This window comes from Haliotis cracherodii, unplaced genomic scaffold, assembly GCF_022045235.1.
Source record: "Haliotis cracherodii isolate W230 unplaced genomic scaffold, xgHalCrac1.p SCAF_6, whole genome shotgun sequence".
NCBI classification, from domain to species: Eukaryota; Metazoa; Mollusca; class Gastropoda; order Lepetellida; family Haliotidae; genus Haliotis; species Haliotis cracherodii.
Window position 1 is genome coordinate 54,211,245 of NW_027266319.1, and position 144,179 is coordinate 54,355,423.

Genomic DNA, 144,179 nt, shown 5'->3' on the forward strand with positions numbered 1-144,179 from the left:
CAATCGAGCACATGTGGGATGAGATGGATCGGCGCCTTCGACGTCAACCACGTGTTCCACAGACACTCCAGGAACTTCGAAACATGCTCCAGCAGATATGGACAGATATCCCACAGGACTTTGTGCGACGCCTGGTCCATTCCATGAGACGAAGATGTGTTGCTTGCATCGCAATCAGAGGTGGACACACACGCTATTGATTTGTAAATTGACATTTTGGCATGTTCATGTTTTTATGAAATCACGCATTTTCTGATGTCAGTATGTTAAATTAAACCATTTTAACACTTACAGGAGTCTTTTATCTGTTGCCAACCGAAATTATTTCAGATTTGGTAAATAAACCATAACATTGCATTAAATCTTATTCAATCTCACAGGAACTTTTGTTGTTCAGTATATATGACAGACATCCACTGATGCTATTTTCAAACAAACAACGTGCGCCATAAAACCTGATTCAGCTGCTCTATATATATAAGACAGTTGAAGAGTCAGTATATCAGACTATTTGAAACTGTCCTGTCTTCCACAATGATAGGGACGAACATTGATTATGTAGTATGTTACTTGCATGTTGCCAGTAAGTCATGTAACATCTGTGTTTCCCTTCAAAGGGAATCAATATACATAACTGTTGTCAACCGCAAAATATGACGTTCAACTTTTTTATATTTACATTGATATCGCCATTTTGCAAGTACATTTCAATGACCGTCATATGAGGTGAATATAGCATACCAGTTGGATGTTATACATTGAGAAGGAGCCAGGATGTCGAAGGCGCCTAAATTCGCTGTTACAGAGTTGCGTCCCTTAGGCTTGCCAGAAACCTATGTATGAGTTCGAATCCTAGTCCTTCAGTTTGTCAGCACCATATCCGTGAGCATTGGTTTCACCGAAGTGGTAAACATCGAAGACCTGCATCACTTCGGGCTTTCCTAACACAGCAAGTTGGCATGCCGTGATATAACTGTAGTATTGTTTAATGCGGCATTAAACACGAACGCTCGCTCAATATATACATGTATACATTCGACATGAGTATTAAGGCCAGATGGGTGAAATGCCCGAAGGAAACAATTTAGTTGATTTATTTGAGGTTGATTGTACCTTTAAAAACTCTTATAACTCGAGTTTTAATGACATAAACACGTATATTAAATCATATTTACACTCAAGTCAAATGTCAAAAGTGTTTTATTTTACATTTCGCCTCCGGCCTATGTACAATGGTTAAGGTCAGATCACATTTAATGGACAACATTCTTCTATTCCTGCAAGCCGCCTCCGTGGTCTTGCGGTAGAGCGTCCGAGCGGAGAGCGGATGGTCCGAGGTTCGATCCCCGGCCACGTCATACCAAAAGACGTTAAAAGAAGGTACTTGTTGTTACCCTGTCTGGCGCTCGGCATAAAGTGGCTAAAACAAGGACTGGTCGGCTCGGAGTCAGTATACTGTGTCTTAGTGGGGTATTCATGTTAAACTGCGGCATGGTATCTCAGTGAGCTAGCACTATAAATCGGCATCAGTCCGGACTCGTACAAGCAGCAACAAACGCACACACACACAAACACACACACACGTGCATGCACACCTTTATATAAGTGCAATAATTTCGGACGCGACGTTAAACCCAATTTCACCTCACCTCACCTCTATTCCTGAACGACATGTGGTGACAACTCACGTTATCATCATGACACGTCTGTACTGACAACTGACGTTATCATCAATATATGTCTGTACTGACAACTGATCTTATCGTCAATATATGTCTGTACTGACAACTGATCTGATCATTAATACACGTCTGTACTGACAACTGATCCTATCGTCAATATATGTCTGTACTGACAACTCATCTGATCATTAATACACGTCTGTACTGACAACTGATCTTATCGTCAATATATGTCTGTACTGACAACTGACGTTATCGTCAATATATGTCTGTACTGACAACTGACGTTATCGTCAATATATGTCTGTACTGACAACTGACGTTATCGTCAATACACGTCTGTACTGACATTATCACTAACAAACGTCTGTACTGACAACTGATGTTATCATCAATATACGTCTATCCTGACAACTGACGTTATCATCAATATACGTTTGTACTGACAACTGACGTTATCGTCAATACACGTCTGTACTGACAACTGATGTTATCATCAATATACGTCTATCCTGACAACTGATGTTATCATCAATATACGTTTGTACTGACAACTGACGTTATCGTCAATACTCGTCTGTACTGACAACTGATGTTATCATCAATATACGTCTATCCTGACAAATGATGTTATCATCAATATACGTTTGTACTGACAACTGATGTTATCGTCAATATATGTCTGTACTGACAACTGATGTTATCATCAATATACGTTTGTACTGACAACTGACGTTATCGTCAATACACATCTGTACTGACAACTGATGTTATCGTCAATATATGTCTGTACTGACAACTGATGTTATCATCAATATACGTCTATCCTGACAACTGATGTTATCATCAATATACGTTTGTACTGACAACTGACGTTATCGTCAATACACGTCTGTACTGACAACTGATGTTATCATCAACATACGTCTATCCTGACAACTGATGTTATCATCAATATACGTCTGTACTGACAACTGACGTTATCGTCAATACACATCTGTACTGACAACTGATGTTATCATCAATATACGTCTATCCTGACAACTGATGTTATCATCAATATACGTTTGTACTGACAACTGACGTTATCGTCAATACACATCTGTACTGACAACTGATGTTATCGTCAATATATGTCTGTACTGACAACTGATGTTATCATCAATATACGTCTATCCTGACAACTGATGTTATCATCAATATACGTTTGTACTGACAACTGACGTTATCGTCAATACACGTCTGTACTGACAACTGATGTTATCATCAACATACGTCTATCCTGACAACTGATGTTATCATCAATATACGTCTGTACTGACAACTGATGTTATCGTCAATATATGTCTGTACTGACAACTGACGTTATCGTCAATATATGTCTGTACTGAGAACTGACGTTATCGTCAATACACGTCTGTACTGACATTATCATTAACAAACGTCTGTACTGACAACTTATGTTATCATCAATTAACGTCTATCCTGACAACTGACGTTATCATCAATATACGTCTATCCTGACAACTGACGTTATCATCAATATACGTTTGTACTGACAACTGATGTTATCGTCAATACACGTCTGTACTGACAACTGATGTTATCATCAATATACGTCTATCCTGACAACTGATGTTATCATCAATATACGTTTGTACTGACAACTGACGTTATCGTCAATACACATTTGTACTGACAACTGATGTTATCATCAATATACGTCTATCCTGACAACTGATGTTATCATCAATATACGTCTATCCTGACAACTGACGTTATCATCAATATACGTTTGTACTGACAACTGATGTTATCGTCAATACACGTCTGTACTGACAACTGATGTTATCATCAATATACGTCTATCCTGACAACTGATGTTATCATCAATATACGTTTGTACTGACAACTGACGTTATCGTCAATACACATCTGTACTGACAACTGATGTTATAGTCAATATATGTCTGTACTGACAACTGATGTTATCATCAATATACGTCTATCCTGACAACTGATGTTATCATCAATATACGTTTGTACTGACAACTGACGTTATCGTCAATACACATCTGTACTGACAACTGATGTTATCGTCAATATATGTCTGTACTGACAACTAATGTTATCATAAATATACGTCTATCCTGACAACTGATGTTATCATCAATATACGTTTGTACTGACAACTGATGTTATCGTCAATACACGTCTGTACTGACAACTGATGTTATCATCAATATACGTCTATCCTGACAACTGATGTTATCATCAATATACGTCTGTACTGACAACTGATGTTATCGTCAATATATGTCTGTACTGACAACTGACGTTATCGTCAATATATGTCTGTACTGACAACTGACGTTATCGTCAATATATGTCTGTACTGACAACTGACGTTATCGTCAATATATGTCTGTACTGACAACTGACGTTATCGTCAATACACGTCTGTACTGACATTATCATTAACAAACGTCTGTACTGACAACTGATGTTATCTTCAATATACGTTTGTACTGACAACTGATATTATCATCAATATACGTCTGTACTGACAACTGATGTTATCATCAATATACGTCTATCCTGTCAACTGATGTTATCATCAATATACGTTTGTACTGACAACTGACGTTATCGTCAATACACGTCTGTACTGACATTTTCATTAACAAACGTCTGTACTGACAACTGATGTTATCATCAATAGACGTCTGTACTGACAACTGACGTTATCTTCAGTATACGTCTGTACTGACAACTGATGTTATCATCAATATACGTATATCCTGACAACTGACGTTATCATCGATATACGTTTGTACTGAGAACTGATGTTATCATCAATACACGTCTGTACTGACATTATCATTAACAAACGTCTGTACTGACAACTGATGTTATCATCAATAACGTCTGTACTGACAACTGATGTTATCGTCAATATATGTCTGTACTGACAACTGATGTTATCATCAATATACGTCTATCCTGACAACTGATGTTATCATCAATATACGTTTGTACTGACAACTGACGTTATCGTCAATACACATCTGTACTGACAACTGATGTTATCATCAACATACGTCTATCCTGACAACTGATGTTATCATCAATATACGTCTGTACTGACAACTGATGTTATCGTCAATATATGTCTGTACTGACAACTGACGTTATCGTCAATATATGTCTGTACTGACAACTGACGTTATCGTCAATACACGTCTGTACTGACATTATCATTAACAAACGTCTGTACTGACAACTTATGTTATCATCAATTTACGTCTATCCTGACAACTGACGTTATCATCAATATACGTCTATCCTGACAACTGACGTTATCATCAATATACGTTTGTACTGACAACTGATGTTATCGTCAATACACGTCTGTACTGACAACTGATGTTATCATCAATATACGTCTATCCTGACAACTGCTGTTATCATCAATATACGTTTGTACTGACAACTGACGTTATCGTCAATACACATTTGTACTGACAACTGATGTTATCATCAATATACGTCTATCCTGACAACTGATGTTATCATCAATATACGTTTGTACTGACAACTGACGTTATCGTCAATACACGTCTGTACTGACAACTGATGTTATCATCAATATACGTCTATCCTGACAACTGATGTTATCATCAATATACGTTTGTACTGACAACTGACGTTATCGTCAATACACATCTGTACTGACAACTGATGTTATAGTCAATATATGTCTGTACTGACAACTGATGTTATCATCAATATACGTCTATCCTGACAACTGATGTTATCATCAATATACGTTTGTACTGACAACTGACGTTATCGTCAATACACATCTGTACTGACAACTGATGTTATCGTCAATATATGTCTGTACTGACAACTAATGTTATCATAAATATACGTCTATCCTGACAACTGATGTTATCATCAATATACGTTTGTACTGACAACTGATGTTATCGTCAATACACGTCTGTACTGACAACTGATGTTATCATCAATATACGTCTATCCTGACAACTGATGTTATCATCAATATACGTCTGTACTGACAACTGATGTTATCGTCAATATATGTCTGTACTGACAACTGACGTTATCGTCAATATATGTCTGTACTGACAACTGACGTTATCGTCAATATATGTCTGTACTGACAACTGACGTTATCGTCAATATATGTCTGTACTGACAACTGACGTTATCGTCAATACACGTCTGTACTGACATTATCATTAACAAACGTCTGTACTGACAACTGATGTTATCTTCAATATACGTTTGTACTGACAACTGATATTATCATCAATAAACGTCTGTACTGACAACTGATGTTATCATCAATATACGTCTATCCTGTCAACTGATGTTATCATCAATATACGTTTGTACTGACAACTGACGTTATCGTCAATACACGTCTGTACTGACATTTTCATTAACAAACGTCTGTACTGACAACTGATGTTATCATCAATATACGTCTGTACTGACAACTGACGTTATCTTCAGTATACGTCTGTACTGACAACTGATGTTATCATCAATATACGTCTATCCTGACAACTGATGTTATCATCAATATACGTTTGTACTGACAACTGACGTTATCGTCAATACACATCTGTACTGACAACTGATGTTATAGTCAATATATGTCTGTACTGACAACTGATGTTATCATCAATATACGTCTATCCTGACAACTGATGTTATCATCAATATACGTTTGTACTGACAACTGACGTTATCGTCAATACACATCTGTACTGACAACTGATGTTATCGTCAATATATGTCTGTACTGACAACTAATGTTATCATAAATATACGTCTATCCTGACAACTGATGTTATCATCAATATACGTTTGTACTGACAACTGATGTTATCGTCAATACACGTCTGTACTGACAACTGATGTTATCATCAATATACGTCTATCCTGACAACTGATGTTATCATCAATATACGTCTGTACTGACAACTGATGTTATCGTCAATATATGTCTGTACTGACAACTGACGTTATCGTCAATATATGTCTGTACTGACAACTGACGTTATCGTCAATATATGTCTGTACTGACAACTGACGTTATCGTCAATATATGTCTGTACTGACAACTGACGTTATCGTCAATACACGTCTGTACTGACATTATCATTAACAAACGTCTGTACTGACAACTGATGTTATCTTCAATATACGTTTGTACTGACAACTGATATTATCATCAATAAACGTCTGTACTGACAACTGATGTTATCATCAATATACGTCTATCCTGTCAACTGATGTTATCATCAATATACGTTTGTACTGACAACTGACGTTATCGTCAATACACGTCTGTACTGACATTTTCATTAACAAACGTCTGTACTGACAACTGATGTTATCATCAATATACGTCTGTACTGACAACTGACGTTATCTTCAGTATACGTCTGTACTGACAACTGATGTTATCATCAATATACGTATATCCTGACAACTGACGTTATCATCGATATACGTTTGTACTGAGAACTGATGTTATCATCAATACACGTCTGTACTGACATTATCATTAACAAACGTCTGTACTGACAACTGATGTTATCATCAATAACGTCTGTACTGACAACTGATGTTATCATCAATACACGCCTGTACTGACAACTGATGTTATCGTCAATATACGTTTGTACTGACAACTGATGTTATCGTCAATATACGTTTGTACTGACAATTGACGTTTATACCAAGAAACTACTTTATTGACAACTACAGTTTTTTCCAACACACTACTATACAGAAAATGGTCTTTTTACTCAATACACTACTTTTAGTCAATCGCACTACCATACAGACAACTACCGTTTACTCCAACGAAATATTATACTGACAACTACTATTTACAGTAAACTACGGTTATAACGAACTCAAAGGGACTACTATATTTAGTTCGTTATAACCGTAGTTCGTTATAAGCATATATACAGTATAACTACAACAAATGGTCGGGACTAAAAAGTTAGTTCGTTATATCCGTCAGTTCATTATAAGCGTGTTCGTTATAACCGTAGTTTACTGTACTCCAATACACTACTATACGGACACCTACTGTTTATTCCAACACACTACTAACACACAACTGCTATTTACTCCAATACGCCGCTTTCCTGACAACTGTTTACACAAACAAACTTATATACACAGACAGTTTACTACATGTTTTACTCCAAAACATTCATTGACCGCCAGAGGGAGCTGTTTCAAAAGGACAACGCTCCACCGCACACAGCTCATGTCACGGTAGACTACCTTCATAATGCCAACATACATCAACGCCTTGTCCTGGCCTTCGAGATCTCCAGATCTCAACCCAATCGAACACCTCTGGGATGAACTCGATCGACGTGTACGTCAACGTCAGAACACGCCGCAGACACTCCCACAACTGGCCAACGCATTACAAGCAGAATGGCGCAGAATTCCGCAGGATAGAATTCGTATTGTACTTATCCAGTCAGTGCCGAGAAGATGCACACATTGTTACATGGAGTTTTGTACCTGGTGGATTTCGCAACTGAACATAAACAAAGGGAGTAAATGAGTTGTGATTATAACACACATGCATATGGGTATATTACAACATTCACATTCTTTGAAATATCTTCAGCTGTCGTTTAAGTGTTATCTGTTTCTGTACATACATATGTAGGGGGCACAGGCGACCCAGTCGTCTAAGGCGCCGCGATTCGCTGTGCAGAGTAGAGTCCCTTGCGTGCGCCAGGAACCTATGATTGTATGTTCGAATCCTGGTTCGCCCCTATTATGTTTCAAGGTTTGTCAGCACCATACCCGTGCTCGTGGGTTTCACCGAAGTGGTAAACGTCTGAGACCTGCATCACTTGGGGCTTCCCCCCACATTAAGCTGACACGCCATGATATAACTGGGAAAATGTTAAAAGCGGCGTTAAACCCAACTCACTCACTCACATAAATATATATCACAGGGATTCACAAATATAACATAGCTACGCGATAAATCACAAAGAACAATGGAAAACGAAGCATGGTTTATTTCACGATTAAACATTGTTCTTTCATGAACATCATTTCTGGAGATTCGAACATGCTCTCGCTACTTGATGACGTCGTAAATGTTAGAGGAAAGTGTCCACTGGGTTGTTCCTCTGAGATTAGATGGGCAACGCTGATGAACGCAATGGCCGAACGATCGCACCCAGAAGTGGGAGAGATATGACAATCGGTATTGTGAGGAAAGATGCAGATTATCGACATGAAAATTGTGAGAATACCAAACTTGCCTTGGCCTTGGTCGGACATCATTCAGCCTTCTTTGAATGATAGGTGCTCAATGGGATTTAGATCGGGACTGAGGGCAGTCCACTGCATGGTTCTGATGCCATTCTGCTGGAGGAAGTCTCTTGTTGCTCACGCAGTGTTGGCACGGGCATTATCATGCTGAAACTCGTGGTTGCGGCGACGTGGCAAATGAGGTGTGGCGTGTGGTCTCAAGACTTGATCAATGTACCGAGCTGCTGTGACACCATTGCTTCTCCCACGACCGATGTTCTGGAAGACCACAGGGCAAACCCATTGTGCAAGACCAATTCCACCTCACAATATGATGCTCGGACCACCCCACGAGTCTCTCAAGCAACACAAGCATCCGAATAACGTTCCCCGCGGCGTCTCTCTCTGCCATCTGCTGTTGAGATACAGTAACGGCTCTCGTCTGAGGAGGGGACTCTTCTCCACTGCTGGTGGCGCCAATGCTGGAGCTGTGTTGCCCACTGAAGAAGGTCCCGGCGATGACGTGGTGTCAGACTGGGTCCTCGGTGTGGCCTGTGACAGTGGAGGTGTCTGCTCGTCAATCGTCGACGCACAGTGTCCGCACTTATGTGTCCCCATGGTCTGTCGAGCAGTTTCCGCAGCAGTAACAAAGCGATCTTGAAGATCTGACGATCCTGACGTCGGGTGGTAACCCTTGGTCTTCCACTACGTTATCGGTCATCTGTAGTGTTGGTGGTCCGGTGCCGTTGCTGGAGTCTGTATATGGTCCTTATGTGGACTTGAAATGCATTAGCTACTTGCCGGGCGGTTTGTCCAGCTTGCGATCATCCAAGGGCTTGCTGTCGCTGATTTCTTGTCAATCTTGGCATGTGGTAGCAATTCAATAACGAATGAATGTTATCCGACCTGGGTGGATTATAGGGCAAGAAATGGGGAACGCATGTGCATTTCAATTTGCTAGGAACTCACGTGCATCGGGTTACCATGGCCGTTGCCGTGATGCGTTTGGGCGATAGGTTTTATTGACATCTGCTTTGTTTTTTTTATCATCAAACTCATTTTTGCGGACAAGGTAATGTTAAATTTTAGTAACTTTGACAAAAAAGATAACCCCAGATATTTAAAAGACAACTTTTCATGCAATGTTACTTGGGGTGATGTTTCTTTTGCGGTTCAGTATAGATAACTACTGTCCACATCACAGCAGCACTAGAAGAGGTCTAAAATTTTATTGGAATGTATCATATTCACTCACTCACACACCATTTTATGTTGTAGAGTGGCGCCAGCAACGTCGTCATCTCCATGACATGCGTAGTGGGGGCCTACGGTGGGTGGATGGCGCTGAAACTAGCCCTGTAGCAGAACACAACGACCGACATCTCTGTGGTGAAGTGCATACAGATATGAACTTCAAGTACAAGACTTGTCTTTCTTCAACTGATGCGCATCACCATTCGTCACCTCTCGCGTCTTTCCGTAATCATCGTATCATGTCCCGGAATGACCCGAGTGGTCACGAATGGTCCCCATATTACGTCTTTGGGGGGAAATCAACTCCAGAACTATTGAATATTGACACTGAGAAATTTGACAATATGTAACGTTATTTTGAGCATACTCCAAAAATCTATTTTATATTTCTGTGTACAGATTTTTACGACTATCAATCAATGTTTCTATAAGCATTGTTTCTTTGTTAACACCATCCCAGCAGATCAGCTGGTAAAAAAACAATTTCTTTCTGGTTGTATTTTACATCATATCTGTATTAATTAAATTCCCGATCGTACACACTTTCATAAGTAATCCAACGACGCTTATCTGGGGACGGTATTTCCAGAAGGTTGGTTCCTGTAGTAGCGGGTAGCCATGATGTACGCCTCCATCTGTTTACACACCTCAGTCTATGGCTATGACTTGGTCTCTATGATTGATCAGCTGACAACAGGTCCACTGTATGTTTCCACAGGAATCTGATTATGATTAAATGTATTTTTTTACCATGAAACACCCCTCTTTTACACACACACACACACACAGTTTATGTCTCCGCGTGTTATAGAAACACCAGCATATGTGTTCACGTCTTTTAGAAACACCCGCATATCTATTCACGTGTTTTAGAGACAACAGCATATGTGTTCACGTCTTTTAGAAACACCACCATGTCTATTCACGTGTTTCAGAAACACCAGCATATGTGTTCGCGTGTCTTAGAAACACCAGCATATGTATTCGCGTGTTTCAGAAACACCAGCATATGTGTTCACGTGTTTTTAGAAACCCCAGCATATCTGTTCACGTGTTTTAGAGACAACAGCATATGTATTCACGTGTTATAGAAACACAAGCATATGTGTTCACGTGTTTTTAGAACCACCAGCATATCTGTTCACGTGTTTTAGAGACAACAGCATATGTATTCACGTGTTATAGAAACACCAGCATATGTGTTCGCGTGTTTTTAGAAACACCAGCATATCTGTTCACGTTTTTTAGAGACAACGGCATATGTCTCCAAATTTTTTCGAGACAACATTAAGTGTTCACATGTTTTAGGGACAACAGTATATGTGTTCCTCCCCCCTTTTGAAAAAACCCGCACAATGTAGCATATTGGCATGTTGAAGAAAGTCGACGTATCTGAGAGAGGATTTTGATATTTTGGACCCCTCGCTTTTACAAAATGCATGATCCGCCCTTGTAAAGAATACATTACAGTATTGTGGGCGTCTTTATGCCTGAGTGAGTGAGTGAGTGAGTGAGTGAGTGACGCTATTCAGCGATATTCAAGTAGCATCACAACCGTGATCACCATTGAAGGACTAAATACTAAACCTTCACAAATAATCGAACCCTGGCCTTCAGCGTGACAGCGAATACGGGGCAAGCAATCGTCCTCAGAGTTACCATAGTAACACTCTAGTGAGGAGTGGTTCGCCCCGATTATGTTTCTAGGTTTGTCAGCACCATACCCGTGCTCGTGGGTTTTACCGAAGTGGTAAACGTCTGAAACCTGCATCACTTCGGGCTCACGTGTCTTAGAGACGTTACTCTGCACAACGAATTCCGGAGGCCTTAGAGGAACGTAGAGCCTTCATATGCAGTGGCAAATTATTAACTTTGCGCAATTTATAAAACACTGTTCTTATCAGTTATAAAATTATTAAATTATTAAAAATTAATAAGCACAATGGATGACAAAAAAGTCAGGCCAAGTGAATTTGGGACAATGTTTATTTACATAGCATAAAAACGTTGGACATACATACTATTTGAACAAAAGAAAGAGAAAAATCATATTGCATGAACCGTAAGATCGTTAACCATTAATGTTGAGGATCTTCTAAAGTCAAATATCTCTCCATCTCATTAAAATCAGATCTTAAAACTAAGATCTGATTTTAATGAGATGGAGTGAGTGAGTATGGTTCTACGCCGCTTGTAGCAATATTCCAGCAATATCGCACGGGGAACACCAGAAATGGGCTTCACACAGTGTACCCGTGTCGGGAATCGAACCCGGGTTTTGGGCATGACGAGCGAACGCTTTAACCACTAGTCTACCCGACCGCCCTTAATGAGACGGTGGGTACAATGTGTGAAGCCCATTTCTGGTGACCCCCGCCGTGATATTGCTGGAATATTGCTAAAAACGGCGTAAAACCATACTCACTCACTCACTTAATGAGACTGAATATCTCTTGACTTTAATAGACACGAAAGAAGGCACATGGGGCCCCGTTCCACTATGACAACTGCCAGACCCATACTACAACATGCTATTAGTGATAGTCTTTGTGCTAAGATCACTTTGTGCAACACGGGCTTTGTCATGAAGGAAAGATAAGACTTTCGTCTTTACGCTCAAACCTCTCGGTCACACATATACAATACTCAACTTCTGCCAGTGTCGCAGCAGGTGCCCGTACCTCCACACCGGGTTAGTGATGTAGAGTGACAATGGCGGCGCTGTAGAGGAGCTTGTATCCAGTCATGCTTCTGACAACCGCTGGCGTACTAAGCTCCCTGCACTGTTCGAGACTACACTGTGCTTCGCGCTGCTGGAGACATTTGTACGTCTGATGTCAACCTTGGAGATACATGGGTCATCTGTGAGGTCATGATACGCAGATGATCTGCAGGGTCAAGGTCATATGGAAGGTAATGGGATACACAGGTCAGGTGTGTTACAGGCGATACACCAGTTTTGGGGTTGAGATACAAAGGTCATCTGGTCATGAAAGGTCATGAGGTCAAGGTCACAAAAGGTTGGTCTGACGCATGATCCTGATAAACTTTTTTTGTCAATGACGCCGTTTCCACCGACGTCGGCCTCCTCGATCATCTCCTGCAGCTCCTTCTGGGTGAACCTGATGCCCACGTCTCGACACGCCTGTCGCAGATTGTCCTGGGAGATAGCACCCGACCCATCTGTAACACAGAGCGGGGACACGTGTAATTAGGGGGCAACTATTGGATTTCAGGGGATGGGGGGTCGAGGGTCGGGATTCCTTAAACTCCTGTTTTATTGAAAATATTAATTACAGATGCCTCGCATTGCAGGTGAAAATATAATCTTCTTGCAGACAAGTGTGTTAAAAAATACAGTTCATTATTTTTATTTACTTTAAAAAATGCATCTTTATGTTGGAAAAGACAATTGAGCTCCAACACATTTCTTTAATATGCAGATCTCAACCACACATCCCCATCCCAAACTGTTCGGATGCTTCACAAATGTGAATTGTATCCTATCCCGGGCTATTCTTTTATGAAAACATGGTACAAAAACTAGCAGCTGTGTGATGAATGTATAAAAAAAAGCTACTGACAACACGTACATGCCATGAATTTACACAATCGATACATTTCTTTCATCACGTGTAGTTTCAACATATATCAAATACCGCAATACCACCCTTAGGCACATAATGTATGATATTACGAGCGCATCACGGATCACTTTCCTTGAGCAAATCTGTATTTTGGAACCTCACGTCAACGAAGAGCAGTTTTCTCATACGCAAATAATGCAACACAGATTACATGAAAACAGATGTTGAAAGCCCGTGTCAGGAGATATGACATTGCTGTGCACTCCATAAAAACGAGGCATGACTGTATATGTCGACTACTCGCCTGTGTCGAACATGTTGAAGCCCTTCAGTATTTCTTCACACACATCTCGGTTGTCTCCCTGCCAGTCTATCACTGTCTCCAGGAACTCGTTGAAGTCAATCTGAACAAAGGTTCGACGCGTTACCTTAGAAAGGCAAATAATAAGTTATGTTTCTTTGTCCATACAGCAAAGTTCATAAGTTACCACGTTGTCTGGTGTGTACACACTGTTTCAGGATTAAATATATTGAACAGCTTAAATATTGTGATATGAAAATGAATGCAACCTTCATTTTTATATGAATGACTTGCTACTTTGAAGTGAGTGAGTGAGTGAGTAGGGTTAAACGCCGCTAACAGTATTCCAGTTATATCACGGCGTGGCTTGATGTGGGAGAAAAGCCCGAAGTGATGCAGGTCTTAGACGTTTACCACTTCGGTGAAACCCACGAGCACGGGTATGGTGCTGACAAACCTTGAAACATAATCGGGGCGAACCGGGATTCGAACCCACAATCACAGGTTTCTGACGTATCCAAGGGACGCAACTCTGCACAGAGAATTGCAGTGCTTTAGACGACTGGGCCACCTGTGCCCTCTGCTACTTTGGAAATCTCAAAATGAGAATAAAATGAATAAGAGAATGCACTTTCACCACTTTAATATACACACAAAGTTTCACGTGTTTCGCGTGCACAAGGAGCGAACCCTGGCAGTTTCATGCCCCGTAAATACCAGTACAAACGCCTGTCCAACCAACGCAACGAAGATTCACGGACGAGTGTTACTTGGAACAATATTGAGAAGAAAACGCGTTGCAAAACGACTCCAGCCTTTGGCCTGGTCATATGACCTTTCAAAATAAATGTTAGCACGACTGTTATAATATCTATGGGACCGTATGCGTCGTAAAAAATGCGAGCAAAACACAACAGGAACAAGGTATTTTAACAGTTTCTTGATTTTTTTTTTGTATGAAGACATTATTGAGTTAAATTTTTGAGATGGGGAAAGGGCACAAGGCATCATAAGAACGCAACATATAATATAATTACACCGTTATTTGTTTGTTTCTTTGTTGTTGTTTAACGCCACACTCTGCAATATATTCCAGCTATATTACGGCGGTCTGTCAATAATCGAGCCTGGACCAGACATCCCGCCGAACACGCGGATTCGATTACCCAGGTAGGTACAATGTGTGAAGCCCATGTCTTGTGTATCCCGTCGTGATCTTGCGGTAATAGAGTTAAAAGCGGCGTAAAACTATACTCACTTCAGTGTGCAGCTTCTTTCAGTGTGTTTCAAGGGCGTATAATAATTGTAGACAAGCATATATACATTCTAAAATATTTTACAATAACATGACACAAGTTTTTTTTCAAATATGTGAAGAAATGTTACAACTTACTAGTCTTAGATTGTGTGAATGGAAAGACTAACTGGGCTTCAAAAATTTAATATGTTTTATATAAGTTTGGTTTCGGATATGTCTTCTAGTTTCATATCCGAGTTTTTTATATAGACCGAAATCATCCTACGAGCAAGATTGGCATGCAGCACTATTTGTTTCAGTTCTAAATTGGTAACCTACGCTTCTTTCAATATATCCTTTGGCCTCGGATTCTATATTAAAAAAATTTCCTTTTCAAAATTCCGTGCTGCATAAGCTCAACTCAGACGTTCTTTACACCAGCTCGGAACTGAAACTGGTAGATATGTTAAAGAAGTAAAATCAGATAGAATATGTGATGCATGCCAACACAGATACATAGAGGATGAATACCATGAGTATGTGAGTACTTGTGCGTTATTCTTATGGCAATCTCAAGAGTTAATATATACCTCCAAAATACTACTTATATCCAACATTACAAAAAAATTAACTCACTAATGTCTTCATAAAAAATCATAAACTGTTACAAATCTTGCAACGTTTGTATATAAATTAATACAAATAAGACCATCAATTGGGTGAAAAATGTATATCAATGTACCAATGTATATGTGATGTTACTCTCTCACGCAATGATGTAACGATTAGAATGGACCAGTGGTCTCCACTACTTTTTGAATAAAGATGATTGATAGGAGGAATTTTCAAATTTTATGGATGCTTCGAGCACTGTGTAGACTTTTATTTTCATTTTTAAAAAATACTCAGTAAAGGAAAACGTTTTCAAATAATGTTTACTGTGAAGTTTGAATACATGAACAATGTGGACGAACACTATATAGTTCCATGTGGAGGTCTCTTGAATGCAAACAGGCACATTTTATTTACTGGGGAAAGTAGAGTAAAATCATCGCGCACTAACAAAGTCGCGCGAATCCACACGTGGTGACCCGAGATTCAAAAGGGTTGACGTAAGATTCAGCCAATCACATTTCTGTATCCTCTGCGTCTCCCAGCATAGGTCACAACCTCTGACCTTTATTCCTGTCTGCCCGGACGTAGAAGGATTTCTTGGGATTTAGCAACTTAAGCAGTGGGTTTGAAGACAACAACAATCGGTAAGGTATCTAACATTTAAATGCTATAATTTTGTTCAGTGTGTGTACCACCATTTTGTCGCTGTGAGCCGTTTACCATGACCGACTGTCGGGATTGAAAATATGTGCGTCGCCGCCATTCCTTGTCGGGTTTTTCTGTACGATTATGAATCTCACAATATCAACGCAATTTTCAGGCTGCACGGTCTACTGTGGGCCGTTTCCCACGATTGCTCCAACTCTCGCGGACTATACTGGACGATGTAGATGGTCCCAGTGGTATGCGTTGCATGTTGTAAACATAACCCTGTGGCTAGTCACCCACATGGGTTGAGTGCATGACCTTTGGGTGTTTGTATATCATTGACACGGTCAACTTGCTCAAAACCGTCTTTAGCTGGCTTTAGACATTTGTCAACACAAACAACATGCTGTATTTATATCTATGGTTTTTGTTTTGTTGATCTAAGTCAACGGGCGCATCGCCCCAAGACTGATTTCCCGCAATTTGTTGAAGAGACGTATCGATTTTTGCGACCTTTGTCCTTTAGCATATGGTCTCACGAGAAGTAGGTTATGTGCATATTTTATGCAAATGAGCGGTCAAAGGATGCAGTACTTCCTCGTTGAAGTGAAAGGTCATCGAAATGAAAGACTACTCCAATCCTAACATTTGAGCACTAATCGTCTTGTAAACCTTCTAAATTACGGACTTGGAAGTAAGAGGCAGTTTGCAAGTATGGAGACTGCAACGGGATAATTTTAGAAGTCGTGATTTGCCTGCAGAAATAGGTCATGCTGTCTGCATAAGACTGCAATGCATTTGTATGCACCACCCTACTGCTCAGTTGCTCCGGTGATTTTTGGATAATCTCGAAATTTCCCAAAGTGCTTTGAAATAGATTATTTATCCCTGCTTGTGAAATGTCAATGCAAACTTGAATGGAGTTTGGAGCTTGAATTGAACTTAATATGGAAATGAATTTAGGCCCAGCGATGAATGTAATAATTATTTTATACACAACCACTTTTGTTTTTGTTAACCTTTATAAAATTGTTTGAGTAGAATTATCCAGCCGACGTGGATCTACCTAAAATAGAATAGTCAGAAATGATGATTGTTGTGATAATTACATTGACTTTTGACGTGTTTGATGAGCATTGTAAACAAACAACAATTTTGCAATAATGAAATGGTTGTACTCAAGGTCATTGTTGTTTACAAATCTAAAAATAGTGCACTGTCTTAATTGTTATTGTGTTTTGGTTGCAGTATCATAATACTTGAATTAGATGAGTGCATGGACCTTGATTATGACATCGAAATAATGGATGAAAGTCACGAAGTCCTTGTCATAGCCCTCGTGATAAAAACATAGGATTTAGAGAGTCCCTTGTAGAGCAGGGACGAGTCTAAATTTAAGACCCAGGTGCTTGGTCCCCGATTACCCGACCCTACCCGGTACCCACCGTAGGTCTCAAGAGTTGAGTACATAATGTCCGATTGGGAATAGTTTTACCAGAGCCCTGGCAAATGCTGTTTACAAACATGTATAAATGACAGGATCATTCATTCACTAAAGTCGACTGAAGTTAAATAATTACTCGAACGTATGAAGTCTGAAACAATGCGTGCACAGTCAGGAAGATATGCAAACATAAGTGTCTTTTATTGTTATTGTATTGTATAACAAAATATTACATGACTAACCACGGGTCCCACCCAACTTAAGTTCCCAAGTTACCCGTCCCATCCTAGTCCCTTGATTCAAATACTACTGCAGCAAGTTTCACAGACGCCAGAGCTGGTATTAATTTCAAACATTTCTGATGCATGTGCTGACGTCATTGTCATAATAATATATTAGTTTATACATAATATTAGTATAGTATTACAGGATATTGGAAAATACTGTGATCATATTGTAAATCATATAAACTTGGTAAGCTAATCATGCAAGGCAATGCTTTTCCTGTAGTTCAGCTATAAGCTAACAATTAATGTACTTCAGTGCATCAACAGCACTCATTTCATCGTTGATGCTCTGTGTGGATGATAGGAATTACAGATAGTATGGAGTGGTTGGTTGGTTTGTTGTTTAACACCGCACTCAGCAATATTCCATATTACAGTGGTCTGTAAATAATCGAGTCTGGACCAGACAATTCAGTAATTATAATCATGAGCATGAATCCACGCAATTGGGATCGATGACATGCATCAACCAAGTCAGTGAGCCTGACCACCCAATCCCATTATTCGCCTCTTACAACAAGCATAGTTGCCTCGGTTTATATACTACTCAAAAGAAGTTAAGGATCACATGATTCTTTCACATTACAATAGTAAATCTCATGCCATGACAGATTAATATTACCAATATGAAAGAATCGTGTGATCCTTAACTTCTTTTGAGTAGTATTTATAGTGAATTCATTTTGTAACTTACTTGGCAAGAAACTTTCAGCACTGATTAATTCATGAGGAACACACACAGCTGCTGATCATCTTCCCGAGGCAAGGGAGTTAACCGATTAAAAAAGACCAGTTTCCACCCTTGCCGAACTTGGCTGGAACAATGGAGTCATAGTTTGGCTGGTCTAATGAGTCTATGCATTGTCCAATCAAAACAGCGTAACAAAGTCGACATCTGCTTTGTCAACTGCCGTGCAGATTTCAGCCGGTTGCCATATTTTGTAAAGCATGTATGCTGCTAACACAGATATTTTGCAAATCTTTTCATGTTTCTGATCAAGGTGCTCATGTGATTTGATGCACTTAGCTAAATGAGAGGTGGAATCTGTTTGGTCAATAGGAGGGACGGAGAAGGGACATAATCCATACTAGCCACTGGTCACACTACGATCGAGCTCAGAAAGTCCAGCCTAGCTCAGCAAGGATGGAAACTGGACTTTTACAGTTAGGTAACTCCCTAGCCTCGGGAAGATGCTACAGATCATGTGCTGATAGGCTATTTATTAATGTAAAAAATGCAAAATGAATCTCCATTACCCTGTTAGTTTTGAGGTGGTTACAGACAAATACACATGAACGATTTTCCAAAACCCAACAGTATAACAACACTCTTTTATCATTGTTTATAATTACCTAATGTATTCTCTCAGTCTGTGCCAAAAGCTTTTGGGACTACGTGACTTAACATGACTTATTGCATAATTTTCAGTATCAATTCAGTGTTATACATGGACAATTAATAGCTGAGCTTACTCGACAGAATAGAGCTTTACTAGACCCAGGCTTTTGGCTAGTGGCTAAAGTGGCAGACTGTCGTCTTCAGCTTGCATGCTCATATAAATCAATTGCAGGCGTTATACATGAACTCTACTGCAGTGTATAATGCATAAAAAATGTGCTCCATCTGTTTTAAGTTTATGCAACATGTTGCACACTTGGGTCAACACACAAACAGATGCAAAATAGCAAGCAAAACAGCATTTAAGCAAAACTGGCTACTCATTGGTGTAAAACTTCCCAAAAGACCCAAGGGAGTAAAAATTGTATTGTCAATACCAGATGAAGCCTATAAATTCTTTGAATGGCATTAAGAAGTTTCCGTTTATTTGTTGCAAGGTGTCTCACTCAGCAATAGTCCAGGTATATGACAGCAGTCTGTAAATAATCGTGTTTGGACCAGACAATCCAGTGATTGATATTGTGAACAAGATCTACACAAGGGAGATACGATGACATGGATCAACCAAGTCAGCAAGTCTGACCCCCTGATCTTGATAGTCGCCTCTTACAACAAGCATGGCTTGCTGAAGAAGTACTCCAACCAGGATCTTCACAGGTCGGCATTTAGAAGTGATATACAGGAAAAAGAATTTATGGAGGTCAACTTTTTTATTAGGAACACAACATTTCAGAGCATATGATTACTCCTTCATCAGTGGTGATAATTGCACTTATATAGCGACGTGCATGTACGTGTGTGTGTTTGTGTGTCTGCTTGTACTAGTCCGGACTGATTCCGATTTATAGTGCTAGCTCACTGAGATACCATGCCGCAGTTTAACATGAATACCCCACTCAGACACAGTATACTGACTCCGAACCAACCAGTCCTTCTTTCAGACCATTAATGCCGAGCGCCAGACAGGGCAACAACAAGTACCATCTTTTAACGTCTTGGTATGACGCGGCCGGGGATCGAACACCGGACCTTCCGCTCTCCGGGCGGACGCTCTACCACTAGACCACAGAGGTGGTCCCTTCATCAGTGAATTGATGCTCGGAAGTAGAGCATATACATGTTACCTGTAAAAACAACAAAAGTTATAAGAAAACAAAGGTGGAGACTTAACCATGTTAACAAGGGAAGCCAACAGTTAATAACGCTGAAGCCAGTTAACAAATAACCTATGACCTATAAATATGGTTTTACTATTATAATGTGAATAAGAACTTGTGAGTTAATACTCAATTGTTAAAAAAATTATCTGGTGCCATAGACCTACACAATCCGTAATATTTAGTTAATACCATGATAACCCATAGACTATTTTTCTGGAAAATGAGTAAAAAATTAAGTTTGCACACAACTTCAGCAGTGTTTAGGTCAATAGGTCGAAATTTATATTTTGAATTCCAGTTTCAAAAATTATGTATTTTTTGTTTCCTCAAGATGTTGATTAGGGGTGGCAAAAATATTGGGGTAGGAGTTTGTAAGATAAATTCTCTACACGTTTTAATTATAGTAGCTTAAATAATTGAATTTTGTTCAAAGCTTCAGCATGGTCAGCAAGTGAGGTTTTATTACATTTTACTTATTTTTGGTCAGCCGAATAACCAAAACACTTTTCATTTTTTTCATTTTTTTTACATTTCAAATAGCTTGTCGGCATGTTTCGGCTTATGTTTCCATTTAAGGTGCATCCGTGATATTGCATTACCGGTAAATGCAATGTTAAAATACAATGTCATGATAATTCTGAAATTTAGAAAATAAAAACATTAAAAGAAATACAATGTACCATATTTTGAACAAAGACCCATATTTTTTTCCTAATTTGGCTTCGAAAAATTTAATACTTCATTGGGAATCCTAGATCCCTGCCATTAAATAAACAATAAACGGAATCACACAATTATTTATTTGTTGCATGACAAAAAATATTAGAAATACTAATTGCTGTGAAGATATTCCTTACTGCTATAACAAATTATGCATGTTGTTGTGAATTATTGTTCAATATTTAATCATTTTTAGATAAACAGTTGTAAGTCCCCAGTATTGATATTGGAGTTACCATGGTAACATTGTGCTTTGACAGTTTACAATGGTTTGTTTACCTGAGTAATGTAACCAGGAGTTTTTAAAATAAACATTTCCCGTTATGTACAAATGATGTATTTTGAAAATATTCAATTCTGGTTTTCTATCTTTAAACTCAGTGAATGCTATTACATCGTGAGCTGAATATAAAGTTGTATATAACTTCAAAAAATAATGATTTTTCATTGCCATACAATATTCAGGTTGGTTTGGTGTGGAAATGAAAGCTAAATCTGTATAAAGTGCAGTAAATTCACAATTTTTGCAATAGTCTGTAAAATATTTCAAATTTGTGTCTGACTGACCCTTACTTGTCCGTCCACACAAACACTCAATTCCTCGAAAGTTTATTTACCAACATCACTAATCCATGCGTTGCGTGTAACTTGTCATGCTTTCTCGAGCTTATAGGTGTCATCAGACTGTGGGTACTTCATCATGTTCAAGATTATGTGCACAGGTTCCTAATATGTTTTACAGTACTGAGTTATTAATTGATGTGACACCGGCAGCAGACTAGCCTATGTTTCAACTCCGATAAATTTATGGGGCCTGGGTGGAATCTAGATGATCTAGTTTTGTTCAGTGCAATATGGTTTTGTTTAGTGCAATATAGTTTTGTTTAGTGCAATATAGTTTTGTTTGGTGCAATATGGTTTTGTTTAGTGCAATATAGTTTTGTTTAGTGCAATATAGTTTTGTTTGGTGCATCTTGGTTTTCATGTCAACATAAACCTAGTGCAAGTTAAATCAAATCCTTAAATCGAGTCCTGCCAGTAAAGACAGATGTGTGGGTAAAAAGAATTAATTTCAAAAAAATATTTTTGTTGTTGCTGGTCGAATCTGTACACTAAATTCTATTTAAAAAACCCTGTGACAGTTGAAACAGGTGTGCACAGCATGCGGAGTAGAGATATTACAGTATGTTCCAATCACAATATGATACTTAGCCCTGTACTATGGGTGTGATATGATTCATATCCCAAAACAGCTCTTTTATTTCCTAAGTTGATATTTTTTCTATTTGCAGGTGAATCACAACCCTGAATCTTTTGCTTTTATATTTCAAAGATTTTTTGGAAAATGCCTTCAAAATGGGATATTGTTTTGGTGAAAACATATAGGGCACTTTGTATGTTATGCTATTTGTAGCCAACCGGGAAATACGAGAGAATCTGCGTAAGCTGGCTGTTGAATAGTTTCTGTTATTATTCACATGTTCTGACTGTTCTGTCGTATCACTACACCACTAATGCAGAAGCATCAGCTCTATCGACTCAGAGGCCGATATTTAGTTCCAAGTCTGTAGCAAATGTCAGTCAAAATCTCAGACTGGATGTATGATATTCCCAGTTCAGGCTAATATAGTTTAGACTAATGTAATGGCTTTGTAAATGTGACTTACCGTTATCGACGTAATAAGCGCCCAGGGCGCTCTCAAAATTAGAAATACAAGGCTCTTATTAGATTATTATTTTGGTGGTTAAAAACTAGAGTTGAAAGATAAATTTTGTGGTTTATACTGACGGCCTGAACTGTTTACGTACGACAGATATATTTTTTCCAGAATTTAATTGCCCATAATTAAGGGTGCATGTAACACATGAGTGCGTATTATACACGAATAAATAAGTCTTGTGTACATTGATCAATCGGAAGGGGTGCTAATTGGGATTGTTCTCTTGCCAATATATTAGCAAATATCGCTGTGTGTGCTTATTAGAGCGGGGCACTTATTACGTCGAATATGGTATATTCTAATAATAACTGAACTACTAAAGAGAAAGATGCTTTAATGATTAATTTTGCAATGTTATGATTATTGCATTGAGTGCAATGTGAAAACAGAATGTGTAAATTAAATACCCCCTGAATTTAGGAAATAACTATAAAAGATAACAGTTTTGAGCAGAATGATGATTTTTTTTCCCTAATATGCCTGAAATGGCATTTAGTTTGGAATTTGATAAACATGACTAATACCTAGGGTATATATATATACCATGATATACTGGAGCATAGTAATATCCTGTTTGTAACAAGTGACTTCACACCCCTTTTAGCTAGTGCTGGCTACTGATTTTCATCTTAAAAAGATATGCAAAAATCTCCGAGACAAAACAACAGATTTCATGCCACTGGTGAGTAGTGACACATTTATGCATGGATTATTTTGTATACATTTCAGATATAACAAAATGAGTTGCTTTCCGTCTTCGGCAATTGACAAAAACAAGTCTGCTTCAGTTAATCAAAGTTTTATTTCACCACAATAGTTTATGTAAGATATTACCGATGACACAATTTTCATATCGATACTCGTTACTATTTCTTCCCATTGATGATAATTCCGATTTTCGATCTTTTTAGCCCACCCTACTTTTGGTACTTTTTCTTGCTATTTCCATAATGTACACATGGGGAAGGCTAACCTGGACCTTCGTTGATTACCACAGGCGAACGCTTTATGTGTCCATATCCTGTTTGTGCAGGACATGTGTGCTGATTGTCCAATGTCATGGCTTCAGCAGGATCTGCTGGTTATCTTACAATCACTGCTGTTCTCGCTCTAGCTGGTGGTTGATAAGGATGGCATGTGTACCAGGACAGCAAGGTTTGCGGATCTGCTGTTACAGTGCTGTATCTGCTGCCTTTGTATGCCAATCAGCTCATTTAGGGAACTGCTCTCATGTCAAGTAGATCGCCTCAGTGGTCTAGTGGATAGAGCGTCTACCCAGAGAGCAGATGGTTGGGGGTTTGATCCTCGGTCACATCATACCACTGGTCGTTTAAAAGAGGTACTTGTTACCCTGTCTGATGCTTGGCATTAAGGGAGTAAAACAATAAATAAATACCATACGGCTGTGTCTGAATGGGGTATCAGGGGCAGGCGGGTAGCCTAGTGGTTAAAGCGTTCGCTCGTCACTCCGAAGACCCGGGTTCAATTCCCGACATGGGTACAATGTGTGAAGCTAGTTTTTGGTGACCCCCGTAGGCATATTGCTGGAATATTGCTAAATGTGGCATTAAAGTGTACTCACTCACTGAATGGGGTATCCATGCTAACTTGCAGCATGATATCTCAGTAGCTAGCACATTATAAAACTGGCATTAGTCGGCACTGTTAGTATTACAAGCAGCCACACAAACGTGCATGCACTTCGATATGTCAGTGCAATAATCTTGAACGTGACGTGATGTTAAACCCCATTTCACCTCGTGTTCAAGATTGTAGTTCCTAGAGTGTATGTTCAACCATGGTCATTCCAAGTGGAATGATTCTTAAATGAAGAACAGGAAAGACTGTTTATCAAGCATGCCACTGGGCAGTCCTGAAGATGTTGACATGTGTCCTTTGGATTAAGAGTGTGCGAAATGGAAGAATATGTTTGATCCACCGAACTTCGGAATCGTTTTTGCACCAATGCCAGATAATAAGGACTTTTGGAAGTTTGAGGTGTGTGGTTTCTCAGTAGGCTAGCACTAAGAAATCAGCATTAGTACGGACTAGTACAAGCAGCCACACACACACGCGCCGATGTTAAACCCCACCTCACTAATGCTGCTAGCTAGCAGAGATACCATAGTAGTTTAACAGGAATACCCAACTCAGACATAGTATACGGACTCCGAGCAGACCAGTTCTTGTTTAAGCCCTTTATTGTCGAGCACCAGGCAGGGTAACAACAAGTACCATCTTTTGACGTCTTTTGGTGTGATGTGGCCAGGGATTGAACCCATGACCTTCCACTATCTGGGCAGACATTCTACCACTAGACCAAGGAGGCGGTCATGAGATTGATAATTCCTTTTTTCATTCACCTTGGGGATTCTTGGTAAGAATATAGGCCCACAGCAACCTGTGTTATGAGGCATCTTTCCAAGGCAAGAGAGTTGACTGACTATAAAAGTCCTGTTTCCACCCTTGCCGAACTAGGCTGTTTTATTGAGTTACATTTTGGCTGGGCTAAGGAGTCTATGAATAGTCCAATCAAAATCATGCAACGAAATCAAAATCCGGTTCGTAAACAGTCGTGCAGATTTCGGTCGATTGCAGGATTTGCAAAGCATGTGCATTGCCAACTTGTCAACAGATATTTTCCAAATCCTTTCATGTTTTTAATCAAGGTGCTTACGTGATTTGATGCACATAGCGATGTAAGACCCGTTTTATCACAGTACAGATCTTGATTATCGATAAGATCGTCTTGACTCGGCGCTGCCATTTTGTTTGAAGCAAATGCAAGTGATACCAGATGTGGAATCTGATTGGTCCATAGGAGAGGCTTAGAAGGGACATAAGAGTCTATGCATAGTCCAATAAAAATCACGTAACCAACTAGACGTCCGGTTCATAAACAGCATGGATTTCAACGTGCAGATTTCGGTCGACTGCAGGATTTGCAAAGCATCTATACAGCCAACTTGTCAAGGACAGACATTTTGCAAATCAAGGTGCTCAAGAGATTTGATGCACTTTGCGTGCTACGACCCGTTTTATTACAATTTAGATGCCATAAGTGATGCTGGTCTCAGACGTTTACCACTTCGGTGAAACCCACGAGCAAGTGTATGGTGCTGACAAACCTTGAAACATAATCGGGTCGAGCCGGGATTTGAACCCACAATCATAGGTTTCTGGCGCAGGCAAGGGACTCATCTCTGCACAGCGAATCACGGCGCCTTAGACAACTGGGCCAACTGGGCCCCCCAACCCTGAAATGAAGTACAATTTGAGTTGGTGTATATGATGGATATTTCTTGATGGAATTGTAGCAGCTTGATAACGTTGAACGAATCTACATTGAAATGTCGCTATATGCAATAAACCAGAAGTTGTTATCCATAAAGTTGTACGTTTTTCTTACTTATTTGCCAAATTCTAGAATGCCTATCGTGCATTTAGGAAACAAGCATTTAATATTTTTGTGCCTAATACTTAACCTTTCCTGAAGCAGCCCTGCAGTATTTATGATTAGTACCATCTTGCTCAGATAATTTATATCCATTTAGTTCTAAATACACTGAAAATTGGCAACCCCTGGGTGGCAATACATTTCATGCAGAAAAACACGACAGAAATCAACAAAGGGAATGTATTTACATTTTGGAGACAACAGAGAGCTTGGAATTTTGGTGCTTTTCTATATACGACTGTGATGTCATATCTTTTGCGTCACAATGAGCGTTATGACGTCATAATGGTGACGTGCGATGTAGGGCGAAAGCCTTGCAAATCTTGCTTTGTTTTCTTTAGGGATGCCCACCTCATGTTAGCTTACCAAGTTGCCGTGCTTATATGCTTTCAATGCCTGTCATATGTTCGAGTGAAGTATTACGGTGTAAACAAACTGCTTGAGTATATACAGCACCATATTTTGTTCGGTGATTCCGTAATTCAGATCAATAACCCACTCAAAACACTGAACTCAACCCATGCCGCTTCACTCAGTATATTTGCTAACACCAAAGAATTCGCGTTTTATTTAGTCATGGTAGAATGGAGAAAAACATACAGTGTTTTCAATGTAGAGCTGCACGTTCGGTTCCAAATTCAATTTAGCGGGATTAAATCTACAGGTAACCTAGCTCTACATTGAAAACACAGTATGTTTATCTCCTAATTAGAACCCATGAAGTGCAAACCTTAAACCTGAGCATCAATTAGATGGTAACGGGAAACGAAAGTAACATCATCTTTAAACAAGGAAGTTTGAGTAAATGATTTTTTGTTGAAAAAACCAACAAACACATAAATTAAATGAAACATGAGACTGGTAGGCCTGTCTTGTCAGTCATGCTTTACATTTTTCACAGCTTTCCAAAAGATTGATAAAATCAATACCCCCTAATCTAAATTTTTTATTGATTTTCACATGGATTGATGAACCGGTTGTGCAGTTTTCCTTATTTGCTATGCACCTTCCAGGCCTTCTATGAGCCTATGGTGTTGGGTTCGAATCCCTGATCCAAACATCATCTTTATTGATACAAATTTCATACAATGTTAAATTTTCTCGGGATACATATACGTGTCCGCATATTGTGAACAAAGGTTTGCGTGAATAAATCATTCCTCTGAGACTGTTCCTGTATTGATAGACCGCCTCTGTGGTCTAGTGGCAGGATCGTCCGCCCGTTCGATCCCCGGCCGCGTCATACCAAAAGAGGTTAAAAAATGGTACTTGTTGTGACTCTGTCTGGCGCTTGGCATTAAGGCTAAAACAAGGACTGGTCGGCTCGGAGTCAGTATACTGTGTCTGAGTAGGGTATTCATGTTAAACTGCGGCATGGTATCTCAGTGAGCTAGCACTATAAATCGGCATCAGTCCGGACTAGTACAAGCAGCCACACAAACACATACACGTACATGCACATCGATATATAAGTGCAAATAATCTTGGACGCGACGTTAAACCCCATTTCACCTCACCTCACCTCCTGTATTGATAACTAGGACCTTGGGGACCAGTCATCAATTACAAAGGGGGGAGGGTGTCAGCTTTTTGATGCACTAATGTTGACCCTTCCCTATTGCTTGTCATATTTTCGATGACCCTCCCTCATGTCCTTGTATGTTTTTTTCATGACCCTCCCTGAAATAGAAAATATAAAAGCATTGATATTTCATTATGAAAGGGCGGTGGGGTAGCTGAACTGGTTAAAGCATTCGCTCATCACGCTGAAGACACGGGTTCAATTCGATTTAAGACCCGTGAAGATCCGGGGTAGAAGAGCTCTTCAGCAACCTAAGCTTGCTGTAAAAGGCAACTATTCTTGTGTTAAGAGTCGACTAACGGGATCGGGTGGTCAGGCTCGCTGACTTGGTTCATGCATGTCATTGTATCCCAGTTTGTGTGGATCGATGCTCATGATGTCAATCACTGGATTGTCTGGTCCAGATTCAGTTATTTACAGACTGCTGTCATGTAGCTGGAATATTGCCGAGTGCGACGTTTAACAACAAATAAACAAACATTGTGGGAAGCCCATTTCTGGTGTCCCCTGCCGTGATATTGCTGTAATATTGCTAAAAGCAGCATAAACCTGTACTCACTCACTTAATTATATAATGTCCATTATGTTCACGACCCTCCCTGGATATGTGTTTTATTTTTTATGACTTCTCCCTTTTTATGGCCCTTACCTTGATTCCCTCGAACCCTCTCCTCTGATCCCCTCCCAGCCCCCCCCCCCCCCCTTCATAATAAATGACCGGTCCCTTATAGCATGTATAGCGGTAGAAACTAACAGTTTCCCTCCATTAGTCCTTATAATGATAACAAATAGCACATTTCTACTAGTCCTTATGATTATACCTTTACTATCATGACTATTCAGTATTGGGCAGTTTGGCAAGGACTTTAGGACTAGTGTCAATTTCTAAAGCTGATGTATATGTTAATGCTACAAAAATAACAACATTGCATACATGGTTGAGTGTGTGAAACGACCCTTGATCTTGACATTGTGAATAATTAAAATAGCAATTAATATCATGAACTAGCTTTTTATGAACAACATCCTGTTTGGGCACCATGAACCATCTGCAGCCCTTGGTCCTTATAATTGCACACAAGGAATGACTGTCAGGAAGACAACTGAAGACATGGTACATTTTGTTACAAATTCTTGAGCCGACAGAAAAACGTTTTTGGAGTGAACGTGTTGATTTGATAATGCAACTTCGGGGGGAATGCCCCCAGACCCCCCTAGAGTTTTCCTGTTTTTTTTTCTCGGGAAAAACCTGCTCACATCCCTGAAGTTATTATAGAGTTTAATACATTTTTAATGAAAGAGAAATTCTCTTTGTCTACTCACTGTCTTTTCCTTGCTGTGATGAAACAACTTGAATCTCAAATTACTTTAGTCACTGGGATACAAGTAATCACATATATGCAAGTGAAAATTGAGCTAAACGATAAGAAATCTTAACACTTTGTATTTGGCAATCATTGAAGAGAATCATTGCTGTGTCATACAGGTGGCTGTGAAAGGGTCATTACACAGTAATGTCTTGAATGAATTATGACTATAACATCATGACTATAACTACAGCTCAAGAGGGATCTTTTGACAGTTTGCTTCAATAGGTTTAACATGATTATGATCATCACCATGGCAACTGCCATACTGGTGCCCAAGGTGACGAAGAAGATGATTACAGATTAGATCATATTTTGGCCAGTGAATCTTTTGAATAATATCTCTATTTACATGACTTTGTTTCTGCGAGTCCAATCTGGCATGATATGTACTTCAAACTTTCATAATTATGTTATTAACTTTCAGTCTGACTATAGTTAGTATTTCCAACGATGGTTTTGCATCGCCTGAGATTGCTGTATTATTGCCTTGTTCCACTGACTAAGCTTTCCCTGACCAACTTCAAAACCTGCCTGTTAATTATTTTTATAAAACACCTCAGTTTAAGACCAAATATTTACAGGACAGTCAATAATTTCTGGTGTATGGTACACATTCTTTTGACAAATCAGCGCAGGTTAGTGATGTGAGATCCTTCTATTATCGAAAACCATTTAGTTTCATTAGTATTTGAATAAGTTTGTTCATTACCTGATACCACTGGATGAGCACAATTTGTGAATGGTTCGAATACTAAAGTACTCACAGAAATGAAAAAAAACTGTTTTTTCGAGCTCAAATTTTAAATAAATGCAGTTAATATACAAAATATATAAATATTCAAACAAATCAATTAATACTAATTGGGCCTTGGCACAAATACAGCGTATCAAAGTTTTTTTTGTCTTTTTACATGTAAAAGTTTGTAAAAATATGAACAAAACAGACTATTGTGAAACTGAGCATAACCAGGTGTTGTAGATCAAGGTGAATGTCCATGACCTATGACACCTTGACGACAGGTGAAAACAGGTGCTTGAAACCCACGTGCATGTGATTTGTCAGTGGTTAGTGATTTGTCAGTGGCATTGTGGGATAGTGAATCATCGTCAAAATATCAGAACGTAAAAGTAACATATTCCCTTCTCAAACAACTTACTTGTCATTATTATTATGTACATAAACATAGCTGTTATTTTTATTGTTGTTTTGATAACTTTTTTTCAGGCTAATTTGCATAATGCCTATTGAATGTTGAAAGTGCCTACAAATTATCTCCTGTAAAGTACATGTTGTATTGAGCACTGAGATAAAACTAACAAATCCAGACTAGTACTTTTCCAGTTGTTTTGTTATTTCGTATTTCCATCTACGTTATGCTTTGTGTCGATTATTAAATCCAGCAAAACACTTTTTTTTTTATTTCTTTAGTACTTTAATAGGCGCACCTTTTCGCAAACTTTCTAAGCACCCAGGGCGCCTAATATGGAGAATACGGTATTTGATCAGTGTTACAGATATGACATTCCCAGCAAGGCAACTTAATGTGTGAGGGTGCCCTTAATGAAGCAGTTTCTGTAAAAACATGTCAGCATATTCAATAAAGAAAATTATTAATAGTTTATTGGAGAAAATTAGTCTCTGTGACACATCCTGGAGCATATATTTTATTAAACAACCCACCATTTCTAGTGATGGGATTGGTCTGACTTTCATATTGAAATTCATCGCAATAATGATTCTTGTATTGCGATGTGTACCATCATTTATTCATTCTTTCATCTGTAATTTGTTATGAAACTGAACTGAAAAAAACATACATCGGGCTTTCCCTACCCATTTTGACAACTTTGTCGTCTGCCATTTTGATGAATATTGTTGGGTAGCGCATGTGTAATAGACACTTTGTGTACAGGAAGTTTGTTGTGAATAGTTTCGCTTTTTCAATCACAAGAATCAGTTGCTAATTTCTGAATTTTGTTATTTCAATTTGACTTGTCACTTATCATGTGTTTATGTAAAACTTTGCCATCAAGATGAAAATATGCATGGTTACGAAACTGGTATTTTCCCAACGTTTTGTGATACCCATTCGTTAGAATTTCAAATTGTGGTGTACCGATACTACCGCCCACCTTAATCTTTTCATCTGAGAATCTCATCCCTTCTCAGAATCAGTATGCTATTCTCGTCCCGATTTCAGCACTGCCAATTTAGAAAGTAAAATTACTCATAACTTTACTTCAGGGACAATATATTAATCTCTGAGAACATTAACCATTAATCTTGAATGAAATCTAGACAATTATATCATTCATTATGCTCTATAAAAAAATGATGGGTTTCTTCATGTTATGTGTAATTACCATAGTTAGGCTTTTCATCTTTTTTTTATAGTTTTTCCACTGACCCAAAATACTGAGAACATGGACAATGATGGGGAGAAAAAGAAAAATTACATTTTTTTTTTTTTAGTATCAAATCAGTGCCAACCCAATAAAGAAATAGCATAACAAATATTTTTCTACAATCTTGCATTTGTCTATCGATCCCCAACCACAACCACAACCACACCAAACTGAACTTTGTGTGTGTGTGGAATTCCATAAACCATTTTATCGTTGTTGTTTTTTTCCCACTGCCGAGCTGGTTCTTTCTTTTTTTCTGAAGGAAAGTCTGGCTTACTTTTTTTAAGTGCAGCAGCTGGTCACTGTCCTTGACATGAACTGGTCTGAAGCCCTGCATTGATGCAGTCACATTGTGTAAGACATTATAACAATAGCTTTATCGTTTATATATATTATGATAAACTTATTGTTACACAACTCCCAAGTTAGTATTTTTCAGAAATGTGACCAACACTCACATATGTATTATGACAGTTTCAGAAGCCTTGATTTCTAAGTGAACATGTGAAATGGAATATCCCTGCTTCAGCTAGTAGGTTTCTGTTTCATGATTGGTCCTGGTAGTGGTTATAATGAGACAGGAACAAATGTAGGCTTCGGGTTTCCTGAGTCCGGACCCACCCTGGACTGCAGCCCCGGATGCAGAACTGTTTTTCTCATTCTACTCGTATCATCTGATGATCATCTTTAGGTATTGTGAGTATTAAATGCCAGAAGAGCAAATTTGATAAATCAGTCATTATTAATTTAAAGAAAGGTTCAAAAGTATATTATTATACTCTATGCTCATCTTAAGGTAATTGTATTGATAAATCTAAGTGGCTAGCTTATTTTATTATCTGATCTTGATTGGTCGTATTTTCTCCAACCCTTTTAAATCAAAGCAGGGAACAAAACTGAGGTGGTTTTAATACAGGACAACCCACAGAATCTTGGCAACTGACATTTTTCTCTAAAAGATCAAAGTTAAGGACTCAGATGCATGTTCACTTTTTAATGAAGAGAGAGAGAGTCCATCTCACTCTTTGGGGGGGGGGACTAGTGGTCTAAGGCGCTGCGATTTGCTGTGCAGAGTTTCATCCCTAGGGCACGCCAGAAACCTATGATTGTGGGTTCGATTCCCAGTTCGCCCCGATTATGTTTCTAGGTTTGTCAGCACCATACCCGTGCTTGTGGGTTTCACCGAAGTGGTAAACATCTGAGACCTGCATCACTTCGGGCTTTCCTCCCACATTAAGCTGACACGCTGTGATATAACTGGAATACTGTTAAAAGCTGCAATAAACCTAACACTCACTCACTCACTCACTCACTCACTCACTCACTCACTCACTCACACTTGGATTTGGAATGTGACTTTTGTACAAACTTTATTGACACAGTTTATGACATGGTTGTTGGGAGGATGTAGTCACATTCGTAACCTTAATCTTACATTAGAATTAATATTGTTCGGTTGTAAAAAGGATGCTGTGACTGATGCTGTGTTTGATCTCTTCATCACTTCAGCAAACTATTTGTTTTGTAAATTTTAGGACCATTTAAAAATGAGATACTATTGAAAAGGAAGATAAGTTATGGATGTTAACTTTTTTATTACGAGGAACACAATGTTTTGGAGTGTAAGCTTACTCCTTCATCAGGTGAATGATTCACATGATGAAGGAGAAAGTATATACTCCGAAACATTGTGTTCCTCATAATAAAGAAGTTGACACCTATATATCATCTTCCTTATGTGTATCACTTCTAAATTACTAAATGCCCTTTGAAGACTTATATTGAAAAGGGGCGGTCGGGTAGCCTGCTTGTGAAAGTGTGTGCCCATCACGCTGAAGACCCGGGTTCGATTCCCGGCATGGGTACAATGTGTGAAGCTCATTTCTGGTGTCCCCTGCCATGATATTACTGGAATATTGCTTAAAGCAGCGTAAAACCATACTTGCTCACTCACTTATGTTGAAAGGACTATTCATTTTAGTAAAAATTGTCTTGAGTTTTATACCAAATGGGCTATGTATCATGATTTATTTGAATCAGAACCACAGACTAGATAACATTGTATTAAAGAAGTTGTTATGACCTTTAAATTATAATGTTATGATATGAATTAGCCCTGATCTAATATGTATGAATGGTGAGTGAATGCTGTCTTTGTGATGTCTTGTCAAAAAACTACCCCCAAAAAAACTTGTATCTTGAAGTGCTACGTTTTTTATTTTCTCATGTTTAGCTCTGTTGTCCTGCAGAGACACATCTGTAACAGGAATATAAAAAAATGTTTAAAAAATCAGTCATTATTGTCATTTAAAGGACATGTTTACTGACATACTGCATATTGTTTTTAAAACAAGAAAAGATTCATAAAATAAAACCATTCTAACCTGTTGAATGGGAAGAAATAGGAAACATATTTTTTTGGCCTTGGGATGTCAAATTTATTTGATAGACATTTGGGAAATGATAGGCTATGTGCCTGAGCTTGGCAAGTCCCATTAACAATATATCACTGACTGTGTTGCATATCATAGTGGGATCAATGAGCAGCTGGCTATTTCTAGTGTCAGGAAGGTCAAAGGTTGAAAGGTCAAGCACAGGTCAAAGGATATGACCTTTGTCCCTATTACCATAGACTGATGTCCTGTTTTATCATTGATTTGTATGGTCATACCAGTAATACCATGTTTGAAGAAATATCGATTGTTACTGTGAATTACTGAGTTATAACACTGTTTGGGTTTCCCAGGATGAATTTTCTATCGGCATGGTATATTTGAAGTTAAAGTTTCTGTTCAGTCACTATGGTAACCATTCAGTCATGTAATCAATATTTTGTTGAATATCCTTTCACATTGAGCCTTATATTTATTTTTTTGTTTAGTATTTTGTATTTTAGAGTTGTGCCCCTTAGTTGGGCCATGATCTGCTTCCCAAAGATCTGCATCCTAAATTCTTCTCAGTTACCATCCTTACTTTGTCAGTATTGTGCATGTTTGTACATGGTGAAGTGATAAACCGCGAAGACCTAAATCGACCTATGAAGATCCAGGGGAGGATAGGTCTTCAGCAACCCATTCTTGCCATAAAAGGTGTCTGTGCTTGTCGTAAGAGGCGACCAACGGGATTGGGTGGTCAAGCTCGCAGACTTGGTTGATGCATGTCATCGTATTCCATTTGAGTTGATCGATGCCCATGATATCAATCACTGGATTGTCTGTCCAGACTCGATTATTTACAGACCTCCGTCATAAAGCTGGAATATTGTTGAGTGCGGCATTAAACAACAAGCAAACAAACTAAGACCTGAATCACTATGGCTTCCCTACCTCACTGACTTGACATGGCGTGGTATAATTCACGTTCACAGACATCAATGTGGGAAGTCTGGGTTAGCCTTGGTCCCCAGTAGCAGGTGCTTGTTGTAAGACTTGTCTAGATCAGGTGGTCAGACTCAGTGACTTTGTTGATGGCATATCATTGTGCCCCCAATGGTGTTGGCATATTGTTGTGCTCCCTCCTCACTAACTCACTCAGATTCTAAATTGACCACAAGTGCACAATGTCATATGAATGTAGGGCCAGACATTTTTTTTAAGACTTTACAAACCTGCTGTATACATGGTATAAGCATAAAGCAGTGGATTTTTTTATTCGTATTAAAAACTTGAAATAGTTTTAAAACACTAAATGTCTGTCGCTATCAATATCAATATATTATTTAAAATACTTTAATTAATAACTTGTTGAAATTTTATCCTAAGTATTATAAAACTCAAAAACTTATAACAATTCTTATGACTGATTATTCTTTCCTGCCTACTTAACATTTTGAGGAAGAAGAAGAAACGTTTTTGGTGTTTCTAGCAGTATTTAGTGACCTTTAAAGCTGAAAACCTCATTCTTTCAGTAAAAAACATCTGTAAATTAACAAAAAACAAAGGCTGCCCTCTCATGCCTATAGAATCATTTATTGGGTGTACATTTTTTTAAGAAGATTGCATCCAGTGTCTGACGTAGGTTCAGCTACATTGAACACGTTGAACCCTATCAATGTCTATATATAACACTATTCCAACAGCAAATTCAGGATAAAAATGATAGATGCAAAAGAAGAGAAATATTAAATGTCAATATTTGTCTGACATGCCGGAGTCATAGGGATTTTCATAATCATTCATAATACTCATTGTCAGTGAAGACAAGATCCATGTTGATTTGTTGGTAGTTGATAAGGAAGTGCACCAGCAGAAACAGTGTGTGATTCCACTGTCTGGTCTTCTAACTAGGCTAAGGCTGGTCACAGATCAGGTTGTTGTCCTGTGTAATTATCAGTGCTGTCTACTGTGTGAGTTCATTGGCATTGCCTAAAGAGCTTCTTAAAACGGAAGAAAAATGGCATCTTGTGTTATTAAGGCTGTTGTTGTCGCTGAGGAAGAAATGTTTGTTGTTTAACGACGCACTCAGCAATATTCCAGCTATATGACAGCGGTCTGTGAATTAACAAGTCTTGACCAGACAATCCAGTGATTGATGTCATGAGCATCGATCGACACAATTGGCATACGATGACATGCATCAACCAAGTCAGCGAGAGGGACCACCCTTATCCTGTTAGTCGCCTTTTACGGCAAGCATGGGTTGCTGAAGACCTATTCTACCCAACATCTTCACGAGTATGATAAAGGAATGATTAGTTTGGTAACTGGTCAGTTGAAGTATTTGGACATCTAGACACTCATTTATGCAGACATTTTCTTTAAAAAACCTGTGTGTCTGTATAAGCAAGGTTTGACTTCATCTGTATGTATAATAAAGAAGATTTGGTTTAGAATCGGTCTTTAGGAACACATTTTTGTCTTAAGAGAGAACAACAGGATCAGGTGGTCAGGTTCCCAGACTTAGCTGATGCATGTCATCGATTCCGCTTGTGTAGGCCTTGTAGGACAATGCTCATTTTGTCAGTCACTTGTTTGTCTGACTGAGACTTGATTATTTACAGACAGCTGTCATGTAGCCGGAATATTGCTAAACAACAAACAAACAAACAAACTGTAAACACATGGTAAATAGTGTTTTTGAAATGGTTATGTTTGTTTACTTGTTATCTAAGGGACTGGGTTTGATTCCAGAATGGATATAAGTTTGTGCTAGCTTGGCATTTACATGGTAATATAAACCTGAAGTATACTTATAATACTGGAATATAAAATCAGCAGTTTATTGCTTAATATCATTTCTGCAACACGTTTTGTATTTGGTCTGTATTATGTTTGTCATATAAGACTCAAAAGCATATTCTCAAGGCAAGGGAGATAACTGACTATAAAAGTCCAGTTTCCACCCTTGCCGAACTAAACTGGAATTCATGGCTCAATTGTGATATTTTACTTTCATATTACTTATAAAATGGCCACACCCTTATCGATAATAAAGACCTATATTGTTATAAAATGGCTCTTACCAGCAAAATGCATCAAATTACTTGAGCACCTAATAGCTGTAGACGCCCAGTTGGCGGTACAGATCCTTTGCAATTCCTGCAATCGCCATTAAGCTGCATGGCAGTTTACAAACCAAATATTGATTTCCTTACGCAATTTTGATTGGACTATGCATAGACTTGTTAGTCCAGCCAAAACATAGCTCCAAAATTCCAGTCTAGTTCAGCAAGGATGGAAACTGGACTTTTAACTCCCTTACTTCGGGAAGATGCTCAAAAGAAGTTAAACATGTCAAAGGACATACATGTTGCCCAGCTACGTGTCGAGGCACATGCCAAGCTACATGCTGAGCGCATGTCGAATCTTCAGCATGTTCAGAAATGACATCATGATAGAACAGTGATTTGTCGTAAAATAAACCACTCTTCTTTCTCCATTGTTCTTCGTGGTTTATCGTGTAACTATCTTATGTAATTGTATAATAATAATAATCAACACGTCATGTTTTCTGCCCACAGTGTCCATAGGTGAACCTGGCCATGGCTTCCCTAGAGGAAGTTCACCGGACCAGCTCTGCATCAGAAAATGCAGCGGAAGCTGCCCTCATCGCGATGGAAAGTGGCACTGACAACGTCATCCATATTGTCAACTCGGCTGCCTCGTCCTCTACAGCCATGACACTCCCCACCATTGCACTGGCCTCTGGCAACCTCACAATTCCTGTTACTCTCGGACCCCCGGTAAGTCACAGACTTCAGGATTTATGTAGGTGTTAGCATATAGGGATCATTTGGTAGATACATTCAGTATGCCTGGCTATCGATACAGATCATTGAGATCGATAATTGTCAACTAAATATCGATCAGTTTTCGATAAATATCGGAGGAGTAATTTTTAGCAAATATTCAAAAAAGTCCGAAAGAAATCCACACACTTCATGCCACTGTTGAGTATTGACACATTTGTGCCTGGATTACTCTGTGAACATTTAAGTTTGAACCAAAAAAGTTGCTTTCTGTCTTTCGCAATTGACATGAATGACAATAACAAATCTGTTTTGGTAAATTTAAACTTTATTTCATCACAATTATTCTGTAAGATATGAATATACGAAAAGATGTATCCAGGATTCCAAACTAAGAGCCCTTGGGAATTGGGAATAAAATAATTTTAATCCTCAAATTGGGATATTAGTATAGTTGTTTTTTAAGTTCAAAGGTACTTCATTGGGATCCCGGGTCGTAATAGGCGAATAAATGGAACAGGTGGGCAGGCTTAGTGACTTGCGTTGATTGCGTGTCATCATACCCCAACGACTTGGATCGTTGCTCACTGTATTGATCACTGGATTGTCTGGTCCAGACTCGATTATTTGACGGCTTGGATCGTTGTTCACTGTATTGATCACTGGATTGTCTGGTCCAGCCTCGATTATTTGACGGCTTGTATCGTTGCTCATTATATTGATCACTGGATTGTCTGGTCCAGACTCGATTATTTACGGACCGCCATCATATACATGATGTAGTTTGAATATTGCTGAGTGTGGCATAAAACCAAAAAACTACCCAAAGATATTTTAACATTGCATTCAGTGCAATAAGGTAAATTATAACATCTTCCTCTTTGCAGTTATTCCTGTTATCTGTGAAATACAAGTCTCCTCTGCCATGCCATCACATTAGTTCTGGCTGTAATCTGGTAATAATCAGGAATTGGAAACTTGTAATACCAATATGTGATTTTCAGCCGACATTTTCCTGCAGCATTGGGGCCGAACATATACATACCTACATACCACCTCCATATAAGGGCCTTGAATAATGCCTAGCGGATGGTTTGGTGAAAGACATTTTTACCATGGCAGTGCGTTCTTTTTAACAAAAAACTTGCACATGTGTTTATCTACATGGTCAGCTTGAAAACAGTTGTGAGAATTTGACACCGTCAGTAATCCAACCCCACTTCTTACCCTGTAGATAAGGGATCTCAAACACTTGTTTTATGTACGATTTATTGTTTAGGAACCCAAGTCTGCATGAAATGTCAAAGAATTCCCAAACGGGAAACATTCATTTTCAAATTCATGTAATTCAAATTATGACTTTTATGACTTGAGGTTTACTGATAACACTGTTTTAACGGAAGAAATGAAAAGGATTAGGTTTTTCTAGTTACAACACTTACTTTATTAGGTTGAATTCAATATCAATATTTAATATGTGAATTTAAGGACATAAGACTTCAAAAGAAAATCCAGTGTGGGGCAAAATATTGTCTTTACCAATCTTAGCCAACTATTTAGAAAGAGGTTCTATTATTTCCCTTGACTGTTTGTTTCAACCCAAATGACCTGAGATAATTGCCAATTAAGAAAAACTCATAAACAACCTGAAGAATAGACAATGGTTAAGGAGTTTTGTCCCTTAGAAATGATTGCTTCTGTTCCCGTTTGCAATGTTTCTGAGATAATTGTGCAGAAAATGTTCAGTCTCTAATTGAAATACAGTGTTCCCTCGCTATTGCGCTCTTCAATATAGCGCTAACTTGGTTATAACGCGCTAAAGCGTGGCACCCAAAATTTACTTCCATTTTTAATAAACTCAAGTTTTCCAATGATATGATGTTTTCCGCATCTCAAAAAACATTATCAGCTGATCACAGTGATCACATAACATCAGAAATACCAATCAACAAATCAGAACTGAAATACGCAATTTAATTCCACGATTATTATAATATCTGGTTATAAAAAGGTGTGTATTGTATATCTGGACTTATGGTGATTTATTTTATTAATTTTATTAAAAATTTCATTAAAAAATGTTCACATTAATTTCGTCTTAATCGTGTGCGAAGTGATCGGTAGATCGCACAACTCAGCATGCTCACGGTAATTTACAGCAACCCCGGTAAGATTACTGCTAATGACGCCCCGAAACGAACTTTAGTTGCCAGAGAATGGAACCATTTTTTATACCAACCCACTTTCCATCAGTCTTTTAGCTATAGTGATCCTTTATCGGGGCCACGGGTGCCCCAGTCGACTAAGGCGCTGTGATTTGCTGTGCAGAGTTGCGTCCCTTGTGCATGCTAGAAACCTATGATTGTGGGTTGGAATCCCAGTTCACCCTGATTATGTTTCTAGGTTTGTCAGCACCATACCCGTGCTCGTGGGTTTCACCAAACTGGTAAACGTCTGAGACCTGCATCACTTGGGGCTTTCCTCCCACATTAAGCTGACACGCCGTGATATAACTGGAATACTTTTAAAAGCGGCGTTAAACCCAACTCACTCACTAACTATAGTGATCCTTTATCATTCAAATTCCTGATCGTTTCTACAATGTTTAATATTTCTGCATGATACTTTGTAAACATATACTGAAAATGTGTGTTTGATTTTTTGTTATATTTGGGAAATGGCCACAAAAATGAAATAAAATTGTTCAGGGTATTTAGGTATGAAATAATCAAACAGAACAATGCTGGCGTACAGCTCTGAATCTCATTCATTATGTTTGGAGATAGACTTGAGCACAGGTCCCGTGATGGTCTGCTTTAGGATAGGTCTTCAGCAACCCATTTTTGCTGTAAAAGGTGACTATGCTTGTCGTAAGAGGCGATTAACAGGATCGGGTGGTCAGACTCGCTGACTTGGTTCATGCATGTCATCGTTTCACAATTGCGTGGATTGATACTCATGATGTCTATCACTGGATTGTCTGGTCTGATTGTCTCGATTATTTCTGGACCACCGTCATATAGCTCGAATGTTGCTGAGTGCAGCGTTATACAACCAACAAACAACCTTGAGCACAAAAGCACATTTTTTCTGATTTGGGGTTAAAGTTGACCAGTGTATTCAGTGAGTTTCATTATATCAGGCTAGTGGTAAAATTATGTCTTTTGCTGATAAGAAGTTTTGACAGAACTAAAACAGCAATATAATACATGTTGCTGTACTTAACATTGCTTGATGCACTTCTTGTATGACAAGACCATGTGGTGCGGATATCTGCTCATGCGTTAAGTTACTGGTTGACCTTGACCAGACTTGAACAGTTACTAGACACCAATGATGCAGATGGAATATTGCTGACTGTATCTTTGAACAATGTTCAATCACTCGCTGGTTATGAGTGAGTGAATTGGGTTTACCACTGCCTTGAACAGTATTCCAGTGATAATACAGCGTATCAGCTTAATATGGGAAGAAAGACCAAAGAAATGAAGGTCTCAGAGGTTTACCACTTTGGTGAAACCTACAACCATGGGTATGGAGCTGACAAACCTAGAAACATAATTGGGGCAAATAGGGATTCAATCCCACAATCAGATGTTTCTGGCTACCCTAGGGAGGCAACTCTGCACAATGAATTGCAGCGCTTGAGACAAGTGGTATGGTGCTTGCAAAGCTAGCAACATAATCAAGGCGAACTGGAATTTAGCCCACAATCATAGGTTTCTGGCATAGCCAAGGGACAAAACTCTGCACAGCAAATTGCGACGCTTTAGACGACTGTGCCAGCCGTGCCCAGAGGGTGTTCAGTATGCTTGTAAAATGGTTAAGTGCCCAAAAAATGTTTACACAAAAGGCAGTGTTGTTTTAAGCATATTTCATGTCATACTTGGGGAATATCACGAATATATTATTTTTTGTCAAAGGGAAATTTTATTTTCATAGTGAAACATTTCCATCATCCACATACCTTCCTTGACTAATGAGAGATTGTCTCCCCTTTAGAACCAATCTCATTTAAATCAGACCTTAGTTCTCGCTACCGCTAAACAAAGATCTGAAGACATCCCATTAGGGGTCACATGAGAACGTCCTTTCATCCGACCAAGGAGAGCGTCGCTTACTAGATCATGAAAGTGAAAGTCAGAATGTGATTTCTAATCAATGCCAATCATACAACCTTGAAAACTTTAACCATGTTAACAGGGGGTGTTCCGAACAATAGTTACAGGTTTAACGGCTGAATCCATACAATCTAGACCATTTATTAGCCATTCCCGAATGTTCTTTTGTTAAAATTTCAAATTTGTAATCGAGAATTTGTCAAAATATGTTTCGAAGCGTAGTCGCAAGTTTGAAATTAGTGCCGTAAAGCACGAGAAAGCTGCCTTCTGGTTGGTCATTCTATTGGTTGGTCAAAGTTCTCGCCAGGTCGGTCTGACGTGACCTGTAATGGGATGTCCTCAGATCTTTGTTTAGTGGTAGCGAGAACTAAGGTCTGATTTTAATGAGTGAGTGAGTGAGTGAATATGGTTTTACACCTTTTAGCAATATTCCAGCAATATCACAGCGGGGGACACAAGAAATTGGCTTCACACATTGTACCCATGTCGGGAATCGAGCGAACGCTTTAAACACTAGGCTACCTGACCGCCCCTGATTTTAATGAGATTGCTTTAGAACTGATTATCCTAATGATATTTTCTTGTAGGGAGGTTCCAACATACAAGCTAACGGCACTCAGCAGGTCGTAGTGTCCACTATGGCTCCTGCTGATCTGGCCGCCAAGTTAAAGGATGGTTCACTTCCCACGCAGGTCGTGCAAGTCCCTGCTGGCTCCCTCACCACAGTTGACTGGGCAGCTAAACTCAAGGTAGGGAACAATTCTTTTCCACTTTGCAAAATTAATTCAGATAATTTGTAGGGATGTCATTGTATATCGTGAAATTGATGTATCAGTAGTATCTTTATGTCGGTACTCTATCGGTACAAATTTATGAATATTGCTACCAAATTATTAATTCGCCGGCACAAAAACTGTTACATTTATTAAGAGGTTAAGGTGGACATTGAAAAGACAAAAAAATTAACATTTAATGGATCAGCCTCATTCATATTTAGCATTAAATTTCTCGTCTACGAAATTAATTTTTATTTGTACATGTACAGAATAATTAATCTTATTATTAATTGATATATTGTAATACTCCTAAGTTGATCTATCGATACTAAATTTCCAATCATTGACACCCTTAGAACATTGTCCAATTTCATATGGGTTCTTGTGGTAGACTTGTGTAGAATTGCTGGGGAATGTGTTTAATGCTACTTTTGGAAATATTCTAGCAAATCATGTGAGGGGACACCAGACATAATGTATAGGTAATAGAACTCAGGTCCTGGGTGTGACAAAAGAATGCTTTAACCACAAGACAGCCTGTAACTTTAGCCACAAGTCCGAAGCCTGAGTCTCGTAAAATTCTGTTGAGTTTAGTCTGCTCAGCTATTAATACAGGGGTAGATTTAACAACAAATTTGGATGTAGCCAGCAGGGCTTGCTCCTTTTAAAAGTTACTGGCCCTTCTCCACACTAACTGGCCTACAACTAAATTGTGGAGGCCGCGAAGTAGTCGAACCTGAAGACGAGTAGCCACCCAGCAAGGCTCTGAAAATATTTTCTTCTTGGCTTCCATTTGCGATTTATGAGCAAATAAGGAAATTGTTGTACACAACATTACAAAATGGCGGACGGTTGTCATTCTACTGAGATGATCCAGTTAAAAGGGAGAAGGGGTGAAATTTTAACTTTCCAGATGGGCCGTCTACTGTACGTTTCAGCAAGCCCTTTGTATTCTAACTGGCAACTGGCCAACAGGCCAGCAGTACAAACGTCCCCTGCAATAGTCCATATATTAGAAGAACACAACAAAATCAACTGAAACATATCATGTTAAGAGCTATTTTCAGGCTTGTAGACTCAAAGACTTTTGGCAAAGTCTGTGACGCCAATAGCATGATATAAATAGAAGAAAACTCATAACTGGTGTCTTGATGATTAGTTTGTGGAAACTGATAGAATTCTTTATTGATTATTCAGCTTAGAATAACAGGCAGACCTTGGTCCATATATTTTAATAGACATGATAGAAGTGCCTCTATGTTGCGTAAGATGATGACAAGGCCACTGAGTGTGGACATCGGTGAACTACTTTCCTCACCCAATTTTGAACCCTGTCATTTGTTTTGAACAGTCTGTGTGGGATTAATAATCTATCATGGATAGTAACATAACAAATCTGTGAGCATTGTGCTTCATTTAAATACTTTTTGCATGGGCTGAAAATCTTTGATGTGTCTTTTGAATAGTATTTCAGGGGTAGAAACTAACATTTTTGGTCCACTAGTCCTTATAATGATAATATATAGCAAAACCCCTAAAAATGACAATTTTCTACTAGTCGTTATGATACCTTAACTATTGGGCAGTTTGGCAAGGACTATAGGACTAGTGCCAATTGCTTACCCTGGTATTTGAAGTATAAATCTTATGAAACCAAAATGTTATTATATCAGTGTAGACCCGTGAAGATCCGGGGTAGAATAGGTCTCGGGTAGAAACTAACATTTTTGGTCCACTAGTCCTTATAATGATAATATATAGCAAAACCCTTAAAAATGTCCAGTTTCTACTAGTCCTTAGGATACCTTAACTATTGGGCAGTTTGGCAAGGACTGTAGGACTATTGCCACTTTCTAACGCTGGGTCTTCAGCAACCCATGCTTGCTGTAAAACGCGACTATGCTTGTCATAAAAGGCGACTAATGGGATTGGGTGGTCAGGCTCGCTGACTTGGTTGATGCATGTCATCATATCCCAATTGCGTGGATCGATGCTCATAACGTCAATCACTGGATTGTCTGGTCCAGACCCGATTATATACAGACCGCTGTCATATAGCTGGACGCGGCCGGGGATCGAACTCCAGACCCTCCGCTCTCCTGGGCGGACGCTCTACCACTAGACCACGGAGGCGGTCTCTTTGCACTGAACATGATATTGAAAGAATTGAAACCAAATAATTTTCATACATTTTTTTATTTGTTGATAGTTGGGACTGGTAAAAATTAGGGGGTACTGATAATTTTTAGAGTTGCCAGTCCACCGGGTTAATTACATCTACATGTATCAGATATAGTTAGATGTCATCATATATATATAACGTTACATCAAACAAAAGCTTATAGAAGCTAGACAAAAGTGTGCTTTATGAATATGTTGATGTGGAGTGAGTGAATTGTGTTTAATCCCGCTTTGAACAGTATTCTAGTTATATCATGATGTGTCAGCTTAATGTGAGTCGAAAGTCCGAAGTGATGCGGGTGTCAGACGTTTTCCAGTTTGGTGAAACCCACGAGCACTAGTATGGTGCAGAGAAACCCAGGAACGTAATCTGGGTGGACCGGGATTCAAACCCCCGATCATTGTTTTCTGGTGTGTCCAAAGGATGCAACTCTTTAAAGCAACTTGCGTTGCCTTAGAGGACGGCTGATGTGGAATGTCTTGAAATATACATTACGCTCTCCCGACTCTTACCACTAAAGATGTTGGATACATGGTAGAGGTGACTACTTGTAATTATGATCGCTGCTATAGTTTAGACAGAAAGTTTATAAGTGCTGGATCTATTAAAATTTTGTTAAGTGTAAAGTTATTAAATCTTTGTTGTTTATATAAATCATACATTTGTGTGTTCAACATGTAATGTACATGATGTAGCTGGCGAATTTGTATAGCCGTAACTTGTTTGGGGGTCGCCGATACTCAATATTAACAGGCTTCTGCTCTGTTTTAACTCTTAAATAATCCAATCAAGGCTCCCAAGTGCGTTACATATTTATCAAATATATAATTATATTTAATCGATGTGATAGAAATGAATAAAGTATTGCCGACAGTGTCAAAGTCAGCCATTTTTCTCCCTGCTGCTACTCAAACCAAAGGGAAATAACTCTAAAAATCTGAAGTTGACATAATCCTACCTAATCAACCCTCTTCAGGTTTGAAATTCGACTGTAAAAACTGAGTTGTTCGACACATACTCTATGTTTTATTTATAACTTATTGCGACTGTTGAACCATCGTAACTATCGAAATGGTAACACGATACACTTTACTTGAAACCAGGTTGATATCAGACTCTTTACTATCTGAATGTAGACTGAAACATTAATCAGTTGGCCACTATGATTGGAAAGTCTCCGGTTTCCTGATGAATTTTTTGTTTGAAATTGGAACTAACAGCCCTCGATGAAATTAATTCGAACAAACAGTGATTTAGTGTCACCATGCCCTGATGGTGTTAATCAATGTTCTCATTACTTGTGAACTGGTTCATGGTTGGATAATATATGAGGTGTTTAAAGCCATTCATGCAATCGATCAGGCCTTATGATCATTATAATTATTAATGACTATTGTAACCATGGCAACAGATCCTTGGAAATCCATTGCACTGGTGTCTTATGCGATGGTCTTGTTTTCATCATTGTTGCCATGACATTCGAGAGTTAGAGTTACGATGTCGTATCAGGGCCTGGAACTTGTAGTTGTCTAAAGCGGACATATTGTCTTTAGGTTATTAGGCTAATCGTTAAAGGTGCGAGGTATTGCAAGTATATCGGTTAATTGAGGTTTATTCATCCATTATGCTTTTCACAATATCTTATTTTAATACTTGGTATATCAGATGGTTTCAAATAGTGATATTTATCATGTATTTTTCTTGTACAATTGACAAATACCTTCACAATACCTCTGCGGCCCCAGGGCATGTACCCAAGATGGCTGCATGTTTATCGTGTTTATTGAATGAGTAAACATGATGTTGTACCAGCATCTTGTTTTCTTCTGTTTATGAACTTCATTTCATACACTGATGTTTCCGATTGCTTCTGAATTTAAAATTTAGAATTATACAGCATAATTGTGGTGATATGTATCGCAATAGATTATGAGCCATGGTCCAAATGTTTGGGTACGTTGACATGCCATCGACCAAATCTACACACCTAACCTCCTGATCCATTTGGCCGCCTCTTATGAGCAGCATTGCTGGGTGTCAATGCTAACCTGGAATCCTCACAGTTGGTAAAAAGTATGGTAAAAATGAGAAATGTATTTAATGTAGTTTAATGTGTTTTTTGCAGGAGTTGCAGCATGCCCAGAGACTGGAGCGACTGCGGGAAGAGCAACAAGCTGTCCGCGACAAGCTCACGCAGAAACAACAGTTCGAGGCGAAATACGAGCCGTGTGTTGTTTGTGGTGACCGTGCTTCAGGTAATGTGTACAGTTGGTAACGATCTCACAAACAAATTGATTGAGTGAGTATGGTTTTACGCCGCTTTTAGCAATATTCTAGCAATATCACGGCGGGGGACACCAGGAATGGGCTTTACACATTGTACCTATGTCAGGAATCGAACCTGGGTCTTCAGCGTGACGAGCGAACGCTTTAACCACTAGGCTACCCGACCGCCCCATGAACAAATTGAAACTAAACGATGTTTGGACTTGGATATCATGAAGTATAAACATGATAAACCCTTTATAGGGTCAAGGTCAAAGCCTAAAAAATGATTGTCTGCTTCAAAAGCATTTACTCCAGGTCAGTGAAAGACTTCTTGTCATTCTTTGTGAAGGCTGCAATTGGAAAACAGGGAAAATGTTGTGAACGACCTTCGTATAAGGTCAAGGTTATGGTAACCATGGTGATGGTGATTCCTAATTTATGTTTGCCATTTTCACTTATAGAATGCCTTTTCATTCAGATAGTTTTGAGTCTTTCCATGTTATGATTATTAATTTGAATACCAAGTAAAACTAGTGATGATATAACAATTCTAAATAGCAAATAGTTTTATTAGTTCACGGAGACCTTGCATTTTCATGGAAATTTGTGATTCCATTGTGTGCTGTGATGATAACATGTTGGTTTTCGCTAGGTTTTTTATGTCAAACATGAAACAAACAACAACCTATAAATGTTGTGTCGACAGGTCGACACTATGGTGCTATCAGCTGTGAGGGGTGCAAGGGGTTCTTCAAGCGGAGCATCAGGAAGCAGCTGGGGTATGCATGTCGAGGAGCTCGAGACTGCCCCGTCACGAAACTCCATCGTAACCGATGCCAGTACTGTCGACTACAAAAATGCCTGGCTGTGGGAATGAGATCAGAGTGTAAGCCCAACATGGTTGTCTCCCTTTGTGTGCTTTTGAACTCTATCAGAATTGAGGCTAAAAAAACGTTTCTTGGTTCTCAGCATTTGCAAACTACAAGTCTCCTTTCAGATGGGAAAAGGGCTGACATTGGGGATAACATGTATGCATTAGCCAATGAGTAGAAGCATGATAGTAGCAGTCCTGTATTAGTTACCATGGTTACAGCCTGAGAATCAAAGAATTGTTTTTATTGTCACAATTTTTAGTTGTTTCAAGTAAGTTTTGTCTTTTTTTCAATTTTTCCAATGTTGCTCCTTTGACAAGATCCTATTGGTGTGACATGCGATTTGCAATTTTCTGCTGTGGTCTGTATTTTTGTTAAAAATTATCTACACACTATTAAAGGTTTTTAAACTGTCAACAGTGATGTCACTATTTCGCGTGCACCGTTCAATCATATCACATTCCACTATCAGCTTACCAAATGTTTTGGTAGCTGAAATGAATCTTTTCCTATTTAGGTCTGGTTCTTGGCTGTATTTGCAATGCGCCACCTTTATTACATAAAGCGATGCTTTTCATTGACAATCTGATATACAATTTGCCGGCATACCTGTTGGAATAGCTACTTTTGGGGCCAAATATCATCACAGTGTCGTGATTGGGAAGTATAATATGAAAAAAATGAAAGATATTCTGCACATCTGATTTTGGACCAGTAAGCATGTTGTAAAAACAGTAGCAGTCTGTGCCAAACACTTTTGGGTCTACGAGCCCAAACTTGCCTCCTAACATCATTATCAGTCCATTTTAGTATAATAACATGTATTATTATAAGCCTATCTTACTAGTCTGAACAGATTTTTACTAGACTCAGACTTTGGACTAGTAGCTAAAGTCGCAGACTGCTTTAGTTGAAGAGAAGAATTTCTTATGAAATTGATAGGGGTCATACCATAATAAGGTCAAGGTTATGGGACTAATGTTTTGATCCGACGTTGGTATCTGTTATCTGTCTTGAGAAATGTTATGTGCCCGTTCATCATCTTTTGTCTCCCATCATGGTGATACAAGGAATCTTGGGACATGCATCCATCCATACGTCTGCCATCTGGGATCATTTCATTCATGGAGTAGACTAGAGTTGTGTGTTCAATATTTAGTCAGACCCGGGTGGGATTTCCGACATTGGTACAATGTGTGAAGCCCATTTCTGGTGTTCCCCGCCATGATATTACTGAAATATCACTAAAAGCGGCGTAAAAGCAAACTCACTCACTCACTCAATATTTTTTCACGAAAGAACTCATATCGAAGCCAGTGCTGAAATATTTTGAATTTACTCGTCTGAGTTTTATTTTGGATTAAAAAATGATCGTCATCATTGTGTGGCCATGTTTAAACATTTTGATTAGATATTGAAACAAACAATCTTTTTATTGGTTTGAATTGTTTTCCTCCGATCGTGACTAGACCAGGTTCATCACAGTGCCCTGTTAATGATTGAATCTGGTCACACATGTTTTGTTTGTTGTTGTTTAACGCCACGCTCAGCAATATTCCAGCTAGATGAGCATCGATCTACACAATTGGGATGCGATGACATGCATCAACCAAGTCAGCAAAGCCTGACCACGTGATTCCGTTAGTTCCCTCTTACGACTAGCATAGTCGCCTTTTACGGCAAGCATGGTTTGCTGAAGACATATTCTAACCTGAATCTTCACGGGTTTGTAATCACAGAGTTGTCATGTGTAACAACGGTTGAGTGCGGGCCAGCTATTGTAACCAGAATTCCCATGGCGTCTTCCTTAGAAATTCATTGAACTTGTCTTCATTTTGGTAATACAGTGCTGAAACATTGCAAGACAGGATGAATATTGTTCTGTAAACAGGAGCTGTTTAACTTTTAATTTCAGATGTTAGCGCATGACTGATTGTATGAATTCTTTAAAGATCTTGTCAGCAGTTCTGGTTGTCATGGTAACTGTTTAAAAATATTCAAAATGATTGCATAAGAATATCATGAATATTGCAATGCATGTTAGATCATGCAGATTCAGCTTTCAGAAATGATTTTCTAGTTACCATGGTTACTACTGGCATGATTTTGGTATTCTTTTTGTGCTTGTTACTTTGTGATAGTCTTAGAGGAGATCACACTTTTCTCAAACTTCTCAAATTAAACAGAATTTTGAATAATATATGACTATGTAGGAAAGGAATTATGTGATAAACAAGTGATAAATAATAATCATATCATATATTTGTTATCAATAATCTTCTAGGAAATGATTGGTTGGTTGGTTGGTTGGTTTGTTGTTTACCGCCGCTCTCAGCAATATTCCAGCTATGTTACGTCGGTCTGTAAATAATCGAGTCTGGACCAGACAGTCCAGTGATTGATATCACGAGCATTGATCCACGCAATTGGGATACGATGACATGCATCAACCAAGTCAGCGAGCCTGACCACCCAATCCCGTTAGTCGCCTCTTACGACAAGCATAGTCACCTTTTACGGCAAGCATGGGTTGCTGAAGAACTATTCAACCCAGGTCTTTTCTGGTGCTGCAGAAATTTGTTTACCATGTGTTTACTGGAGCTATTTTACAAAGAACATTTATACTGGCTCGGAGTCTCATTATATCTAAAATTGAGGGTTGTGCAAAAAGATAATTTTAAAAGAAAATCACAATCAATTAAAAAGTTGGTTAGTGAAAATTGATAAATATTTGTAGGTCCTTTTACAATTATAACCGATGTGACTCACTCATCAAAATGCATGTTTCTTGATGTTGTTTTCTATGTTGATAGAGGGCTGTGAGTATGAGTCGGAAACTGTGACCTCCTCTAGGTTTTCGATGTTCTTGTTAAAGTGTTATTTGAGATATCACTTACTGTTGTAGCTTTCGCCGATAAGTCAGCAGATTTGCAAGTTCAGGCTCCTCCATATATCGAGGGTAAGAGTCGATGTTCATGGCTTTCTGTACACTACAAAATATATTGGCCACCAGCTATTTTTTCAAAATTGCATTTGGTAAGACAGAAGCGCTGTTGTTTTATTGTTTGGCTCGTGCACTGAAAAATGTTGACAGATTTCTGGTGTAAATGCTCGCCACACACCCGCTGCTTTACAATGATTAGCTTAGAACCTGTCACATGTCCGTGCTTAGACCTGAATACCTGATGACAGTTCTACTACAAAGCCATGTCTTGTTTCTCTGGTGTTCCGCTACGAAATGTCCCTTTAGGAAGCACGGTAAAGAATAAAATGGAATTGTCGCAACATAATTTTGCTATGTCACTCTTGGTTCAAACGGTTATAAAACATGCCCGATTATTCCAATTTATGCCTTGATTCAGTGTGCGAAATAGTCGCTGGCCTGCTTGACCATGGCTACCAAACTTTTGATTGGGCTAAAGATTCTGAAATGTCCCATGCCCGATTGGCTACTGAAACTTTAACGACGATTTTTTTGTATGCGCGCCTCAGATGGATCAATAAGAAAAGAGTTTTTCGCATCTGGAGATCAAAACAACTATCAAAAATATAAATTCAAATTAATATCCGGAACAAATCGAGGTTGCGATTTCAGAGTTATCCCCCTTCGTAATATTTGCATCAATCTTTCTGAGGGAAAAACGGTCGCATATGTAAGTTAGTGAAATTTTGAACTGGCTTGTAACTTTAAAGGAAAGCTAGCACACCTGGCCACTATTTCTGGACAATTTCACACACTGCCTTGTTTACTGACACATATTAAATTGTAGTCCCCCGTCATCCCCTCAAGCCATTGATTGGAATATTTGGCTGTTGTTAAAGCTAGTTCACGAATGCCCACATCTTGCACTAAACATGTTTATTCACGTTCTTGAGTCGTTCACTAACATTTTATCAAGAAATATTTCTTTCACATTTAAGTGATGATTATCTGAAATGAGGTCAGTACTTAAGGATGCACAGCAAGAGTGGTGTCCCCTTCCTAGGATTGACCTTTGGGCAGATATGTTTCTGTAGTGTACAAAAGCCGTGTTGTTTGTGAGCCCATACTGACTCAGGTGTCTCTTTGTGTACAGCTGTGCAGCAGGAACGCAAGCCTCCGGACCAGAAGGATAAAATACAGACCACTGTTGCTACGTCTACGCAGAGGATTTACATCCGGAAGGACTTCAATAGTCCCTCAGCAGCAATCCCTACCTTTGCAGCTAAAGTGAGTTCATATCTTGGTTACTTATAATTTATTTATATGTATGCTGGATAAGGGCCCAGTTTTGTTGCTTACTAGCCCCTATTGAGGATGATGTTTTTGTTACAAGGAATCTTGACTGAAACTTGTTGACATTCTGAAAATGAGACTGAAGCATGGTTACCATGGTTACTGGATCACTGATACCATTTTGATGAATGGCTCAGTTTCACTTGAAATGATTGTGACTTTTGATATTTGAAATTGAATAAAGTAAGTGACAAAAGGATTACTACATAAATGATACCTTGGAGATTTAGAATATTTAGGGTTTATTTCTTACAGAAACATGTTAAGACATTCTAATGTTTAAGTGAATCTCCATCCCCGCTCTAACTGATTCTATAATACTCAATAAGGGCTTAGTTTTATTGCATAGGGGTCCATATAGAGGATTTAGTATCCAGGGGCGCCGTTGTACAAAACAACCTTAGCGCTACGACTGTTGTAAGTCTATGTTAAGGGATGTGAGTTATGATCACCCTAGCGCTAAGATCATTTTGTACAACGGGACTCTGGACCCTGTTCCACAACGTGATTGTAGCCCTGAGATGATCGTAACTCCCATGTTTTAACATAGACTTACGACAGTCCTAGCGCTGTGTCTAAGGCGCCGCGATTTTTCTGTGCAGAGTTGTGTCGATTGGCCACGCCAGAAACCTATGATTGTTGGTTCGAATCCCGGTTAGCCCCGATTATGTTTCTAGGTTTGTCAGCACCATACCCGTGCTCGTGGGTTCTACCGAAGTGGTAAACGTCTGAGACCTGCATTACTTCGGGCTTTCCACCCACATTAAGCTGACACGCCGGGATATAACTGGAATACTGTTAAAAGCGGAGTTAAAAACCCAACTCAACTCAACGTAGCGCTGTGTTCGCTTTGTGGAACGGTGCCCTGGAGGGCGTGGTTTCAAATGCCAGATTGGCTCTGACTGTGGTGTGTCGACTCCATGCCCGGGCCAGTAGATTGTCCACAGCCTGTGTCCTCACATTAAGTTGAAATAGAGTGATACATCTGAAATACTCGGAAACAATGTTAAAGCCCTCAATCCCATTAGAATCCAAACATTTAATCCGATATGATGCCTCTCTGTGTGAAGACCAGAGGTCACCTCCTTTGGAGGTCCAGTCAGGTGAATCCTGAGCAGACTTGACTGCCCATTCTACATGAAGGTCATGTCGGTTTTGAGCCAATCAGATGTCAGCTTTCTAAAAAGATTTCGCTTTGTTTCATTACCACCTCTATTCGAAAATTTGAACCAGAACCAGAATATACCCTCTGGGACATCCTCTATGGTGCGGATGCCATGGTGCTCAGAACCAACAGGATGTATTAGATATCCACAACAATGTTTTCATGGTTAGCATGATAACAACACAGCTTTTTTTCTTGGAATTAGAACTCCTTGTTTAAATTGTTTTCTGAGAAGCCAGAATGCTTGACTTACTTGTGTCAAGAATCCAGAAGCCTTAACTCTGATTGGCTGATTTTAAAGTTCACCAGACAAAATCTTCTATGGAGGTGTCCTGACTGTCCTCAGAGGTCTACTGGTAGAGCGTCTGCTCGAGAGCGGAAGACCCAGGGGTTGATCCCCGGCTGCATCATACCAAAAGATGGCACTTGTTGCTAACGTTGACATGTATCATACCACAAATATGAAGATGCATTGATAATTTAAGGGGTTTTATTCTGTATTATAGATAAAATGGATAGCATTATCATTAAACCGCTCGCATGTTATCAAAAATGAGCGGGCCACTGTAACTTAATAATGCCCTCATATTGCTTGACGATGGGCCATTATCACGCCCGTTGTTCGGTAACGTCATAGGATAGGGATTGGTGACGTCACGTTCAATAGTGACGTCATCTGGTTTGTTCTATGACGTTTCCATATTTGTAAAAGTTGGTCAGTGACATTCGTGTTGATTGCAGTAAATGTTTCAAAACTGATATTGTTGTTTCTTTTTATTTGATAACAAATTCCATCCATTTTAGCTATAATAACGGTAACGCTATTTTTCAGGGCATTATCATTTGCAGAAGCCCTCGGTCTTTTCAACTGCCATGCTTCGTTGGGCAGTTAATGGAAGACCTTGGGCTTCTGCAAATGATAATGCCCTGAAAAATGGTGTTACCATTACAGTATTTGAATGTAGGGGACCCTTTAATCTTCAATTTTTGGTTTGTGTCTCTTTGGCTTTCATGCTTAATTTTCTTTTGCTCTGTTTTGTAAACTGTTACCATGGTAACAGTGTTGTTGCTTTTTTGTCATTTATGTATTTTTACTGCTTTTTGGATCAAAGGATCAACAACTGCAGTGTGATGTATGTTTTCTTGTGCCAACTGATTTACAAAGAGTATGACTGTGATATGATTTAGCCTATACCGACCCCTCAACAAGATTACTATGAACTCCAGAGCCCCGAGGATGGTACGGCCAAGGCGGTCGGAGGGAGCCTACTGGCCAACCTGCAGGAGAGGGTCATCCAGACTGACCAGGGCATGGTCATTCTTAGCTCCCAGATGCCTTCCACCACTGCAAACACAGGTCAGTTTGTGTTGCCATGGTTATACTAGTGTATCAACTGGACATGTTAACTGTTGTGATAATCAGAGGTTTGGTGTTGTAATTATTTTGAGACTGGTTGTTTTGTGTCGTCAGTCACTGCAGCTAGATTTCATTTGATAGGTTGCCATGACGACAGTTACCCTGTTTAAATGGGTACATGATAGTAGGAAATGTTTGTTTATGTAGTTAAAAAGGAAAAAGTTGTTTTTTCACATGTCATGTCAATCAGCAAATGTTGTCCTATAATTTGCAATATTGTATAGTCTAAGTTATTCTTTATTGTGTATTTAAAGATTGTAAGGTTATCATGAATTTCTTAGCTCTGTAATAAGAACAAGATTCCATTCATCATTCTCAAAATGTCCTCTAACCAGGGGATTTCAGGTTAGAATATAGGTCCCCAGCAACCTAAGCTTGTCATAAGAGGCAACTAGGATTGGGTCATCAGGTTCGGTGACTTAGTTGATGCTTATTACTTCAATCACTGGATTGTCTGGTCCAGTCTTGATTATATACCATGTATTCAGACCGCTGTCATATAGCTGGAGTGAGTGAGTGAGTGTGGTTTTACGCCGCTTTTAGCAATATTCCAGCAATATCACGGCGGGGGTCACCAGAAATGGGCTTCACACATTGTACCCATGTCGGGAATCGAACCCGGGTCTTCGGCGTGACGAGCGAACGCTTTAACCACTAGGCTACCCGACCGCCCCTCATATAGCTGGAATATTGTTGAGTGCATCAAACAACAAACAAACAAAAACAAAAACAAAACAAATTGTACTCTGCAGTTGAGAAACCAAATTACCAGTCATATACCATACACATGGCCCGTGAAGAGGCGACTATGCTTGCTGTAAGAGGCGACTAACGGGATTGGGTGGTCATGCTCGCCAACTTGGTTGATGCATGTCATCGATCCCAATTGCTTGGTTCGATGCTCATGATATTAATCACTGGATTGTTTAGTCCAGACTTGATTATTTACAGACCGCCTTCATTTAGCTGGAATATTGCTGAGTGTGGCGTTAAATAATAAACCAACCAACCACCCATGCACAGGCATGTCAGTGTCACAGTGATGTATACAGTCTATACTATTGTATGTCCAAAGCAGGGATTTATCTCAATCTCAGAGACCGATATTCAGCCCAATGTCTAAATGTCTAAAATTGGAATTAATAGAATCCGTGAAGATCTGGGTTGAAAAACGGTCTTTAGCTAACCATGCTTGTCGTAACAGGCGACTATGCTTGTCGTTAGAGGCACTAAGGGGATCGGGTGGTCAGACTTGCTGATGCATGTCATCGTATCACAGTTGTGGATTGATGCTCATGATGTCAATCCCTGGATTGTCTGGTCCAGACTTGATTATTTACAGACTGCAGTCATATTCCTGGAATAATGCTGAGTGAGATGTTTAACAACAGACATGCAAACAACTAGAAATTAATAACTTCCTAATTCATGTTAATATTCATGTAATGACTTTATTGAGGTGACAGTATTACACTGGTAGCAGGACCAATACCCAAGGAAGAACCTAAATGCTTAGTTTTGAATTATGTCACAGAATGTTAGATAAATATTAAAATGCTCTGGATTTTAGAAAATAAGAACTTTACGATATCCCAATTTGCCTTCCAACATGTCCAAGGAATACTAGTTAATCCCTGGAAGATATACAAGCCTCAGTTTAGATAATGTTCTGTTGTAGATCTGAGTACACTGGCCAGCGTCGTGACCACCTTGGCCAACATGGGAAAGAATGAAGGGGATCAGAGCCAAGGTGGCGACCCACTCACGCCGTCAAACGGAGATTCAGAGGTGGACACCAACACAGACTCAGTGGCCAAGGCATTTGATACTCTTGCCAAGGCTGTGCAGCCTCAGTCTAATCAGGTAGGAGAACAGCCTTCATTGCAACTTCACAGTCGGTAGTGGCAGTTGACTTGCATTTTGTAGCACCTTTTTTGTCACTTCTGTTCTTGTTGGTTACGTGTCCATTTAAATATGTGTATGTGGTCATGCACGTTCTGTACTACTATAGGGGCACAGGTGGCCAGGTTGTCAAAGGCGCAGAGATTCCCTGTGCAGAGTTGCATCCCTGGGCACACCAGAAACCTATGATTGTGGGTTCGAATCCTGGTTCGCGCCGATTAGGTTTCTAGCATTGTCAGCACCATACCCGTGCTAGTGGGTTTCACCAAAGTGGTAAACGTCTGAGACCTGCATCACTTGGGGCTTTCCTCCCACATTAAGCTGACACGCCACGATATAACTGGAATACTGTTAAAAGTGCGGTAAACCCAACTCACTCATTCACTCAATCAGATCGTCTTGACAGGGTGCCGCCATTTTGTTTGAAGCAAATGCAAGTGTTATGAGAGGTGGAGTGTAATCTGATTGGTCAGTAGGAGGGACATCAAAGGGACATACTTCATAATAGCCACTGGTAGCGCTACGAGCGAGCCCAGAAATGCCGGCCTAATTCGGCAAGGGTGGAAACTGGACTTTTATGGTCAGTTAATACCCTTGCCTTGGAAAGATAGACGTGTTACTGACACGGCAGAGACGATCTACTTAAGGTTGTTGATGGGCAGGTGTACCTTAGTGAAGGTAACTGTTCAGGGCCTACTTGCACAAATAGATCTTTGCCCTAAGACTATCATAAGTATGGGAATTATGATCGCCATAGTGCTAAGATCACTTTGTGCAGATGGTCAATGACAGATTGGATGAAAGTTGATGAGCAAATGTCCATCAGCCAGCTGATCGTGAATCTGTATTACAGAGCAGCACGCTGGACCAGTCGGTGTCAGAGACCAGCCTCAATGAATCTGGCATGAGTACGGAGTCAGGAGATAGCAGCTTCGTCATCGACATCGAAGGTGAGTCGAAAAATGACAGTTGAGTTAATCATCAAAATAATTTACATGAGTCATTTCTTTCTTTTATGAGATATCAACATTATTTACAGCCTCTTTAAGGATGTTGATAAAATGTGGAAGCTTTAAAAATATTTACTCAAATTCAAATAATGATTACTCCCACAATAGAATACGACCTCAGCAATGTCAGATAAGTCCAATTATGCACAGGTGGATATTTCCCACATATTCTCACAATTCTCACGATCATTACCTGTACTTTTTCTCCCGTTACCGATTATAATATCTCTCCCACAATTGGATGCGATTGTTCGGCCATCACGTTTATCTGCGTTCCCTCTCAAAAATGAAGTCGCCCAGTATACGATATCATCAACTTGCGAGCTCATGTTCGAATCTTCAGAAATGACGTCATGATAGAACAATGTTTTTTCGTGAAATAAACTAAAAGTTTAATTTTCATTGCTCTTTGCGATTTATCACGTAGGTATCTTATATAAATAAATTAAGTGCCTTATAAAGGCCTTGAGTTTTCCACGCCCAACTGATGTTATTTGATTGAAGACAAATAGGTATTTTCAAAACCTTTGTTATTTTTTATTTAGTTATGGTTAGTAACCATAGAGTAACCTTCCTTTTAATGATCTGCTGCTGCTATTCAGAGTCAAATATGCCTGAATCCGAAGGCCAAAGCTTATATCATGTCCATATGCATATGTTGCAAGGCCGTTATTTTGGGAAGGGAGCTGTGGTAATACTTTGAAAAGTGCCTGATATTTTGTGACAGAAATCCAGTACAAACCCTAGAGTACATTTGTTGCATGACATTATATAAGCATTGCCAAGATGCAATGCAAGATATTGTGATACTTGCTGCATACTTGAGGAAGTAGGCTGGTCAAAGGGGGGCAACTCTTGCCACCATATTGTACTCATTACTAAAGCACACAGATAAGAGCACATGCAAGTATCGTGATACGTATTGGATCATGAGCTAGGCATTTTGATATGTATCGGATCGCACAGTTGGTGAATAATCCCGCCCTATTTAATTGTGTGTTTTTTTTAAGTTTATCTGGCAACTTTTTTGTTGGCCAAAATGCGAACATGATTAATGGTTCTGTTTTCAGGTCCTATTCTCTCCGAATCCAACTTCCAGTTCAACCTGACGACTCCATCTCCCATGCCCGCGTACCTGAATGTCCATTACATATGTGAGAGTGCGTCACGCCTTCTCTTTCTCTCCATGCACTGGACACGCTCAATCAACGCCTTTCAGATTCTCAAGTAAGATTTGTTTGTTTGTTTGTTTGTATGTTAACACGATACTCAGCAATATTCCAGCTATATGACGGTGCTCTGTAAATATTCAAGTGTGGACCAGACAATCCCATGATTGACATCATGAGCATCAATGTACACAATTACATGCACAGCGTTAGAAATTGGCACTAGTCCTGTAGTCCTGACCAAACTGCCCAATAGTAAAGGTATCCTAAGGACTAGTAGAAATTGGCCCCATTTTAGGGTTTTGCTATATGTTATCATTATAAGGACTAGTGGACCAAAACTGTTTGTTTCTAACCCTGCATGCATCAGTAAAGTCAGTGAGCTTGTCCACCCAATCCTGTTAGTTGCATCTTGTGACAAGCATGGGTTGTTCAGATCCAATTCTAATCTTCAAGGGGGACAAGTGAAAATTTTGGCCAAACACTGCCATTCCTGAGTTTTGAATATTTTTTTGTGTATTTTGGCTTTGGGTAATATTATGCCCATTGTTGGATATTATATTTTTTTAAGGTTTTTATTTTCAGATAAAAAAAGTAAATGGGCTCTCAGTCCTATGTGAAATGTTTTTAAGCCAACTGAAAATAAGAAGAAAAAAAGGAGAGGTGTACAGTCAGGGTGGCTTCTTGCCGACGCGGCAGTTCAATTCCCATAACTCTGTGTAGAAATTCAGTTTGGCCTGTTTTTACATTTTTTCCCCCTTTTTGTTATCAAAAAAGTATTAACTTGCATGAAGAAAGACACAAATAGTAACATACATTCATAATGTTTGTATTAATGTACATTTGAAAAAAAAATTAACAGTAATCTTGACTTGGAAAAATGTTTAAAAAAATGATGCAAAACAGTAGGGTAATTTCAGTTGGCAACTGCAAACTTCATGTGATGGTGTAGTCAATACGCACCAGTGGTTTAATCCAAATATACCATGGCCACCAGACCAGAAGTGAGATTACTATTGCATCCATCTTTGATTTATTTCAGCCCTGACCTGCAGACAACAATTGTTCGGTCGTGTTGGAGTGAGCTGTTCTGCCTCGGCCTAGCACAGTGTTCCAACACCATGTGTCTGTCAACCATCCTGGCGGCCATCTTGAACCATCTCCAGGCCAGCCTGCAGCAAGGTACAAACACTAACACAGGTTCGGGGCATTCTCTAACACTCTCTGTCTCCATGTACGCTGCATGCCCTTGCCACATCTGCACGTTTGCACTTATCTGCTTTATAGCTGAAATGGATAGAATTATCATTAAACCGCCCGCATGTGATCAAAAATGAGCGGGCCACTGTAACTTGATAATGCCCTCATATTGCTTGACAACGGGCCATTATCACGTCTGTTGTTAGGTGACGTCATAGGATATAGATCGGTGACGTCACGTTCAATAGTGACGTCATCTGGTTTGTTCTATGACATTTCCATATTTGTAAAAGTTGGTCAGTGACATTCGTGTCGATTGTAGTAAATGTTTCAAAACTGATATTGTTGTTTCTTTTTATTTGATAACAAATTCCATCCATTTTAGCTATAATAACGGTAACGCTATTTTTCAGGGCATTATCATTTGTAGAAGCCCTCGGTCTTTTCAACTGCCCTCCTTCGTTGGGCAGTGGGGACGGTCGGGTAGCCTTGTGGTTAAAGGGTTCACTCGCCACGCCGAAGACCCGGGTTCGAATCCCGACATGGGTACAGTGTGTGAAGCCCATTTCTGGTGTCCCCCGCCGTGATGTTGCTGGAATATTGCTACAAGCGGCGTAAAACCATACTCATTCACTCACTCGTTGTGCAGTTAATGGAAGACCTCGGGCTTCTGCAAATGATAATGCACTGAAAAATAGCGTTACCCTAATACTAATCTCACATGTCATCCTCCTGTCAAGCATGACTAGCTCCTGTCAAGCATGACTAGCTCCTGTCAAGCATGGACTAGCTGTGTTCCTGCATACTTCAAGCATCCTTTCTCAGCTTTGAACCATGTTCTATGCCTTACCGTATTTGCCATAATAAGCACTCTGGACACTCAGAAAAATTGAAAAGGGAGGTGCTTATTAAGATCTCCTGAAAGTTTAACTTGTTGTCAGAGTATTAGGAGCATGTTCTAAACATACCATATTTGCCATAATAAACGCTCTGGGTGCTCAGAAAGTTATAAAATGTGAGTTGCTTATTAAGACCACATGCAGGTTGAATCTGTTGTCAGAGTAAGATAGAGCATGGCTAAAGAGATGTGCTTATTAAATCTACACTGCAAAGATTGTGTCTCATTGTAACCAGGTGTTTAAAGACAAAAAGGTTTAATAATTGGTTTCAGAAATTATTCCCAATTTTGGATAAAGTAACTGTTTCCTGTTTTCATACCACAAGACGAACTTGAACATCCTAGATATATCCCTAATGTCTATTTTTTCAGGTAGTTTAATGCTCTGAATTTTCTGCAGTTTCCTTTTCCAATGATGCGAACTGTTTGTTATGCTGTCAGCTTTCGCTTTCGCTTTGTCAATGTATTTTTCTCAATTTCAACATAAGTCTATCAGTGGCCGTCTTGATTACTTGTGTCCTCACTGCCTCTGTGGTCTAGTGAATAGAGCATCTGCCCAGAGAGCAGAAGGTCCAGGGTTTGATCCTCGCCTGCATCATACTAAAAGGTGTTAAGAGATGTTACTTGTTGTTGCCATGCCTGGAGCTCAGCTTAAAATGGATGAATAAGTACAGGCCATCTTGGAGTCAGGACACTGTATATGGGTGGGATATCCATGTTAAAGTGCAGTGTGGACTGGAGTGGAAGGCAGAGTCCAAACTGGTACTAGCAGCCACACACACGTTTGTGACCGTAGAAGTTATTTATTATATAACATGACTATAAGGTGATGTGAAATGGGGTTTAATGTTGCGTCTTAGATTATTGCGCTTATATAGTGGTGTGTGTGTGTCTGTCTGTCTGTCTGTCTGTGTGTGTGTGTGTGTGTGCTTGTACTAGTCCAGACTAAAGCATATAGTGCTAAACCCGCGTCTGTCTGTCTGTCTGTCAGTGTGCATGCGTGCGTGCGTGTGTGCGTGTGTGCATGCGTGCGTGCGTGCGTGTGTGTGTGTGCTTGTACTAGTCCAGACTAATGCATATAGTGCTAAACCCACTTAGATACCATGCCACATAAATACCCCACTCAGACACAGTATACTGATTCTGAGCCCACCAGTCCTTGTTTTAGCCCCTTAATGCCGATGCCGATTAATAAGTACCATCTTTTAACGTCTTTTGGTATTGCGTGGAGAGGTATTGAACGTCAGACCTTCTTCTCTTTGAGGAGATGCTCTTCCATTAGACCACAGAGGCAGTCCCAACTCGACTTTAAACCCCATTTCACCTCACCTATTAATTCTTATGTGATATCTTTGGAATAATGGTGCATCGTTAAACAACATTCACTCGCTCACACAAATTGAATGGATTGGGTTCTCAAAAACTATCTTAGTTAGAAAAATGAAATTTCACACACTGATATTCCAGTACTGTTCATGATCTTAAATGATTTCGAAAATTGGTGTCTATTCATTTTTTACAGAGTTATGGCCCTTGCTACATGCTTTTCAACTTTGTGCATATTCCTACCACTGAAGTTACAGTAATGAGAGTTACGACCCTTGATCCATGTTATTTTACTTAGTGATAGTGTCTGCAAGGTGGACAAGTTTTCTCAGAAATTGCTTAAGTTACGAGAATGAAACTTTGCAAGCTTATCTGAGAGATACTTATCAAGACTAAGTTCAAAAATTGGTGCCATAAATTATTTTTTCCCTTGCTACTTGTCTATTTTGTGGCCCTGTCTTCAACGGGGACAAGTTTCCTACAAAACTAAATGAAAGTGTTTATGTTTATAAAGACATACTTGTCAATATTGAGCTAAACAATTAGTGCTGTAAAATTGTTTTTCTATGTTATTTGACTTATTGCATAGTTGCTGCAATGGGGACATATTACCTCAGAAACTAATGAAGTTACATGAAATAAACTTTGCAAGCTTATCTAAGAGGTACTTCTCAAGACAAGTTTAGCATTTGATACCGTAATTATTTTTGTTCCGGAGTTACCCCCCCCCCCCCCTCCCTTTCTCCTGCTTTAGATTTTGGCAATGCATACTTTTAGAAAATCAGTATTGATGTAAATTCCTCAAATTCTAACATGCCCCATGGCAGAGGATAGTGATAATGCTGTTTTCTTGTTGTTATTCTGACTTTCCTTTTCCAGAGAAAGCTGACCAAGACAAGGTGAAGGTTGTGATTGAGCATATCATTCGCCTGCAGGATTACATCACCGCCATGTCCCAGCTCCAGGTCACCTCAGCTGAGTACGCCTATCTCAAGACTCTGGTCCTCTTCTTCTCAGGTAATAACCACTCCGCAACTGGCTTCGGTTCCCTAAACATGTTCCCAGAATGAAAGACTAGTGGTTCGATCCCCGGACACATCATGCCAAAAGACTTTTATGATGGTACTTGTTGTTACCCTGTTGATGCTCAGCATTAAGGGGATAGAACAAGGACTGTCTGTTGGCATACTGTGTGATACTGGGGTATCCATGTTCAACTGTAGCATTGTACAGTTGCTACTGAGTTGGGTTTTTAGTGCTGTTTTCAACAGTATTCCAGTTATATCAAGGCGTGTCAGCTTGATGTGTGAGGAAAGCCCAAAGTGATACAGGTCTCAGACGTTTACCACTTCGATAGAACCGACGAGCACGGGTATGGTGCTGACACACCTAGAAACATAATCAGGGCAAACCGGGATTCGAAAACACAATCATAGGTTTCTGGCGTGGCCAAGGGACGCAACTCTGCACTGCGAATCGCAGCGCCTTAGACGACTGGGCCACCCGTGCCCCCTTGCAGCATCGTACCACAGTGGGATTGCACTATAAAAGGGGCATAAGTCCGGACTAGTACAAACCACACACGTGCATGGATGTCACTGTATAAGTGCATTATATTTTTAATGCGACATTAATCCGTATTTCCCCCATCACCTCTTCTCGAGAAAGGTGGCCCAGTTGTCTTGAGCTCCACAACTGGCTTTGATCATGGGTTCTAACTCTAAACTGAAACTGATTATAAGCATTGTTTTGGCAGCACTATGCTCAGACCTGCACCACCGATGAGAACTGTATGCTGTTATATGACTGTTCATATGACATACTGTTCTTAATGCGTAAAACACTATTCACTATCACCTCTGGATGGTTCCCAAAAGGGTTTCTGAGGCAGAATATGTCCCCAGGATCAGCCTGCTTGTCACAGAGCTGACAAATGAGTATGAGTTGGTTAGAATTTGTGACCTGGATTTGTATCCCTTAGCCAAGCCAGGATCCGCTAGTCATGGGGTTGAATTCTTAATGGCCCTTGGTTTGTCAGCACCATACCTGCACACATGAGTGTCACCAAAGTGGCAGAAGATAACAAGTGACTCATCTCTCACATTAAGCTGAAGCACCATAATCATGATAACATACTGTTCAAGACAGTGTCAAACCCAACTCACTCACTCATTCACTCACTTGTCTTGGATCTCTGAAGATCCGGGGTAGAAAAGGTCTTCAGCAACCCATGCTTGCCATAAAAGGCAACTATGCTTGTTGTAAGAGGCGACTAACGGGTTCGGGTGTTCACACTAGCTGATATGCTGATATGGTTGATACATGTCATCATTTTCCAGTTGCATGGATCGATGCTCATAATGTCAATCGGGGCAGTCAGGTAGCCTAGTGGTTAAAGCTTTCGCTCATCACGCCGAAGACCCGGTTTCGATTCCCGATATGGGTACATTGTGTGAAGCCCATTTCTGGTGTCCCCCGCCGTGATATTGCTGGAATATTGCAAAAAGCGGCGTAAAACCTCACTCACTCACTCACTCACTCACTCACTCACTCACTCACTCACTCACTCACTCACAATGTCAATCACTTGATTTTCTTGTCCAGACTGGATTTAATATTGTCATTTAGCTGGAATATTGCTGAGTGTAGCGTTAAACAACGAACAAAGCAATACAAATAACAGACCGCTGTGATGTTGCTTGAATTAGCTGAATGAAACATTTAACAACATCACTCTCTTTTTAACTGTATTCATCCTTCAGACAACCCCAACATCCGGAATAAGCGTCAGATCGAGAAGCTCCAGGACAAGACCAGCAAGGAGCTTGTGCAGCACGTCCAGGCTATGGGATCCTCCTCTGAGCGAATAGCCAAACTGTTGCTGCGTCTTCCCCCACTCAAAACATTCAGTCCAAACACAATGGAAGAGCTGTTCTTCTCCGGGCTGATTGGCAGCGTTCAAATCGACAGCATAATTCCCTATATTCTGAGGATGGAGACTGCAGAGTACAACCTACAGATGACCGGGCAGCTTCTCTCACCCGCCCAGGGACAAGCTACGGAATACAGCATTCATTCTGTCAACGGTCTGCCCGCACAAGGCACCGTCTTGCAAGACTTCAACGCTTCAGTGATTAACGGGCCAGCTGCCCAGGTCCTGCAGGCACAGACAATAACCCCGGGGTCAAGTGCGTGACATACACATGACCTTGACCTCAGTTACTTTGGTCAGGAGTGATGTTCATTTTTAAAGTCAGCTGACATTTTATTTTCACCAGCAGGTGATGTGAGCATGATCAATTCTTAATATATATATATTATTTTTTTTTTGGAAAGGAGGCGTCCTTGACCTTTGACAGGATTTGCAACTCCATTATAAAGTGCTATGGAACAGACAATTAACTGGATTCTTTCTTGCAACTGACAACAGCATGAGAGATGAGGCTGTTCATTATTTAAGATAGCTTGGATCTATTAACGTATACCCTGGTGCTGTGACATGTTGTAGAATACTTGATATTGCGTTGCCAGTGAGAATAAGTCATGCTCTGTTTTTCGTGTGATCTGGAACACGTTATCTACTGGTGGTGAAGTTTGACACGAAGGACACCTACAGACGCGCGGAACCTGATTTTGATTTTTTGCCTGTGTGATTATCTTGAAGATAAATAATCATTATCATCTTCGGTGTGATTCTTGGTTTCTGTTCCACAAGTTATCTCATTACTGAGCTTTTTTGAATGATCACATTGTGAAGATACTTTGAAGGGTCAAAGTTCCTATTTAAAGGGTCGTTAAGATCTTTTGGATTGTCTGAGAAGTAAGATATATAAGATGGCCATACTTTTATGATCTTTTGAAACGTCATTGTGCTGAATTCCTGTTCAGGATTTGGAATTTGCTAAAATTATTTGAATTCGAATTTTAAGAACAATTTTATAAGGCTTTTGCTAAGATATTTTGAAGAGTCAGACTATTAACACCTTGGGTCTGAGATTTTCTTTGATCTCTACTGCCAAGATTGTTTGTGGATCAGAAACCAAGTCAAGGGGAGACAACTAGGGACTAAGCATTTGAGAGGAGACATGGCTAAGTATTTATTTTGATGGTTATTGCACTGAATCATATCAATGTATTATATATCCACTGGGCGTCTTTGCGGTCAATTTACTGCATTATCCATGGTTGTGGCCAGGCTTTCAACCCTCTGGCCCCAAACATGTACAGATGAAAATGTTACTACTTTTGAAATTGTAGCTGTATCTCTGTTGACTCTTCGACTAGTGTAAGGACTGATGGGGTGGTCTAATGGTTAAGGTTTTCGTAGGTAGGACCTAAGACATGGGTTCAATTTCCCATATGGGTACAGTGTATTAAGCCTATTGGTGCACCTACACCAACTGTAATTATGTTGGAATGTTGCTAACAGCGGAAAACTCTGCTCTCGGTTACTAATCCAAGCTCCTTCGCAGCGTGTGACACTTTCGTTACCATCCGGTATCATCGCTGCCACCAGGGTGCAAGTGGCCATTTCAAAAGTTTTGAGCATGTTCCTCCTAACCCCAAATGTAGTGACATGTATATTTTTTGTATATCTTTGGGAAGGTTTTACGACTGACTTACTATTTCCCTCATTTTCCATTTGTTTGTTAAATCAGGCTTGTTCGAGATTGCAAGGGAACAGCGACCTTTCCCCCCTGCATATTCACTTATGCTACTTACTGAAATTAAATAGAAGTTCAAATTGATAAACAAACAATATATTTCAAGTGGGGAAGAGTATTCAGTGTCACGACAGTCATCACCTGTTTGTAAACATAACAGTCTGGTGGTTGCGAGGTCAGCTCCATGCATGGTTGTGGCTGCCTTGCACTATCGGGAGCTGTGATTGGTGGCAGCGATAGTATAGAATTTGCGAACGGGCTGTCGCTGTGAGGAGCAAACAGGCAATCGCTGTGAGGAGCCTGTCAATAAAATGATTACTTCAGTTTTTTTACAATCACAAAAAAACTCCAGAGGAGAATTCTTTCCAAAAACATTTTCCTTTTTTATTCACATGCAAAATATATAATATATATAATATGCACTGTCAAACCCTTGGGCTAGCGGGTAATGGGCACGAGAGGGGGTCGGATCGGGAGAAAGAGAGAGACATAGCTATACATATGCATAATTATTTGATACATGGTTTGCAGTTTACTAGAACATGTTTAGGTATTAAGATGTTTAGGTATAAAGAAGTTTAGGTCTAACACAAGCCCTAAGATTAACGACAACAGCCAAATTAGACAAGAACCTCTTAGATATCCCTTAATTCTAACACTGAATTTATTTTTTGGTTTATTTTTGTCAAAATTCCCCAGTTCAGTTTCTAAAGTGAATGTAGTGATATTTCAAGTGACATTATCCTGATTTCTTGTGTCTTTTTTCAATAGGGGCCGTGAGTTGTTTTTTCAGAACACTGTAAATACCTTATGTGTTGATGTGTTGAAAGCAAAGACTCTCAATTTCTTTTGTCTCCAGCTTGAATATAAAGGCTGTTTTCTCTGACCATGACATGTAAAGCAGAGGCACTTACATATTTCCATATCATAAAACTGTATGACAGGCAGCAGAAAATCACTTCATCCGACAGTTCTCATTTTTAGACAGACAACCATTACTCGTTTCACGGGTTGCAGCCATTGCCCATAGCATGATATTATGTGATATTTATTCACAATAACCTGAAGCAGGTTTCTAATTCAGTTTTGATATTACACAATAATAAAGCTGATTTTGACACAGGCCACAATGTCAAAAAGTATCAGCCTTATTCTAGTTATAGACTGGGGTTCATAGGTTTTTATGTTTTGTGTATTTAACAAACAAACAAACAAGATGTCCTTACACGACCCTTCAAGAATACCTTCAGAGTCAGTTGTCATCAGTCTGTTCATGTTGCCATATGAAGGGCAGCCATCTTGGATTTGAGCTCTCTGCACTCAGTGACTCCAACCCTAGGAGACACAGACTGTATTTGTAAGAAGTGTTTTGATTGGCTGAGTGAAGACTCTCAATTATGCAGAAAACATACTATGTAAAGACTTGAAACTTTTATGAATCACAACTTTTTTCATGTTTGTCATGTTTCAGGGCTACTGCTTGCCTGATCATTCACCTGGGGCGAGAAATAGAAATAGCATTCACCTGTTAAAGGGGCAAGACATAGCATTCGCCTGGTGACATAGCATTCACCTGGGGAAGGGGCAAGAAGTAGCATTCACCTGGTGAAGGGGCAAGAAATAGCATTCACCTGGTGAAGGGGCAAGACATAGCATTCACCTGGTGAAGGGGAAAGAATAGCATTCACCTTGTGAAGGGAAAAGAATAGCATTCACCTGGTGAAGGGGCAAGAATAGCATTCACCTGGTGAAGGGGCAAGAATAGCATTCACCTTGTGAAGGGAAAAGAATAGCATTCACCTGGTGAAGGGGCAAGACATAGCATTCACCTAGTGAAGGGGAAAGAATAGCATTCACCTGGTGAAGGGGCAAGAAGTAGCATTCACCTGGTGAAGGGGCAAGATTGAGCCCTGCAACGTCCTTACAAACAATAGAGAAGTTGTAAGCAATAAAAGTTTAAATATTCATGTTCTACCAACTTCTGAATCAAAGACTTGAGCATATTACATGTCCATGCAGGTCATTAAGGGACCAGTGTTCCACCACAATGGAGCATTAACTGGTTCACTATGCTTCATAAAGACAACAGGCAGTTATTGGTGATAACAAGACGCTGATTTAGTATGCATGTGACTTGGTTCTCGGGGTGTAAATGATTGGAGGTTTTAGTATGGATAATTTGATAATTAAATATAAATATTTTGATTAATTATCAAAATTATTTTTCTGTATGTGTCTAGGTAAAAAAATACTTATAGACCCAGAAGTCAATCCAATGCTAAATATGAATAAGGCTGATCCATTAAATGTTTAAAATTGAATATTCTGCCATCTATTGTCCATCTTGGTAATCTTAATAAATGAGAATGCTTCTGTTGCAATGAATAATAATTTAGTTTTGACAGTCATCAATCTGTGTCAATACAGCATCAACAGTAAAACATTACTGAAACATCGATATCACGATATACAATGACAAACAAATTGATACTGTTTACAACACACAGTATTATACAGTACTAATAGTGATTAGTTTGAGGTTAATAGCCAAATCATTGTTGCAAGTCGTTGAAATTTTATCAATATTATGCTGGCTGTTTTGAATGTTGAGAAATGTGCATTCATCGCATGTGCCTGTTTATGTGCAGAAGTGGAATGGTAAACTTCCTCCAGTGACTGGAGTAATGGTTCCTTCAGGACTAAATCCAAATCTGGAACTCACCTGATTCGTTTGTAACCATGGCAACCATGTGTAATGGGTTTTTTTGGATGTTTTTGAAACTAAACATGTCTACCTGTCACAAATATTGTGTTCAAAACAAGCATAATAATAATCCTGAATTGTTTGTGTTTTTTGCTCTCATTAACCCTTTCCTTGTTGAAGGAATCCCTGACACAAATAGAACTTACTGGATTTCATCAGACTAAGAGTTAAGTTCATAGTTTCTCCCTAACATTATTTTTGCTTCTTTTTTTGTCTTTTGTCACAGATGTTTGTCATATCAATAAAATTGTCGGTAGAAATGTGACATGAACCGTATTCATCCTTGGCATCGTCAGATGTCATATCATACCTGTGTTGATGACAGGCGTGTTAACACCTGTCATTAATCCGATGTCTTTGTTTTTATCATGTCTTTCATTCATGTTTACCTTCTTCATCTTTGTCTCAATTTATTGTTCATTCTGTCTAGATTTGTGGACGGCGACTAACAAATTAAGAGTTCCGTAGCGGAAATTCTTTCCTAACATCTTTCCATTTCCTCGTCTCTCTCGTCATTGTATTATTGATGCATTTGTACATTTCATGTGTTGAATATTGTATTATAGTTATTATTGTGAGTTTTATAACCTTGAGTCATTGTGTTAAATACTTGTGCTAAACAAGTTTGTGTATATATATAAATATATCTCCACAGCTGTTTCTGCTACAAGCAGCATTGTATATTTTGCTTCAGCGTGTTGTCCCTCAGTGTGTGAATTGTGTCATAAATTGTGTCATAAATTGTGTCGAAATTGATACCAAATTTAAGCTATACAGTTTATCATGGAACAGATTATACGACTGGAATACTTAATACTAATTCAGTGGGTTTTTTTAAGAAATGTTTGCAATTGTGAAAAAAACAAATTTCACTTATATTTGTTCTAAACGTTAGAGTTGTACAGTCCATCACAATTTGTAACTTGGATTGAGTACAATCCATCACAATTTGTAAATGGATTCAGTACAATCCATCACAATTTGTAACTTGGATTCAGTACAATCCTTCGCAATTTGTAACATGGATTCAGTACAATCCATCACAATTTGTAACATGGATTCAGTACAATCCATCACAATTTGTAACTTGGATTCAGTACAATCCATCGCAATTTGTAACTTGGATTCAGTACAATCCATCACAATTTGTAACTTGGATTCAGTACAATCCATCGCAATTTGTAACTTGGATTCAGTACAATCCATCACAATTTGTAACATGGATTCAGTACAATCCATCACAATTTGGACTTGTCTCTCTGTCATTCAAGGTGGTGGAATATTGCTGAGTGCAGCGTTAAACAACAAACAAACAAACATTCAAGATGGGAACACCATGCATCAGAGTTGACCGTTATCACACCTCCCGAATATTAATAATCGTTTATCCTTCTCTCCTATAACTGGTCCATAAACATTTATCCATCCTGCTGTTAGTCTTCATCCCACCCCAGGGGGTGGTCGGGTAGCCTAGTGGTTAAAGCGTTCGCTCGTCACGCCGAAGACCCGGGTTCGATTCCCAGCATGGGTACAATGTGTGAAGCCCATTTCTGGTGTCCCCCGCCGTGATATTGCTGGAATATTCTAAAAGCGGCGTAAAACCATACTCACTAACTCACTCACTCACTCATCCCATCCCACCCTAGCCATTCACCCAATCAGACAAAGCACACATAACACAATCACTAAACCCAAGCCACAGAATGACAAGGGAATATTCCAATATCATCCCTCTCTCAACATGCTAGGCAATGGGGCCCTATTGATCGAGAGTTGGCTTGTCATGCCAAGGTCCCAGGTTCAGTTCCCCCAAATGGGTGCAATGGGTCCATGCCAGGATATGACTAGAATATGATACAAAATATACCCACACTCCCTCACACATACTCGGTAGTGGTATAAAGTTTGAGAAATTACTCCATGCCAACAGATGATGGACTGTTGAAATATTCCCCTGCATCATGAAGATGACCTCTCTTTAACCTTATCTCTAATACTGTGTGCATTACTGCAAGCATTTCACCCACCTCTATGTTGATCTTTTAAATGTAGATTTTATCCTGTGAATATTTATTTAGTGTTCCAAATTTAGAGTAGTATATTTGTATACCCTGTGGATGCCTAGCATCAGACAAGTGTACACGCCCATGACTCAGAGTCATACCTCTCCTTTCTGACATCATTGTACATTTGTTTGTTTTAACAGGTTTTAGACCTTTAGCGGTTAAGACTTCACAGTTACCAGATAATATATATTAAAGTGGGATGTGTAAACACTATTTTCAACTTAGATTTTAAATATTGTATGCATTGTTTGACTGTTTGGCAGTTATTTTGCTATTAATGTATTTATTTTGTTTGTTGTTTTGGTATATTATTCTTCGAAATGTGACGTTAACATTCACCTGATTTAGAAATAGTTTGGTCAAAGAGACGTACACATGTTTTTTAAAATGAATGTTAAGGAAAGTTGAAACATAGCTGTGTTTGTGAAATTGGAAAGTTTTTTCATGGGGAGTCAGCTCATAGGCTGATGCAGATCATTTTCTGTCAAATGGATGAATATAATCTGTCTATTAGGGCTGGGACGAGTCCGAATTTACTACCCGGGTACCCATCCCCCTCTTACCCGACCCTACCCAGGTACCCACTGTAGGTCTCAAGAGATAATTACCAAATGTCCGATTGGGCATTTTGTTACCATAGCACTGGCAAAACGTATTTAGATACATGTAATAAACAATCTGGTCATGCATACACTGAAGTTGGCTCAAGTTATATCTTTATTCAAAGATATGAAAAGTCAGAAGGAATGCGAAGATTTGTGATTTGTAGTGTAACCATAGAGTTCTAGGTACTTTTTTGTCATTAAACAATATATCAAGTGACTATCCACGGGTCCGGGTAGAGTGACCCTTCCCCGCCCAACTGTCTATGTGTAGACACAAGTGCCATTATATCGCCACAATGCAATGTGCCTGCTCATCTTGTCTACAACAGGTGATGAAATGTATCAGTTTGGTGTATGCATCAAGAAGGTAGAATTATGGTGATTGCCAGTCAACTGTAAAATACCTGGTTGAAAATGCTTTGTGATCATCTGAATTTAGGGCAAAGGAAATTGTCTTTCTACATAATTTGAACAGGTGCCATGAACTTTAACTTGAGATTTCAAAAACACACAGAGGGTGACACTTTGTTTACTTGATGTGTGGTGGGGTAGTCTTGTGGTTAAGGTGTTCTTTCACCACCTAGAGGAATGGGTTTAGTTCCCTACATGGGTGTAAAGGGTGATGCATCAATATTTGTGAGGTGTAAAACCATACTCACCCTCTTGTAAAGGAATTCCAAACCATCCACTTACTGTTTTTCTGGACAAGTGGTGTGGCAACATCAGGTCCTGGTTTTCAGAAAGTTTCTTCCTTGTTCAGAAAGTTATGCGTGATCCCTATTTTGAGTTGACAAAGTTTGAGCTGGTTTACGGTACATTCTATAATCTCTCACACAAACCCCGAAAGAAAATTATCTGTAAACACTTCTTCACCAAGTCTTCACTACTTTGGCAAGTCTAGATTTTGAATATGAAGAGATTCTCTGGTCTGCTCTCTAATAACTATTAAGAGACAATTTAATAGAAAGATATCTTCAATGATATTCTTTACAGAGACCCTTCACATTCTTTTGAACATGGAGGCGTGTATAGTGTCTGTATGTCTATGTTGAACTCCAGCACAAACTGAAGGTAAAATTCTAATGGCCTTTATAGGGGTTTAAAACATGTCCAAATGAAGCACCTATACATTATACATATATTGGAATATAGGAGGGATATATTGTGGGATTTTTTTTTATTCATGCTACAAATTGCGCAAATAAGCGATTCGAAATTTATCATGAGATCTATCAGCTTCATCAACTTCAAATGCCATGACCAATGCACTCTGAAAGCGTTACAACCAAAATCAACCAGAGGTTAATATCTTGCATACATATAACATAGAAACTATTTTACAGATTAGAGATTTCTGGCTGAAAAGGGTTATTTGTGATCATGTGATAGACGTGATTAATGTCATTTGTACCAGGAGTTGGACAATAACATTTCAAGAGGTAACTGTATATTCTAAACTAACAGTAATGTAATTAAGTTGTACACATATTCATTGCATTTGTTGTTCCAACATTCACATTTCATCCATTGTTTTCTTTTCTCCATTTTTTTAAATCACTATTGGGCTTAAGGCAGATGAGTTAACCAGGTGTTATGGCAGCTGTACCAAGTGTATTGATGAAATAAGTCAAGCAGGATTTGAAATCAGATGTAAGATTCTTTTTAAAAATAATAACAAAAAATAAACAATACAAGTAGGATAAATTGTTTTTAAAAGGATCAAACTAAGTAGGACTTAGTGCAGTACTTTTTTGTATACCTTTTTTTCTTTTATCCAATGCCTGAGTAGGGAATATAGATTCATAACTATTCGGTTTCAGTGTAATATTTTTTTAATTAAAAAAAGAGATTACCAAAGATGAACTACATTATGCATTTCATGTTTTCCCCATCCTGATACACTGTTTTAGTTTTTTACAGTTTCTTTGCATCATATTCCGCCAGAGCATCCCGTGGCCATGTTGCCCGGTTTGAAACATCTTGACTCTAAGTCATTCTGGTGGTTCTATTTCACTCACGTATACCGAGATGTTGTCGTCTGCTCTTTGTTTAATAAACTGCTTTGCCGTCCGACAAGTGACCTGTATGATTCGTGTTTGTGTTTTTTTGGAATGGTGTTTGAAATTATTGCTTGAAAGTTTGGGTGACCTAAAGAGACTCAATTTGCTGTAGTTGATAGAGCATCTGCCTGGAGAGCTGAAGGTAGATGTTTAGTTCCTCATACCAAAATATGTTGTTGTTTGTTGTCGAGAACTCACTGCTAAGAATGATAGAGCCTGGCGAGAATGGAATAGAGAGACTTCTCACCTTCAGACTCCTCACATCCTACAAGTCTGCATACCTTTACTGGCTTGTATGCTCCTAGCCTCTACTCCACACAGGATGAGTTCACCAACCAGCTCAACAAGGGGATCCCCTATCAAGAACAACTGCTACTGCTTGGCGACTTCAATGCAACAGTGTGTTTTGACCATGAATTCTGTCCCTGCTGTCTCGGACAATACGGAACTGGCAAGATGAACGAAAATGGTCCACGGTTTCTCGAGCTATGCACACACCACGACATGTGCATCACCAATAGCTTCTTCCAGACCAAGCCTCAGCACAAGGTGTCCTGCAGACACCACCGGTCCAAGCAGTGGAACCCATGAATGTGCTCATCACACGTTCGTACCACAGTGCCGACTGCTACACAGACTGCTTCCTTGGTCAGCTGCCGGATCAGACTCAAGCCAAATAGGATGCACCACGCAAACCCAAAGTAAAAGACTCGTATTGGTGTCAGCAAGACGTCACACCCGCAAGAGAGTGGGTCAAGTGGATGTCAAGCACGGATGGGACCATCTGAGACACACTCTTCACGCCATGGCACTCCGGGAAAGCAGAGAAAAACTCATGACTGGCTCCAAGGCCATTTCTACACATCTTCCCGAGGCAAGAGAGTTAACTGACTTTAAAAGTCCAGTTTCCACCCTTGCCGAACTAGGCTGGAATTCCTGGTCTTGATCGTTGCGCCATCAGTGGCCATTACGAGTTATGTCCTTTCTATGCCTCTCCTATTGACCAATCAGATTCCACCTCTCGTATCACTTGCATTTGCTTCAAACAAAACGGTGGCGCCCAGTCAAGACGATCTGATTGATAATCAAGATCTATATTGTGATAAAACGAGTCTTACATCGCGAAGTGCATCAAATCACGCGAGCGCTTTGAATAAAAACATGAAAAGATTTAGAAAATATCTGTTGACAACGAGTTAGCGGTGCACATGTTTTGCAAATCCTCCAGTCGACAGAAATCTGCATGACACTTTACGAACCGGATTTCGATTTCGGTGCACGATTTTGATTGGACTATGCATAGACTCGTTAGTCCAGCCAAAATGTAACTCCGTAATACCAGACTAGTTCGGCAAGGGTGGAAACTGGACTTTTATAGTCCGTTTTTAACTTACTTTCCTCGGGAAGATGATTTCTACAAGTTCATCTCTGTCACTGAGGAAACGCGTGCAGAACTAACATACAAACGCTGCCCAAAACAGAAGCTCCTGCAAACCTCAAGAACAGCCAGGAGTCCAGAAAACAACAAGAAGATGAGCGGAGGAATATTGGTTACAGCTCTGTGAGGGCATTCAATCGATGGCCGATGCTGGGAAAATCCTAAATGAGTACAGCGGCATCATGAAAGTCAGAAAGCCCTTCGTCATTTGGTCCTGAACAGACTACAGAAATGTGCTTATAGGATGCATACGAATCGCAGAACGTTCCACAACCGACATGATCTTCTCAATCGACAACTGCAGGAATAGTGTTGGGAGCAGAAGAAGCCATTCTACATCACATTCATCGACCTTACAAAATCCTTTGACCTTGTGAGCAGGGATTGTAAGGATTGGCTGCCAACCCTAGCTCTTCAGTCATTCAACACTAACATGGAAGACACCTTGCAGTTTCACGGTTCGTCCTCTGATGCTTTTGGCATCTACAGTGGAGTAAAACAGGAAGGCATATTTGCCCCCACCCTGTTTGGAATTGAAGCATGGCTTTGTACCCACGACCTAAGAGGTCTACCTCTACACAAGCTCGCCTTAGGGCAGATACCGAAGTGCGTGAAAGTCGCAGACAACGCGGCTCTGGTAAGCTGAAAACCTCGTGGACCTCGTGGACCGTGGCCCACGTGCATGCAAGGAATTCAACTCAGTTTGAAGATGAGAAACGTACGTGATGGGTCAGGACTTTGAACAGCCTCCATCAACAACTACGAGCATGGAGGACGGGAGGATCGCCTCTGGCAAAAGACCTGAACATCCTGAGTGAGTGAGTATTGTTTTACGCCGCTTTTAGCAATAATCCATCAATATCACGGCGGAGAACACCAGAAATGGGTTTCACTCATTGTACCCATGTCGGGAATCGAACCCGGGTCTTCGGTGTGACGAGCGAACGCTTTAACCACTAGGCTACCCGACCGCCCCTGAACATCCTCAGCAGAAGGCTATAAGAGACTGTCTGAAGAATACAGTTCGTTATTTTTATTAAAAACGATTTTAAGTCAACGAGCACCTGTTTGTTGAAAAAATAACGGACCTCCTTAACATAAAGAAAAAACTGCTGATCTCAAACCAACATTTGCAAACCAAATATACATATATATTCATATACTTGAAAGGACGTTCGCTGATAAGGATATGCAGTTGTGTGTATTTAGTAACAACGCATTCAGCCTGAAACAGGTAAAACAAGCCTCTGTTAAAAAGTACAGGGCCATACTTTATCTTATTTACCCATTTGAATTATTATCATTTACATATTTTAAAACACAAACACCTGCGAACCTTGTCCGTGGTACACGATGTTGCAGATTAGATTAGATTTGATATTGTAATATCCGAGTCTCATGTTGCAAAGCCCCCCTCCCCTACCCTACCCTACCCTCTCCCTTATATTTTCACTCTATATACCAGCGGAAAAAAGCATAAAGTGGTGTAAATGTTACTTATTGAAAATAGAAACATACTATTTAGTCATTCGTCTGATCAATGTTTTATCATAACAAATTCCTTAACAAAACCCATACCTGGTAACAGGAGACAGAGCAATACACGTGCTTTGCAAATCCTACAATCGACCAAAATCTGCACGGCAGTTACGAACCGGATGTCGATTTCGTTACACTTCGATTGGACTTTGCATATATTCGTTAGTCAAGCCAAAATATAACTCCACAATTCCAGCCTAGTTCGCAAGGATGGAAATTGGACTTGTCCAGTCTAATAACTCCCTTGCCTCGGGAAGATGGAGGTCTAATGGCAGCACAATATGTTATTCTGCCTCCAAAGGCCTGTTACAATACGTGTAACACGTGGACGGGCATTAACCTGCTGAAGCGTGACGACATGTGCCTGCCTTTGCACAAAGGATAGAACATGATCTCGAACGATGATCTCAAATGCCAAAATCGCTGGAAGTCGGGTCCGGTTGGGCGTGGTTCTGTTACTAATTGGTCCCAAATTGTCCGAGCTGTTAATGTTGCAGTATCGATTCCATAGATGAACCGACCGAATATGGTTGTCTTGTTAACGTGGACGACGGGTTCGTGGCTAGTCATGAGTGTTCCCCCGCTGTAGATGAAAATGATGAATATGAACATGTCCGACAACTTCGTTCTGCACCATCCTGTTTGAAGCATAGGCGCGTAGACGTTGGTTTTCAGCAAACTGTGGCATTGCGTAAGCGTAATTTACGGTTAAACAAAAGTGATTTTAGGTCACTTTAAGGCTAAAAGAATCATTGTGTGCTGTTCACATTTAAAAAACACGTGTGAGTATCACGCTCCAACAAACATCAAAATTGTGCGCTGTGCATTAAGTTACTCGTGTAAATTATGAAAAACGACCTTAACGACGATATGTCTTCATAAAAATGTGTTAAAAGAAGTTTATTTTTATTGAACTTTATGTAAAGCACAGTTACTTTTTTCCGTTAGTATATTTCATCCATATGTATATAATAAAAATGCGCATCAACTTGTGGGCCTGTTGACATGATGGAAATATGTCCCGTTTTAATGAGTCTGTTGTTTGATGGTGACATGCAGAGAAGGTTTCTCAACAGCGTCTCGCCCACTTTGGGAAGACGTGCCCGGAATGAGGCGAGTCATATCCCCAGCAGCAAATGAATGCTATGGCATAAACACGGCATGGATGAGTCAGCAATCTGTGGGCGTGTTTTTGAGGTGTACATGGGTGGAATATGACGTTCGTTGTTGCATACGAAGAGATTCACTATATATGATACTCATTTATTTATTGTTAAAATCTGCATTTGTATTAATGGTAGTAATTGTTCGTTATTTCACAACGACACAAAACTTTGGAAAGACCACTTGATGTTAGGATTCTAGATTAAATTGCTTTAATAAACGCTCTTTAAAGTAATGATTAATTTGGGAAAGTGTATGCGTCATTGTAATAGTAGTAGTAATGGTAGTAGAAGTAGTAGTAGTAGTAGTAGTAGTAGTAGTAGTAGTAGTAGTAGTAGAAGTAGTAGTAGTAGTAGTAGTAGTAGTAGTAGTAATGGTGGTGCTAGCAGTAACACAGGTGGTGTCTGTAGTAGTTTGTTTGTTTGTTTGTTTGTTGTTTAACACCGCACTCAGCAATATTCATGCAATATGACGGCGGTCTGTAAATAATCGAGTCTGGACCAGACAATCCAGTGATTAAAACCATGAGCATCGATCCACGCAGTTGGGATACGATTACTTGCATCAACCATGACAGCGAGCCTGACCACCCGATCCCGTGGCAAGCATGGGTTGCTGAAGACTGTAGTAGTAGTAGTAGTAGTAGTAGTAGTAGTAGTAGTAGTAGTAGTCGATGACTTCGCACTGCAGAACTTTGTATTTCTTGTTCCACAGCACAATCCAAATGTTTATAAAACATTACTTTTGCTTTTTATAGATCCGTCCATCTGTGATAGTTGGTTATATAAAGGCGACGAGTAATAATACAAAAATCGAGGTATCACATACCACCAAATATTATCTCACTGTCACACTATGTTCATCTCTACTGGACCGCCTCCGTGGTCTAATGGTAGAGCGTCCGCCCGGAGAGCGGAAGGTTTGGGGTTCGATCCCCAGCCGCGTCATACCAAAAGACGTTAAAATATTGTACTTGTTGTTACCCTGGTGCTAAAACAAGGTCTGGTCGGCTCGGAGTCAGTATACTGTGTCTGAGTGGGGTATTCATGTTAAACTGCGGCTTGGTATCTCAGTGGGCTTGCATTATAAATCGGCATCAGTTCGGACTAGTACAAGCAGCCACACAAACACACATGCACGTCGCTATATAAGTGCAATAATCTTGGACGCGACGTTAAACCCGTTAAACGTTACTGAGGGGTGGTCGGGTATCCTAGTGGGAAAGCGTTCGCTCGTCACGCCGAAGACCCAGGTTCGATTCCCGACATGGGTACACAGTGTGAAGCCCATTTCTGGTGTCCCCCGCCGTGATATTGCTGGAATATTGCTAAAAGCGGCGTAAAACCATACTCACTCACTCTTCTTTACTGAAATAGCTTGAAAACGGTATAAGGATTTACACCGAAACGTCGCCTTTACAGAAAATGGAGAAGTTGTTATCCATAAATTGTCTCTACTTTGTCATTCGTCAACTTCCAAGTAATGCCTATCAAACAATTTACGGAAAAAGTTAACAGACAAGCAGGCGAGAAGAAAGGAACGTGACCGTAGACAGAAAACACATACAAAAAACGCCGTACATGTTTACATGGAAAGACACATACATAAAACAAAGTACGGAAGCTGTTATTGCCCATGTTATTGTGTAAAATGAGCTGTTTATGCGTCGGTGTTATGGGCAGTGCCTGACTGTCACGGTCCAGTGATTCACGTTACGATAGAAGGCATTAAACTGTCAAGGCGAGTGAATCACGGCCAGGTATATAAGGCAGGGTTTACATCACTGTAGACGGAGAGCAACAAGCTCTATCGCTGAGGCTTTAAGGACAGTTCTGTGTAAGTACCATCATTGTTATGAACATTATCGATTATGTATTGATTCTGTTATTTCCATTTTGCACATTTTTATTTGTGTTGATATGTCATTAGCGAAAGGGCCTTGGGTGAATGCAATGGGTTACGCCCCTTAGCCTTGTAAGGATGCGCTGATCATGGAATTGATCCTTGGTTTATTAACACCTTGCCGTGCTCGTAGCTTTTTAAAAGTGGTTAACGCGCACATGGGGATTCCCTTCCACACTGAGCTGACACACCGTCATATAATTGAATTATATTATTTTAAAACTGATAATTAGTTATTACAATGATAAAATTGTAACCATGTAACAATTGTAACAATTATTTTAAAACAACGTTTAATCCAGCTTATTGACCGTTTTTCCTTATTGTGTTATATTTGAACTTCTGTCATCGACACCATACCCGTGCTCGTGGGTTTCACCGAAGTGGTAAACGTCCGAGACCTGCATGACTTCGGGCTTTCCTCCCACATTAAGCTGACACGCCGTGATATAACTGGAATACTGTTAAAAGCGGCGTTAAACCCAACTCACTCACTCACTCTATCATCGAATGCGTGATAAAACTAATGACAATGTCTTCTTGAGTCCCTTTAAATCTTTCTTTTGTGCTACCTATTGACGAATTAACCAGTGAAACATGTCCATCTAAAGTGACGGTCAAAAGAAAGTATACAGCCATGTTTGATGGTGGCTAAATAGTAACAAACAAGAAATTGTTATCCGACGGTGATGTATTTGATGCAGGTATCAAACAGTTGTGTTTTGGACTTTAAGTTTTCAGTGTTTCGGTGTCTTGTTTTCATCCTAGTCACGTTTTGATAACGTTTGTAAATTTTCGGTCAAATTCAGTTTTCAAGTGCATAATTTCTTTCTTCCCGACAGTTTTTAAACCAAAGTAAAACCACTATTATTGTTGTTGCAGTTGATTCTGAGCCAGGAATTCACTGGCCATTCTGAAAGTGCTCTTGAAACAAGTAAAAGCTCACCCAACTATAGGTCATTACGTAAAATTATTGAAAAATATTAATTGGACCAGAATTATTGAGAATTTTTCATACTATTTTGGCCTTCAATATTTACCATATCAAAGGTGAACGTAGAATGTATTCTGACTTTGGTTCAAGGGAGACAACTCCGCGTGTCATAGTTGTAAATTATGACCAGATATGTCTCCCTTGGTAAACAAGCCACTCTCTCACTCACTGATTATATAAGCATGGGTATGGGTCGCGTCCACCTGCAACTAAATAAACTTTACCTACCGGTTTAACGAGGTTGCTTTGCATTCCGATATTTTATTCTCATGACAGGAAACATCGAATGAAGCCAGAAGTAGTCAGTCCAAAATGACCACCGCTCTAAGTCTCGGAATGATCTCTTCTCTGAGCGTCCTTCTGGTGACCACAGAAGCCACCAAGAACATGTACCCCCTCACTAAATACATGGACCCCCCTGCCAGCCAGCCACACCTTTACCCCGGGGGCCCGGGCCTGCCCTACCCCGAGCTGAACTACCTGTGTAGGGGCAAGGACGGGCTGATGTTTCTACTGCCCTGGGCTTGTACGGGGTATGTCCGATGTGTTGGAGATTCAGCCTACTGGAGCAGGTGCCCGGTGGATGCCAGAACCATCACTGGTTTGCGGGAACCGATCTGTGTGATGGACAGCACTGAGTGTAAGGAACAGGAGAAAGGTAGGTATGTTATATCAAAGTCCAGATACTCGTGCTTGTCAAAACTCCTTACACAAAATCTTTCGCCGTTCAACGGCTCTTCAGTTCACAGTTGATTCAGTCAAGAATTTCTTGTTACGCAAGCTGTCAAACTCAGCCGCCATTTTGGTTTGAGAACGAAGCGACCTCAGCCAGCAATTGTTGCGCTTGCAAGCGGCTGAAGTGAGTGAGTGAGTGAGTGAGTATGGTTTTACGCCGCCTTTAGCAATATTCCAGCAACCCACGGCGGGGGACACCGGAAATGGGCTTCACACATTGTACCCATGTCGGGAATCGAACCCGGGTCTTCGGCGTGACGAACGAACGCTTTAACGACTAGGCTACCCGACCGCCCCGCAAGCGGCTGAAAGTCAGCGCACAGTTGTAAGGTGAATCGCTGGACCTCACTTGCAAGCGTATGGCGCTTTGCAACACACCCAAGGAGTAATGAAAACTTTAACGCACATTGTCGTCATAGGCGACGCACAACAGCGGTATTTGTGGAGTCATACTGCCTATGACGTAACAGTGATAGGCATTTTAACGCAGTTTTGTATAATAAATTCTCATACACCTGAAGAAATCACTGGAGAATAAAAATACTTCGAAGAAGTTGATATTTGTTTGTTTATACATTTAAAATTCCACAAGATGGCCTTACCAAAAAATGAATAATAAAATATGAAACTTTAAAAGCATTTCTTTCAAACATACATTGTCTTCAGTCTTCTTACGTTTGACAAACAAACATCCGACAAACACGTTATTATTAAAATGTCCTTTGCCCTTTTTGGAATAACGTTATAAGAAAAATGTCTTATAATCCACCATTTGACTTTGACAGTTCGCTGGAATGCGTTCTGTCGTGTGACCGCTGTAGGACGCTACCCCTCTATCCTGAGCTGCGCCTCGTTCTATGACTGTAGTAGGGGTGCTGAGGTGGTGGAGAGGGAGTGCACCTACCCCAACCTGTACAACCCAGCATCCGGGCTCTGCGAGGACTTCCGGTCTGCTGAGATATATTGTAACGGAAGACCAGTGCCGAGAGCCCCATGTAAGTTCTATCTATAAGAACTACCACAAGTTATCGAACAAAGCGAGGTGGCGAGGTATCCATGTAGTAAAAGCGTTCGCTCTTCACGCCGAAGACCCGGGTTCGATTCCCCGCATGGGTACCATTTGTGAAACCCATTTTTGGTGTCCCCTGCCGAGAGATTACAAGAATGTAGCTGAGCCGTGTTAACTTGAAGTCACTCACTCACTCGAAGACCCGATGCCAAATAAGTAATGTAGATGTAACAACTGTATTTCGGTTCTCTCGCGGCGCGCCAGCTTCAGGAAGAAAATCCTAAAGTGATGCGGATCTGAGACGCTTTCACCTTTGACGAAACCCCAAGGAATGGGGTTGGTGCTGACAAACAACGGATCGTCATGGGTCTCTGGCACGCTGGAGGAATGCAAATCGCTGTGTGTCTGCGATGGGCGGGCAAGCCGTGTCTCCAATAAATAGCAGTAGAAGTAGTTGAGCTTCGTTATGATGAGTGAGTGAGGTTTTACGCCGCTTTTAGCAATATTCCAGCAATATCACGGCGGGGGACACCAGAAATGGGCTTCACACATTGTACCCATGTCGGGAATCGAACCCGGGTCTTCAGCGTGACGAGCTAACGCTTTACCCACTAGGCTACCCGACCGGCCCCGTTATGATGAAAGGCGGTATGACTCTCATTAATATAATATAAAAAAATTGATTATTTGGGAATGTACAGTCCGTGGCACATCTGAATATTCTGGATTTTATCCAAAAAAAGTAAGTGTCCCCGAAAATACTTGAAAAAAATGAAATTGCCTGCCTGGAGTATCATTGTGGACTTTTAAAACGAGGTCTTATGTGAAAGTACCATTCTTATTGAAACAAATCAACGTCATTAAATAAAAACTAATTGCATTAAACTTGAATGACTTATTTACGTAGAAGATACCGGATTATACAATCCGGATTTCTAAGAAAAGAAAAAAAGGAATCATCATTGTTTGGGTCTGTTCGCCAAACTTCCGGGTACTTTGCTTGATAGGCATTTCTTAGATGCTGACGATGACAAAGTAGACAAAGTGTTATTGATAACAACTTCTTTATTATACAGTAATAGCGACGTATTGAGATAGAAACTTAAACCGTTGTCAAGCAAGTTTTTCATCCGGGTACTGTTGTTCACCAGTGATCCATGGTCTGTTTCATTGATGTGAACCATTTATTCCGTGTACCTACCTAATGTGACATCCCCACTGTTATATTGTTTGATTTTTGCTTAAAACTTGAAACCATAATCACTCACTCATTTTCATCCAATATCATGTGACATGTTTTCATTAACCAACAGGCGACTACCAAGCTCTCAACATCACATGCAGCGATCCACACTGTCTGCCCTGTTCGGAGCTACGGCCATCGTGTGTTCGTAAACCGGACGGAAACCACGCTCTGCCAAACCGGATCAACTACCCGTGGTACCTCAGATGCGAGAGAGAAAGAACAATGGGTGTTTTGAAATGTGCAGCCGGGATGTTTTTCTCTTCTTTTTGTTCACGGTGTATACCCTACGGTTCAACAACATGTTAAACGTTGAAAAAGAGCAGACGAATTGAAATCCGCGTGTGAGTGTATTGTGATAAACGTATGTGATGGCGGTATGCCAAATACCAAGTGTATTTACTCTGGACTATTTCATGACAAAGCTGAAGTCATACCTGAAGTGTCATTGATTTGCAACAAATTAAAGAATATCAAAGAATGTTGAGATTTACTTTGTGTGTGAAAAGGTTCAATTTAAAAGAGGTATCCAGAGAAAAATGGATGCCTCTTTAACCAATCAGAATCATGCCTTCGTCAATGTCATGGCAGGAAAAAATGATCATATGAGCGTTAAGAAGTTATATGAAAGTGAAGTACGAAAGGTCTATAAAAATCAGTGATATTTCTAAGGCTTTTATGAAACTGCGGTGATGTCATCATACCCCGGCGGCGTGCGGCGATGCTCATAATATCAATCAATGCCATGGGTTTGTGTGGTCCAGACGTAATTATATACTGATTGTGATATTGCCGGAATATTGCTGACGGAGGCTGAAACCAAAAAAAAGTAAACTATCCCCTATGAAATAAGATCTATATCCTTGTACTGACTGTCACATTCACACACCAACGCGTGCGCAGGTGATGGCGCCTCCGACCTAAAATCTGGTAAACCTAGTGGCCAACTTTGTGTAATAGTCACATAGGACGTCTAGGGCAGCAAGTGCATCTTGGACATACGACCAACTGCTCTGATATTATATCTTCGTTATGCAAGGGATGTTTGGAAGCTGTGCAGTTGCCTGGATCCGATGATGGGTTCGAATTTTAGATTTGCCTTGGTTCGGACACTTGTTCTGTCATCACCATCCCCGTGCTCTGGGTTTCGCCGTAATGGTAAACATCTACGACCTGCCGGAATATGACTGAAATACTGTTCAAAGCAGCGCTGAACCCAACTCACACACTGGGTCTTGTAACATGAAAAGGAGGCTACCCAAGGATGGTCTCTAAATCATGTTACGCTTTTAATCCAATAATATTCATCAGTACTAGGACAGAACTAATCTGGGATTGACTTTGGGTCATATGACGACCATTGATCTCCTTCAGGGGAGTTGAGTATAGGCTCTAGGGGCTGTGACTACTAAGTACAAATTGATCTTAGCACTACAGACAGTGTAAGATTATGTTAAAGAATAGATTATTGTGTGATGTGTGCAAGGCGGCCTTGTTGTGTATTATGTATGTTGAGAGATACAGAGAAATGAGTACGAATCCACATTTCTCCGTTGTGATCAGTCTAAATGAACCACCGGTGATGATAAAACGCCAAATGCTCTTTCTGCACATAGAACGCCTTGCTTGATTTTGTTTATCTAGATGTCTGATAAGAAACTTAAGTCGTGTTTTGTATAACGAAGGAAAAGACAAATGAGCTAGAAAGTCAAGACAATATTTAATAGTTAATAATGATTAGTATAGATTTATGTAAAAACCCTCTCCAAAAAAGCCCAAATATGTAACTGAAAAATATACATTTTTTAACATATAATACAAAATATCCGAATGGTCTAAAAAGTATAAAAACGCCCGAAAGGTCCAAAAATGCAAAAAGTCACCATACATTTGGTATTTATGATTCAATGTAATTATTAGATGACAACGTCCAACAGGTATAACAAGATGTCACTCTAAGCGTCCATCTTGACACGGAACACCCTCCTCAAGAACCCAGACACACGTGACAGGAAGACTCGAACAGGGGACTGGGTCGGGGTGTCGTCATCATCCAGGTTGATATCAACGAAGTGATGGGCATCACGGAGGATGGGGTTGGAGAGAGGGGCAGGGAGAGAGGTGGCAGGGACGGCCAGCTCTGACAGAGGCTCAGTGATGGTCATGTATCTCCCAGTAGGACGCTGACAGGGAGAGAGAGAAGGAGGTGTAGAGATTGAAAGAAGGTGGAAGAAGAACGTCGGAAGAAAGGAGGGTAGTTATTGGAAATGAAATGATTAGACCATACTTATGATTTCAGAAGATTGTTAGTGTTTAAGATATATGGCCATAACTGCACATTTAGATCAGTGTCCAAATCAATGGTAAGAGTTGTGTTAGTAACAGATTAAATAGTTAAGTAAATACATCCAAGAAATACAAGACACACAATTTCAGTTTTACAATAACTCCAGTAAATTACTGATTCCCTAAGACACCCACTTGGCGAGGAGGGGCCCAGATGTCAAGGTTCAAAGGGAACCTAATCACGAGGTCAAGAGCTGTCGGGAAAGAAGGACTGAGAGTCTTAGATAACAATACACCAGACAGATCAACTGACAGACTTTACAAACGTTTAAAAGGGAATCCTGTTTATCCATTGTTATCTGAGGCAGTTATCAGAAGTAAAGGGCGATGATCACGTCATTTTGTAACGTACTGTACATTGGTTGGTTGGTTGGTTGTTTTAAGCTGCACTCAGCAATATTCCAGCCCTATGACGGCGTTCTGTAAATAATCGAGTCTGGACTAGACAATCCAGTGATTGATATCATGAGCATCGATCCACGCAATTGGGATCGATGACCTGCATCAACCAAGTCAGCGAGCCTGACCACCCGATCCCGTTAGTCGCCTTTTACGACAAGCATAGTCGCCTTTTACGGCAAGCATGGGTTGCTGAAGACCTACTCTATCCCGGATCTTCACGGGTCTAACTTACTGTACAATCCTGTATTATCAGGTAAACTGCTTTGGAGCAATTAGAATTGCAATATATGTGATAACATACATGTATACAAGTATATGAAGGAATTGCTAACTAAAGGTTGGCCTGAAAGGGGAAATATATAGTGTATTTGGTGTGGACTGGACATGAAGTACTGGTCAGTACTGTATTTAAAGCAGTGCTATTAATGTAATTATATTAGACTTACAGTCAACTACGCCTTTTGTCTTTGTTTTTTTCACGGATTTGTACACCATTGCCAGTGAGTATGGACACTATCTGCCACCCGCCCAATCCAATATACTCTTTCCCCAATGTTATATATACAGACCACTGACACCAGTAGAAAGTTGTATTTAATAACCTAAGTCATGTTGTCAATCTTGGAGTTGATGTTCGGAAATAAGATTTGCAAAAGTCGGAACAGTCCCGTTAGACTACATTGTATTCTTCTGTAAGTTAAAACCACTCGACCTTCATATAAGAGGCTGTCTTAATCGGTAAAAAGTGAAGGCGGAGAGAACTGGTTCAAAATACCCCAACAGTAACACGCATCTCCCACAAGGAGGGGGCTGAGTGTGTGTGGTGACTCACGTATGCTGCCATTTGATGTGGTAAACAAAACGGCGACTAAGGGCTGAAATTTGTGTTTCAGGATATTTTAAGGTTTTCGTTTCCAGAGCAAGTAATTATAGACTGTTCAAATGTAGAATAGAGTTCTTTAATTGCTGAGACATGACTCATGACATGACACATGCATCAACCAATTCTAACGACAACCATAGTCGCCATTTACGGCAATTCACGGGTTGTACCCATGTGGGGAATCGAACCCGGGCATTTGGCGTGACGACCAAACGCTTTAACTGCCACATAGCCCCCCCCCCCCCCCCCCCCCCCCCCCCCCCCCCCCCCCCCCCAACCCCCCCCACCCCACCCCGCACCCCCCTTCCCGCATTATCCACTGAACCATTTTTGTCTCTTTAAAATTGGCTCACAATAAATACATTCTAAGGGACCGACCACATGAACTTCGTTGATGGGTATCTTTAATATCTCATCTTGAAAAGCAATAAATTTGACCTTTTTGCCATAAATTAATAACATTTCAAACATGTTAGGGGTTAGGTGGTTACAAGTTCATTTTTTACCCTAGTCTTCATCGAACCAATATATTTTTACACAAAATTATTCAGCCACAGATTACTTTTCACAAACTGTTGCAGGAATGTGTGAAGGCTAAATAGACAATCATATTAAACAACAGTTCTTTCAATAATTTTCCATTACATAAAAAACACAAACTCGGTATACTCTCCTTTGACCCTCAATTAATACGTTTTTGCCCGTGTGGCACTTTATACAGTTATATTGTTCATAATTCTTTGATATTTATTTTTTCATAATCATCATTATGATGAAAATGCATTAAAATGTTAATGCACTTGGCAACTCTTGGTCGACCATCCACTGTATTACATCTCCATTCTATTATGATGAATACTGCTAAAAATTACCATTTAGGTTTACAAAATCATTTGCGAAATTTGGAACAAAGCCATATTACGGTGTGCCGAGCCAACGCTATAACCTCGCTAGTCAAACCCCACCGCCAATGGTTTTCTTAGTTACGATTGATTATATAAACAACTGTCAAATCAGGTTAGAAGTGTTGTATATTTCATGCAGGTGTTCACCAGAATAGTCACGTGATGTCATGGTTACGAGTTTTGCCAATCGGGAAACACTTCCGGTGCACGCGCGTAATCCAGACTCGAAGCAGACGACATTTACTTTATCAAATGCACTGGTGCATGTTAAATTAATTTCAACAAGCTGTTTCGAATTCATTTAAAATCGAGATTACAATGGGCTTAGACCCCTGTTTCTCATGTTTATATTATTCACGCGCTACTTTGAACGCTGCCTTTAAAACTTTAGTATGCCATGTGCATTATGAAGACTTTTCAAAAAGAAACATTTTTCAGCGTGATTTCCTGCCCTGACGTATGTTTTCACTCTGGAAAGGACGTTGAACGACATGGTAAGTGCAGCAATATTTAATTAAACAATCTGTTGGTGATCATATAATTATGTTAACGAATAATCGCTGTGGCTGTAACGATTCACAGATAATGTGATGTTTTATTATACAAAACGAGGGCACCAGGCCGGAAAGAGCGTTTCTCTGTCAATTTGTGTGTGCGTGTGTGTGCGCGCGCGTGTGTGTGTGTGAGAGAGAGAGAGAGAGAGAGGAGGGCAGTGGGAGTCCCATGTCGTCAATGAATGAAGCATATTATTTAACGTAAGAATACAGCATGTACATAAAACATATTGATTCTAAATTCTGTTTATGTTCATGGTTTCTCAATACAACACCAGTGCCGTAAAGAGAAAACAGTTTCGTTGCCGTACCAATGTACCATTTCTAACATTTCTAAATTCCACCCGTACGAACAAGTGGTATATCATTTATCAGTATTTTTAGATAATGAATAAAAGAATGCGTATGTTTTTTTACGCCGCTTTTAGGAATATTCCAGCAATATCAGGGGGATACAAGAAATGGGCTTCACACATTGTACCCATGTCGGGAATCGAACCCGCGCGGGCACACTATACACACGCCGAATTCTTTTTTCAATACACTATCCACACGCCGAATTATTTTCAATACATTTTCACAAGGAGAATTTTGTCCAACGCCTCCACACATTGGCCAACAAAATATGCATACATACAGAGTATTCACTGCGAAATGACAGTTCTAACTATTAATTACAGCTCTATCTTGTTCACCTCCGCTATAAAAGGTGTAGTAACATCAATACTTGCTGTTTTCTTTGTGAAACTGTTGGTTTAATATCAATAAAACTTGGTATTAATTGCAATAAAAACGAGTTTAGCTCCATCGATTCAGCAGTCTAACTCCGACGAGGGTAGTTGTTTGGTCCGCTGTAAGCAACGCAAACTTAGTATTAGTGTCTGTATAGGAAGGGGTGAGGTTAGGTGTCACTTTTTCCTTCGGAATTTTTATCAACAAGTCTTCACAAGGTGATACTTTGCTAAACCCCTGCACCCATTGACCGACCTCTATATGCATATACAGATTAAAAAATAACTGAATTTAGGTTCAATACATATGGAATTGGTTTGTTTGAAATTTTATCTGTCAAAGATTAATCTAAAATATTTGCTGTATATTATAATGGAATTTGAAATTGCCGAGAATACTGTCGATGCATTAAATGGCCTGAATTGTTTTTATATGTTGATGTATAGAGCTCGAACAGAAGTTGGTTAGTGATCGTGATATAAAGATCAGCAGTCAAGGTCATGGGTTATTTTGCAGTTTGTACATTGCTCACTGTAGTACTGAGTTGCAGAGTTTAGATCTGCAATGGCTCTGTGAATTCTTGAACTTATTTTGTCTAAATGGGTCGACTTAGAAAAGAATGTGACATTTAGTAATACTTTTAGTGTGAAGGGATTTATGTTCACATAGATTAACAATTTGGAATATAAATTTTGAAATTTTGAAATCAGATGCTAATTTATATTAATGGTTTGATCCACTTGCTAAGTTAAAGAGTTTTAGAGTTGGCGGGGCAGATAATAGGTCAGATAATATAAGTAATGTCGAAGGCAGGGCGGGACAACTTAATAATGGCCAGGAGTCCGAACTTGACCACACAGAAGGAAGCGAGCTACAAAAACATGTTTTATATCATTGGAAAGATCTCAGTGTTAAGGAAGGTTCCTGTTCTTGCCCTCTTGCTACCTTTAGGAATTACTTAATTACTTAAGAATGGACTTTCACTTTGTGTGAGTTCATTGAAGTATGAACCTTCATAGAGTGTGAGCCCATTACTGCTGCCCCCCGCCGTGATATTGCTGGAATATTGCTAAAAGCGGTGTAAAACTATACTCACACTCTCACTCACTCACTCACTCACTCACTCATAGAGTGGTCCAAACTGAATGAACGTCGGGGCTCGACTGGCGCCAGCAATGGAGGCTGGTACGGTGGCTGCATGGGGTATATTCCCGTGTTGTTTCAGGTGAACAATTAACTGGCCTTTACATGTGTTTGTGACGGGTGCCACCGTTGGTGCAGAATGCGCTCACCTTTTCGCGAACACCTGGTATCATCACTATTATCGAGTGATTCATAAACACATGCTCATGACAGTCGGAATCGTACAATCGACTCTGCTTTTAGGAGATATTTCTATTGAATGTGAGTTATGGGAAGTGTCGCTTTTATATATTTGAAGAAGAATGGGGCAGGACTTTGTTGGATTGTGGTAGGGTCAGAGGCTTTAGATGGAGACTTTGGTGGTGGAGGTTGAAAGCTGTTGCCGAATCGGACGCTGATAGTAGTTGCTACGGCCGATTATACCATGAAATTATGTGAATGAATGAATCATAATGAGTGCATCTTTTAATGTTTTGGCTCAGATGCGTGAAACCCTATTATGATCAGTTCGTCTCGTATGTCTTAGCTTCAGTTGTGACATCCCATTTAATGTATTAGTTCCATTTAAGACGCGCCACTTCCCATTAAAATGGGTTGTACTTTGTGTTTTAGCTCAAGACGCATTTCTCCTATAATAATGAGATAGACTTTTTGCGAAACGATCGTAGCCCTAAATATTTCGTAAAGTTGTCGTAAGAAAATCGTAGGCTATCGTATCCTTTTTTCGAAACTATCGTAGCCTTAAAATATCGTAAGATTGTCATAAATCTAAGATAGACCCTCACCTGTCATAAATTTATGTTATCTTCATCCTAGATGGCGGTATTCTTTACCATAGATATTGTTCAAACAAATAATCTGCTTTATGTTCAAAGATTGACATTTCATTTTGTTAAACTGTGTAATTCAAATTCACACGAAAAAACACCTGGGTCGATGCTCATGATGTCAATCACTGGATTGTCTGGTCCAGACTCGATTATTTACAGACCGCCGTCATATAGCTGGAATAGTGCTGAGTGCGTTAAACAACAATCCAACCAACGATAGCTTACAATATATTTCTGTCCAAGTCCATGCTGAAGAAGTGTGAAACAACATAACTTTTCTAGAATTTGGGAAGGATTAAAACGGAAGGTGTCAGCAGGCTCTATAGTAATGACCGTGACCATATTGAATACTCAGGTGCAGCTAATCTTATTGATTTAACAAGGAAATATATGCGATCAAATATGCGTATAGTGTATTTGTATAAAGAGTACATTTAATGTTTTTCTAGCAAAATATAATTTTGTTTGGTTTTGTTGACAAAACAACACCTAAGTTTTCTCTATTACTGAAAGACAAATATTTGTTTATTTTATTTTATGAAGTGATTAAATATTGTCTATTGAATAATAGCATTCTTTAAAAACATATGATTAACGACATAGATGTATTCCATTAAATAAAGCAATTTATTGATATTTTGAGATCAAAAGTTAAACACATATTTTCTTATCGCATTTTCGAGAATGGCGATTTGAAAAATCAAGTAAAAAATGGGTTCCCCTGCTCACTTGGGTTTAAAATGTCGTAAAGAAGTAACATTTTTTAACATTGACCAAAATTCACTTCCAAATATACTTTCGCAGAAAATGTTTATTGAATGAAATTTACTGATCAATATTAAATAGATATTTTCACCACAATAATCTTTGGATTTTGAATTCAATGGACCGATTTCAAAATTATAATTGATGTTGGTGTTTTTAAAGTTTAAGTGTTCATTTACCCGTTTTATGTTCCCAAAATATAGATACTTGAGACCATTCAAACAATAATATCATTGTAAAGGATAGGGTCACCGGACAAATACTATTAATCGACCCTCAGCAATCATCAAACTACGTTCTGTAATAGATTTAACACATTGACCATGTAGATATGCCGTTCCTCAGCTAGATTTAAATCAAATCAGACAAATCACTTTATTAGCTCTACTTAATTTGAAAGGATAAAAAAGGACTTAGTCTACATTATATTTATGTTCACGTTAACTTGTGGCGTGTTCCATGAGACAACATAACTTGACAATTCCTAAATAATCTCCCTTAGTGAACGAAAGTGTCACTTTCAGAAATATGGATCTAGATAAGCTTTTAAGAAATTTACATCATCTAAATACAAATAGCTTGGTATTGTATCTGAGTCCTTTGTTTATTCGTGAAATATATTGGATGTGTAAATCACAAAAGAAACTTACATTGTCATTATAACTCGCTCGTGGGAGCTCTGTTTCCTGAAAATGTTTGTTTTAAGTGTTTCCAGGTATAATGTTAGTGATTGCTCTATAAACTTGACTTTTGACATAAAAACAAGAAACAAACAGTATGGTGAAACTGACCTAGCAAACATCAAGTAACATTTGACCTGAACACGCATCTTAAATGCTGAACGCCTGATATTCGATCAAAGGTCTCGTCATTGTCATTTAGAATAACGTCCCTTAATTACTTTCGTCCTTGACTTTGTACGCGATGTGTTTACATAAAGGTCTGCGCGCTTGCCAGAGGATCATTAGAAGGTAAAATAGTGAAGTATCTTTTTTGCGCATTATATATATTTCAATTCTAGTAACTATAATGTGGTAACACTACACTTATGGGGCCTTTACACAGGATGGCGACCTTTGTGCCTCCCGTGTGCGACCATAAAATTTGCCAGTTCGCGTTGGAGGCTCAAAGGAGGCAGAATGGTTGCCTATGTCGTTCAAATGTAGTACACAGGAGGTTCAAGCATCGCCATGAACGCCATGGTCGCCGTCAATTTTTGAACATGTTCAAAACAGTCGCTCAAAGGTCGCGGAGGGGGTTGGTTGCTCAAAGGTGGCTCAAGGGAGGCAGAAGGGAGGCACAAGCATTGCCGCTGTTGCAGAATGAAGGCACAGTGGTCGCTCAATGGTCACCAGGTAACAGATGCGTTCTGCTGAAATATTTCCCCGTCAATCATGGGCGACGCTTCTGCCTCCCTTGTGCCTCCTTTGGGCGATCAACAGCGTGCATTGAACTATGACTTTGGCGACCGCCATGCCTCCATTCGGCAACCACGGCAACCCTTGAGACACCATGGCAATGCTTCTGCCTCTTTTCTGCCTCCTTTGAGCTACCTGTAGTACCTCTTCAGCCTGCCTATAAATAGAATGCGTGTACCTGCAGTGTTTTCATTGTGGTTGCCGACGCTGAGCAACTCGAGTAACTCAACTTGATTATAAAATGTATCGCGTTTGAAAAATGCCTTTGCATAGCACAGCGTTCGCTCGTCACACCGAAGACCCAGGCTCGATTCTCGACATGGGTATAATATGTGTCCCCCGCCGTGATAATGTTGGAATATTGCTGAAAGCGGCGTAAAATCATACTCACGCACTCACTCACTTTGCATGACACACGAATGCCATTTGTGTTCTGGTAGTCATGGTATCATTTATCATAAGAACAATACGTCTACATATTGGACATACATGTATGTAGCATTGAACGTACTGTCACTCGTGTTGTTTGATTTATATTTTCGAATGAAATACTCACGTGACACAGTCCACGCGTCTTTTCTAAAGTTTTATTTCAGCAAGGTAATTATGGTGTTTTTCTTCTAATTATTTCTTCACAAGAGTCCACTTTATTCATCATTTTCGGTAAATATTTCTCTCTTCTAATGAAAATGAGTAAAAGTAAAATGAGATGCGATAACTGGTCAGTAACGATATAAAATCCCGATGAAATTTGACGTGGTTTTTTGAATAAATCAAAACAAAATTGACGGAAGTGGTCATTATTAGTTCGTACGCAGACTGTCAAAGAGAATGTTACAATGCGACTGACAATTTGGAATGTATTTCTTGAAGAAATCCCGATTACGTCCATGTAGGTTTTAGTGTCCGTGCTCTTTTATTAGTGATACAAACAGCTTCGGGGTAATTGGCATCCCACATTTTCGTAGGACAGATCGCTAAACAGCCCTAAAAATACTCAAATTGACATCGGTCAATATCTGACATAATTATTATTTCTTAATAATTAACAAGATTATAACGTACTGCCACCCAAGAGTAAGTACATGTAGATTCAATCGAAATCGTTGAAACGTTTTCATGGGCAGCAAATCTATTCAACAAACCTATTTTCGATCACTCGTAACTTGGGCGCTGTATGTCTTACAAACATATTGCTTCGTAATGCAATCACACAGACCATTTAATTATACTTCGGATGTTATGATGTATTGTTAATGTTTAAATCTACCTTACAAAAAGCTTGAAACAATATGTAATTGGACAACTTTAATACTTGAATTTGAAAGCAAAAGGAGAATAGGCTATATTTTATACATGGAAACGAGAACTTGCACAGCTGAAAGAAGGCAATATTCTTTTTTGTCGGTGCAATTATTAGTAATATCTAGATCATGTAAAAGAGAAAATTACGAAAATATGAATTACTTCGATTGAAGTAGTGTTCAATATATATCTACAGTTCATGTGCTCAAAACAATGACCACTAGAAACCGTACATTCTCGTCCCAGCATGTATTTCGAATTTGGTTGCCTCACTTAGACCTTTGTTCAAAAATATACTTGTATGGTCAGTCCTTAAAATACAACCTTTTTTCATATTGTTTTATAAATACGACTTTAGAAGAGTGTTTCACACCTAGGTATGTACATGCACATTCAACGACATTCGTGATAGTAGATATCGCTGGAATAATGACGTCAGTGTTACCATGACGTCACAATCAAATGACATCACTAATGGCTCTGCTACTGAAGCTGTTAGCAGTACATTTTACACTTAAGACACTGCTTATTACTGTCTACAGACTGAAAAAGTGAAATGAATGATGTTGGATGAAAAATAAAATCTCACCCTCTTGTCTTTTCATATCAAATATAAGGTTGTTTTAATATAGGGTCCATTTCGACAGCTTTCTCACTGCAAAATATTCCATTCCCTTACTCAACTAAATGCACATTATTTTCTTGGAATATCAAACCTTTAAACAGATATGAAAAGCACCTTCGTCAACATATCAAAATAAGAAAACGAAAATATTCTAACAGTGTTAGTATAGCGATAAACGGTCTCATTCATTCGTCGGTCGCAGTGGCAATCTTCCCATTCGTGATATACTGGTCTACTTTCTAGTTCCGTCAAAAAAAATATATTATTATTTGGAAACTGAAACCACGTGCATCCATTATACGACCACAACATTAGATCAGATGTTAGACGTGACGCCATCCACGTCGAAACACGCGAGGTGAAATCACGCGCAATTACCAGAGGACAAAATCACAGCGGCGGGAAATCACCGACCATCTATTTAGCCTACACAAATAAAATTGAAGATTGTTACGTCAGTGAACCCAAAAAAATAAAAAATAAAGCGTTTACTCACTGCTGACTTTCAGATAACATATCAAATTAGATTTGAAGACTTGCAACAGATTATCATACGTTAATCGAGAGGACAGTCTACATCAATAATTTGTAAATTTAATATAAATAGGATCTAATATCCATGGCAGAATGTTGGAAATACGAGCAGTCGTCGTATGATAATATATTTCATTTTCTGAGGAGATTTATAATGTATACTTTATGATGTATATACATACATAATTGGTTCACAATTATCTTGTACAATCACAGCATGTACCATGACTCACAGAAAACACTATTTCAGCAAACCAATCATAGCGCCATATTATCACAGTTTTAATGAAAGGAAAAACAAATCGAATTCGAACTTTACAGCACATCGTATCCATAAGCGGTTAACCCAAATGCAAAAAAGGTATTGCTGTCATCATTTTAGAAGTTATGTCGATGTATTCAATAGTTGTTTTATGTTTGTATCGCTTGTACCGTGGACAGAAACGAGGGCTGAGCTACCACATATTTGTTTACAAAATGGCGCCGACTAACGTTAGATGTCGTGGCCACACTTTTGAAATCTCCTTTTGCGACAAAATGTGAACCGGTTAGGGCAATTCATTCGTACGGCCAGGTAGTTGGAGCAATACCACATAACTGTTAGTCATTTCATACGAAAAAAGCAGCAGTTATTTGTCGAAACGGGCGAGCATGTAGGACAACTGGTAGACAAGAAATCGCGGCTATGATGCGAACTTGCCCTGTCGATGACTTCGAGCTTGTCCATTCAAGGTTTACGTTTTGATCATGGACTTGATGCCCATAAATATACACTATACGACCGTAATATTAACGAGCATAGCTACCATTCCATATCTTAGGTTTGAATATTTTCTGTAAATCAACATCATAAAAAGAAAGACATCTGCTCTGTCGTTTCGTCTCTAGCGCTGTGCTAAATCGCCATGACACGTACAGAGTCGATAACTTCCGTTGCGGACTAAACGTTGGTAGTCTCACGCCAATAACTGTACAGTGGGGAACAGTAAATTTTCCTGGGCAGGTTGATATATTTTTTTTCAAATTGGCTGTCTGATATAATAATAGTTACGTGTATGTGACATGGGTGCATAATAAATTCGTTCGCATGAAGTTCAACATGGCAGAAAAAGGACCATACAAATCTCGCCATTTTTCGCAATCCGTAGCACTGTCTAAAATATTAGTTATACGATGCTAAAGCACAGATGATTAGGGTGATGATGGTTATAATTTTGATTGTGCACACTCAGTCTTTGACATCTTAATTTACAGTTGAAAAGGGACATTTTCACTGGACAATATATGGTTCCGTGGCACCAAGAGGGTGTGAAAAAAGAGGGACCATATATGGTCCCGTGGCACCAAGAGGGTAAGGACGCCCTTCGACAAAAGATAATTAATGGTGAGCATGTCGATTTTAGTTCACGGTTGCCAATTCTGTTGAGGTTAGTATCGGATAGTTCAGACTAGGTTATATTTAAAACATTTCAATCACAAGCACCAAAATATCTCGGCGTAAGAGCGTGGACGACGGCTTTTCACATCTTCATAGGAATATACGTAACCCAGCATCCGGAACGGGTACAGTAGCAACTGTCCTATGTCGAAACTATCCTGGGATTGGCGAACAGGTATTGTGGTTGTATGACTACCATTTCCGCCTTTTTTCAGTATTATGGTTTAAACTCGGCGCTACTTTAACTCCGAATGGTTTCTATAGTCACAGTGACTTTGACTGAATGTAAGCATGTCCTACAATTGTACCTTATACCTAGACGACCAAGGTGCTTGGACATGGGTTACACATTGCAACTGTCCGTGGTCACGTGGGCTCCATTCTGAGAAAGTCATGTTATGCTGGACTTTCCCCGTGAAGAATGTGGTCAGTAGATATAGGGGTGTATTTTGCTGGTCCGAATGTTCCGAGTAGCGGGGAAAGTATAACCTTCCGCATCCACGGTGAAGTGTAAGAATGAGTTGCGGGTGCTGTCCACACCCAATGATACCCCAGTTACCGTAGAAAGGCAGTTGTAGTGTCAGCTGAGGTCGTCTGGACGTCTGATCTCTATAGCACCTATATTGATAGATATTAAAAAGCTTTCAGCTTCAGGTTGAAATGAACAGATTCATTGACGCCGTTTGGCAATTATTTAGCACAATGGTAAATGCAAAGATTTCGTGTTATGGACCTCTGTTGTGCATACCCGTTCCGGCAAGTAACTGTTGTAGAGTTTTATAACGATTTGCGTATAACTACCAAAGGATCATTTCGAAAACAAAATCAAAACTATAGTCTATACTGAAATATACCACCTCCAGTAACGATGATTTAATCTTTAAATGTTTTAGATCCAATTCAGACGTGCAAAATCCTATTTTAATGATTTGGTCTTTCAACCATTTGAGAAGCTCCACTTCCTGGTATAATGAGCTGGTCACTGGTGTTAATGCGCCTCTTTATACAATGAGTTGGTCTCTTACATTTTAGCTCCGGTTGTGATGCGCCACTTCATGCAATGAGTTGGTCTCTTATGTTTCAGCTCCGGTTGTGATGCACCCCTTCATGCAATGAGTTGGTCTCTTATGTTTCAGCTCCAGTTCTGATGCACCACATCAGATGATGAGTTAGTCTCTTATGTTTCAGCTCCGGTTGTGAAGCGCCACTTCATACAATGAGTTGGTCTTAATTGTGTCAGCTCTGATTGTGATGCACCACATCAGATGATGAGTTAGTCTCTTATGTTTCAGCTCCGGTTGTGATGCGCCACTTCATACAATGAGTTGGTCTCTTATGTTTCAACTCCAGTTGTGATGCACCACATCAGATGAAGAGTTAGTCTCTTATGTTTCAGCTCCGGTTGTGATGCGCCACTTCATACAATGAGTTGGTCTCTTATGTTTCAGCTCCGGTTGTGATGCACCCCTTCATGCAATGAGTTGGTCTCTTATGTTTCAGCTCCAGTTCTGATGCGCCTCTTCATACAATGAGTTGGTCTCTTATGTTTCAGCTCCAGTTCTGATGCACCACATCAGATGATGAGTTAGTCTCTTATGTTTCAGCTCCAGTTGTGATGGGCCACTTCAAACAATGAGTTGGTCTCTTATGTTTCAGCTCCAGTTGTGATGCGCCACATCAGATGAAGAGTTGGTTTCTTATGTTTCAGCTCCAGTTGTGATGCGCCACTTCATACAATGAGTTGGTCTCTTATGTTTCAGCTCCGGTTGTGATGCACCACTTCATACAATGAGTTGGTCTCTTATGTTTCAGCTCCGGTTGTGATGCGCCACTTCATACAATGAATTAGTCTCTTATGTTTCAGCTCTGGTTGTGATGCGCCTCTTCAAACATTGACTTGGTCTCTTATGTTTCAGCTCCGGTTGAAAAGCGCCTCTTTATACAATCAGTTGGTCTCTTATGTTTCAGCTCCAGTTGTAATGCGCCTCTTCATACAATGAGTTGGTCTCTTATGTTTCAGCTCCGTTTGTAATGCGCCACATCAGATGATGAGTTGGTCTCTTATGCTTCAGCTCCGGTTGTGATGCGCCACTTCATACAATGAGTTGGTCTCTTATGTTTCAGCTCCTGTTGTGATCTGCCTCTTTATACAATGAGTTGGTCTCTTAAGTTTCAGCTACGGTCATGTTTCTCAACTTCAAACAATGAGTTGGTCTCTTATGTTTCAGCTCCAGTTGTGATGCGCCACTTCATACAATGAGTTGGTCTCTTATGTTTCAGCTCCAGGTGTGATGCGCCACTTCATACAATGAGTTGGTCTCTTATGTTTCAGCTCGGTTGTGACGCGCTTCATCAGATGATGAGTTGGTCTCTTATGTTCCAGCTCCGGTCGTGATGCGCCACTTCATGCAATGAATTAGTCTCCTATGTTTCAGCTCCGTTTGTGATGCGCCACTTCATACAATGAGTTGGTCTTTTATGTTTCAGCTCCGTTTTTAATGCACCACTTCATACAATGAATTAGTCTCCTATGTTTCAGCTCCAGTTGTGACACACCACTTTATATAATGAGTTGGTCTTTAATGTTTCAGCTCCAGGTGTGATGTGCAACTTCATACCAGTTGGTCTCAAATGTTTCAGGTCCAGTTGCGGTGAACCACTTCATGCAATGAGTTAGTCTTTAATGTTCAGCTCCAGTTGTGACACACCAGTTCCTACTATTATGAGCTGATTTTGTATGAATCGTATCCATTTGAGACGCATCACATACACGAAGTAGATTATTTTTCCAGACAGAATCGTTTTTTCAGTATTGTGCTTTAAACTCGTTGCTACTTTAACTCCAAAACGTTTCTATAGTCACAGTGACTTTGACTGAATGTAAGCATGTCCTTCTACAATTGTACGTTATACCTAGACGACCAAGGTGCCTGGACATGGGTTACACATTGCAACTGTCCGTGGTCACGTGGGCTCCATTCTGAGAAAGTCATGTTATGCTGGACTTTCCCCGTGAAGAATGTGGTCAGTAGATATAGGGGTGTATTTTGCTGGTCCGAATGTTCCGAGTAGCGGGGAAAGTATAACCTTCCGCATCCATGGTGAAGTGTAAGAATGAGTTGCGGGTGCTGTCCACACCCAATGATACCCCAGTTACCGTAGAAAGGCAGTTGTAGTGTCAGCTGAGGTCGTCTGGAAGTCTGATCTCCATGGCACCTATACTGATAGATATTAAAAAGCTTTCAGCTTCAGGTTGTAATGAACAGATACATTGACGCCGTTTTGCCATTATTTAGCACAATAGTCAATGCAAAGATTTCATGTTATGGAACGCTGTTGTGCATACCCGTTCCAGCAAGTAACTTTTGTAGAGTTTTATAACGATTTGCGTATAACTACCAAAGGATCATTTCGAAAACAAAATAAAAAATATAGTTTATACTGAAATGTACCACCTCCAGTAACGATGATTTAGTCTTTTAATGTTTTAGATCCAATTCAGACGTGCAAAATCGTATTTTAATGATTTGGTCTTTTAATGTTTCAGAACCATTTGAGAAGCTCCACTTCCTGGTATAATGAACTGGTCACTGGTGTTGTAGCTCCATTGTTGTGATGCACCTCTTCATACAATGAGTTGGTCTCTTATGTTTCAGCTCCGTTTGTAATGCACCACTTCATACAATGAATTAGTTTCCTATGTTTCAGCTCCAGTTGTGACACACCACTTTATATAATGAGTTGGTCTTTAATGTTTTAGCTCCAGTTGTGATGTGCAACTTCATACCAGTTGGTCTCAAATGTTTCAGGTCCAGTTGCGGTGAACCACTTCATGCAATGAGTTAGTCTTTAATGTTCAGCTCCAGTTGTGACACACCAGTTCCTACTATTATGAGCTGATTTTGTATGAATCGTATCCATTTGAGACGCATCACATAGACGAAGTAGATTATTTTTCCAGACAGAATCGTTTTTTCAGTATTGTGCTTTAAACTCGTTGCTACTTTAACTCCAAAACGTTTCTATAGTCACAGTGACTTTGACTGAATGTAAGCATGTCCTTCTACAATTGTACGTTATACCTAGACGACCAAGGTGCCTGGACATGGGTTACACATTGCAACTGTCCGTGGTCATGTGGGCTCCATTCTGAGAAAGTCATGTTATGCTGGACTTTCCCCGTGAAGAATGTGGTCAGTAGATATAGGGGTGTATTTTGCTGGTCCGAATGTTCCGAGTAGCGGGGAAAGTATAACCTTCCGCATCCATGGTGAAGTGTAAGAATGAGTTGCGGGTGCTGTCCACACCCAATGATACCCCAGTTACCGTAGAAAGGCAGTTGTAGTGTCAGCTGAGGTCGTCTGGAAGTCTGATTTCTATAGCACCTATACTGATAGATATTAAAAAGCTTTCAGCTTCAGGTTGAAATGAACAGATACATTGACGCTTTTGCCATTATTTAGCACAATAGTCAATGCAAAGATTTCATGTTATGGAACGCTGTTGTGCATACCCGTTCCAGCAAGTAACTTTTGTAGAGTTTTATAACGATTTGCGTATAACTACCAAAGGATCATTTCGAAAACTAAATAAAAAATATTGTCTATACTGAAATGTACCACCTCCAGTAACGATGATTTAGTCTTTTAATGTTTTAGATCCAATTCAGACGTGCAAAATCGTATTTTAATGATTTGGTCTTTTAATGATTCAGAACCATTTAAGAAGCTCCACTTCCTGGTATAATGAACTGGTCACTGGTGTTGTAGCTCCATTTATGTGATGCACCACTTCATACAATGAGTTGGTCTCTTATGTTTCAGCTCCGGTTGTGATGCACCTCTTCATGCAATGAGTTGGTCTCTTATGTTTCAGCTCCGGTTGTGATGCGCCTTTTCATACAATGAGTTGGTCTCTTATGTTTCAGCTCCAGTTGTGATGCGCCACTTCATGCAATGAGTTGGTCTCTTATGTTTCAGCTCCAGTTGTGATGTGCCACTTCATGCAATGATTTGGTCTCTTGTGTTTCAGCTCCGCTTGTGATGCACCACTTCATGCAATGAGTTGGTCTCTTATGTTTCAGCTCCAGTTTAACGTGCCACATCAGATAATGATTTGGTCTCTTATGTTTCAGCTCCGGTTGTCATGCACCATTTCCAACAAGGAGTGGGTCTCTTATGTTTCAGCTCCAGTTGTGATGCGCCACATCAGATGATGAGTTGGTCTCTTATGTTTCAGCTCCGGTTGTGATGCACCTCTTCATGCAATGAGTTTGTCTCTTATGTATCAGCTCCAGTTGTGATGCGCCACATCAGATGATGAGTTGGTCTCTTATGTTTCAGCTCCAGTTTAACGTGCCACATCAGATAATGATTTGGTCTCTTATGTTTCAGCTCCGGTTGTCATGCACCATTTCCAACAAGGAGTGGGTCTCTTATGTTTCAGCTCCAGTTGTGATGCGCCACATCAGATAAAGAGTTGGTCTCTTATGTTTCAGCTCCAGTTGTGATGCGCCACTTCATACAATGAGTTGGTCTCTTATGTTTCCGCTCCGGTTGTGATGGACCACTTCATGCAATGATTTTGTACATTATGTTTCAGCTCCAGTTGTAACGTGCCACATCAGATAATGATTTGGTCTCTTATGTTTCAGCTCCAGTTGTGATGCGCCACATGAGATGATGAGTTGGTCTCTTATGTTTCAGCTCCAGTTGTGATGCGCCACATCAGATGATGAGTTGGTCTCTTATGTTTCAGCTCCGTTTGTGATGCGCCACTTCATACAAGGAGTTGGTCTTTTATGTTTCAGCTACGTTTGTTATGCACCACTTCATACAATGAATTAGTCTCCTATGTTTCAGCTCCAGTTGTGACACACCACTTTATATAATGAGTTGGTCTTTAATGTTTTAGCTCCAGGTGTGATGTGCAACTTCATACCAGTTGGTCTCAAATGTTTCAGGTCCAGTTGCGGTGAACCACTTCATGCAATGAGTTAGTCTTTAATGTTCAGCTCCAGTTGTGACACACCAGTTCCTACTATTATGAGCTGATTTTGTATGAATCGTATCCAGTTGAGACGCATCACATAGACGAAGTAGATTATTTTTCCAGACAGAATCGTTTTTTCAGTATTGTGCTTTAAACTCGTTGCTACTTTAACTCCAAAACGTTTCTATAGTCACAGTGACTTTGACTGAATGTAAGCATGTCCTTCTACAATTGTACGTTATACCTAGACGACCAAGGTGCCTGGACATGGGTTACACATTGCAACTGTCCGTGGTCATGTGGGCTCCATTCTGAGAAAGTCATGTTATGCTGGACTTTCCCCGTGAAGAATGTGGTCAGTAGATATAGGGGTGTATTTTGCTGGTCCGAATGTTCCGAGTAGCGGGGAAAGTATAACCTTCCGCATCCATGGTGAAGTGTAAGAATGAGTTGCGGGTGCTGTCCACACCCAATGATACCCCAGTTACCGTAGAAAGGCAGTTGTAGTGTCAGCTGAGGTCGTCTGGAAGTCTGATTTCTATAGCACCTATACTGATAGATATTAAAAAGCTTTCAGCTTCAGGTTGAAATGAACAGATACATTGACGCTTTTGCCATTATTTAGCACAATAGTCAATGCAAAGATTTCATGTTATGGAACGTTGTTGTGCATACCCGTTCCGGCAAGTTACTTTTGTAGAGTTTTATAACGATTTGCGTATAACTACCAAAGGATCATTTCGAAAACTAAATAAAAAATATTGTCTATACTGAAATGTACCACCTCCAGTAACGATGATTTAGTCTTTTAATGTTTTAGATCCAATTCAGACGTGCAAAATCGTATTTTAATGATTTGGTCTTTTAATGTTTCAGAACCATTTAAGAAGCTCCACTTCCTGGTATAATGAACTGGTCACTGGTGTTGTAGCTCCATTGTTGTGATGCACCACTTCATACAATGAGTTGGTCTCTTATGTTTCAGCTCCGGTTGTGATGCACCTCTTCATGCAATGAGTTGGTCTCTTATGTTTCAGCTCCGGTTGTGATGCGCCTTTTCATACAATGAGTTGGTCTCTTATGTTTCAGCTCCAGTTGTGATGCGCCACTTCATGCAATGAGTTGGTCTCTTATGTTTCAGCTCCAGTTGTGATGTGCCACTTCATGCAATGATTTGGTCTCTTGTGTTTCAGCTCCGCTTGTGATGCACCACTTCATGCAATGAGTTGGTCTCTTATGTTTCAGCTCCAGTTTAACGTGCCACATCAGATAGTGATTTGGTCTCTTATGTTTCAGCTCCGGTTGTCATGCACCATTTCCAACAAGGAGTGGGTCTCTTATGTTTCAGCTCCAGTTGTGATGCGCCACATCAGATGATGAGTTGGTCTCTTATGTTTCAGCTCCGGTTGTGATGCACCACTTCATGCAATGAGTTGGTCTCTTATGTTTCAGCTCCAGTTGTGATGCGCCCCTTCATACAATGAGTTGGTCTCTTATGTTTCAGCTCCGGTTGTGATGCGCCACATCAGATGATGAGTTGGTATCTTATGTTTCAGCTCCAGTTGTGACGCGCCACATCAGATAAAGAGTTGGTCTCTTATGTTTCATCTCCGGTTGTGTTGCGCCACTTCATGCAATGAGTTGGTCTCTTATGTTTCAGCTCCAGTTGTGATGCGCCTCTTTCTACAATGAGTTGGTCTCTTAAGTTTCAGCTCCAGTTGTGATGCGCCACATCAGATGATGAGTTGGTCTCTTATGTTTCAGCTCCAGTTGTGATGCGCCACTTCATGCAATGAGTTGGTCTCTTATGTTTCAGATTCGGTTGTGATGCGCCACTTCATGCAATGATTTGGTCTCTTATGTTTCAGCTCAGGTTGTGATGCACCACTTCCTACTATTATGTGTACTAATAATGTGTACTAATTGTTCTAACGTCTGACAAGGGGAGTTAAGTAGATTTTTTTAATGTGTTGTATATAAGTGATAGTGACAAGGGTTGTATATTTCGGTATAAAACACAGGTGTATGAAATGTTCTATTTCTATACTTCATGAGTAATGGGTACATTGTAGATACAAGATGAAATATGTGCTACAAACTATGTAATGGTGTGGTATATGGACTGACGTTGACAAAGCTTGTACATTTGTGTTATCATATGTCTGATTAGATGTGTTTATGCATGACTTGTGTGATGTGTCACTGGGAATATTGAAATAGAAATTTTTGAAAAAAGAAAATGATAAGAAATTATTATTGATAACTTTATCAAAAATAACTTTCCTCCAGCTTTAGGTGTGGTATGATTCAGACATGTCATTGTCTGTGGGGAAACTGGTGGGAGAGTCGGGTACTCAGGACAGTCGGGTACTCAGGACAGTCGGTACTCAGACTACTGATTGCTGATGTTTACCGATGACAGTACAGGATTACCTCGCTAATGCTTTTAATTGATTTATCAGGTTAAGGGACAAACTGCATTATAGATGACATCTAAACTATGATGGTGATGACATGTGAGTTATTAGTGACGACATTTGAGCTGTTAGTGAGGACATTTGAGCTATTAGTGAGGACATGTGAGTTATTAGTGTGAGGACACTTGAGTTATTAGTGTGAGGACATTTGAGCTATTAGTGTGAGGACACTTGAGTTATTAGTGTGAGGACATTTGAGCTATTAGTGTGAGGGCATTTGAGCTATTAGTGTAAGGACATTTGAGCTATTAGTGTAAGGACATTTGAGCTATTAGTGTGAGGGCATTTGAGCTATTAGTGTGAGGGCATTTGAGCTATTAGTGTGAGGGCATTTGAGCTATTAGTGTGAGGACATTTGTGCTATAAGTGTGAGGACATTTGAGCTGTCAGTAAGGATATTTGAGCCATTATGGAGGACATTTGAGCTGTCAGTAAGGACATTTGAGCTATAATGGAGGACATTTGAGTTGTCAGTGAGGACATTTGAGCTATTATGGAGGACATTTGAGTTGTCAGTGAGGACATTTGAGCTGTCAGTGAGGACATTTGAGCCATTATTGAGGACATTTGAGCTGTCCGTAAGGACATTTGAGCTATTATGGAGGACATTTGAGTTATTAGTGTGATGGCATTTGAGATATTAGTGTGAGGACACTTGAGTTATTAGTGTGAGGGAATTTGAGCTATTAGTTGGAGGGCATTTGAGCTATTAGTGTGAGGGCATTTGAGCTATTAGTGTGAGGGCATTTGAGCTATTAGTGTGGGGACATTTGAGCTATTAGTGTGAGGACACTTCAGTTATTAGTGTGAGGGCATTTGAGCTATTAGTGTGAGGGCATTTGAGCTATTAGTGTGAGGGCATTTGAGCTATTTGTGTGAGGGCATTTGAGCTATTAGTGTGAGGACATTTGAGCTATTAGTGTGTGGACACTTGTGCTATAAGTGTGAGGACATTTAAGCCATTATGGAGGACATTTGAGCTGTCAGTAAGGACATTTGAGCTATTATGGAGGACATTTGAGTTGTCAGTGAGGACATATGAGCCATTATAGAGGACATTTGAGCTGTCAGTAAGGACATTTGAGCTATCATGGAGGACATTTGAGTTGTCAGTGAGGACATTTGAGCTATCATGGAGGACATTTGAGTTGTCAGTGAGGACATTTGAATATATGGAGGACATTAGAGCTATTTGTGAGAACATGTGAACTATTAATATGAATAAGCTTTAGAGAACATGTTGTGTAATAGAATAATATATGTTAATCTATTCATGATATTTGAGCTACAATATAAATAGTAATTTATTTGATATTGATCAAAATGTCTGTTTTTATGAAAATTAATAAATGATTGGAAAACAGACAGAGCCTTTGTAAATGCTTTTATTTTAAGCTGTCAGCGTGCTGTCATTTACGCTAATAAATCAGGCTTTGTAATTTCTCTATAAATATTCAATAGGAAGTAAAATAGTCTTAGGTAATTTATGGTAAAACAGTCTGGAAGGTACAATTTTTCAAGTTTCTTTTTAACCCCCTCTGGCCTGACAATATACTGTTGCAGTGACAGAACCTGATAGGCAGACAAACCACTCTCTTGTATATAATTAATCATACAAGGGAAAAAATCAGTATGTTTAATGTTCGTTATTTATCCTGCCTGAAGTAAAATGATCATTTTACACAGAGTAAAGGTTATCAGAACCTAAAAACTATTGAAGAGAAGAATTATTTGTATACATGGTTTCGGCAAGGCTTGATTCTGCTTGTGCCCCGAACAAGCATTATGTAACATGACAAAGAAGAGACTGGCTGTTTGATGCTATCGGTTAGACCTGCTCTTGTTGATTTGAAGTGATGCCATGATACCATTTGTTTGGAGATTGGGGTAATTTATGATATTTTCACTCAAGTTGGGTGTAAAAACTGTCTGTGCATGGAACAGATGTTTAAGATTTTTTAACATTTAGCATACAACATGTTTAGCATAGTTTTAAGGTATCTTTGAAATAATTTTTAATTTTTAAAAACTAATTACATTATCTAAAAACTGTAAATATTTTAAAAGATAGCATGAGTCGTGATTTTTTTTAAAGGAAATGGTTTCCGGGTGTTTTAAATGCATGGTTTTGAAATATAATGATGAATTATATTATCTGCCAGTACTATTCAACATTGATGGATAATCCAATCAACGAAACAACATTGTCAGATTACCAAATAAACTGTACAACGTTGTTAGACAGACGTTGTATATCTGAGACCTTATATATCTCTTTGGCTCAGGTGATTGGATATTTTTTATTGCTTGGTTTTAATCTTTAAGTCTTATGGGGGAAACCGTTCGCATCAAATACAAATTGTACAAAGGAAATCAGTCCACTTTTTTTCTTTTATTACTGTGTAAGTGTACCTTATACACATGCCAGCTTTGAGTGTGTCAGTATCGCCAACAAGTGTTTTGTCATGGTGGTCTGCCTTTCAAACAGGCAATGAAGGGGTGAGCTCTTTTACTGTAAAGGTCTCGCTAGACCGATAACCCAAGGTTAAGTAGTGGCGTGACATTCTCCCCGTTACAAGAGAAACATGTTTGGTGTAACTCGGCAGCCTGGGCAAGATGACACCTATACAAGGCAGCTGTGGTGGAGGATGCAGGAAACTCCTCTAGGCATGGCAGGAATTCTTCACGTTTTCATTTGGACTTAAATGTCTTATGTCCCTTTGCTGTGATGTTGCTGGAATGTTGCTAACATTTCAGCGACTTAAGATTACACTCGCTCGCTCATTCACTCGCTCGCTCGCTCGCTCACTCACTCACTCACTCACTCTGTTCCTGGAGAGATTAGACCGCCTCCGTGGTCCAGTTGTAGAGCGTCCGCTCGGAGAGCGGAAGGTCCGGGGTTCGATCCCCGACCGCGTCATACCATAAGACATTAAAAGATGGTACTTGTTGTTACCCTGTCTGGCGCTCGGCATTAGGGGCTAAAACAAGGACTGGTCGGCTCGGAGTCAGTATACTGTGTCTGAGTGGGGTATTCATGTTAAACTGCGGCATAGTATCTCAGTGAGCTAGCACTATAAATCGGCATCAGTCCGGACTAGTACAAGCAGCCACATACACACGTGCATGCACGTCGCTATATTTGTGCAATAATCTTGGATGCGATGTTAAACCCCATTTCACCTCACCTCACCTGGAGAGATTAATTCAACATGGAGGTCACTTATCCATGGATGTGAGGGCAAGAATCACAGTAGGGAACATTGTCAGGCCCAGTTGTCTCCAGTGCTGCTCCTTGCTGAGTAGACATGCAGTCCATAATTTTACCAGGATCAGGGCTCGCAATTCAATGTGCGGAGTTAAGTCTCTTGGTCGTGGGTTCGAATCCTGGTTCGCCCCGATTATGTTTCTTGGTTTGACACTGTCATACCCATGCTCATGTGTTTCACCAAAGTGGTAAACGTCTTAAGACCTGCATCACTAAGGGCTTTCCCACCGCATGAAGCTGACTGACTGGCAGTGATATAACTTGAATATTGTGCAGAGCGGCGTTAACCCAAACTCACTCTTACCAGAATCTTACCAGGATCTGAAGTTATTTTAATCACCTTGAGACCCGTGAAGAACCGGGTTAGAATATGTCTTCAGCAACCCATGCTTGCCGTAAAAGGTGACTTTGCTTGTCGTAAAAGGTGACTGACTGGATAAGGTGGTCAGACTCGCTGACTTGGTTGATGATGCATATCATTGTATCCCAATTGCATGGATCGATGCTCATGATATCAGTCACTGGATTGTTTGCTGCAGAATTGATTATTTACAGACTGCCGTCATGTAGCTGGAATATTGCTGAGTGCAGTGTTAAACAACAAACAAACAATCACCTTGATGATAATTCTTAGTCTTTAGGTAAAGTGTCCTAGCAACAAAACTTTGTTTTTTCCTTCCAGATAATTAAGCTGAGGTACATAGGGTCCGCCCCTCTATGATGCAAGTCCTCACTCATCAAACTGATGGGCACAAGAGACCAGTTCTCTCTAGCTGCACCAGTTGTTGAGAGTAGGATTGAATTCTGTTGCTTGTGGTATTAAACAACACTCAAGATTGTACCGTCTTTTGTAATCTTGGACACTTCTGTTGCAGTTCATGTACAACAGCACCGTCTTGCCATACGTGACAGCCTCGTTCAGTGTGACAGCAGGAGGGAGTGACTTCCCCTTGGCTAACCCCTGTGGCATCAAAGGTACAGCTGATGTTAAAAAAAAAATGAAAAGAAAAACCCATCTCAAAACATGGAAACATAGTTTCTGATTACACTTTTGAAACAACAAATTATAAAGTTTATAAGCACACACAAACAATGATAACTAGTGGCTAAAATTGATTGCCTGAGAAATTAATTATGTGATGAAGACTTGTAATACCGTATTCGACGTGATAAGCGCCCAGTGCGCTCTCAAAATTAGTAACAGGGCTCTTATTAGAATATTATTTTGGTGAAAAACAGCAGAGTTGAAAGATCGTAAATGTCGTGGTTTTTGCTGACAGCCTCAACTGTTTACATGCGACAGATATATTTTTCCAGAATTTAATTTCCCATAATTAAGGCTGCATATATAAAACACATATTATACAAGAATAAATAAGTCTTGTGTACATTGATCAATCGGGAGGGGTGCTAATTGGGATTGTTCACTAGGCAATATATTAGCAAATATCGCCGTGCACAGCGCTTATTACATTGAATACGGTATGAGGGTTTTACCTTCACCTTGACTTACCAGGGGACCCCCAGTATTAAATTCAAGGGTCCTTACAGGAAGAACTGTAAGAACAGGAAAGAATTACTGTAAGATTTGGTAATTTCTTTAATTACAGGACCTTTATATTTCTTGTCAATAATTTGGTACAATGAATATTACTGTGCCTCCCAAGAGACACCCTATATTTTCATTCTGCATCAATTCTATACGTTTGTGCTGGACGCACATTCCTACATCGTGAAGAACCCTGTAAAATATATGCTGAGTGTTGACTATCATATATGTGTACATCCGTCATTCCCATTTCATCTTGAGGCCAGTGGACTGGCCACTCCACTTTCTTCTCTTATCCATCGGTGTTTTCCGACATGGGTACAATGTGTGAAGCCCATGTCTGGTGTCCCCCGCCGTGATATTGCTGGAATATTGCTAAAAGCGTCGTAAAACCATACTCACTCACTCACTCACTAACCCACCCATCTCACTCACTCACTCATTCACTCACCTCTCTGTCCAGTGCGTATCTACAAGTGCCCTCTACTGGTCACCAACTGCGGCAAGTGTCTGAGTATGGACGCGGAGTACAACTGTGGCTGGTGCGAGTACAGCTGCACCCTACAGAAACACTGCAAGGGGAACTGGCTGGACCGCTCTGATACCTGCCCCAACCCACAGATCCTCAGGGTGAGTTCATGTCACATTTTGTATTTTGTTTAAGGTGTAGTTTCTTAATAGCTTCCTCGGATTCTCTGTTTTTGTCTTTAATTAGCACCCATTACTTGTATTGATTATATTCATCAGTTTCTAAATCAAAGGTTTAACTGTGCCTGATCAAAGAGCCTGTGATAAGTCTGCATTAAGAAGGTTCACTTAGTCATAAGGTGGGGTAGCCTTGCGGTTAAAGCTCGTCATGCCGAATACCCGGGTTTGATTCCTGACATGGGTACAATTTCTGGTGGCCACCACCGTGATATTGCTGGAATATTGCTAAAAGCGGCGTAAAACCAAACTCACTTAGTCATTAACGTCAAAGTTGGCTGCGGGGGTGTTTCCAGCTAGAGCTTGTTGGTTCCAATGGAATAAGGCTTAACTAAGATATGTATGGTTAAGATAACTGGAGTCCAAATAATTGTGACACACCGATGTCACTACAAGACTGCTTTTGCATCTTCTATGTCACAAATGGCTCCTCAGAATTTTCAAAACAGGAGATTCTTTGACCAAATGAAAATGAGATCTACTAAATTCTGTATGATTGAGATAATAATTCCCTAAATCTAGAAATTTCTAACAATGTTGACAATATGCCTGACGTATATTTTCGGGTTTTAGTTCAGCCCAGCTAATGGTCCTATCCAAGGCAAGACAAACATATCGGTGACGGGTATCAACCTCGGCAAGACGTACACGGACATCACCACCGATGTCACGGTCGCAGGCATCAAGTGCTCCGTCATCCCTGACCACTATGAACCCTCATCCTGGGTCCCGTTCCACAAAGCGATCGTATCTACAATCAATCTTAGAGACTTACGTCGATTATAAAATCGTCTTAGCTAAAGTTTACGCCCGTTCCACAAAGCTATCTTAGGGCGATTGTAACTTTACAAGTTCTTAAGTAGCCGATCTTAACAAAGATCGGAATCTTCAGCCATGAAGATACGAAAGTTTCCCTAAGAGTGGCCTCCATTGGTCATGTTTAGCAGACGACGCATTGTCGAAATATGGCTGAATCGCAGACCTCTGTCGGCGGCAAACACGTTCGTCGCAGCAATTTTTCAGCAAGCGAGATCGCTGTCCTTGTTGATGAGGTGGCTGTTCACCACACGACACTGAATTCCTCATTCAGCTCTACCGTCACCAATAAGCTGAAAGGCAGCATATGGGAGGACATCGCTAACAAGTAAGTGAGCTGTGGACTGTCAGAATGTTATCTGATATAATAATAAGTCAACATACGCCATCTTTGTTGTTATGGTACAATATTTAAGATCGATTTTAGCGATCCTAAGTTGGTCCAGAGCAACTTAGCATTTTGATCTTAACTTACAACTCTCTTAGTTAAGATTGCTTTGTGGAACGGGCGGCCGATCGTCACAAAAATTTAAGATCGCGTACTTAGTGAGTTACAATCAACTTAGCCCTAAGATCGCTTTGTGGAACGGGGCCCAGGTGCGTAGAAGGGCAGTCACTCATACACCTGCAGATTGTCAACAGTTTATTGTAACATTTAGTCTCTGAAATGAAATATTTACGATTTTCTTTTTTTTCAATCGTTATTTAATATGTAATCAAAAGTTAGCCAGAGAATATTTCCTTTCTGGACTTGGACTAAACAAGCATTGTACTTTGGGTTAACCTGTGACACAATGTTATTCCTGTGGGCCGTACATGTGACTGTTTGTTCAGGTTTACCTGTGACACAATGTTATTCCTGTGGGCCGTACATATGACTGTTTGTTCAGGTTTACCTGTGACACAATGTTATTCCTGTGGGCCGTACATATGACTGTTTGTTCAGGTTTACCTGTGACACAATGTTATTCCTGTGGGCCGTACATATGACTGTTTGTTCGGGTTCACCTGTGACACAATGTTATTCCTGTGGGCCGTACATGTGACTGTTCAGGTTTACCTGTGACACAATGTTATTCCTGTGGGCCGTACATGTGACTGTTCAGGTTTACCTGTGACACAATGTTATTCCTGTGGGCCGTACATGTGACTGTTCAGGTTTACCTGTGACACAATGTTATTCCTGTGGGCCGTACATGTGACTGTTCAGGTTTACCTGTGACACAATGTTATTCCTGTGGGCCGTACATATGACTGTTTGTTCAGGTTTACCTGTGACACAATGTTATTCCTGTGGGCCGTACATGTGACTGTTCAGGTTTACCTGTGACACAATGTTATTCCTGTGGGCCGTACATGTGACTGTTCAGGTTTACCTGTGACACAATGTTATTCCTGTGGGCCGTACATGTGACTGTTCAGGTTTACCTGTGACACAATGTTATTCCTGTGGGCCGTACATATGACTGTTTGTTCAGGTTTACCTGTGACACAATGTTATTCCTGTGGGCCGTACATGTGACTGTTTCTTCAGGTTTACCTGTGACACAATGTTATTCCTGTGGGCCGTACATGTGACTGTTTGTTCAGGTTTACCTGTGACACAATGTTATTCCTGTGGGCCGTACATGTGACTGTTTGTTCAGGTTTACCTGTGACACAATGTTATTCCTGTGGGCCGTACATGTGACTGTTTGTTCAGGTTTACCTGTGACACAATGTTATTCCTGTGGGCCGTACATATGGCTGTTTGTTCAGGTTTACCTGTGACACAATGTTATTCCTGTGGGCCGTAAATGTGACTGTTTCTTCAGGTTTACCCGTGAGACGGACAAGTCCAATGCTGATGCTAGTGGTACAATCAAGGTGACAGTTGATGGAAAATACACAGTTGAGTCAGACTCACCCTTTCCCTTCGTTGTGAGTATGCGACACTTCTTCATCATTTAAATCTCAAAAACTATTAAATGCTTGTGAGGAAAAAGGATGTTATAAAAATACTGTAAAATTAAAACATCTTAGTCATTATCCTTATGAAGGCGTGTTTGAGAAGCATGTATTGCACTTTCCTGATATACGTTAACAACCCTGATTGTTCTCCCAACAGGTGCCCTTGGTGCAGGACCTCAAACCCGAACAGGGCCCCAAGTCGGGTGGCACAGTCATTAGCATCAGTGGCTTGTACATGAACACAGGCAGCAGCACATCCGTCAGTCTCGCTGGGGCACCGTGTGAGATGTTTAGGTAGGTCAGACTTGGGCACATCAGTCAGTCTCGCTGGGGCACCGTGTGAGATAGTTAGGTAGGTCAGACATGGGCACATCAGTCAGTCTCGCTGGGGCACCGTGTGGTGATGTTTAGGTAGGTCAGACTTGGGCACATCAGTCAGTCTCGCTGGGGCACCGTGTGAGATGGTTAGATAGGTCAGACTTGGGCTCATCCTTGCTGGGGCACCGTGTGCGATGTTTAGGTACATGTAGGTCAGACTTGGGCACATCCGTCAGTCTCGCTGGGGCACCGTGTGGTGATGTTTAGGTAGGTCAGACTTGGGCACATCAGTCAGTCTCGCTGGGGCACCGTGTGAGATGGTTAGATAGGTCAGACTTGGGCTCATAGGCACATCCTGGCAGCAGCACCGTTTGAGAGGTTTGGTAGCTCAGAATATAGTTGGGCACATCAGTCAGGCTGGCCAGGGCACCATGTCAGATGTTTGAGAGATTAAGAGCTCATTTTAAAAAATGTTTGTCACATACAAACAAATATTGTTTTATCAAAGAAGCAGCATATGGGTCTGGGATGGGTAACTCAGGTATTTGGGTCGGGTTGGTACCGAGTAGGACCCAGGTACCCACAAGACTACCCAGACCCATGGTTAGCCATGATATTGTTTAATGACAACAATTATCTAGAACACCATGGTTACACTACAAGTCATTATTGTTGCATTTCTTTCTGACTATGCATTCCTTTTGACTTTTATATGTTTGAATAAAGATAAAGCTTCAGTCAACTTCAATGTATGCATGACCAGATCGTTTTATACGTGTATCTAAATATTTTTTGCCAGGGGTACGATAAGACAATTCCCAATCAGTCATTTTGTATCCATCTCTTGAGACCCCCAGTGGCTACCTCCGGGTAGAGTCAGACAAGGTAGGGGAAGGGTAGTGTCAGACAAGGTAGGGGAAGGGTAGGGTCAGACAAGGTAGGGGAAGGGTAGGGTCAGGCAAGGTAGGGGAAGGGTAGGGTCAGACAAGGTAGGGGAAGGGTAGGGTCAGACAAGGTAGGGGAAGGGTAGGGTCAGGCAAGGTAGGGGAAGGGTAGGGTCAGGCAAGGTAGGGGAAGGGTAGGGTCAGGCAAGGTAGGGGAAGGGTAGTGTCAGACAAGGTAGGGGAAGGGTAGGGTCAGACAAGGTAGGGGAAGGGTAGTGTCAGGCAAGGTAGGGGAAGGGTAGGGTTAGACAAGGTAGGGGAAGGGTAGGGTCAGACAAGGTAGGGGAAGGGTAGGGTCAGGCAAGGTAGGGGAAGGGTAGGGTCAGGCAAGGTAGGGGAAGGGTAGGGTCAGGCAAGGTAGGGGAAGGGTAGTGTCAGACAAAGTAGGGGAAGGCAAGGTAGGGGAAGGGTAGGGTCAGACAAGGTAGGGGAAGGGTAGTGTCAGGCAAGGTAGGGGAAGGGTAGTGTCAGGCAAGGTAGGGGAAGGGTAGTGTCAGGCAAGGTAGGGTCAGGCAAGGTAGGGGAAGGGTAGGGTCAGACAAGGTAGGGGAAGGGTAGTGTCAGGCAAGGTAGGGGAAGGGTAGGGTCAGGCAAGGTAGGGGAAGGGTAGGGTCAGACAAGGTAGGGGAAGGGTAGGGTCAGGCAAGGTAGGGGAAGGGTAGGGTCAGACAAGGTAGGGGAAGCACATTTGGACTCGTCCCAGCCCTGGTAGCATGACTATCTTTCAGTATTATGTATTATGGGCAGTTAAAACAAATGTACAATGTCAAATTGAATATTGAAAATATATGATGGTGATATATTAATTTATTTGAATGTTTATTGAAAAAAGTGCTTGAAATGAATAGAGTGTTCTACTCCCCTGGAAATACTTACTTAAATATTTGAGAAAATATTCAGTAAATTGTATACTGTAAACTTTTAATGTTTCAACACAGATCCAACAAGACTGTGATTGAGTGCAAGACCTCACAGCATATTTCCAACGACAACAAGGTTGAAGTTGAGGTCAACTTTGGAGGGTTAAAAAAGCTGGTCCCAAAGACATTCGAATACATCACTGACCCCACCATCTCCTTGATTGAACCAAAGAGCGCCATTCTTAGGTAAGTACAGGGCCCTTCCTAAGCCTCCCTTGATATAATTGTCGGATTCGTCTTATGCATGCATTCAAATAGGAATTTGCTGCTCCCATGAAGAGAGTTTGTACGTGGTCAAGTGGTAGAGCATCTTCCCAGAGAGCTGAAGGTCGTGGGTTCAATCCACGGCTGCATCATATCAAAAGACGTTCAAAGATGGTACTTGTTGTTACCCTGCCTGGCGCTCTGATTTAAACAAGAGTTCTAAGATAGATTCCCCACATGGGTACAATGTGTGAAGCCATGATATTGCTGGAATATTGCTAAAAGCGGCGTAAATCCATACTCACTCACTCACTCACTCACTCTAACACAGAACTCGGCAAAGTTATGTTTGTCCAGTCAGGAGTTTATCCAATTAAATCATCAAGATAAGCAAAGTTTAAAGATTAACAAATCATGGATACTTTGTTGAATAATGTCTTTTGTATATACACATGAAGACATTATGAAAATTATTCACCAGAAGACAACAAAATAAAAAAGTAAACTCTACGATATGTGTTACTTTGTTTTAAGCCTACATATTGTTATGTTATGGAAATACTATCATTAACTGCATTAAACCTGGATCATTCTGGACAAAGTCACCCTTCAAACATTGTTCCACTTCTTTTTTGTAATTTTCAAGACAACAGAATCTCGGAATGCCCAAAATGTGAATTTTAGCCCAAAGGCATACCTCAGTCAAAGTAACCACACAAACAATCTTGTATTATCGTTGGTTATGTCAGACAAGAATTTGTCACAATATTTAAAATACTAAATTCAGATTGTCCATATGTTTTTTAGTTTGTTTGTTTGTTGTTTAACTCAGCAATATTACAGCTATAAGACGGCATTCTGTAAATATCAATTCTGGACCAGACAATCCAGTGATTGGCATCATGAGCATCGATCCAAGCAGTTGGGATATGATGACATGGATCAACAAAGTCAGCGAGCCTGACAACCCGATCTCGTTAGTCTCTTCTTACTACAAACATAGTCGCCTTTTATGGCAAGTATGGTTTGCTGAAGACTTATATTCCAGTCGGGATCTTCACGGGTCCATATGTTTTCTAAGGTAATGTTGTCACACTGTGCGGCTGAACAATGCCATCATAACTCACTCACGTATTGATGCATGATTCAAAGATACACTGTTCTGTTTGTGTTACAGCGGCGGGACGTCCATCACTGTCATGGGACAGGATCTCGACCTCATCCAGAACCCCATGTTCTTCACCACCCATGGAGGAAACATCTATACGTCGGTACGACACAGGACAGAGTCTTAATCTTATGTTGACCTCAGCAACAGGGCAGGGTCATGCTTGAAGTCTGTGGCAGACGAGGTCTTTAACTCTCGTTATAAGCATAGGAGCATGTGGACCAATGTTACAGGATCATGGGCTCAAATCCCAGTTCGCCTTGATTATGTTTCTATGTCTAATATATGTCTGGTGTCCATTGTGCATAGTTGCGTCCCGTGGGCACGCCAGAAACCTATGATTGTGGGTTCGAATCTCAGTTTGCCCCAATTATGTTTCCAGGTTTGTCAGCTCCATACCCATGCTCGTGGGTTTCACTGAAGTGGTAAACGTCTGAGACCTGCATCACTTTGGGCTTTCCTCCCACATTAAGCTTGCACGCCATGATATAACTGGAATACTGTTGAAAGCGGTGTTAAACCCAACTCACTCACTGTTTGATGTGGGGACATAACTGAGAGCAATTGTAGACAAAACCTTTGTTGCTTGTTTATGCTTGTAACAGTAATAAATATGTGATCTCTGATTGGGATTTTGAATCTTACTGATGCTACTTTACAGTCTGTGTTTTAATGTTTTCTGGGGGGGGGGGGGGGGGGGGGGGTTTCAAATGTGTACTTTGTGCATTTTGTGACCTGTCAGTTCACAAGTCCAATTATTCTCTTCCAGAAATGCCACCACGACAACAAATTCCAAATGCAGTGTCCTGTTCCCGGAATCCCTGCTCGCGGTTTGAACGTGTCGGCTACCAGCCCGCTAGAAGTGCATTATGGGTTCCACATGGATGGTGTCATGACCTGGAAGAACATCTCTCACCTTGCCCAGTTTGGCCTTCTCATGTATCTCCCTGACCCACAGATCTACAAGTTCTCCAGTGACGCCCACGCCAAGAACTACATCAAGAAGGACCATTTGTCCATCAAGGTAACCGTGGATGCATAGCTAAAACACAAAGTATTGGTACTAAGGAGATATTGAAGAATGAGATCATTAAGCTTGTGTCAGAAAGCATTTGCTCCAGTACATGTAACAGCTCTGCTGTGTTGTAACATCAGTTTATAGGTACAGAGTCAAATGTGATACTGTTTTATCTGATGTCTGTGGGTTGGTCGGGTAGGCTAGTGGTAAAAAGCAGTCGCTCATTGCGCCGAAGACTCTGTTTCGATTCCCGACATGGGTACAATGTGTGGAGCTCCTTTCTAGGGCCCTCCACTGATGTCCGCCATGATATTGCTGTAATATTGCTAAAAGTGGCGTTAAACCATACTCACTCACTCACTCACTCACTCACTCACTTACTCTGATGGCTGATGATAATGCAGAAACAAGTACATACAAAATGACAAAGTTTCAGATCATAAGCTTACTCAGCTCTGTCAAGATTATTTCCTTTGATGATGTGATACACAACAGTTTTCAACATCTGGTAATACAAGTTTACTAAATGTGTTTATGAATTTGTATGATCTTTCTGCCACACAGGGAGATTTCCGCAGTATCCCTCCACTGATGTCCAACGTTGTGGTGTATGTTGGCCAGGACGTGTGCCTGAACCCCGCCGCCACGGACACCGCCATCACTTGCCGCCCCCCAAGTGCGCCAGGCGGCATCGACAGCAGTGGCACGGCACTTGTGAGGGTAAGTGAATGCAGTTTGTACTCCCAGGTTGTGCTTGATGCTCACGTCATATTGCTGGAATGTTGCTGAGTTCAGTGATACACAACAAAACAAACCATGCATGAGTGTTACGGGGCGTTGAGGTAGCCAAGTGGTTTAAGCGTTTACTCGTCACGCCATTGACAAGGGTTCAATTCCCCACATTGGTACAATGTTGGAAGCCCATCTCTGGTGTCCCCCGCTGGAATATTGCTGAAAGCGGCGTAAAGACTCGCTCACTCACTCACTCACTCACTCACTCACTCACTCACTCACTCACTCAGCTCTGAATCCATAGGGATGCCAGGATAGCAGGATTTATTGATCCAAATGTGTGATTGACTGTTGTTATACTTTGCTTATTCTAACAGCCTTCTTTCACTCACTTTATGGCCCACACTCAATTATTTCCAGGCAAATGTGATAGAGCTGCCTGTGATGTAAAACATTTTTTCTCACTTACTTCAGTTCAAAATAGAAACAGGCTTTATAAATATTTTGCCTTATATTTGTAGGACCTTTGTCCTGTTCTACCAACACCTTCAACATTCCTGCGTTGTTAGGGGCGGTCGGGTAGCCTGGTGTTTTAAGGGTCCGCTCTTCACGTCGAAGACCCGGGTTCAATTCCTGACATGGGTACAATATGTGAAGCCCATTTCTGGTGTCTCCTGCCATGATATTGCTGGAATATTTAAGCGGTGTAAAACCATACTCACTCACTCACTCCTGCGTTGTTCCTTCCCAGGTTCAGATCGGGAACATCAACCGCTAGGTGGGATACCTCCAGTACTACGACATGTCCAGCCAGGACAAACCAAACGCTCTCAGAGTCATTCTGGGCGTCGTACTCCCCATCCTCGCGGTCATCGTCCTGCTCACCATCTGTGTTATCCGTCGTCACCGCAAACACGGCCCCAGCGAGGACTACATCCCCGACGTGCTGAAGGACTACGAAGGCAAGAAGGAGGAGGAGGAGATCGGCATGAACCACGTGTCCGTCAAGGCGGACATGAACGGACAGATGACCGATGATAAAGGTACTTGGATTGTTCACTATGGTTGCAATACAGTAAGAACATCATTTCTGTACAAGGGTCACACTACCCGTGCTATTATATAAGAAGCAGTGCTCACAATTCTATATTTATTGCCTCATATTATGACCTAAGTTTCCCAGAAAGATGCATGGAATGACAAATGTGTTTGCATACAAGGGTCAGGATAGGATAATTATGTTCCAAGACAAGGAGAGGCACGGGTGGCCCAGTTGTCTAAGGCAGTGCAGTGTGCAGAGTTGCGTCCCTTGGGCACGCCAGAAACCTATGATTGTGGGTTCGAATTCCTGTTCGCCCCGATTATATTTCTATGTTTGTCAGCACCATACCCGTGCTCGTTGGTTTCACCGAAGTGGTAAACGTCTGAGACATCACTTTGGGCTTTCCTCCCACATTAAGCTGACACGCCGTGATATGACTGGAATACTGTTAAAAGCGGTGTTAAACCCAACTCACTCACTCACACCAAGACAACTGAAGGATCAAGACATGAACTATATTGACACACAAGTGTGTTATAAATATGTTGCAATACAAGGTTCAATATATGAACTATATTGACACACAAGTGTATTATGAATATGTTGCAATGCAAATATCAAGATATGAACTATATAGACACATGAGTGTCACAATATTATGAATTTGTTGCAATACAAGGTTCAATATATGAAGTATATTGACACACAAGTGTCACGTTATTAAGGATATGTTACAATATGAGAATCATGATTAATTAAGATTTACAGTAGATAGATTGAAGTGGCGCAGATGAAGATGAAAAATATATATGTGGACAAGTTTGTCCACCGAAATGATTCAGCCAGTGTTTCACCTGGACCAATGAGATTTCACCGACTCTCCATTTGTTATCTCCATTATGTAACCGTTACAGATTCAGGCCCGTACATTTTGGAGCTACTGGGGAAGTTCGAAGACACGGCCCTCCGTCAGAACATCAGCTGCATGTTGATAGCTCGCAGTCGGCTGGACATTGGCGAACTTATCGGAAAAGGTGAGGAATTCATCTTATTCTGATTCAGCACAAATATACATTACAGCAATCTCGCCGACAGGATGAAATGTGAATTATCACTCACGTGTGAATGTTAACGTTTAAATGATGGACAAATCTTTACAAACATGACCCATTTCTGTATTTTGTGGTCACGATATGTAGATTGTCCCAGTTGCTCCAATGTTGACAATGCTAATTCTGTCTTCAGGCAACTTTGGTGCTGTTTATAAAGCGCAGTACCAACGGACAGAAGATGAAAAACCTGTACAGGTGGCTGTTAAAACACTACAAGGTGGGAAACATTCAAGCTTTACCTTTCATTTCACATATTTTCAAGAATGTTAGTCTGGACCTGTAGAATCCTCCCTGAAGCATGCCTGACATTGGTTCAGACTTTCCCGTTGCTAGGTTTACTACCCTGGTACGACCCCCCCCCCCCCCCCCCCTATTGAACGTGACGTCACCTATCCCTATCCTATGACGTCACCTAACAATGGGCGTTATAATAGCCCGTCGTCATGCAATATAAGGGCATTATCAAGTTACAGTGGCCCGCTGATTTCTGATAACATGCGGACGGTTTAATGATGATTCTATCCTTTTTAGCTATAATTAGTATTTTCACACGGGGTGAGGGCAGGTTATGTAAGTAAGTGCAGAGTTGAATCCCAAAGGCTGAAAGCATTGTTAGAAATTGGCACTAGTACTATTGTCCTTGCCAAACTGTTCAATAGTAAAGGTTTCATAAATACTAGTAGATATTGGCCATATTGAAGGGTTGTTATCATTATAAGAACTAGTGGACTAAAATGTTACTTTCTACCTCTGGCATGCCAGAATCTTATGAACGTGGGTTTGAATCCCATGATTGTGATTCTTGGTTTGTCAGCACTATGCTCGTGGGTTTCACCAAAGTAGAAACACCTGGGACCTGCGTCACTTCTGGCTTTTCTCCCACATCAAGCTGTTATGATATTTCTGATATACTGTGTGAAGATGTGTTGAAGCAAACTCACTCACTCACACTGGCACTTAAAATGTTTAACTTGATTATATGTGGTGTAGGTGGGATAGCTGAGTGGCTAAAGCATTTTCTTGTCCCCCCTGTTATCCAGGTTTCATTCCCGACATTGGTACAATGTGCGAAACCCATTCTTGGTGTGAATATGGCAAATAGTGTCTTAAAACTATATTGTATAATTAGGCTAAAAATTTAGAAGTCGTTATTCTTAAAAACAATGTGATCCAATATAGCACAGTTACATAGCTTTACATTGGCCCTACTTTACTGCCCATCTCTTGTTATCGTCATGGCAGAAACAGGAGTTTGTATGCTTGTTTATGTAGGGAGGCACTTTCCCAGATCTATGGTACACAACTGTTTATTTTGGTTTCATACTAGTTTGAACAAGCAAAAAATAAAACACCGCCCATCAGCACTATGTTTTCAAAAGTCGTTGCCGGAGAACCAGTTCTTTTATTTTTTAATCCTTATGAATTGCTCTGTACAGGTAAGAACACGGAGGTCGAAGCCATGCAGGCGTTCCTCCAAGACACGGTACTTCTCAAGGACCTGCAGCATCCCAACATCCTGTCCGTGGTGGGCGTGTGTGTCACCGCTAGCGACGACCCCACTGTCATCATGCCCTTCGTGGCCACTGAGGATCTCAAAAACTTCATCTGGGAACCATCTAAGGTGGGTAATCTGTCAAGCAGTGACAGATATATGAAATACAGTAATATGAAAGAATCGGGAGTCATTTGACTTCTTTTGAGTTGTATTTATGAGAACAGGACTTGTCATGTCCATTAAAAGTGTACTGTATTACTACACAGAGTTGAAGCTGTATCATGAGGGGTAAATGGTACCTAATGCATCCCGTGTTTTATACCAAAAGCCGGAGGTATTATACTGATACAACAAATTGATCTTACCGAAATGTTTCAATCTACCATTGTTAGCAAGTTTTTTGAAAATCCAATTTGAAGGAAAACAGCTGATCGATTGAACTGAGGTCAACTTGTGCTATGTCACGTAACTTTCATTGACTTTAGCTTCATGGCTGGGTATAAGGGATTTATTCTCCCACTCAGGAATTTATTTCCCTCTCAGGCGGGATACATAATATATCCTCAAGGTTACGGGAACCAATCAGATCTCATCATTCATGGTTGTTGTTTAACGCCGCAAGGCATACCTCAGTCAAAGTAACCATACAAACAATCTTGTATTATTGTTTGTTATATCAGACAAGAATTAGTCACATACTTTAAAATGCTGAATTCAGATTGTCCATATGTTTTCTAGTTTGTTGTTTAACGCCTAACACAGCAAAATTACAGCTATACGACGGCAATCTGTAAATAATCAATTCTGAACCAGACAATCCAGTGATTGACATTATGAGCATCAATCCATGCAATTGGGATATGATGACATGTATTAACCAAGTCAACGAGCCTGACCACCCGATCCCGTTAGTCGCAGATCTCATCATTTAGATGGGGAGTTATGATAACATATTTTACCATGTGCTTACTGTTTCTCTTTTCAGAACATAACAGTATTAGAACTAGTAGATTTTGCCCGCCAGATATCGGAGGGGATGACGTATCTAGAGGGTGTGAACGTTGTCCATAGGAACCTAGCAGCCAGAAACTGCATGTAAGTAGATGGATGGTTGAAGCTTTCACCTAAATGTTGAGGGTTGTGTTGGTTAGGATACCAGCTCCCACATCATATGGCTTAGAGTTGACACTTCAGCATATATGACAACGATTGGACACTGAAAGGAATTCTTTCTATCTTTCATAATGCTCAACTTCATAAACCTTGATACTTTGATACTTTGCTAATTCCATAAAATGTGTTTAATTTTGTCCTTTTTGTCCCCATATTAATGGAATAACTGCAATACTACCTTATATTGCCATCTGTAAAGCAAACACACATATGTAAAATCCTTCAAAGTGGATGCTAATAATATATCCAGTCTATAAAGTGATCCAGAATGGAGCACATTGACAGTGCGTACAAAATCCCTACATTTGTGTCACAAAAAGTGTGAGATCTCTATTTCTAGGTATGAAAACTTGCATTATACACGGCGATATACAGTATCCTATGAATTATGGCACAGTTATTCCATTAATGTTGGGTGTGGTGTGTAGTCTAGTGGTTAAAGCATTCGCTCGTCACGCCAAAGACCCAGGTTTAGATTCCCCACATGGGTACAATGTGTGAAGCCTATTTCGGGTGTCCCTCGCTGTGATATTGCTAAAAGAGGCGTAAAACCACACTCACTCACTCACTCCATTAATGTGGCAAGGACAATGACTTCTGAAGTCAGATTCTGAAAGTATGGAGTGAATTTGGAAGTAAGATGTGTTCCTCACCCTACTGACAACATGACTATCTTTTTCAGAGTAACCCCCGAGAAGACAATCCTGCTGACTGAGTACGGCATCACACGAACGCTGTTCCCACAAGACTTCTACTTTGGTGATGACAGCACTGTGAAGGTGCTGCTCAAATGGATGGCACCTGAAGTTATTGACGACTTCAACTTCTCCAGCAAGTCCGATGTGGTGAGTACATCACTAGGGAAATAAGGGAAATAATACCCTGTGTGCGGTTGAACACAGCGTTATATTCCACAGATGGGTACAATGTGTGGATCCTAATATTCATTTGTTCTGCTGTGACAGATATTGCTGATTTAATAGGGATATATTTGTATTTCTCTCAAATGGATGCTGACATTAGTTAGATAAAAGATTTGTACATGTATATAGACTGATGATAGACTTAATTCTGTATCCTTCGTACAACTGGGACTAGTTAGTGTAATCTGCTGGAGGACTATCAGAAGATGATGAAACAAATGAATAAAGACATATTTCATGTGTTGTTTCAGCAACATTTTGGGAAGTGGCAAGCCTCCCGCCATACAGCCAGTGAGTGTGTGCCGTAGCAGGAAATAGCTGACACACTCCAGGCAAATATCCCTGGAGTAGGTGTTTAGCATCAGGAAGCCAACACTTCCATATGTCCGGGCTGATAACACTGAAACCAGTTGTTTGCCAAAGCATGCCCTTAAAAACAATCAACTAGGATACGGAGGTAGTCTGTGCCACAAGAACCTTTCAGTCTACTTGCCTCAACTTGTCTTGCAGCATCCCTTTCAGTCTACTCCTACTTGCCTCAACTTGTCTTGCAGTATCCCTTTCCGTCTACTCCTACTTGCCTTAACTTGTCTTGCAGCATCCCTTTCAGTCTACTTGCCTCAACTTGTCTTGCAGCATCCCTTTCAGTCTACTCCTACTTGCCTCAACTTGTCTTGCAGCATCCCTTTCAGTCTACTTGCCTCAACTTGTCTTGCAGCATCCCTTTCAGTCTAATCCTACTTGCCTCAACTCGTCTTGCAGCATCCCTTTCAGTCTACTTGCCTCAACTTGTCTTGCAGCATCCCTTTCAGTCTACTCCTACTTGCCTCAACTTGTCTTGCAGCATCCCTTTCAGTCTACTCCTACTTGCCTCAACTTGTCTTGCAGTATCCCTTTCCGTCTACTCGTACTTGCCTCAACTTGTCTTGCAGCATCCCTTTCAGTCTACTCCTACTTGCCTCAACTTGTCATGCAGCATCCCTTTCAGTCTACTTGCCTCAACTTGTCTTGCAGCATCCCTTTCAGTCTACTCCTACTTGCCTCAACTCGTCTTGCAGCATCCCTTTCAGTGTACTTGCCTCAACTTGTCTTGCAGCATCCCTTTCAGTCTACTCCTACTTGCCTCAACTTGTCTTGCAGCATCCCTTTCAGTCTACTTTCCTCAATTTGTCTTGCAGCATCCCTTTCAGTCTACTCCTACTTGCCTCAACTTGTCTTGCAGCATCCCTTTCAGTCTACTTCCTACTTATCTCAACTTGTCTTGCAGCATCCCTTTCAGTCTACTCCTACTTGCCTCAACTCGTCTTGCAGCATCCCTTTCAGTCTACTCCTACTTGCCTCAGCTTGTCCTGCACCATCCCTTTCAGTCTACTCCTACTTGCCTCAACTTGTTTTGCAGCATCCCTTTCAGTCTACTCCTACTTGCCTCAGCTTGTCTTGCAGCATCCCTTTCAGTCTACTCCTACTTGCCTCAGCTTGTCTTGCAGCATCCCTTTCAGTCTACTCCTACTTGCCTCAGCTTGTCTTGCAGCATCCCTTTCAGTCTACTTTCCTCAACTTGTCTTGCAGCATCCCTTTCAGTCTACTCCTACTTGCCTCAGCTTGTCTTGCAGCATCCCTTTCAGTCTACTCCTACTTGCCTCAGCTTGTCTTGCAGCATCCCTTTCAGTCTACTTTCCTCAACTTGTCTTGCAGCATCCCTTTCAGTCTACTCCTACTTGCCTCAACTTGTCTTGCAGCATCCCTTTCAGTCTACTCGTACTTGCCTCAACTTGTCTTGCAGCATCCCTTTCAGTCTACTTTCCTCAACTTGTCTTGCAGCATCCCTTTCAGTCTACTCCTACTTGCCTCAACTTGTCTTGCAGCATCCCTTTCAGTCTAATCCTACTTGCCTCAACTTGTCTTGCAGCATCCCTTTCAGTCTACTCCTACTTGCCTCAACTTGTCTTGCAGCATCCCTTTCAGTCTACTCCTACTTGCCTCAGCTTGTCTTGCAGCATCCCTTTCAGTCTACTCCTACTTGCCTCAACTTGTCTTGCAGCATCCCTTTCAGTCTATTCCTACTTGCCTCAACTTGTCTTGCAGCATCCCTTTCAGTCTACTTGCCTCAACTTGTCTTGCAGCATCCCTTTCAGTCTACTCCTACTTGCCTCAACTTGTCTTGCAGCATCCCTTTCAGTCTACTTTCCTCAATTTGTCTTGCAGCATCCCTTTCAGTCTACTCCTACTTGCCTCAACTTGTCTTGCAGCATCCCTTTCAGTCTACTTCCTACTTATCTCAACTTGTCTTGCAGCATCCCTTTCAGTCTACTCCTACTTGCCTCAACTCGTCTTGCAGCATCCCTTTCAGTCTACTCCTACTTGCCTCAGCTTGTCCTGCACCATCCCTTTCAGTCTACTCCTACTTGCCTCAACTTGTTTTGCAGCATCCCTTTCAGTCTACTCCTACTTGCCTCAGCTTGTCTTGCAGCATCCCTTTCAGTCTACTCCTACTTGCCTCAGCTTGTCTTGCAGCATCCCTTTCAGTCTACTCCTACTTGCCTCAGCTTGTCTTGCAGCATCCCTTTCAGTCTACTTTCCTCAACTCGTCTTGCAGCATCCCTTTCAGTCTACTCCTACTTGCCTCAGCTTGTCCTGCACCATCCCTTTCAGTCTACTCCTACTTGCCTCAACTTGTTTTGCAGCATCCCTTTCAGTCTACTCCTACTTGCCTCAGCTTGTCTTGCAGCATCCCTTTCAGTCTACTCCTACTTGCCTCAGCTTGTCTTGCAGCATCCCTTTCAGTCTACTCCTACTTGCCTCAGCTTGTCTTGCAGCATCCCTTTCAGTCTACTTTCCTCAACTTGTCTTGCAGCATCCCTTTCAGTCTACTCCTACTTGCCTCAGCTTGTCTTGCAGCATCCCTTTCAGTCTACTCCTACTTGCCTCAGCTTGTCTTGCAGCATCCCTTTCAGTCTACTTTCCTCAACTTGTCTTGCAGCATCCCTTTCAGTCTACTCCTACTTGCCTCAACTTGTCTTGCAGCATCCCTTTCAGTCTACTCGTACTTGCCTCAACTTGTCTTGCAGCATCCCTTTCAGTCTACTTTCCTCAACTTGTCTTGCAGCATCCCTTTCAGTCTACTCCTACTTGCCTCAACTTGTCTTGCAGCATCCCTTTCAGTCTAATCCTACTTGCCTCAACTTGTCTTGCAGCATCCCTTTCAGTCTACTCCTACTTGCCTCAACTTGTCTTGCAGCATCCCTTTCAGTCTACTCCTACTTGCCTCAGCTTGTCTTGCAGCATCCCTTTCAGTCTACTCCTACTTGCCTCAACTTGTCTTGCAGCATCCCTTTCAGTCTATTCCTACTTGCCTCAACTTGTCTTGCAGCATCCCTTTCAGTCTACTTGCCTCAACTTGTCTTGCAGCATCCCTTTCAGTCTACTCCTACTTGCCTCAACTTGTCTTGCAGCATCCCTTCAGTCTACTCCTACTTGTCTCAACTTGTCTTGCAGCATCCCTTTCAGTCTACTCCTACTTGCCTCAACTTGTCTTGCAGCACCCCTTTCAGTCTACTCCTACTTGCCTCAGCTTGTCTTGCAGCATCCCTTTCAGTCTACTCCTACTTGCCTCAACTTGTCTTGCAGCATCCCTTTCAGTCTATTCCTACTTGCCTCAACTTGTCTTGCAGCATCCCTTTCCGTCTACTCGTACTTGCCTCAACTTGTCTTGCAGCATCCCTTTCAGTCTACTTGCCTCAACTTGTCTTGCAGCATCCCTTTCAGTCTACTCCTACTTGCCTCAACTTGTCTTGCAGCATGCCTTTCTGTTGATTTTACTGTTAGGATTGGTCTGTCATAAGCTCAAATAGTGAGAAATTTACTACTTTGTTTCGACGAGCTAATGGCTAAAGTTGCAGGCTTAAGAGGTTCATAGTGAGTGAGTGAGTTGGGTTTAACGCCGCTTTTAACAGTATTCCAGTTATATCACAGCGTGTCAGCTTAATGTGGGAGGAAAGCCAGAAGTGATGCAGGTCTCAGACGTTTACCACTTCGATGAAACCCACGAGCACGGGTATGGTGCTGACAAACCTAGAAACATAATCAGGGCGAACCGGGATTCGAACCCACAATGATAGGTTTCTGGCGTGCCCAAGGGACGCAACTCTGCACAGCGAATTGCGGCGTCTTAGACGAACCTCCCCCGAAGAGGTTCATAATTAATGATGATTAAATATGAAAACTACTGTGGATCATGCCACAGTTGCCTGAAAACGAATCTACCGTAGGTATGGTAGCACTTGTAGATCCATGTACTGTAAATTATGAAATTGATGTGGAATATGCAAATGTCCAACATCATCATCATCATCATCAGATTGACATATTGGAGTGTTATTGTCATGTCCGGTTCACTTCACAAAGGTGGGAACAATGACCTACATGACAAACCTCACATTAAGCAATGTAATTGAATGCTAGATGTAGTGCTTTTCTCTACGTTCAGTGTCAAATGTGGTCATAAGTTGTTTACATAAGTTCATCAAGCTTGTGACACTCGCCAACCGTCTTTGACGAGGTCTTTGTTTTTGGCAACTTTGTAAAAAGTTCTGTAAAATCTCACTGACTCACTGTGCTCACCCACAAGTTAAGGCTTAAGTACCAAGTAGTTGTATAATGACTTTCTGTTGTTTCAGTGGGCGAATGGTGTGGTGATGTTGGGGCTGTTGACAAGGGGGGTAACTCCGTACCTGATGTGGACAGTGCTGATCTTCCTGCCTACATCAAGGGAGGCAACCGGATGAAGAAACCCAAACAGTGTCCTGAAAACATGTACGATTTTGTCCTTCCGCAATTCTGTCTTTTATGATTGCTACCACTGATGACTTAAATTGTTTTTAACAGACCAGAAAACTGAAAACTTGTACAGTTTCTTTCATTCCCCTTGATCATTAGCTTAATAATTACTCATATTAATATATTTATTTATTTCATACATCTTTCAGCATTATTATTTATTTTGGATATTATTGACCCTAAGTATTGATTGCATTGGATATTTGGATTGAATCTATACTACTCAAAAGAAGTTAAAGAACGCCCACAATTGAAAGGCTGTGTGTTCCAAACCCTCCAGCCAAGACAGATTTACTGTAGTCTTATGGAAAATGTGGGTGTTCTTTAACTTCTTTTGAGTAGTATATTTAAACGTCGCATTCTTTACTTCTCAGTAGTGAATAATAGTTAACATAATTATGTTTAAAAGGAACTGCTATCTGAGCTCCAGGAGAGATTAGTGAGCACATATTTTATTTTGCAGTTTGTGGACAGCCACAAATAAACTGACCCAATAATTCAGCCCAATAACTCGCACAGGAATTCTGAAGTGAATATTTGAACTTTTATTTGTACAGTGAATATTTTCTTTTCTGATGCAGAGATGTGGGACTGAGAAACCAGAAGACCGACCCACATTCCAGGCTGTTCAAGATGAGCTCAAGACTTTCATCCAATCAGATGAAGGTGTGGACGAAGGGGCGGAGTCAAAGCCACTCATGAGCAAGGTTGATATTGGTGGATCAACGGAATACTTGGAAGTGATTGGATAATTGGAGACTGTTTTTGACTTTCAAGAAATTCCTCCCCTGCAATAAATCGCCACACGGAATGTTCAGGGATCAACTATATTGCCATGATGATATGGAAGACCTAGGATCAGAATCTCATATCCAAACAGATGATACTTTGATAATCTGATTGGATGAACTTTTAGATAATGTCATTTCATTGGCTGAAACATTTGAAATTCCATGCTTGACATCAGTTTGAAATCATCTTTTTCGTAAAAGTTGTATGACTTGCTGAAAGAAATAGCCATCTGTTTAATGACATGCCGGAAGAAGACTACGATGGTACAGATATGACAGTGTTAAGAAAGTGGACAAACAAAAAGGGAAATATCCCACTGCTGAAATAATTATTGTTCACTTCAGTTAAAACACATTTTCACACAACAAACAAGAATTCCACAAGCGGGTGTACCCCTTGATATGACATACATGTATATGATGTCATTTGTATAAGGGGTTTATGAAAATGGACACTGAGAAATCCTGATTTCTCCTGAAACAGAATGATATTCAAGTGTGACAATAACATGTGCCTCTGCAGTGTTTAGTGGAAGTCACATGATGCGAACTGGGGCCACTGTGTAATACCGGTAACATGTTGATGCATTTTACAAGACTTTTTTATTTTTAGTTTTACATGACACTTAACTTACTGATGGTGCTATGGACCTAGTTTAATGAAACCGTGCAAAATCCAACATAGGTACTTTTATCATATATAGATCTGGATCTGGTTTACATAGGGGGTAGGTGTATCCTTACTTGGGACTAAGTCCAGCGGCAGCTTATTATGCCATCAACTTTTGTTGATTTTTTTTTTTTTAGTTGGTTTATATCATGTATGAATTCTTGAACCAACTAAGAGGATTATAAAAAAGTTGGAAGCATTGGTTCATTCACTGTTTCAGTTACTGGAAACCTGATCACAGATTTATATATTTTGAAAGTTTACCTGAGGACCATGACTTTATCAGCATTAAGCTTAATATCAAATCAAACTTATTTTCAGTGCTTACATTTTATATAAATTTTCACTCATTAGCTCCAAGATAGTCATGTAACATTTGCACCAATGATGATACTTCAAAATTACTTAGATAGATTTGTTTTTCTCATAAAATTAGAACACAACAGCTGTCAATAGTTGGAAATTATGCACAAAATACTGCAATAATTTGAACTGCCTCATTTGATGAACTTGGATGCATGTGTCATATTGAGTAGTCTCCCTTTGTTGTACATTTTAAATTCTGCTTTTAAGAATGGCTCTGTCCATGTTAATTATGGTGCATGTGTGATATGTGAAATACATCCTTTGATGGAGGTACAAGTATTTTTCAGTAGATAGTTAGGTGTGTTTGAAATATTCTATTCTTTTACAATCCCAACATCAAGCTCCTCACAGTGATAGCCCGTTCGCAGAGCTCTCTATAATATTGTTGACACCAGTCAAAGATCTCCACTGTGATTGGTGGCTACAACCATGCTTGGAGTTTAACTTGCAACCGATTGACCGTTATGTATACAAACAAGTGAAGACATTCATGACGCCAAATACTCTTACCCCAGCTAAATTGTGGTTTTTTAAAATTGTCAATTTGAATTTCTATTTCATTTTAACTATCATGTAATTGGTATTGTAAGAATGGGAAGGGGGACGTTGGGTGATTTTCTGTTCGTCTGCAATCTCAAACTAATCTGATCAAACAAACAAACAAAGAATTGATCTCAGTAATCTGACCAGTCATAAACCTTTTCAAAATTCACTTTGATGGCATTCCCAAAGACAAGCATAAACATTACTACATTTGGGGTTTGAGGGCAAATTAAAAAAAATCTTGTAATGGCCACTCCCACACTGACGGCAGTGATGTTACCGAGGGCGTAACAAAGGTGTCGCATGCTGGGAAGGAGCTTGTCCCAGCTTGTCCCAACATTGTAGAAGGGAGGTAAATCCAATGCGAAACTCAATGGGAGATAACGCTAGCTAAGGATGGCTGATCCCTCCTCCATATTGTAAAACAGTAAGCAGTAGATGTGCCCAGTGTTTTATATGTAAGATAACCTCATATTTATTTTTATGTCTGTGTATGTCTGCTGCAACTGGATAGCCCGTCTTACCAGTGATGTTAGCATGGATATTCAAGCCTACATACAAGAACTGAGTGATAGAAGGTAAATCTATTAGTGCTGACACGACTGATCAATATTAGACTTCTCAATATTTTTTCAAGGTGCTGTAACAATATTTGCAATGATCAGATTTCTCAATGTCATGTCAACAAATGATTTATTACAGAAAGAGAAGATTCTTTCTTTAAAATGCAGTTCACTTGTTAGAAGTTCAAATTGAATAAATTCACCATACATTGTCTGTAACATTACATAGGGCTGAATATTTGGGTTGTGTTGGAAGTTGTACAAGTGTGCATGTCCCTAGGTAGAATGTGTGTAGACAGTGGACATCCTCAGGCTGCATAGACGCTCCATGTTAGAAATGAAATCATGTTGTAAACATCTTCCTCAATAAGTAATGATGTGTTCTCGAACTACCAACTATTTCTCTACAACCAGTATTGCATGTGATATAAAATTCTCAAGGAGTCATCCCTTCACAAGCACCTGTCACATTCTTTCACTTACTCCGTTGGTGCTGAAGAAAAACATTCACAGTGTTTTGATGAAGTTGTTAAAGTTGTGTTTAAAAGCAATATGCATAATGAAATATTGATTGAGAAAAACATGATTGATTTTAAATTATATGTAAACTATACAAATTTGATGCGTTTATATGTAATACAGAATTGCTCTCTTAAACTTGGATAAAATATTTTCATAACTCTTGCCAAATATTTCTAACTTTTAGGAAAAGATTTAAATATTTTTTATGATGTGCTTCCACTTTTGGTATTTTTGTACAAGTTTGGTAATTCCCATGTATTTACGTTTGTGTACAGCAATCAAATTGTGTACTCTTTGATAACAACATTTCTGTTGAGTATTGAACAACATGTACACAATCTATTTTCTAGACTGCATGTGTGTGATTAGGAAACTCATGTAAGACATCAGTGAGTTTTATTCTGAATAAGGATTGATGCGCTCTGGGTCAGTTTCAGTGAGACTGAGCTGAGTTGGTGGTGTCCTGATCGATGAAGTGTATCAGTTATGTAATTGGTTAAACCTCAATTAATTTGCAAAATTTAGATGTTTGCTCAACTGGTTTTTGTTCATATCCTGTATAGTTGTGTATGAATAAATGAACTTTGTACCTCACTGACTACCATGGTACTGTGGACAAGAAATTAAGCGAGTCTTGTGGTACAGGATGACATCCCTTGAAACCAAAATAGTTTTACCCATTTTCTAGGTAGGGTGATACCATGGTAGTTTTGTGGGGATGACAGGTTCCCATGTATACATGTGATGGCAAATGCGTGAGACCAGTAGTCTAGCTGTAGATCTATGCACTGTAATGTCAGTTGATTTTTCTACTTATATGGTGCTTGCTGAGCTCGTGTTCATAGGACCGATGCGCTTTTAACCACAATTGTAATGTGCTTCATACAACCTTTGTCTATAATCAAAGCGATCTTAGTGACATTTTGACTAATTTATGATGTTTTTAATTTTATATGGCTTTTGATAAATAAAAGCTAAGCTTTGTATGTAATGTTGTTTGTTTTATGTCCAGAAATGTGTATTATGTTTAGGTTGCATTGATTCCAAACATAAACATTAAACAACAAAGTACCTGAGAAAGAAGTGTTAAACCATGCATGCACGCACTCACTCACGCACACGCACACGCACACGCACACAATTAGGTAGCTGTCAAAGGACCCCCTCCGTAGTCTAGTGGTAGAGGGTCTGCCCAGAGAAGGTCAGGGGTTCGATCCCGGCCACATCATACCAAAAGATGGTACTTTTTGTTACCCTGTCTGGTGCTCGGCATTAAGGGGCAAAAACAATGACTGGTCGAGTCAGTATACTGTGTCTGAGTGGGGTATTCATGTTAAATATCTTCCCAAGGCAAGAGAGTTAACTGACTTAAAGAGTCCATTTTCGACCCTTGCCGAACTTGGCTGGAATTACTGTGCTGGAGCGTAGCGCCACCAGCGGCTATTACGAGTTATGTCCCTTCTATGCCTCTCCTATGGACCAATCAGATTCCACCTCTCGTATCACTTGCATTGATTCAGTCAGGACGATCTGATCGATAATCAAGATCTAAATTGGGATGAAACGGGTCTTACATCGCGAAGTGCATCAAATTACATGAGCACCTTGATTAAAACCATGAAAAGATTTGGAAAATATCTGTTGACAACGAATTGGCGGTGCACATGTTTTGCAAATCCTGCAATCGACCGAAATCTGCGTGACAGTTTACGAACCGGATTTCGATTTCATTGCGCGATTTTGATTGGATTATACATAGATTTTGGATATTTCAGATAACGAGTCTAACTCCACAATACCAGCCTAGTTCGGCAAGGGTGGAAACTGGTCTTTTGTAGTCAGTTAACTCTCTTGCCTCGGGAAGATGCATGTTAAACTGCTGATTGGATTATGCATAGACTCGTTATCTGAAATATCCAAAATCTAACTCCACAATACCAGCCTAGTTCGGCAAGGGTGGAAACTGGTCTTTTGTAGTCAGTTAACTCTCTTGCCTCGGGAAGATGCATGTTAAACTGCTGATTGGATTATGCATAGACTCGTTATCTGAAATATCCAAAATCTAACTCCACAATACCAGCCTAGTTCGGCAAGGGTGGAAACTGGTCTTTTGTAGTCAGTTAACTCTCTTGCCTCGGGAAGATGCATGTTAAACTGCTGATTGGATTATGCATAGACTCGTTATCTGAAATATCCAAAATCTAACTCCACAATACCAGCCTAGTTCGGCAAGGGTGGAAACTGGTCTTTTGTAGTCAGTTAACTCTCTTGCCTCGGGAAGATGCATGTTAAACTGCTGTATGCTGCTGTATCTCAGTGTGCTAGCACTATAAATCGGCATCAGTCCCAAATAGTACACAACCACACACACACACACACAGAGAGAGAGAGAGAGAGAGAGAGAGAGAGAGAGAGAGAGAGAGAGAGAGAGAGAGAGAGAGAGAGAGAGAGAGAGACCTTTAGTTGTAAGTCAGTGGTAAAGTATTGGTATTACGATTGTCTCAGCACATAGTAGCTCTATGGAATGGGGCCCACATCTAAAATACATGTATAATTCTAGAACAGCCACCTCAGTTTTACTGCAATGTTTGATAGGCATTACTTAGAAATCAAGGGATGACAAAGTGGACACAATTTGTGGATAACAACTTCTTTAATTACTGTAAATTTGTCAATTTGTCAACATTTACTGGACCTTTCTGTACAGATCCTTATACCTTGTCAAGCAAGACTGACAGACTTCAAAAACTACTGCTGCTGCGTGAAGTTGTCCGTCTTGACTTACAGTTGAAATGACTATGAGTAATCAAAAAACATTATTGTACCTCATACTCGCACGCCTCTTTTCAAGACTCCTTTATTCTAAGTGTTTTATGTTCCTGGAATGTTCTTGATTGAGAAGTAAAAGAATTTTTCGTCACATGTTACAAGCGTAACACATTTAAAATAAAAACAAAGTTCCTGCATACTGTATATACTAGTAGCTATAGTAGTTATATCTATATCTATATCCCATACAAGACGGGGCACAACTACCGTTAATATCTGATCAAATTTCAGATATTTTAATTCTTCATGTGAAAATGCTCATCGCAATTTCCTTAAAACTACAAAAGACTGTATATTCAGACAAACTCCCTTGAAAGAAATATGCAGTGCAGGAATACTTATAATAATAGGAATATAGGTACAAAATACCTAACATTTTAGTTAATGTAAAAATCATCACGTATCAGTCAGCCTGAAGTTTGTAGCGGGGTCGTTTTTCGAATAACGAAAAACAAGCGAGCTCCGGGTTCGTTAATCAAAAGCTGTATATTAAACAACTACAGTAATGTGGTCAAATACACTGAAACTGTCATCACGTTTGTCTGACAGGTGTACCATCATCCAAAATATGTTTAGTTATTCAGTACTTTTGAAAACCTAAAGACCTGCCGGTATCGGGTTCGTTATCAGTTTATGTCCAACAATTCTATCAAATTTTATATAGTCTATCTAACAACAAATGTTTTGTTATTCAGTACTTTTGAATAACAAAAAACATGCCAGCACCGGGTCCGTTATTCAGTTCATGTCCAACAATTCTATCAAATTTTATATAGTCTATCTTTCAACAACTGTTTTGTTATTCAGTACTGTTGAACAACAAAAAAACATGCCAGCACCAGGTTCGTTATTCAGACTCGGTATTACAAGTATAAGAAACCATTTTTTTTTTTATTGAATAACGCAACAAAAAAACCAGCGCCAGGATCGTTATTCCAAGGCTGCATATTAAACAATTACAATGCTATTTCCACATTTATTGTATCCTATAATGTAATTATACATTTTACCTCCCGTGATGCTGTTTTGCTGATGTTATTATTGTCATTTTATAACCGAAAATCGTTTTAGGTATCTATTGTTGACCTTGTTGATACTCGTATAGGAACATCCTTACCACTGTTATAACTGTCCATTAATTAGATAGTGCAAAATGTTCATATTTGCACTTACTGTATATTGATAAGACAAGCGTGTATATTTCATTGATATATGGAGGGAATTGTAAGTACCGTTGATCAATCATGTCCAATACATAGTTTTTGCCAATACACTATACTACTCAAAAGAATTAATATGAAAGAATCGGGTATCATTTAACTTCTACTGAGAAGTATACATAAGAACTAAACGTTTATACATGAGACGACCAAATGATATAAACATCGTAATCTGGTAATAATAAATAATCTCAAATAGCATGATCTATCCTGAAAATGAGCATAAAGCTGCGAAGAAGTCCCTCTTTAAAAATAAGCGTCTTCATTCAAGTCTATTTTGAAAAACAAATGTCAAATTCAGGCGTGAAGAGTTCAATATTTTATGCAGGTGTTCGCCGACATTGTCGCGTGATGTCATGAGAACGAGTTAAACCAATCAGGGCTCACTTCCGCTGCACGAGTTTAACGTGCGAGCTAATTCCAGACACTATGAGTGAGTGAGTCGGGTAAAACGCCGCCTTCAACTGTATTCCATTTGTATCAAGGCATGTCAGCATAATGTGGTAGGAAAGCCCAAGTGAAAGAGGTCTCATAGGTTTACCACTTTGAAACAATTGGGGCGAACCGGGATTCGAACCCACAATCAGGTTTGTGCGAATTGCGACGCTTTAGACATCTGGGCCACCCGTGCCCCTGCAGACAATATGAATGGAAGCAAAGGTGGACAGGTACATATGACAACTATATCGGTGTCATGCCAATTTATTCCCACAAACTGATGGGAATTGATTCGAAACCGAAATTACCACGAGCATGGACATATTTCTACTATTAGCTCTCTACATTGACTGTTTTTGGTAGGTGTGGTTTGGCTATTCACGATAAAAATAATTTTATCAGCGTGATTTCTTGCTATGCTGTGGGCCTTTTTATGAACGATGACATAACGATAAGGTACGTGCCGAGTATGTATATAAGAGCTTAATGAAACGATCTTGTTGTGACCATACGCTGAACAACATATTCCCCAATTCCCGAGCTGTAATATTTAAGGTTAAACCAGAGTCATTGTGAGCGAATGAACTGAGGTAAGTAAATCAGTGATGCAAATCAGTCCCGAGCAACCTATGCTTGCGGGAGGTGACTAAACGGATTGTTAGTTTCTTTGTGTGTTATTTAACGCCACAATCAGCAATATTGATATTCAAGCTATATGACGGCGGTCTGTAAATAATCAAGTCTGGCCCAGACAATCCAGTGATTGACATCATGATCATCCGTCCACACAATTGGGATACGATGACATGCATCAACAGTCAGGAGCCTGACAACCCGATCCCGTTAGTCGCCTTTTACGGCAAGCATCGGTTGCTGAAGACCTCTTCTACTCCGAATCTTCACGGGTCTTGTAGTAAATAACTAGAATATATAGATTAAATAGCTAGTGCGTCTAGTGGCCATGTCTTATTATCGTGTGCGAGTGTTCATCGACATGAGAGGTCGTATAAGAGCGCATTCGTAGTGTGAGCGTAGGTCGCCGACTTGTCGCTGTCCAGTCACACACAGTCGCTGAATCAAATGTTCTAATCAAGATAATAATGGAGGGAAGGAAAGCAATACTAGTTTATAATTTATTCATTTGTAGTTTGGCCAGTTTAAACAAGCGTCTTCAGAAGATGACAAATCAGGAGATTGCTCAGTTACCGTCGTGAATATTCTGATGTTGAATACAAAACACCTTTGCGCGTGTTCTATGAACACACCTGTCATTGTCACTTCAATATCATTCCCGCAAAGATCGGTACTGTGAACACTGTAGCAGAGAAGTGTCATGCAGTCATACCGTATTTCCTCGATTTAACGTTCTGACGTATTTTCTTTCAGACACTATTTACCCCCGGTGAAATACGGTATGTGTTCTACACGTGAAACTTCTCAAACATTGAGAGAAACACGTATACCTGTTGTGCAAAGGTAGACCTACAGTTCTCGCAGAGATTTTGAACTTGCCAATCGACAATTCATTAGAACCAAACCACAGGTATCGTCACTCTTCTGCCGACCCGTGAAGATTCCGGGGTAGAATAGGTCTTCAGCAACCCACACTTGCCGTAAAAGGCGACTATGCATGTCGTAAAAGGCGACTAACGGGATCGGGTCGTCAGGCTGGCTGACTTGGTTGATACATGTCATCGATCCTAATTTCGTGGATCGATACTCATGGTGTCAATCATTGGATTGTCTGGTCCAAACTCGATTATTTTACAGACCGCCGTCATATAGCTGGAATATTGCTGAGTGCGGCGTTAAACAACAAACAAAAACACAAACAGTGAGATAGTCATTCGCTAGGGTATGATACAACGTTTCCGTGTGTTAAACTTCCTTGTGAGTTTTAACCACTGTTTACTTGGCAGCTATTAACACCATGTGTAAATTGATGACACTGACGAGTGGTTGGCTGACAACGGGAAATTATACGGGGCACACCAGTATAATTGAATGGGAAATACATGCATTGTCAATTTTAACGTGAAATGTGTTGCATACATGGTAACCGTATATGAAAAATGTCAAGTATATTTTGATAGGCGCCTTGAAATCCAGCATTTGTACACGACATTTTGCTTCAACGATGTCACCTTCTGCAAGAAAATCACTGAAGATATTGTATGTACGCTTCAGCGAGTATTGCAGTAAAAGCGTGTACAGTTTGTATCCTTGTATGTTGTACAGCTGCTCCCTGTAACGTGTAGAAAAAGTTGTACATGATGATTGACATCATGAGCATCGATCCACGCAATTGGGATCGAGGACGTGCATCAACCAAGTCAGCGAGCCTGACCACCCGATCCCGTTAGTCGCCTTTTACGACAAGCATAGTCGCCTTTTATGTCATGTTTACCAGTTCAGCTTAAACAGTATGATTTTATGACATTTCACTCATACATGTTTATAGACGCGGATACACAACAGCTGGGGAGATTCTCTTGACGATGACTACTGGGTGATACATCTCTCGTGGGGTGCTACCTATCTTGTACTTGTGGACAGAGGAAACATCATGAATATCTTTAACTGTGAGTAGATAGCATGTCTACAGACACCAACCATTGACGACTTTCTGAAAAATCTGATTATTGTCATAGTGTAATTTTATACGCTTACCTGATATACTTCTGAACTGACCTCGAGAATGCTCAGAATTCTTGCGCTATAAACAGTTACCTGTCCGTGTATTAAAGAATATCAAAGAATGTTGAGATTTACTTTGTGTGTGAAAAGGTTCATTTTAAAAGAGGTATCCATAGAAAAATGGATGCCTCTTTGACCAATCAGAATCATGCCTTCGTCAATGTCATGGCAGGAAAAAGTTATCATATGAGCGTTAAGAAGTTATATGAAAGTGAAGTACGAAAGGTCTGTAAAAATCAGTGATGTTTCTAAGGTTTTTATGAAACTGTGGTGATGTCAAATCTCTTAATCAACGAAATCAGAAAAGATTCGAGATTCGAACCCGTACAACGACATTGCTGTGTTTGATTATCCGATGTGTAAATACACACAACTTAATTTGAATTTTGTGGCCATTCTGCTAAATATTACAAAAAATCGAATATGCGTATATGATATATTAATACGCCCGTTCAGATAAAAGGAGGCAGTCTATCTCTCTCATCACCATTATCCTGTATAAATATAAGATTTTCAGAAAGATGTTACGTAAAAGGGCCCGTTACAATCAAACTGGGAACCTGTTTTCAAAACTTATGATTTTGGTTGAGGTGCACACACGGTCATCTTCACGGTAATTGAGTTCAATTTTGGCTGGACTAACGAGTCTATGAATAGTCCAATCAATATCACGCACCGAAATCTAAATCCGGTTCGTAAACTGTCATGCAGATTTAGGTGGATTGCAGGATTTGCAAAACATGTGCACCGCCAACTCATTGTCAACAGATATTTTCCAAATCTTTTCATGTTTTTAATCAAGGTGCTCACGTGATATGATGTACTTTACGATGTAATACCCGTTTTATCACAATGTAAATCTTGATTATTGATCAGATCGTCTTGACTGGGCGCCGCCATTTTGTTTGAAGCAAATGTAAGTGATACAAGAGGCGGAATCTGATTGGTCAACAGGAGAGGCATAGAAAGGGACACAACTCGTAATACAACTTGCGGCGCTACGATCGAGCCAAGAAATTCCTGCTTGGTTCGGCAAGGGTGGAAACTGGACTTTTATTGTCTGTTAACTCCCTTGCCTCGGGAGGATGACACACCGTCAGCACCCAAGGATTTGTGTGCACTACGTTCCTCAATCACAGAGGTGGCCCAACCGTCAAAGGCGCCGCAATTTGCTGTGCAGATTGACAAACCTATGGTGATCGGTTCGAATCCCGCTCGCCCTGATTATGTGTTTTGGTTTGTCAGCAATATACCGTCGGCGTTGGAATAAGCAGGTAAACAGATAGATGTCTGAGCTTGCTGGGCTCGAAATTAAAGTCCAACGAGTGAACGCTTGAATCACACGGTAGATTACACTATCGTTCTTCTGGATAGGAGAAGTCAATTCATGTAATGCTTGCTACACCAACAACATCTATTTCTCATGTAAGTAATGATTTCTGTCATAAATGATATGTATTTGATTATGCTTGACTCAGTTATTGACACAAACAAACTGAAATATAATTTGTGCATCTTAAATCTTACTTGAATCTCGGTACCCGTGAAGATCCGGGTTAGAATAGGTCTTCAGCAACCCATGTTTGCCGTAAAAGGCGACTGTGCTTGTAAGAGGCTACTAACGGGATCTGGTGGTCAGGCTCGCTGACTTGGTTGATACATGACATCGTATCCCAATTGCGTAGATCAATGCTCATGATGTCAATCATTGTATTGTCTGGTCCAGAATCGATTTTTAGAGACCGCCATCATATAGCTGGAATATTGCTGAGTGCGGCGTTAAACAAATAAAACGAAACGCTTGTTTCTAGGTCTGTTAGAACCATACCTGTGATCGTTGTAAACTTCTGAGACCT

General features: G+C 40.2%; 3 protein-coding genes across 8 annotated transcripts; all 3 read left to right on the forward strand.

Moving 5' to 3' along the window:
- Positions 1-16,578: 16,578 nt before the first annotated feature.
- Positions 16,579-75,165, forward strand: LOC139446791 (orphan steroid hormone receptor 2-like). 6 transcript variants are annotated; one of them, XM_071228116.1, is made up of 14 exons: positions 16,579-16,661; positions 38,171-38,392; positions 43,107-43,268; positions 47,603-47,732; positions 48,452-48,631; positions 51,523-51,576; positions 52,694-52,827; positions 55,247-55,415; positions 57,154-57,338; positions 58,231-58,327; positions 59,458-59,614; positions 60,599-60,756; positions 63,860-63,997; positions 65,743-75,165. In XM_071228116.1, exons 2-14 carry the CDS (start codon positions 38,192-38,194, stop codon positions 66,174-66,176), a joined length of 2,199 nt encoding a protein of 732 aa, XP_071084217.1. In that variant the 5' UTR covers positions 16,579-16,661; positions 38,171-38,191; the 3' UTR covers positions 66,177-75,165. The 6 variants fall into 6 exon arrangements, with proteins under 6 accessions (XP_071084217.1, XP_071084218.1, XP_071084219.1 ...); XM_071228117.1 differs by having other exon boundaries at positions 60,599-60,738; XM_071228118.1 differs by having other exon boundaries at positions 55,286-55,415.
- Positions 75,166-81,077: 5,912 nt separating this feature from the next.
- Positions 81,078-85,615, forward strand: LOC139446067 (uncharacterized). Its single transcript, XM_071227338.1, has 4 exons — positions 81,078-81,116; positions 82,453-82,834; positions 83,697-83,906; positions 85,234-85,615. Exons 2-4 carry the CDS (start codon positions 82,489-82,491, stop codon positions 85,470-85,472), a joined length of 795 nt encoding a protein of 264 aa, XP_071083439.1. The 5' UTR covers positions 81,078-81,116; positions 82,453-82,488; the 3' UTR covers positions 85,473-85,615.
- Positions 85,616-110,740: 25,125 nt separating this feature from the next.
- Positions 110,741-132,436, forward strand: LOC139446504 (hepatocyte growth factor receptor-like). Its single transcript, XM_071227809.1, is given in 19 exon segments — positions 110,741-110,764; positions 111,655-111,754; positions 112,792-112,958; positions 113,607-113,764; positions 115,664-115,769; positions 115,957-116,093; positions 118,000-118,167; positions 119,363-119,456; positions 120,123-120,377; positions 120,936-121,091; positions 121,855-122,146; positions 123,060-123,179; positions 123,391-123,474; positions 124,694-124,878; positions 125,738-125,847; positions 126,608-126,770; positions 131,525-131,573; positions 131,576-131,670; positions 132,242-132,436. Coding segments are annotated over 19 exon segments (2,658 nt in total).
- The last annotated feature ends 11,743 nt before the right edge of the window (positions 132,437-144,179 follow it).

Bases quoted from the DNA above. Each gene is read 5' to 3' on its own strand.
- LOC139446791 (XM_071228116.1), top strand. From the start codon at position 38,192: ATGGCTTCCCTAGAGGAAGTTCACCGGACCAGCTCTGCATCAGAAAAT. The intron at 55,416-57,153 runs GTCAGTTTGTGT...GTTCTGTTGTAG, and splicing joins TTCCACCACTGCAAACACAG to ATCTGAGTACACTGGCCAGC. The intron at 58,328-59,457 runs GTGAGTCGAAAA...TTCTGTTTTCAG, and splicing joins CTTCGTCATCGACATCGAAG to GTCCTATTCTCTCCGAATCC.
- LOC139446067 (XM_071227338.1), top strand. From the start codon at position 82,489: ATGACCACCGCTCTAAGTCTCGGAATGATCTCTTCTCTGAGCGTCCTT. The intron at 82,835-83,696 runs GTAGGTATGTTA...TGACTTTGACAG, and splicing joins GTGTAAGGAACAGGAGAAAG to TTCGCTGGAATGCGTTCTGT. The intron at 83,907-85,233 runs GTAAGTTCTATC...ATTAACCAACAG, and splicing joins ACCAGTGCCGAGAGCCCCAT to GCGACTACCAAGCTCTCAAC.